At 39.4% G+C, this 144,179-nt stretch overlaps 1 protein-coding gene across 2 annotated transcripts; it reads right to left on the reverse strand.

The window, feature by feature from the left end:
- Positions 1-22,681: 22,681 nt before the first annotated feature.
- On the reverse strand, positions 22,682-75,017 carry LOC111153535 (aldehyde dehydrogenase 1 family member A1). 2 transcript variants are annotated; one of them, XM_022512598.1, is made up of 13 exons: positions 74,905-75,017; positions 62,517-62,621; positions 54,495-54,635; positions 51,911-52,040; positions 50,245-50,306; positions 47,447-47,575; positions 45,952-46,065; positions 41,562-41,664; positions 39,619-39,803; positions 35,493-35,657; positions 31,334-31,491; positions 27,962-28,036; positions 22,682-23,302 (listed from the first exon to the last, which is right to left on the reverse strand). In XM_022512598.1, the coding sequence occupies exons 1-13, from the start codon at positions 74,968-74,970 to the stop codon at positions 23,230-23,232; spliced, it is 1,506 nt and encodes a 501-aa protein (XP_022368306.1). In that variant the 5' UTR covers positions 74,971-75,017; the 3' UTR covers positions 22,682-23,229. The 2 variants fall into 2 exon arrangements, with proteins under 2 accessions (XP_022368306.1, XP_022368307.1); XM_022512599.1 differs by lacking the exon at positions 74,905-75,017 and adding an exon at positions 62,958-62,981.
- Between the last annotated feature and the right edge of the window lie 69,162 nt (positions 75,018-144,179).

Genomic DNA, 144,179 nt, shown 5'->3' on the forward strand with positions numbered 1-144,179 from the left:
TCCTATGTCAGTAGTTTTATGTTTGGTCTGTGGACGTATAAAGAAAATGAGTGAGCCAGCGAGACTTAAAAAAATGCTGTTCCTACCTCAGTGCATGGATTAAGATGTCAGGCCTGGATTCAGATCCTAGCTCTACCAGCCACTATCGTGCAGCTGGTGGGGTCAGTTGCTTATGGTCTTTGTGCCTTAGTCCTAGTCTGTAAATGGCCATCAGTACACTGTATACACATCGAAAGGTTTTTATGAGGATGCACTGATATCAGGTTTCTAAAGTACTTGGCAAAAAATAAGCCCTTGTTTAAAAATCAGACAGGATCGTGAACAACCTGCAATTTGATTTCATTGCTTATCTCTGCCATGGTGTAACCCCAGGGCCATAATTTGGAACTGGACCTTGACACCTCCCATCACCAGGAAGCATTTAGAAATGTCTGGAGACATGTTTGGTTGTCACATCTGGAGAAGGAGAACATTATACTGGTGTTTAGTGGGTAGAATTCAGAGATACTGCTAAACATTCCATAATGCCCAGTGCAATCCCAACCACAAAGACTTTTCCAGCCCCAAATGTGGGGGTTCTGCATTCGGGTGTAGCGTGCCTCTGTTTTACTGAGTGTATGTTGTATAAGGGTGTGACTTTGTGTTTTGTTCTCTGATTTACTCTCTGCCTCCTTTCCCTGTCCCCACACACTCCTCCACCCCTGCAGCTGACTCCCCCCACTCCCCTCCCCTGATAGGATGTGAACTCCTTGGGCAAGTTTCGGGGCATCTCTATCACGGTCACGCTTGCATTATCCAGCCCAAGGCCTGACCCAGACACCTCAGCAAATGCTGAAGGATGTTTCAAAAAATGCTTTTCTAAAAGTCCATAAAACACTAAATCTATTATTGTGGGCTATGCATAGCAACCATGTATTTTGAGCTAAAACTCAGGACATGTGGTCTGAACAAGATAGGAGAATTTTCACGGCGAAGTCAGAGCACATTTGTTTTGGAGGTAGAAAAACCGAGGTTTTAATTTTGCTCTGAATTTACCACTTAGCCCATTACTTTGACAAGTTGCAAAACTGTTGCTAGTCCTGTGTTTATTCTAGGGGCGTTGTGAAGATTTCATGAGATCGTCCATGTCAGGTGCTTAGTTCAAGACCCGTATTCCTTGCAGCTAGGACATCCTATGACTTTGGGCAAATTCCCACCCCCAGCTCCCCAACCGCCTGCGTCAGTAAAATAGAGACAATAACTTCTTGGCATGAGGTTCAAGGCTTAAAGGAAACCATGATGTACTTAGCAGAATGTAATGAGCAATAACTATTATCATTGTTAATATTTTTATTTTAGTGGCAGAAAAACTCAAGAAATAATTCTCTGCCTTGTCCTTTTCGCCTATGTCATCTCCTTTATTCATACTCCCTGAGAACAACAGGAAGGAAACAAAACAGAACAGAAGAAGGAATCCAAAGAGAGACATTAGAAGGTATTTTGCACATACTCTAAAATAATGAGATGCATTTAGAGCTCTCTTCCCAAGAGGAGTTGGACACCCTAGTTCTCATAGTTACGTTGACTAGAAAGGCACATAGGCCTTTTACTTGTGTTTCTGGGCCATTCTTCAAAGTACTGAATATTTTCTAGGCCATGTGACAACCAAAAGTAAATTGTGATGATTATGGTCACCTTCTGCCCATCTTTTTTTTTTTTTTTTAATACAGAGATGAAGCTGCCAAAACATTGAAAAGTTGTTTATGTCAAACATTGGGTGGCAGTGCAGGAGAGAGGAAATAGCATGTATGTAATATAGGAATATCTCTTATTTGATGATGGGTGTGGGGGGAGGGGGAAGAGACCAGGAGAGAAAAAGAGATGGTATGAGAATTAGTCAGGTTTGGTTCTGTTTCAAGGGCACAGACACAACTTAAAAGGAAACTTTATTGGCTCACTGGCCCATGCCTTAGGATGGACTCATTTGGGCTGGATTGGGTTTTATGTTCGGACCTGGGGACCTCTTGAGGAGAGGGATGGAATATTGTTTTCCTGCCAGTGAGAGACTGGAGTTCGCCACTGTGCCCAGAGGGTCAGGCACTAGGTTTACAGGTCCCCCTGGAAGAATTCCCCTAAATCATTTCTTTCTTAATCTTTCCTTCTTTCCATTTCTTCTTTGATTTCTTTTTTTTTCCCTTCTAATTTTAGTGTGGTATGAGACCACTTGTCTTATACCTCCTCCTATAGGATCTATCCTTCTGTGCAAGAAATGGGAAGGTTTTTTTTAATTAATTATTTTTATTAACATATAATGCATTATTTTCCCCAGGGGTACAGGTCTGTGAATTGAAGAAATGGGAAGTTTTAAAACATCCTATTCTACCGGTGGATGCGAGAACCCCCTGCTCTGTGTTACACTTGGTAAATAACACCACGGGTTGCTTTCAGTGACTGTGAGAGTTCTTCGGATTCCAACATGCAGAACGTTCCTCGGGGACCCTGCGATGCCCAAGCAGGTATGACAGCCATAAAGGCCCCTGAGAGATACCTGTGGAGGGCTCTTGGCAGGGGGGTGGGCTAGAATTCAGTCCTTAGAAATCAGCATTAAAAAAAAAAATTAAAAAAAAGAAATCAGCATTAAGATGTTCACAGAAAAGAGGGCAGATCTATGAGTCTGTCTTGTTGGCAGAAAGTGTCCCGTCGTGCTTCGTTCCCCGTGCACAGAATGTGTTCTTAATAACCATCTGTTGAATGAAGGGAACTGGGGTCACGCCAAACTCTCGGGCTCGATTTTGAGATTCAGGGTTGGTATGCAAAGGATCCTGTAGAGCTCAGAGTCACACCCTTCTGGAACCTCCAGGCCTGTTGGATGGGAGAGGGGGAATCAGTACAGGCCAGAAGTATTCACCCTTTTCTATAACCCATTTTCAACTAAAAACCTGTTGCTGAAGCTCAGTATGTAGACGTATAAGAGACGTTCTGGTTGGAGCTGGAGGGAGCAGGCAGGGCTCCCCAAAGCTGGCCATTCACCCTTTGCCTTGCCACATGGACACCCCATCCTGTTTCATCAAGAGGCACATGGGACAGTTGACAAAAACCAGGACCAAGACACTAGAAAGACGGCTGTCCATTGAAAACTAGCCTCTAGTCTACGGCCATACCACCCTGAACGCGCCCGATCTCGTCTGAAAACTAGCCTCTACCCTGTTGAGCCTAAGAAGGATCATCTCTTAGAAACCAGCACATCAAAATAGAACTGCAAGAGTATTACACTAAGAGAACAAGCCTAGTTCCACAGGGGTGAGCGGTCACCTTTAGTGGGATGCAAATTCAGGAGGAGATTGGTGTGGGACCACCCCGAAGTGGGTGAGAGCTGGGCCCGTGCAGGAAGCTACTGTATGGGTCCAGCATTGTCTCTTAATGGCAATGGAGCGATAAGAGCCCCAGGCAGTGTGGGGAGGTGTTCGTGGACTGCTAAAGGGATATTTAAGGATAAACACCCCTGACAGGATGCCCCAGATAGAAGAAGGAAGTGAGGGAGAAGATTAAGAGGCATTGTCTTCATGTGAGGAAGCCTCATGAGGAGCCAGCAGTCGGGCGTGTGGTGGTGGGTGGGGGAGGCAGGAGACACCCATGGGAACAACTGTCAGATACCCCTTTACCCTGGATACTGATGTTCTGAGGAGCAGGTCACTTGAGGGCAGCAGCCGAGGTTGGCTTTCCTGACTCCAGCTGGAAGACCTGGGAATGTTAGAAGCTGCTCCCTTCTCCATTGACCTAAAAGGAATTGATCTTACCAACATGGGAGCTCAGGTTTGTTTCCACATGGAGTCTCTGACTGGAAACAATGGAAGTCAGGTGGGAGACTATGAAGCCTGCCAGGCCTCCAGCCCTGTCCCTCCCGGAAAGGGTTCTGGGTTCTGCAGGCTGACACGTTTGGATGGAAGAGTGAGTTCGCTCAGCAATCTGCTAACCAGGTTTGCCCCGTCAGACATATCCAGGGGCTGAGTCTTCTCACGGGAAAAAGGAGAGCAAAGAAGGCTTGATACAAACTTTGACTTTATTTTGGGATAGAGATTATGGATTTCTCTCTTTTTTTCTCCAGGGGAATGGTCAGTTTTGGGGTCTAGCTGGTGAGGCCTGTCTGGGGTGGCTGTCCCTGGGAGCAGGTGTGTCTGCGATCACCCCATGTTCCTCAGGAGTGGCTCTGTCACCCACAGCCACTCTCAGACATTGATCCAGCTTCGTGTTCTCCTCAGTGCTTACAACCAGACAAAATAGTGTGTATTTATTTGTCTGCTTCTGTATTATCTCTGCCTCCCTCCCTAGAGCACGTGCTGAGGGAGAGCATGGACTTTCTCAGCATTCATCGCCGTGTCCCCAGCTAGAACAGTGACTAGCAGGCACCTTGCCATGTGTTCTCAGTGTTTTCCTTCTTCATTTCACTTCTCAGCCTACGGATTGGGCACCATCCTTATCCCCATGTTATAGGAAACAACCTTGACCTTAACTTGGTCAAGATCCCACAAGGACAACTGATGAAGACAGGATTTGAACTCTGGGCTTCCTGCTCCCGAGCCTCCAGACTTTCAATCCCATTTCCTTATCTGCTAAGTTTCTGTTGAATTAAAACCACTCTCTTGATGAAGAAATTATTTGCAAGTGTTTTATGGGCAGTTGGTTTTGTGCCTCTGTCTCTGCATAAAACGAACGGTGGTCCCGGTGGCTGGGGAGCCGGCTGTGGCGCCGCGAGTCTGCTGTCCTCACTGTTCAGAGGGCCGGGCAGGGAGGTTGTGCAGAGCTCGTGTCTGCCTGGGTGTGGAGGTTTGAGAAAGGAGGGCAAACAGTAAGAGAAGAGCCTTCAGAGAGGGCAAACAGTAAGAGAAAAAGACGTTGAGTTAACAAATGAACAAACAAACCCACAAATGAAGAAAGGAATAGTTATTTGTTGGTGGAGTGAGATCAGGTAAGGGCAGAGGGCGTACCCTGACCCACCCTCAGTTACCTGGCCACGCTCTTATTCAGGACTCTGATGAGAATAGGGAAAGCCTTGAGGCTCCTGTCTCCTCATCATTATTCTTTTTCAGCTTCATTAAGATATCACTGAAAAATAAAAATTATATACCTTTAAGGGGTATAATGTGATGGTTTGGTGTATGTAAATATTGTGAAATGGTCACCACAAGTCAGTTAACATATCCATCATCTCCCACAGTTAGCTCCCCACCCCACCCCCCCTTTTTGGTGTCCTGAGGAAATTGCAGATCTCCTCTCAGCTTATTTTAGGTCTCCAGTGCAATATTAGCAATAGTCACCATGCTCGACATTAGATCTCAAGAATTTCTTCATCTTGTAACCGAAGTTTGTACCCTTTGACTAGTATCTCCTCATCTCTCCCACCCTCCAGGTCCCAGAAGCTACCATTCTCTGTTGGGTTCTGTGAATTTTTTCAGTCTCTTTGATCCTTCCTGCCACGTTCTGACTGGTTTCGATGGAGTGGAGTCAGGCATGTCTCTGTGGAACACGCTAAGAGGTTTTGGAGGACGTCTTGCGTACTCCTTTTTTAACCTGGTAAGTGGGACTCTCTCAAGCCACTCCAATCCAGGGTTGGAAAGCCAGCTTCATAACTTACTCAGCACATGACCTTGAAGAAATAACTTATTCCCCCCCCCTTTTTTTTTTTAAGATTTTATTTATTTATTTGATAGAGACACAGCAAGAGAGGGAACACAAGCAGGGGTAGAGAGAGAGGGAGAAGCAGGCTTCCTGTCGAGTAGGGAGCCTGATGCAGACCTTGATCCCAGAACCCTGGAATCATGACCTGAGCCGAAGGCAGACACTTAACGACTGAACCTCCCAGGTGCCCAGGGGATGAATATTCTTCATCCCCTCGTGATGTTACCGGAATAATGAAAAATTGTATAAAATACACACACACACACCCCCACCTAGTGCCAGGCCTATAGCTCAGTCAATACAGCTGTCATTCATTACATTTGAGAAGGCAGAAATACAGCTGAAACAAAATATGGTTGGTGGGGGATAGATGTCCCAACGGGATTGTCTTGGTTAACAGAGCTTTTAAAAAAGGATTGATTGATTGATTGATTGATAAAAAATGTTTACTTATTTTTTACAAATACTTTTATCTTTATAAACAGTATTTATTTATTTGTTTGCATTGTGGGAGGGGCAGAGGGAGAGAGAGAGAATCTCAAGCAAATTCCCCGCTGAGCGCAGAGCCCGAGGCAGGGCTGGGTCTCAGGACCCTGAGAGTCCTGAAGAATCAAGTGCTTCACCAACTGCACCCCGTGGACACCCCGTGATTTTGAACAGGATTAATATGGGCAAACAATGTTCAGAGCTGCAGCTTGCCTTTCTCTTCCCACTTAAGTTCTAGGAAAGCAGTTTGCTAATGTCCTGTGTTTTCTGCTGAAGGGCAGGGCTGTTTGAGAGCTTCTGTATTTATTTGACTCTCGGGCTTGGACAGTGTCTCGGTTGGATTCGTGTCCAGTTAGATAGTTACGGGTTCTTCACTTTTTTCAAAATTGCTTTGGAGGATTTTATGGAATCTTGTTATTTTGCTGTGAGATGCTGGACGTTGGAGTGGCTTGTCACAGATGGAGGTGTTACGTTTGCCGTGAGGTGACAAAAGCACACAGATGTCCCTGGGGTTGACTGCAGACGCCATACAGCACAAGAAACCAGGTCCCCACAAGAAGAAGAGATAAAACACCGACAAATTCCACATTAGAATCACGAAAGCTTTCATCTGCTAGTTCTCTTGATCATAATTATATCTGAATGTTGTGGGTGTGCCTTATGTGATGGGAGAATCAGGAAATATGCAGAAAAAATGGCTGAGCTTATTTAATATTTAGGTAAATGTATTTCTTTGAGCTGGCTTTGAAATATAATGCACTTCTGCATTGGTGGCAAAGGTTACAAAGCTAATAACATTTCATAAGGTCCCGTAGACCAGATTACACACGTAACATATCACTTCTGGGCTGAGGCTGTTAAAAGCAAGTGTGCCTTGTTCACCTACCTCTTCCCTTAAAGTGGTGACCTTGACGGTTCCATGTTCTGAGGGCAGAGCTACTGGAGGCATGGGGGGTGCCATGCCCACCAAAGACTGTGTATGAGTAATCAGCCCTCACTGTGCAGACACTGAGATCTGGAGGGTTTTCTGTTACGGCAGCCTTATATACCAGACCTCACTAATTGGGAGAATTAAGAAACTACCCATGGGACAAAGCCACAGGAGAAGAAAACAGTACAAAAAGAAAGGCCGTATGAGGTCATCCTTCAGAAACTGAACTGAGTTTGAGTTCAGGGTCAGCCGTGGCCTGTGACTTTACATAACACCACTAAACCTGTTTTCTGTAAAGTGGGAATAAAGATAGGATGTGCTTCATAAGGCTGTGATACGACGCCCGGGCAGCTCAGTCGGTTGGCCATCCGACTCTCGATTTCAGCTCAGGTCATGATCTCAGGGCTGTGAGGTCGAGCCCCGCGTCAGGCTCCACACTTAGCACAGAGTCTGCTTGTGATTCTCCCTCTGCCTCTACCCCACTCTTTCTCTTTCTCAAATAAATAAATGAATAAATAAATAAAATATTTTTTAGAGAGAAGGTTGTGGTAGGAATGAATGAGGCAATTCATGCAAAATCACCGGGTTTTGCATGGTTCCTGGCACATAATAAGCCCTTAATAAAATGCCTGATAGCACAAACTTAAAAAAAAAAATACAAAAACTCATCCTGCTTTGTTCAGGATGTCCGTCAATATTGTGAAAGCTAGATCAGGCCCAAGTATAAAAGAGGGGTTCTTAAGTTATAAGATCTACAGATGGATTTCTTAAGTTATAAGATCTACAGATGGAATTATACGCAAAATTGCATAAATAAACGTGCACTTGTCAAAATAGAGTGAATCCTAAGTGAGAGTTTTGAGAGCATCGTGGGCTTATGTAATAGGAATGGAGAATCAAGTTTGGACATAAAAGATACTGCAGTGAAAGTATAGATAAGGCACAAAGACTCATTGGATTATTGGGAAGTTCAAGGATTCAAAAAAATTAATCTGGGAATCTGCAGTGGCCAAAGCTCAAAGACTTTTGGCTCTGGTCATCTGCGCTACTTGAGACTGCTTGTGTCTCCATCCATCCCACCTTAGAGGGGCTCCTGCGCTCCAAGGGATGTTTCTGCTCAGCCCTCTGAGCAGTGCAGACTCTGGGCTCATGTCACGGCCCCCAGGCCCCAGCTGTGGTGACCACTATGGCCAGTTTCGTAACAGGTTGGGAGAACTGAACCAACCAATAATAAAGCCCTTGAAAATAATCACCTCATCAATGGGATTTGTTTTATTTCAACGGAAGCTATGAAAATGAGGGAGCAGAGGGTAAGAAGGCTGGCTCTGAGGTCAGCTCACTTAACCGATATCCCAAGCTAGACCCTGCTCAGGTACAGCTGAATTCACAAATGATACTATCAAGACTTTCCTTTTCCATCCACCGGTTTTACTTTTCTTTGTGAATTGACTTCATTTCTACCTGGGCTCTCATCACGGAGGATGTAATTTTATAACCAGCTGAGCAAAAGTTTCAGCGAAATCACTACCTATTGCCTCGCGAAGGAGGTACTAAGCCATAGGGGGAATCTGCAAAGAGCTAACCAAAACCAAATTGTATGATGATGGAAATCTCTGTTATCGAAAGGGATGGCATGGGTGATATGAAGGAGAAGTTAGGGGAAAGATTTGTTTGAGGAAAACTGTTTGTGAGAAGGTGTGGGTGGGGGAGCTTTAAAAGAATCACTCTGAGAGATTGACATTATACATATAATGTAGTTTTCCCTGTGACTGATTACTCTCTGAGTCCTGAGAAATCTCAAGGGTGAGAAAAAAGTTGTCTAGCTTCTCTAGAAACAACAAAGAAGAATTACTGTGATGTTAGGCTTGTATTTCTAAGCTTTGACAACAAGAATGATGCATAAGGGTTTCTCTTGGACTGTGTAAGGCTTTCCTAAGGCCACCATAACAAAATACCAAACCCTGGGTGGCTTTAACAACAGAAATTTATTTTTTCAGTTTTGGGGACCAAAATCCATGATCAGGATGTCAGCGTGCTTGGTTTCCCCAGAGGCCTCTTTCCTTGGCTTGGAGACAGCCACCTTCTTGATGTGTCCTCACGTGGTCTTTCCTATGTGTGTTTCTGGGTCCTAATACCTTATTGTAAGGACACTTGTCATACTGGCCCACCCTACTCACCTCATTTTGACTTAATTACCTCTTTAAAGGCCATTTCCCCAAATACAGTCCCATTCAGAGGTACAGGGGGTTAGGACCTTAACATATAAATGGAGTGGGGGGATGGGGCAGAAGTCAGCCCATAACAGACCCTGTGTTGCCAAGACTCATGAGAAAGCACCAGGGTCACTGTCTTAGATCCGATCCAAAGAGAAAAACTGAATCGTGGACAGTTTATGGCTGTGGTAAGAATAAGGTTGAAAGCATGATGAAGAATGGTTGAGGACATGAATGGCATGAGAGCCCCAGCATGTGGTCTCCAAAGAACTCATGAAAATGCCCCCAAGAGAAAGTCAGAAGCAGAGAGAATGAAGCCTGAACACAACAGGGTCAGTCAAGTGAGGCCTTTCTCCCACCAGACTTCTGTCTCCTCTTTCGTTCCACCCTGTCCCTGGCTCAGATTTGACCCTGAAGGGGAAGAGATCTGCTTATCAAGTTGAGAAAGGAAGAAACGAATGTGTATTTGGGGAAAAGTGATAAATAAAAAGAAAAGATCAGTTCTTCCTCTTTTCCAGTCCATACACTTTTATCTTGTCACCAGCTTTAGTTAGCGGTGGATGAGTAGCCTTACCTTTAACTCACAAAGGGGATCTGACATTCTACATGTTGAATTACATCTTAAAAATATAAAGAACTTCTTACTCCTTGAGAGTGAAAAAAATTATGCGTCTATTAGAGTTTCATGCAGGATCAGAACTTCTCCCATAAAATACATTTTTGGGGGAGAGGGGAGATCAAGATAAAAGTGTACACCGATTATATCCCCTAAATCTCGTTCATTCTGTGTGCTGGATGTATTAGTTATCATTCTCCATAGTTCAGCAATAGTCCCAGGTAGGGGTCTGATTGGCTTAGTTGGGACCAGGTGCCTAAATCAACACCAATCCACTAGCCCAGGAAGATAAGAATTCAATCAGAGTTGACCAGATTGGGATCAGTGCCCATCCCGGAAGTTAGAGCAAATGTATGGGTTCCAACTTTCCCAAACCATATAAAGTGAGAATGGAGTAAAGCTGATTCCCCAATTAATACTAAGTTGGCACAACAAAACAACTACCAACAAAGTTTATAGCAGCAACTCTCAACTTACTTCCAAATTCAAGGTGTAAATATTTTATGTTCAGAAAAGGTATAGGTTCTGTGATGCTTGGAAGAATACCGGTGTACAGATCAGCAGTCCTAGATTCTAGTGGTGATATTGCCACTAACGAGCTGGTGGACCATTTCACTTCACCTCTAGGACCCTCAGTATCTTCATCTATACAATCAGAGGTCTGGGCTACAGTATATAGTTGATTCCCTCCCACTTAACAACCCTATTCCAGGTACAGAATGATTTTATCTGTTTCTAGAGGAAGGATTTTGACTTTGCAGTCATTTTATGCCGACGTCCTCCTCAAATCTACAGCAGACAATCTGTCATGACCAGCAAAGCCGTGTGGAGTTAATTGCAACGTGGATGACTTACAGAGACACATTAATTTCAGTGCTTCTCTTTTACCTACTGGGTGTAATCATGTCATAGCTGCGGACATTTGTTTGATTCCAAAAAAGCTTACAAACCAGGAGAAGATCAGATGGGACGTTTCTAAGCCCAGCAAAACCACTCTTTTTCTTTCAATCGCACCATCTGCCTAATGGGAAAATCCTACCTAGTTTTACCCCTCCAGAATGTGACTCAAAATGATTGGAGAAAAAAAATGCGAACGCAACGAGAGAGGGAATATCCTGCAATCCGTTAATATCCTGTGCCGAGTCATTTTGTACCCATTCTTGCAGTTGGAGATCACAGGATTCTTGACAACCTAATAGCATTTCATGCCAATAACGTCCAGACTGCCTGTTTGTTTGATGTCATTTGGAACGTGCAATTATCCCAAGGGCAGGTTGGAGCTAAACATTGTCATCTTCCCTCAGCCCTTTCTGCCGGGTGAAGGGAGTGGGAGGGGGAGGCTGTGATGGACTTTTTGGTTTCAGTTATGCAAAGGTTCAGGATTGTTAAGATTCGAGGCTTTTCCTTTGCAGAATGTTTGCTGTTGTAAATCCTGTTGGGGGAGGGTTGTGGGTTTTTTCTTTTTTTTTTTCTTTTGGCTCTTTCATAAAGGCCATTTTGCTTCTAATTTTTATTTGGATGACAGATCCAGAAATTTCCGCATTGTTCTATGTCCATTACCATTCGGACCTTCTTTTGAAGCTCTTGTCCCTCTTTAAGGTATAAAGGGATTAGTGATCAGCTTCTCAAGCCCCAAACAGAGAGGGATCTCTGTGGGATGGGTGCACAGACAGCTGCTTCAGTCTGCCCCTTTCATTCTTACACTGTCCCCACCCACCCTGCTGGACGCTTTACCTACTATTTAGAAATGGTAAGAAAACAAGTAAGAGTCAATAGGTCCGAGTTCTGAAGGGAAACTGAGCATCCCTGAGGGAGCGATGTTACAGGGCCATCATTCCAGGAACACGGAGCGCTCTACCCCCTCCTTGCATCTCTTCCCCATGCGGAGCTCACCCCAGCAGCTCTCCGCCATTTAGGGACAATGTGAAGGGGAAATGTCACACCGTCTCTGTGCAGAGTCCCACCTCCCTTCCTCCTTTCTGCTCTTTCCCCAGTACTGAGCTACTGCCCTTTGCCATAGCTGCTTCTCCAGCAGGCTCTGACTTTTATTTATTTTAGATTTTATTTATTTGTTTATTTATTTGACAGAGACAGCGAGAGAGGGAACACGAGCAGGGGCAGAGGAAGAGGGAGAAGCAGGCTTCCGCTGAGCAGGGAGCCCATCGTGGGACTCAATTCCAGGACCCCAGGATCAGGACAGGAGCGGAAGGCAGATGCCTAACAGCTGAGCCAGCCAGGCGCCCCAGGCTCTGACTTTAAAAGTACAGCGAGAGAAAGAACAATTACTGCTGTAAGGGTGCTGTCTAGGAGCCCCGAGTAATAAAGTCTGAAGATTTCAGCGTAATCTTTGTGCCATTATGCCTTACCTGTGTGAACTTGAATGAGTCAGTCAATCTCTTAGAAGTTAGGATTTCAGATATCCAGTGGGATAACAGTACCTTCCCAGCTCACTTCATGAGATGTTACAAGAATCAAATACAATAAAATGTGTGTAAGTGTCGTATAAAATGCAGTAAAAATGTGAGCTGTCATGAATAATTTCATAGTTAATGATTTCCAGGCCAACATTTTTATGAATCAGGGACTGTGAGCTGAAAACCAGGCAGAGCTGGATTCTTGTAACTCTCCCAAGTTTTCACTGTTCTACCTCCATCTCACCGAGCAGGTGAAGAAAGTGAAACCTAGAACGGTTATTTTACCCAAAGTAGCTCAATTATTCACATCAGAGGCAGGAGCTGGCTCTTTGAAGCAGGTCTGGGCTATGCTAGAGTTACCTCTCTTGTGCAAAATCTCCAAAGTATTTCTTGGAAGAATCAGTGTGCCTGCCTGGGTTCAGAGGGACATGTTTCTGGGTTGCCTGACCCAGAAGACTGGGTGGCTCAGTCGGTTAAGCATCTGCCTTCAGCTCAGGTCAGGATTCCCGGGTTCGCTGGTTGAGCCCCACATCGGGTTCCCTGCTCAGCAGGGAGTCTGATTCTCTACCCCTCCCTCCTGCGGCTTGTGCACACATTTCCTCTCAAATAAATGAGTAAAATCTTAAAAAGAAGAAGAGCAAGAACAAGAAAAAGGGCAAGGACAAGAACAAGGACAAGGACAAGGGCATGTTTCTGATCTGCTTGGCTCGCTCTTCTCCACCTAAAGCCCAGGCATTGCTGAGCAGCTCTGGTTCCCTTTACGCTCTATTCCCTTGTCCCTGGCTGCCACACAGTGGGAACCCAGATGTAGAGGACTGGGAAGGGCAGATGGCTGAAACCAGAATTGTGCCAAAGGCAACATATATGACTTACATAGAAGACACGTTTTTTTGGACGTGTAACCAGAGCTTGCAGAAGCCCAGGGTCTCAGAATACAGATTCGTTCTGTAAGTTTTATTTGGACTTCTAATCAGTGTCAAGCCCAGTGCTGGAACTAGGAACGTGGAATAAAAGCAAAGCATCCCTCTCAGGTTGTGACTCCGCGCTCTGATGTGCGAGGTAAGTAAGGACACAGAGGGTGACCGCTAGGTGAGATCAGCCAAGCACGCTGGGGGATACAGAGGGGAGCCGATGGGCTGGAAAAGCAGTAGACACGTGGGCGGTAGGGAAGCTTTTGGGTTAAGGAGACCATTGACTTATATCATGAAGAAGCATCACCAGAGTCAACATTATAGTGAAATAGTTCTTCCTCCCCCTTCAGCTTCTGTACCCACAATCTCCCTGTGCTTTCATTCCGTATTTCTACAAATCGTACCTTGATTTTTCCCTTAGCTATCACTTGACTCTACAAAAATTCTTCATTCTAAATATTTCAAGAAAAAATCTAAATATTTCCTCTTCCACCCTTTTCCTTAAAACTTGATTTGATTCAAAACTGGTAGTCCTTTGTTGTTGGAGGGGATGAGCCCTAATAAAATTCTTTGATCTTTGAAAAGCAGCTGGGAGTAGCCTAAGAGTCTTGAAAAGTTACAGAAGTACTATAATCAGTCCCCTTGGCTGAAGAAGACCTTGGACACTGGAGTTATGGACCCCATTGTTTGAACATCACCGAGATGGGGACTATTTCATGGAATGACAGAGATGACAGCTTCCTTGAGTGCTCCTTTGTGAAAATGAGTGTAAAGGAGACGTGGACGGGCTTCTCTACCAGCTGTGTCTTAGGAGGTTACCTGCCACAAAGACCCCCGGCTTATGGGTCTTTCTGCCAGTGGATGTCAATAGGAGTATAACAGAGAGGTCTCAGAGGTCTGGACTTTAATGTTAAAAAGAGGAAGAAAAATAAAATGTATGTTTGAAGTCTGAAAAATCTCAATGACTTTTCATGGAACATTAGTGCAAAGGAAAAGAGTAAATGTTGCTAATAATACTGCATAGTTTGTGATTGCTTGACTGGGCTTGGTGCCCAGTTCTAGTTTTACTAGTTAAGAATGAGGAGGATTACAAGGTGAGACTGCCTGGCTTCCTATTTTGATGCTGCTACTTCCTAGCCATGTAAGTTAAGTTTTCCGCTTCTTCCCCTACAAGTTGAAGAGAGTAGTTCCGGTCTAATGTCCTTGTTGAGAAGAGGCAATGAGATAGTTCATTGAGTGCACCTACAGTAGGGCCTGGAGTGAACTCAGTGGTCCGCGGTGGGGCAGGGGGTGCTGTTGGGCTGCATGGTGTCGTGTGGGGCTGGGGGATGTCATGTGGGGCTGGGGGATGTTGGCGGTACTGCCTGGTGTTCTGGGGCGGCCGCCCTTCCACTCTGCCCGCAGGTGGGCAGCACTACTGTGTGCCGCAGGGTCTTAGCCTGATGGAGCAGCCAGAGGATTGGAGAAAAAATGAGGTTCCTGTGGGGCCAACCGAACTTTCTCTGGTTGGGGGAGAAGCTGGAGGAAACCAGTCTGTTTGGCAGGGTGAGGACCTGCGTACCCGGTGAGGACCTCGGGCTTTCTGGGTAATACTCAGGAGATGGATGAAAAAGACACATGGTATTAAAAAATCTGCCGACCTGTTTGAATTTGTCTAAGACTGTGAGGCACCCCTTCTCCCACAGTGCCCTGCACTGTGTCCTTCAAGCCTTTGTTGAAGGTCAGCTGTGGATGCTGAAGGAACTGATTCTTCTTAAATCTAACCGAGAACTCCAGAGGAGATTCAGTTATGCTTCCAGAACTATCTGCCAACAGATCTTCCTCCTACTTACCCACCCTTTCATTGGTATGCTGTTCTCACACTTGGCTCGAGGATGATAAGACATGTCAACGCTATTCTTTTTTCTTTTTTTTTTTTTTTTTTGACAGAGAGAGTGAGAGAGCACAAGCAGGGGGAGCAGCAGAAGGAGAGGAAGAAGCAGGCTCCCCACCAAGCAGGAATCCATCCCGACGCGGGGCTCGATCCCAGGACTCTGGGATCATGACCTGAGCTGAAGGCAGATGCTTAACGACTGAGCCACCCAGGTGCCCTCTATTCAAAATTATTAAAGAAAAAAATAGTGAACGTCTCTCTAAAGATAACTATCTTAGGATCTGTCAAGACACTTCCCATTACCAGTGGTAAAATGCGGCCATATACTTGGCATGTATTATAACTTACTAGACACAATAACTGGGATGAATCTCCATGGAATTATGCTGAGGAAAAAAAAAAAAAAAAACCATCCCCAAAGATTACATACTGTATGATTCATGAAACGACAAAACTAAAGAAATGGAGGACAGTTTGTCAGGGGTTAAGGCTGGAGTGAAGTTGGCAGAGGCACCAGTATGACAATAGAAGAAACACGAGGAATCCGTGTGGTGACAGAAAGTTTCTGTATCTTGTCTACAGTGACATCAGTGCTCTGGTTCTGATACTGTACTACAGTTTTACACACTGTTACCATTGGGGGAGGTTGGATAAAGGGCACACCAGATCTCTTTTTATGATTTCTTACAACTACATATAAACTTACAATTATTAAATAAGAGTTTAATTGAAAAAAATCAAACCAGTGAATTTACTGTTCATTTTAAGATTTTTCTTTTCTTTTTTAAAAAGATTTTATTTATTTATCTGACGCAAAGAGAGCATACAAACGGGGAGCAGCAGAGGGAGAGAGAAAGGCAGGCTTCCCACCGAGCAGGGAGCCCCGTGCGGGGCTCAATCCCAGGACCTCATGACCTGAACTGATGCTTAACTGACTGAGCCACCCAGGCACCCTAGGATTTTTCTTTGTTAAATGTTTATGGCTTACCTTGGAATTCCATCCATCTTATCATGCCTCATACATTTGCTGTTTTATTTCCACGATTTTCTCCTCCACTAGATTTAAGCATTGTAAGAGCAGGATCTTTCCTTTTTATATGAAGCAAATACCCTAAGGCATCTAGAATTGTGTTTGCACAGAACAAGAACCTAATCCTCATCATTTCTTTCATAATCCACTGTATTTCATAGACTTCCAGTAACCGTTAAGTAAACACATACAATGGGTTTTAATTTTTGTAACTATATCAAGACAGCCTGCTTTACAAGTGATTGAAGCTGATTTGCATTACTTGAAGGCTTAGTAAAAAAAGCTATCACTGGAAGTTTTTCCTTTTTTAGACAAAAGGAGTAAATTCCAATAAATAAAATATCTGCAAACAAAATACAACAGTGGGTGTTACATAACTTCTTTTACATAAATGAATAAAATATAATAAATACATAAATATTGAAATAATTAAATATAAAAATAAATTAATTAAAATAAAATAAAATAATTAAATATAAAAATAAAATGAAATACAGCACTGGCTGTTACATCTCTCTTCAAGTATCGATTTAAACATCTCCAGTGCTGCATGGGACACAGGCAGTGGGACAGAACTAGGAGTTAAAGTACGGAGGGTCTTAACCAAACCCTGCCACTGATAATTTAGTGATATTTCAAGCATCACCCGATTTCTCCATGCCTCCGTGAAATGAAGTTATTGGGCTAGAAAAACACTACGTTCTTTTCTAGCTCTGACATTTTGTGGTTGCATGAATGCGAGATGACTGAACATTGAACACAAATGCTAAGCCATGTGCTTTTAAGTCCCCTAATCCTCGCTGAATTCATGTGGGTTGAACCTCTGAATCAATCACCGGGTGACCACTGTCCCTGTGGGCTCCCATGCTGCATTTGAAACCAGTCTCTTCAGTTTGTTGTTCTCTTAGTCACGCTGTCCCAGACTATTAGCTTACGGATTAATCATCAGGACTGGCAACTCAGGGGTGAAAGGCAGTTGAGTTCATTTCTTTAGAACTAACCCCATTTTGGTATTAAATGTATTTAAATTTGTAGCCTCAAATCTAAGCCAAGTTCTTTACTCACATTTTCCTCCACCCTGGTCTTTCTTTGATAATGAATTTTCACCTGTGTCTGAAGGAAAGATTAAAAAAAAAAAATGGATGGGAGGGATGGGTATATCATAATTAAAGGGCCCTAACTGAGGGTAGCCTAACAGGTCCTAAGACCCAGGAAGACAGAGAAAGAACATGTAGAAGATACAAAGTCAAGGTCAAGAGAAAGCTATTTAGTGTCTAAAGAAACTCTGTTATCTTCATTGTTACTGTTAATTCATCAGTAGATGAGTTATGTGTATTGAGTCGTTGTTTCATACTAGGAACCTTATATTTTTGCATTTTACAAACATTATTTCACTTAATAGAATAACCCAGTTAGATAAGTCCAGTATTAATTCCTTCTTACAGATAAAAACAAACAAACTGGAATTTTAAAAGGTTGGTTATTGGGGCGCCTGGGTGGCTCAGTGGGTTAAGCCTCTGCCTTCAGCTCAGGTTGTGGTCCCAGGGTCCTGGGATCGAGCCCCACATCGGGCTCTCTGCTCAGTGGGGAGCCTGCTTCCTCCTCTCTCTCTGCCTGCCTCTCTGCCTACTTGTGATCTCTGTCTGTCAAATTAATAAATAAAATCTTTAAAAAAAAAAAAGGTTGGTTATTTTGTCCCAAATTCCAAGGCCACCATGATTGCTATGGTGGTTGCTTTTGATTGCTAAGTGAGAAATGATTGCTAAATGAGAAAGGTTTAGTAATTGACCTAAGATAATACCACTAGTGAGCGGTAGAACCAGAGTTTAGTGTCTCTTTTACTCCAAAGGTCAAGATCTTCCTGCTACAATTGTGCTTTGAAAGTAAAGTCATTTAACATGTTTCTAAGTGACTGAGAGATTTGTAACCAGTTACAATTAAGGTGCCTTGCTAGACGTCATTAGAATGTTGGCAACCTGTTATTATGAGAAAATATTCAAATAAGCAAACTAGGGAATGAAATGAAAAAGGGCAGTATTGCAACAATGCATACAAGAAATAGGTACTAATGTCCTCAAGGGAACATGGAGCTTTTCTTCAAAATTGTCCAAGGGAGAACCCATGTGTATAAAATCTTTGACAATTTATGAGGAAAGATAGTAATTAATAGTCAATCTTGAAATGAGGTATTTATGCTTTAAAGCTACTTAATCCCCTTTTCTGACTCTTATTAATTTAGTAAGTTTTATGCGTCCCTGAGGATCAACCTGGCTGAATATTAGGTATGTTTACGAGTTATGCTGCTGTTATTAAGGAATAGTAAAACAAAAGAAAATCATGAAAACCAAATGTAATTCATGATCCTTGATTAAGTTTTGATCACAGGAAAAAAATGCCATCAAGGACAATAGTGGGACAATTTGAGAAAATAGTGCGTGGATTGTGTTTTGGATACTAGTATTTTATCAATATTAATTTTCCTGAATTAGGTAATTACTCTGTGGTTTTGATAAATTACATTGAAGAAAAAAAACAAAACAAAACAAAAAGATATTGAAGTATTTGGGGGCAAAGGGACATGATATCCAAGAGTTATTCTCAAAAGTTAGTCTCAAGAAAAAAGTGAATCTATAAAAAAAATGGGATGATAAAGTGAATGAGGGAAAATATTAGAAATTAGTTAATAAAAGATATATGGGAGTCCTTTGCACTGCTATAGCAACTCCTCCAAAAGCTTGAAGTTATTTTAAAATAAAAAGTTAAGGAAAAAAAAAAAAAAAGATGGGATTGGGAGGAAGACAAACCATGAGTCTCTTAATCTCATGAAGCAAACTGAGGGTTGCTGGGGGCTTGTGGGGAGGAACAGGGTGGCTGGGTTAGGGGCATTGGTATGTGCTACGGTGAGCGCTGGGAAGGGTGTAAACCTATGATTCACAGTCCTGTACCCCTGGGGCAAATAATACAGTATATGTTAATTTTAAAAATGGGGGAAAATGAAAAAAAAAGTTTTGTGCTTTCATATTTGGTACATTCTTCTAGGCTTGGCGAATCTTTAAGTAAGTTATTTGACAAAAAGTAAACAAACCAAAATCTTAAAATCTGGTGAAATCCACTGAAGGTACACCATGTCAGCCTCCTAGAACATTTCTATAAAACTCAGAGATGTTTATTTCTTAAATGAAATGAAATCCTGCTTGTGAAACTAGTGAGTACATCATACTAAATCAAACGTGTGATAAGCATTGCTATACCTTTGCCAGAGATATTTCATTTGGCAAGAAAGTTGACTTTCTAGGGGTTCTGGAATGATCCAAAGTGTTTATGGATGTCACTGTTTTTCCCTGGGATAATCCCACCATTCAGAATCCAAGGGCCAGCTTAGAAGCAGGACAGAGGGCATTCTGAAGCCCCCACCAAGAAATCTGTGGCCATTCTACCCTTGTGCAGAATTTTAGAGTGATAATTGGGCCATTTTGCTTTCATTTGTGTCCTGATGCAGGATCGTATCTTCCAGAATATCACAGTCCCAGCATGCTACAAGAGTAAGTCTCTGTGCCCTCGTTGCAATCACTGAATTTTGGTATCTGGAGAAATCAGCCATCATCTCCAGTTCTCTTCCCAGTGTACTCTTTTACCATCAAAATGGAAAGGCTCAAATGCACCTGCAGAGTATATATAAACAAGAGTTCCAAGTTAAATTAGCAGATGAAATTCTAATCGGGAACTTGTGCTTCACGTGAAAACATAACCTGGTGGTATATGTGTACTTCTAAAGGTCCAAGTGAAATGAGACAAAAAAAAAAAAAAAAAAAAAAAAAATCATGCATTACCCAGGCAAAGGGGAGGTTCCTCACTCTCTCCAAGTATGTAAAGAAATGGTCAAAATCCTCTACATTGAGTTAGCTCTATTTTGAATTGGCCACAAAAAATTTTAAGAAAAATATTTCCCTCCAATTTCTCCTTGGCTATTACAATATAATGCAGAAAGAATCATGCATTCTAAAAAAAATGGGGTAGGCGGAAAAGAGGAGGGAAGCCACGAGGACATTTGAAAATCTGTGTTGTCTGATCCCTGACATTGCCTCTGCCTGAACAGTTCTAACTTCGTTTGGTATTCCCGAGCAGAAAGTACTTTCTATCATGTGGATAATGAGGACAGTGATATCACATTAATGATTGCAGAACCGAATTCTTCATGATAAAATTCCTTATTATATTTTCTGTAGCACATGGGCTAATAAAATACCCTCTAACTTTTCAAGGTTGGAAGAATTACCGCCAGCATAGCTTTACAAATTGGAGGAAAAGAAAGAAAAATAATGTCTAGAGGCTCAGGACAAGCCAGTATGAAACAGGTATTTTGTTTAATCCTATAATCTCTTATTTATACAACGAAGATTTAATTTTCAAATATTTAAAGTTGCTTCTGGCTTTTGTCTTTCACCTCTTTGTTTTACATTGTAGAATGTTCTGGTGGGTTGCCATTACAATATTAACTTGTCTACCTATTAATTTATTTATGCATGGTTTTAAACACATCTCTTAAAAAAATGTAGACACTGTCTGGCTGTGGGAAAACACAGCCCTCCTCTGTATTTGGGTACTTTTTCTTCTCAACGTCCAAAGATTTTTCAGTTCTTCCCAGGCCTTTGATTCCTCCAGTTTTCAAAGTGGTAATTGTGTCCCACATCTTACAAGATAGTCTGGATTGCCAATCTTCTAGGCCCACACAGTTCTGAAAAAGTTTTGCAGTTGGAGTTGAAATTATTTCGGGTCTAAGAAGCCAAAGAATTCCATTTGTTCACACACTGTGGAGCTGTACTGTGACAGCTGTTACGTTTCCTAACAATAGAGGTACTGAGGGATCTATTAAAGTAAAATGATAAGCAATTATGTTTATAAAATCTGAATCTGGAAAAAAATGTTATCCTAAACATTATTAAGCTTAAATTTGGGTTGCTGAATTAAGAACATTTTGGAATATGTATACACACAAAATATTCACCTATTTTTACTTTCTACGTGGGAGCCCAGACAAAGTTCTTTGTATGAGGGCATAAATATGTAACTTCTTCAGTGTCCACAGAGGACAACTGTTCCAGTCGCTCCTCCTTGATCCCCAGCACTCTCGTCAGAACACTCAGTGCTAGTTTGATGCTCAGAACAGCATCCTCCAATGTGGATTAACCCTTAGTGTTAATAGGTATTAAATGAGGGTGGGAGAAATGGAAAGTGTATTGTTAAATAAATCTAGAAGAAAATCCGTATGAAACAAAACTGAATGAGTTCTAGGACTTTTCAGAATCTAGAATACACCACTGTGCAATCTGAAACTCCAAGAGAGGAAAATATGATAGAGAATTTTTCCAGTTTTTTTTCGAGGAACATGACCCGAGAGAATGTTATAGAAACTTGTCCCTCTTCATTCACTGCTCATTAATAAGTCTCAGATCCAGTGAAATTTCCTTCATGAGGCTCTTTTCAGTTCCCTCAGTGAAAGGTCATCCCTTCCCCTTTGGTACGTTATTACCATGCTCTTCAGATTCCTTGAATTCTCATTCCCTTTCAATGCCCCTTCATTAATTTTTTTTTTTTGTATAGTGTCTTTGTTCTCCACTAAAGCAAAGCATCTTGAGGTAATGGAACATCCATTATTCACTTGTTTGTGTGTCTGTGTGTGTTTAATAACACCTAATGTAGCACCCAGAATCTTCTAGAAACTCAGTAAATGTTTGCTTAAAGACTGAAGCCACCCACCTACCTCAGATGTTTGCTGTTGATTTTAAGAATTCCTCTGGAAAGGAAAATACGTTTCTTTACCTATTAGAGAATGAGTAGATTTGACTTTTATTCTTTCTTTTTTTTTTTTTTTTAAAGATTTTATTTATTTATTTGACAGAGATCACAAGTAGGCAGGCAGGCAGAGAGAGAGAGGAGGAAGCAGGCTCCCTGCCGAGCAGAGAGCCCCATGTGGGACTCCCGAAGGTAGAGGCTTAACCCACTGAGCCACCCAAGCGCCCAGACTTTTTTTTTTTTTTTAAATTTTATTCATTTATTTGACAGACAGAAATGACAAGTAGGCAGAGAGAGAGCAGAGGGGAGGCAGGCTTCCTGCTGAGCAGAGAGCCCAATGCAGGGCTCGATCCCAGGACCCTGAGATCATGACCTGAGCCAAAGGCAGAGGCTTAACCCACTGAGCCACCCAGGCGCCCCCAGACTTTTATTCTTAAATACATCTTGATGTCCAATTTAACACTGATTTCCAGTGACAGGAAGAGTAAATAACCATAAACAAAACTTCTACTTAAAAAATTCAAACCAGGGTGGCCTGGGTGGCTCAGTCAGTTGAGTGTTTGACTCGATTTCAGCTCAGGTCATGATCTCACTGAGGGTTGTGGAATTGAGGCCCGCCCCCCCCCCCCCCAGCCAAGTCCAGCTCCATACTCCGTATAGAGTCTGCTTCTCCCTCTCCCTCTGCTCCTCCCAAGTCATGCTCTCCTTTCTCTCTCTCATATAAATAAATAGTCTTAAAAAAATTCAGACTTACAAAAATCATGCAAGGTTGTTTTTATTAAGCTTTATGTTAGGTTACAGAGAAGTACTTCAGGCATTACTTCTTTGACAAGCAGACACGACATTCTAGGAGACATCTCAACAAACTCCAGTGACTTCACAACTACTGGGAACAGAACAGATCTATTCTGCAGTTCAAAGGTGTGTTAAGGACTTTATGGGGTCATTAGAGAAAGAAGCCACATGATAACTGGTCCTCTTCTAGAACATGATTATCCTGGACAAGTAGCTACAAAGAGAAGCACATCGCTGTTACAGAGTTTGGAGAGATCTTACATCAGATCCGTCCTTTTTTTTACAGATAGGACTTGGGGTGGAGGGGGTCACATATCAGAAGATACAAGATTCTTTCAGAATAAGCTACATGTCAAGTTTTCTATGTGTAGTTTTAATGCTAATATGATTAGCTGATGTTTAAGAAAAATCAAGAAAAGAACAGTTTTGTATTTAAAACCCACTACAATATATTAGTGACTGTAGGAGATGCTTAGTCATTGAGGATGCTTCACTCTGTTCTTGTGCTTTCTTTATGAGTTCTTCTGAGAAATTTTCATTGTGACCGTCTTGACCTCTGTGTATTCGTGGAGACCATATTCTCCCCTGGAGAGAGGGGGAGAAACCCACAGAAGTTAACACAGCAGTGCAAATGGACCATGGTCCACGGTTTAGTACAAATTTGTTCTTGCCTATCTGGCTAGGGACAATAGAACATATTTTCTGAGTACGGAAGCATTTCAAATAGTAGCCAGCCAACCAGAAGACATCTGGTCTTACATAAATCTCCTTGTGGGGAACCTTTTGAAGCTCTTTTTATTATTTTGCATTTTAAATGACTATGTGCATTCTGTTGATTTTCACATAAATTGTCTAGTTTTGACATTGTTCTGTTTGACTATAAACAAGCTCACCACAAAAAAACCCAGACAGTTCAGTCCAACAAGCATTGTAACATTTCTAGTTTAGGTTCAAATAAATAGAAATATAGTACAAGAGGAGAAGTCGTAATATATAATCACTTGAGTGGTGCAGTAAAACTATAAATTCAAGTGGAGCTTAGCTCAGCATTTTTATTGTGTGTGATTGGCCCAGAAGTGATGACGGGGCATTTTCATGCTAACGTGCCCTGATATAGTTTGAAACAAAATATTTTCTAGCTGTATGTAGTTTTAGTAGTATCTCTTGATTTGGGGGAAAACAAAACAAAACAAAACAAAAATACTGACCTTTATTGTTAGAGTTTGTTTGTTTCTTTTTTGTTTGTTTCGAGAGAGAGAAGAGAGGGTTCATTGGCCCAAATTCAGACCTTTGGGCTTTTTGTGGTTTCAGGGTTTTTCTATTTATTCAGCCCCTGCCATTTGCTTAGATAACTCTTAAATCCAACCCAAATGATCAAGAACTAACCTGAGTCAACCAGTTAGCATCCTGGTACCCGTTATTGGGTTTATTGAGAGCTCCTACCAGTTTTGGAAACTGTAATTTACTCTCTTTTGAAGAAATGACTAAAAGCCTTGGGTTCGTTATTCTCTATATTGTTTTGGTGAGAGGATTAAATTGCACGTCCGTAGCGGGCACTCTTAAAATTATAACTCGGGCACATGCAGGCTGACAGAGGAAAATGATCTCGATCCCTTCCCACCCCTCCCTTCTGGTGATGGAGACAGGTAGGTAGAAGAAAACTTTTTCTCCCACGTAACCTAATCCTCTTAACGCTGATTATTTTCTTGGGCAATTAAGCTTCTGAAAATACCTTCTGAAAGCTTCGATGAACATGTTCTTCAAAGTAATTAAAGGACTTAGCCTCAGTTGTCTGAAACCCATTAAAGGATAATATCTTAGTAAGTATTTTATCTCACAAAGTTAGATAAATTAACGCATGATTTTTGCCAATGGGCTTTCCATTGTATTTCGGGTGACATGGACACTTGAAACTCTCAGGAGAGTACTACGTGTGATTATTGTCCTACTCCAGCTGAACTAAGTCCTGCTCCTAAGTATCCCGACACATAGACATTCCTGTGTCTGCGATACAACACAAACACATTTGTTTGCATTTCTCTCTATCTTGCGGCTCTGTGGGCTACTGGTTCTGTGCTTCTAAAATCCTTAAGGTACCAGTCACCGGGGCCTTGTTCGAATGCTGATTCTGTTTCAGTAGGTCTGGAGAGAGGCCCGAGATTTCTCTTTCCAGCAAACCTCTGCGCGACACTCTTGCTTCTCACCCGGGTCCACGCTGTAGTGATAAGATCCCGGTAAGCAATTACAACTTTCTCTCTCTGTACCCAGAACATAGCCTGGTGCCACTTCAGTGGGCACGGGGATAATGTTCGCTACACTGACTTGGAGCATATAACTGAACAAATATATTCATGTGCTTTCTCTGTAAGTCCAGTAGTTTATAGCACTTTCATGCTCCCCTTTCCTGCAAGGGACAGGAGGAAAGAAATCTCCTGTGAGGTGCTAAGAACTGATTAAGTTTGCGACAGTATACTAGTAAAGTCTTCAGTGACTTAGTTCACTCAAGTGAGAATGAGCACAATTACACAAAGGAAGGAGTTTCTACCGTTTGACTCATTCCAGTGCCAGCACCATGAACGGAGACCAATCCCAAGTTCAGGGACTTAGTATTACCACCACACTGAGGTCTGCGCACCGTTTGTCTTGGCTCTTTGAGGACTCTGTTCCCAACTGATCAATTACACCCTTCTATCTTTAAGGATAAATTGTAATTGAACTCTTGGGAGTCATATAAGGTTGCTGCTTCAGTAATTCTCTTTAAACATCTTGCTGTAAATGACTTGTTAATTAAGTTAGCCAAATTTGGGTTCAGGTAGACATTAACAGCATCCTCAGCCAGAATTTTTGCAGTAAAAAAATTACAGCATAACGCTTCTTTGTATTTACATAGATGTAGAAGGAAATTATATGCACGTAACAGAATTTTAAGAAATTATTTATGTTTGATCCTCATTTTTCCATTTCCCTCTCTTACTTGATTTCCTTATGCCTCAACCTTAAAGTTGGACCAAACTGTATTCAACAAAATTGATATATTTGGTCTGCTTTAGTCATTTTGTCCCTTATGATTGTTTTATCTTCAGCATTCTTAGGGAAATGTGTTAGGTAGCTGGGCCAAAAACGAGTTAACTCTCCTTTAGAATACAGCTTGTATTTGTACAGAATACAAATTACAGCTTTTTGTACAGTAATTAGTTCTGTTAAGGGACTCTCTAATAATGGATATTATAAAGAAAAGGAACCAGGGAAGGAACCATTTGCCGAGTCCCCACCTGGTGACAGAATGCTGTGGGATGGACACACAGTGTGTTGCTGGACTCTCAAACAGCCATCTTAAGAGGCTTGTTAGCATCTCCATCTTAAATAGGAGGGAACAGAGGCTCAAAAGTGGGACAACTTGAAACAGACTGTATCGCTAGCAAGAGGTGCAGCTGGGATTCACGTGCAGGTCGGCTAGGATCCCATTATGCTTCCTCTATGACGCCATGTTCTTTTTACGAGTTGAGCTTTTGTCATTCTCTCCCCACCAACATTCTACAGATACCCACGGTTTTTCACTGCTTCTTCAACAAAAGGTAAGCCACTTTTTTTGAATGCAAGACTTCATAATCTGTATCCTATTTAACTCTGAAATCATACTCTCCAACCCCATAAATCCCCACCAGCTATCAAAGTTCACTAACCACCCCCACCCGCAGTGCGCCACATGTAACCTGCTGTTCAGGAACGCTCCCTTCTCTGCTTCCTGACATCCGACGTTTGTTTCATGGCCTAGATCAAGTCCTGTGTTTTCTGTGAGGTCTTTTCTGACTCTGTCAACTGCCAGTAAGTTCTTATTCACTGAGTTCCCACAAGGGTTAAAACTATAGAATCTGAAGTATGGAAAGGAGCTCACTGAGTCTCTACACTTTGTTCTCCCCATCCTGTTCCCACCCACGACTGCTGATCATATCAGACAGATGAAATCATGAGAGGTAAAGCAATGCCATGAATGTTATATTCCGGTGGTGCCCAGATTTTCTGTCCCTCAGTGCTGTGCATTTTATCTGCTTTTTTACCTCCATGACTTATGAACTCCTTGTCTACGACTGTTTACTTCACAGTGTGAGATTATTTTGCACAACTTATCCTTTTACAAATTCTTGCTGCCACCACAATTACATGGAGGATGGGATGTGGTATCGTGTGTCTCTAACTCCTGGGCCCTAATATACAGAGCAAATGCTTAGTGAACATATCGAGAAGGAGGGTGAATCATTTTATGATTCTTCCTTTCTACTGGCTCCCTGAAGAAGATTGCTTCATTGTAATTTTGCTGATTTATTTAAACGACAAAGTAGATGCCTATTTAATGCATTCATGACCTTTAGAAACTGAGGCTCATTCTTACTTGCTATTTACAGAATGAGCAGCTTTCCTACGCTTGATTCCATGAGGTTTGTATAGGATGTGTCTTTATTCTTCATGACTTTGAAAACATATCGATAAATACAAGAAACTTTTAAGAGATGAAATGGTTAAAACTGTTTGAACAACATTAACCAAATATATTGCTACTACTCTCTGTGTATACATATGTATATGTACATTTTTAAAGAGTCTATACACCCAGGTTTCAAAAGCAACTTGAAGGCTTGTAAATGAATTTATATATATATTCTCAATCTAGTCGTGACTATAAAACATCTTTTCCTTAGTTAAATTTCCTTTTCAGTTTATATTTTAGTGCAAAAAGAACTAATTTGGGTAATTTAAAATTTTAGATTCCATATCAAAATATTCCCACAAATGAGAAACTTCTTACCCTGAGAAGCTTTTTGAGATAAAGACACTAATTTACTTTTTAAAGAGGTATATTCAAATGACTACAGTGTCATTATATTTTCAAATTTCTTAGTCATCAATGTGTAGTTTTGCTTCCTTTTTGGAAATATTTCCCAGATAGATTCCATTCTTATACATAGCAAGAAACTCTAAAAGTAGGCAATATTTCAGTAACCAACATAAAGTGCTTAGTGTGGTCCCTCATGAATAGTAGGAGCGTAATATGTTACAGTTCCCTTCTGCCAACACTTTTTTGCACCTACGGGCTAAATCCAGCATTTAAAAACTATTTGACAGTACGAATCTCTAGGAAAGAATGGAGGCAGGTTTTAATTCAAGTAGCAAGTACGGATCGATTTGCTGGAGTGACAGTCGTTTGGATCAAGGGAAGCATTTATCTGAATAGAAAGTTATTCTTACAGTTCTCTTCCATTTCCGGACATCTTGAATCCACCGAAGGGACACTGGGCAGATACCACACTATAGCAATTCACCCTGGGAAAAGAAGTATACTGTAGCTCATAACCGACGAAATAACTCCTGAATCTGGAATGTTAACCTTAACAACCCTGCTGATTTCAATACAACATACTCATTGTTATTTTTTTTTAAGCAGTACTATAAATTAGAACGCAGTAACGTGTATGTACTGCCTAGAAAGAAAGAGAAGGGTGCAGCTGTGTGTGTGGACAGTCCTTCTGGTGTAGCGAATTATGTCCATGAGAGATTGTAGTTTGATTTGTAGAAGACAGAACTGCCGACATGCCATAGGAGAAAGGATACGGTTTGCCAGAGAACTGGTGTTTGTTGGGTGGGTGTTTTTCACTGCCTATATTCACAAGCTTTATAAATCCCTTGAGGATTGTGTACGTAAAAGGCTAGAATCAATTATCTTTTGCAATTGTAATATGTATCACATTACTCAGTTCACTTTTTCCATTAATTGTTTTAATAAATTACTTTAACAGACCTTAGTAGGAGTTGGATTTCACTGTTGATTTGTTTATCCCTTGCCAGATTTCATAAAATGTTTAAAAGATAGTCTATGAACAAACATAATTACAAGAACATGAATAATTAGAAGTAAAGGAAAAATTATGATGAAAGGTCAAGACAAGAAAAAGAATACAGTTTTGCAAGGCATGAGCAATTTGTTTAATTTTCAATCTCCTGATGGCCAAGGTGAACAGCAAAATTTAATTACCTATATGATTCTCATTATACATAAGGAGAAGAAACACAATTTAAAGGAGAAACAAGATTCTTTTAAAATATTTCCTCTCCCACTTAAAAATAAAAAAAAAACTTAAAAAAAAAATTTCCTCTCCCTTGATGTTACCATAATAGGAGAACAACAATGTGACCCCTAGATACATTGTATGATGCATGGACGTCTGACTGTGAACGTGATCCGGAGACAATACTCAGATGTCTACTCAGTTAAAGCATTTACTGTCCAAATTCCCAGAGCTCCATGTATCCCACTGGACCACAGTTTCTTCCAAGTCTCTCCTTCTGGAGCAGTGTTCATTAAATAAATGTATGCTTTCAAAACAACTTGTTTCAGCTTTAATTGTTCTTCTGCAAAGCTAGATCCCTACTCTGAAATGAGGAGTAAAATCAACCCTGGGATTCAATGATTATCATGAAACACCAAGTGGAAACTATGTCTGGGACAATGCCAGAACTAGAATTATGTTCTAGAATAAATAGCAATAAGAATATGCCTCTGTTTTAATAACAGAGGAATTCCTGACTGGGGATTTCCACACCACTGGGCAGAATGATGTCATATGCTCAGTCTAATCGAGCAGGCATATAACATTCCAAAGTTAAAACCTGAAACTTGTCCTTGTTAAAAGGTGCAGAAAATGAGTTTGCTCTTTTGACCCTATGCTGGAAATGAAACTATTTTTAGTTTAAGTAATTGGAGAACTAAGAAATACTCAGTTAGAGAAAACTGTTAATTTCAAAATAATCAACTTTGCCAGTTGATTCTCCTTCCACAGCCTTTTCTTGTTATAAAGGAGGGAGGTTCCAAGCCCAAGACCCCTGGCTTTGCCCCCTTAGTACCTGGGTGATACTGAGAAAGGTGTCTGGCTTCTCGGAACATATTATTTTCTCCTCTGTACAATGGAAGTGGTAATGTCTCACCAGGTTATTATTTTTTAAAAATAGAATGTCCTTCTGATAGTGGTTAGTACGTAGTAAGTTTTTAGTAACTGGAGATAATATACATACATCTAATAGTAATGCTGAATCTTATTAGTAATTTTATCATAGGAGAATTACACTTCAATCACTAGCCCTCCTGGTTAAGAATTTGCTTGATTTTAAGTCTCTGACAGAACACATTACAACAGAAAGAATCAGGCTTTTTAGCATTTTCTGTGTTCTACTTGCACAAAGAATCACATGGGAGCTTTGAAAAATACTCCTTACATAAAAGTCCACATTCAGTCCCAGAGATTGGTACAACTGATGGAGTTGAGGGTCACTGCCTCTGTCCAGTTTATTTAATTTTTAAAACTCCCCAGATGACTCCAAGGCACAGCCAGGGTTGAGAATCACTACTTTCGAGTCAAATAGGTCTGCATCTCAGCTTTGATCAATACTTAACGTCACTAATTAACAAGTGGGGACCACATCAAACTAAAAAAACAACTTCATGGCAAAGGAAACCATTACCAGAATGAAAAGACAATCCATATTGAATGGGAGAAGATATTTTCAAATCATATCTGATGAGAGACTGACCTCTAGACTACATAAAGAACTCATACAACAAACAATCAAAAAACAGTCCAACAAACAAAATGGGGAGAAGGATCTACATAGACATTTTCCCAAAGAAGATATGCAAATGGCCAACAGGCACATGAAAAGATGCTCAACGTCAGTCATTATCAGGGAAATGCAGATTGAAACCACTTGAGAGATTACTTCACTCCTGTCAGAATGACTAGTTTCAAAAGGATAAGAAATCAGTGTTGGAGAGGACACAGAGGAAAGGGAACTCTCTTGTGCAGTTGGTGGATATGGAAATTGTTGCAGCCACTATGGAAAACAGCCTGGAAGTAACTCGAAAGATTAAAAATAGAACTGTCCTATGATCCAGCAATTCTACTGCTGAATATTTACCCAAAGGAAATAAAACCACCTCTTTAAAGAGATAAATGCACCCTATGTTAATTGCAACATTATTTGCGATAGCCAAGATATGGAAACAACCAAAGTGTCCATTAACAGATGAACGGATAAAGAAGATGTGAGATATGTGTACCATGGAATACTACTCGGCCATAAAAAAGAAGGAAATCCTTGCCATTGGTGACAACATGGATGGACCTTGAAGGTATTATACTAAATAAAAGAAGTCAGAGAAAAACAGATACTGTGGCTTCACTTACATGTGGAATCTAAAACACAAAACGTATAGAGGTACACACTTCCAGGTATAAAATAAGGAAGTCATGGGGACATAATGTACAGCGTGGCAACTGTAGTACATAATTTTGTATTGCATATTGGATAGTTGCCAAGACAGTAAATCTTAAAATTTCTCATCACAAGAAAAAAAATTAGTTTTGGAGAAGAACTGATGATAATCAGACTTATTGTAGTGATCACTTTGCAGTGTATACAAATACCAAATTATTGTGTCATACCCCTGAAAATACTACAATGTCAATACCTCAAAAATGGATAGGTAAATAAGGAAAGAACAAAGTTCAAAGTAACATGTTAATGTGACTAACATTGAAAAGATGATTTTATGTGGATTGGACTTACCACACTGTCCCAGCCTGCAGAGCAGAGGAGACTGTGATGGCTTTATCAATATCTTTGGTAAAGATTCCTGCTGATAAGCCATAAAGAGTGTTATTTGCTCTCTTGATCACGTCATCTAAAGATTTGAACTTCATGATCTGCTGCACTGGTCCAAATATCTATACCATAAAAAATGAAAGAAATCAAAGTAACAGGTTAAAACTAAATGTTTTTCAATGGTATTGTAGTTTTATTCCCCTACAAGCTATCGTAAATTAAATTAAAAAAAAAAAAAAAAGCAAACCCTCTGTCCACGAGGTAGATTATTTATAATTCCTAAATGCAATCTAGACTTCCCTAGTTATATAGTTATATACCATATCTCTGGATTACATCTTCTTAACATTAATTACCCTGTGCTCACCAAATATTTAATTTGCAATATATTTGTCTAGGAAAATTAGGAAGTAGAAGAGCTGAAAACAGGGCCAAGAGCATATAGAGCGTGAGGAGTCATATGGGGAATGAGTGTGATTTTCAAATATATGGGTGGCTCTTATGTGGAAAAGGGCACAGTGAAGCTGGGAGGGCAACAAACAGAACATACCAGGAGGGATTCATGTGTTGCCAGAGGCAGAACTTTCTAGTGCTTAGCATTGTCCAAACATGGAAAAGCCTAAGAAATAATGAATTACCTAGTGATGATGCTGTTTAAAGAGACACTGGCTGGCCACTGGCCAGGAGCAAACCAATGGACACAGTGAGTTTGGAGAAATGGGCTTACGAGATCCTTCTAGTTTGAAGATCCTATCTATATCTAACAGTAACCAGCCACCTAAGCTCTACAGATCTCAATTGCCTCATCTATAAATTTGACTTTTGGCCTAAATTATTCATAATCCTCCTCCTAACATTAACACCCTATTACTTTTTAACAGAATGGTTCCCACATGCTCCATGGGATTCTGTGCTGTTAGGTTAGGTGGGATTGGGTGGTAAAGAGGTTGGTATGAACAACAGTCGGTCACATAGAAAGAGTGGAGAATGGTGGTCATGAGAAGTAGACTACACTCTCAAGCTGCCTTGAACTGGGCATGTGAGCTACCTCCTTTCTACTTTGGGCCTTGGGTTTTTATCTACTACTTAGGATGATAACAAGAATCATATATCATAGTTGACTATGTGGCTCAAAGGAGAGCTCAAGATACAAAAGGCATAAAGATATAAAAAGGTTCAAAAAAGTTTGACATGTTATATTCACAGGGGTCATAAAAGACAACATGTAGAAATGGAAAACAACTACCATGACATTATTTAAGAAAATTATTGGATCAGAATTTTCAATTCAAAATGTTTAATTTTATTTAGTTGCCAATGATTAAAACATTATGTAGGAATTATACACCGGATAAATACTCTGAGATTTTTTTATTAGAAAAATAATACCAGTCTTGGGGTGCCTGGGTGGCTCAATGGGTTAAAGCCTCTGCCTTCGGCTCAGGTCATGATCCCAGGGTCCTGGGATCGAGCCCTGTGTCAGGCTCTCTGCTCAGCAGGGAGCCTGCTTCCCCATCTCTCTCTGCCTGCCTCTCCGCCTACTTGTGATCTCTGTCAAATAAATAAAATCTTGTGCTCGCTTCGGCAGCACATATACAAATAAAATCTTTAAAAAAAAAAGAAAAGAAAAATAAAAATCAGTCTAAATAGGTGAAAATAATAAAAGAGAGTATTTGTCTCTGGGAAGAAAAGACCACATACAGGCTCTCTTCTTATATTGGAGAGATTCCATGAAAAGAAAACAATATATGACACTTCTCTCAGGAGGTTGTGAGAATTAAATGAGAATATTTTGTGTTTATATTATATTTATATAAACATTTATATAGACATATACACTAAACTTTACAAAAATGAATAGGAATGTCAGAAATATAAATCTATATATCACATAAATAAAACATTTGTATTTCTGTTATTTCATAGGCATATACTTATGTTTTACATTGACTATAAGGCACTTAGCACTATACCTGGCACATAGTTAGCAATCACTAAGTGGTTCTCATTATTCATAAAAGCAATCCAACAAAACAAACAAACAAAAGCAATCAGACCAATATCCCTCAAACTACAGACGAATATCAAACAATAGACCAATATCAACTACCGCAAATATTCCTTAAAAGTGTTAGCAAATAGTGTTCGGCAATACCTACAAAGAGCTATACACCATCACCACGTGGGAATCATTCCGGAAATAGAAGGCTGGTTCCATATGCAAAAACCAGTCAATACAAGACACCACATTGGTAGAATGGAAAAAAAAAAAAAAAAAACAAACCCACAAAACCCACAGAATCATCTCAGTTGATGCAGAAAAAGCACTTGACAAAATCCATCCTCCTTTTCCTCTCAACAAATTGGGAATTGGAAAGCACTTCCAAAACCTGATTAAGGGCATTTATGAAAAATCTCACAGCTAATATCGTACTCAGTGGCAAAGAGTGAACGTTTTTCCGCTCTGATAGGGAACAAAGCGAAGATACTCACGCTGGCTACTCTTACTCAACATAATGCTAGAATTGTAGCAAACGAAAAAGACAAGCAAAAGAAAAAGCATACAGATGAGAAGGAATATCCTTTTTCCTATTTGTAGATGACACAATTGTCTACATACAAATTCCCAAGAAATCTCTAAAAACCTCCTAGAATTTCTGAGTCCAGCAACATCAAGAAAATATCCAAAATCAGTTACATCTGTTTATACTAGCAATAAGCATATGCGCACCAGAATGAAAGATTCCACTTACAATAGCTCAAAAAAATACTTAGGCATAAATTCAGTAAAACATGTTTAGGACTCATATACCGAAAACTATAAAATCTTTATGAAAGAAATCATGGAAGGTATAAATAAAGACACAGGCCATGTTCAGTGACTGATAGAGTCTATGCATTCAAGATGTTAATTCTCACCAAACTGATAGACATGTTTAATACAATTCCTCTGAAAATTCCAGTAAGATTTTTTAAAATATATGTGGGCAAGTTTATTCTAAAGTTTATATGGAAAAGCAAAGGAACGAGGCTAGCTAAAATAATTTTGAAGAAGAATGAAGTGAGAGGACTCAGTCTTCCCAATTTCAAGAGAATTGCTCTGCAATAAAAATAAACTCTCCTGAGATGCAACAATTTAGATGAATCTGTAGAAAATTAAGCTGAGTGAAAAAAAAAAAAATCAATCCCAAAGGGTTGCACGGACTATGAGTCCACTTATGCCAAATTCTTGAAATGACAAAATTATAGAAATGGAAAACAGATCAGTGGTTAAGGGAAAGCTGGGGGTTAAGGATGGGGGGCGGGTAGAGGAGGGACAGGGGTTTGGCCCTTAAAGAAACATGAAGGATTCAGGTGCAGATGAAACGTTCCGTTTTGTCTGTTTCAATGTCAACATACTTGCTGTGATATTATGCTAGAGTTTGCGAGATGTGACCATTTTTGAAGAAAACTGGGTAAACATGGAGGGGATCTGTCTGCATTATGTCTCATACCCACAGCTGAATCTACAATTATCACAAAGTAAGAGGTTTAATTTTTAAAAAATCTTGCATATCATGTAATCGTTTTCCAGTTACCTTTGAATATATTATTTCTTTGCAGAGGAGAGAAAGCAACAACGAAATGAAGCTTTCTTTTCCATTACTTTAGAGCTGTGGAGAAGCCCCTAGGACATTGTTAAACATCCCGATTGGTCTTCGACTAGAAATTCTTGCCTGGCCTCATGACTTCCTTACTGTTTTTAGTCTTGATTACAAATAAACATTTATCAGTAAAAGAAATGAAAAGTAACATTTACCAAAGAAAGAGGTTAAGAGAACTGAGAATTTTATTTTATAAAGATTTATTTATTTTAGTGGTAAGAGAGTGTGTGTGAGAGTGTGTGGGAAGGGGGGCGGAAGGGGCGGGAGAGGGACAAGCAGACTCCAGGGTGAGTGTGGAGCCCGTTGCAGGGTTCGATCTCGTGACCCTGAGGTCATGACCTAAGCTGAAACCAAGAGTGATGTGCTCAACCAACTGAGCTGCCCAGGGTCCCCAAGGGCTGAGACTTTCAAAGGGACACTTTGTACACACACGTCGAGAAAATATGGCACAGAAGGAAGGAGCAGAAGAAACTATTTACCTCCTCTTTGGCAATGCGCATCTCATCTGTAACGTTAGAGAAGACCGTGGGCTGGATGAAGTAGCCTTTGTTCCCCCACGGGCCCCCACCACACTCCAGTTTGGCCCCTTCCTTCTTCCCACTCTCAATGAGGTCAAGTATTTTTTCATACTGTTCCTTATCGATCTGTAGGAAAAACACCACCCAGAAAGGAAAATAAATGAATAGATTAAATAAGCTTTATAAGGATACTATATTGCCCAGCCTGTTAATGAGGGTTTCAAAATGCTGGAATATTGTTAATAAGTGAAATCTTCCATCAAAACAGCGACAGTAGATTGGACTCATTCTGTGCTTATTCTCCTGACTTTTCCAGAAAGAGCACTTACAGATAAATATTTGCGTTCAGCATTTGTTTTGCAGTTACATAAGCAAAGCATATCAGCCCTGCAAACAAATGTAAACTTTTTCACACAACCGTCATCTGTATACAGTAGAACAAAAATGCCTGTTAATAGTCAAACGTACGTACTTGGAAACTATAGTCCTGACTGAAATATTGAGAGGAAAAGGAGAAGAGAACTTTGATACTAGGTTTAATTAAATATGGCAGCTGGAAAGAAAATGCTTTCAGGCTTTGAAGACTCCAAGACCTCTGTTTGCTTCTCCTCATTCCTGACAACCTCATCTGGCCAGACCCACACTGACCACAGCCCAGGCGTCCTCCCAGCCGGATCCCCGGGGGGCGGTCTCAGTGGGTCTGATCCCAATTTCCAGCGGGTCCTGATTATTAACATCCTGCTTCCTTCCATAGAACACATCTAAATACATGACAAGAATTACGGAGCCTTAATGTTAAATAGTATTCTTTTATAAGGAAAACAAACAAACCCAAAACTCTTAAGTCCAGAGTTCTGGCTGGGATGCCCAGAGCACCCATCTTCTCTCCATGCACTGGAATTGGGCCTGTGTACTGTCTCAGTTCCTATTTTGAGAGGGACTGGGTGACTCTTGGACCCTGAATCACTGGAGAAGACTGTCCTGTGTCAGGGTGGCCAGAATTAAGCTTTAAAGGGAAAAGATCGAAGATCTAGGAGTTAGGGTGAAGGGCCTTTTGACAATTCAACTTGTCTTTTCCTACTACTTAAAAAATGTTGCTCTTCATCTTCCTATTTGACCCTGAAATCTCCCCGCCATCCAAATCCCAGAAAAAGGTCTCCGACTAACAGCACACAGCCCTGCTCCCATATCCAAGGAGATTAAGTGCTATTTGAAACCAGAAACCGTTTCCTAAAATTTGGCAAAATAGTTGCTCAGTCCTCCTTAGTGTACGATACTTAATTGAATATTTCAAAAAGAAAACATCTCTTCATTTCCAGCAGATTAGGGAAGTCGTAATGTTGGTTTAATAACTGTTGGTTTGATATTTAAATTGCTGTCTAGTATTTACCACAACCAGACTAATGGGTGGTGTAAGTTCTGCCTGGTTAAAATGTTCAGGTTTGCCAGCAACTAGCCAAGGGTCCAAGTATCTCCGTGCAAAGCTTCTCTGGCCTATGCCAAAATATTAATCTCACTATGGCATCAAAAATCATGATTTTGGAGGGGAGGGCGGTTTCATCTTAAGATGTATTTCCTAAGTTCTAACTTTTCCCTGCCTGTGGCCAGAGTGGATATTTGGGGACAGTCCTAGTCTTGCTTATTAACTGGAAGGTAAAGGCTGAAAGGATTTGTTGGAAAACCTAGATGGTCAGTAACTTCTAAGAATACAGGAATTCATAGTGTAGTGTCAGGCTACCAACAATAGGGTCCTCTAACCAGCAACCCTCGCATTTCTTGGTGGCAAAATGCATTTCTTAGGCCTCACCCAAGACCTGCTGCATCAGAATTTGCATTTTTAATGAGATTTGCAGGTGATTCAAATGCACAGGAAAGATCGAGAACATTGCACAAGAGTTGAGTCCTAGTGATGAAAGTTTTCAGTTATACCTAGGGACATACTCCGTGTAGTCTGGCTAATTTTGCTTCACTGTAAATACAAATCTTCCTCAGAAGGTTTCAGACTGGCCATATCTGGATTTGGCTTTCCTTTTGGCCCTCAGGAACTTCTCAGTAAGGCTCGGATGTAGAAAGGGCTCTTTACTGTGCGATGGGCCATTAGCTCATGGGCTAGTCTATGAAATGTAATAGGGCGTGGTATTGTAATAGTCTCAAAGTATACGCTTTGATGTGTTTGAATGTGCAAATTCTTTAATTCCTTAGGGCTGATGGGTTGAGAAAGAAGACAGTTTGAGAAATGACACTGAGACATCCTTCATATTATTTGGAAACCATAGATCAACAAAACCAATGAGAGCGGATATATGAAGTTATTGATCTGTGATAGTAATTGTCACTGTAGGTATAAATGGGAGCGTGCGATTTTCATTTACTCAACAGACATTTGGGCACGTACGGTGAACCAGGCACTCAGATGCTTTGTAGAGATTACTACATTTCACAGCTCGATGACCCTGCAAGATTGGTGTTACTATTTCCATTTTCCAGAGGAGAAAACAGAGCCTCAGGGAGGTTAGATTTAAAATCCAACCTCTATTTTGAAAGTCCATCTCTCTGCATTAGGACCAGATGCCACTTCTGCTGATATTGTTATAACCTTTGATGTGGGTATTATTACTTCTTTTGCAAGTGAAAATACCGATTTTTCCAGGTTTTTAAAAAATTTTAAAAAGAATGCATATTTGGGTCTATGAAATCAAATTGGAAAATCACTTCACCAATGAAGAAATATAAATATAATGTGATTAAAATAAAACAACATATTACTTCATTTACCAGACAAGTTATTTTAGGGCTCTTAGGTTTTAATATTTGGCATTGCCTAAACCCTAAGGTTTTCCTACTTGGCCGTCTTGGCATGAGCAGAAAAACCCCAAGACAGCCTTTTTAACTCTTCCAGAATGTAAACTCCATGAGGTCAGGTAGCACATTCTTGTTCCTTTGGGCATTGCCAGGTCCTTATCCCAGGGTTTAGCTGATAGTAGCATTCAATAAATTTTGGCTAATAAAATTTATTTTTGGCTTAGTGAGTGTGTTAAGAACAGTGTTCATTTCAAATCAATAGCATGGAACAGTGTATAATTTTTAGTGTGAAAGAATAAAGCCTCTACGCTTAAGGTCTACACTCCAGAAAAGGATTTCTCAACAGTGGCCTTATTGGCATTTTGTGGCAGAGAACTCTTAATTGTGGGGCTCTCCTGTACATTATAAAATGTTTTATAGCATCTCTGGCCTCCACCTTCCTTTAAATGCCAGTAGGACCACTCCCTCTCAATCACCCCAGTTGAGACAACTAAAAATGTTGTCAAATATTTCCTTGGTGAGGGGCAAAACTGTTTGCAGTTGAGAACGCAGCTCTAGATCAAGATCCCAGAAGGCTGGAGTAAATTCAGAATGAAAGATCCAGGAGTTTGCATAACAGACAATGAACAGGTCACTGTGCAAGGAAGAGGCAAAGGTAGCCTTTGGACAAGAGAAAGACCCTCTTGTTGATAATGGTTCTAAGAAGACAGAAGAAAATGGGAACCTGAGGGAACAACTGGTCTTTTCCACCGGAAATGAGAAGTTTGCCCAAAACCAAGACCTGGGACCTTCTAGAACACTCAGGCCACCCCTGGAAGGCCCTTCAGAGTGCGTGAAGGCCGGCGTGAACTGAGAGGCATGCTAGCGGCCCGCGTCTGTGGGATGGTGGTAGCTGAGACAAAGGGTTGATCCTGAGGGAGAAAGAAATGCCAGGATTCCACACGAACTTCCAAGTGGCCAGAGACGGCACGCAGGAATCAGGAGGTGTGCAGACTGAGGGGACAAGACAGTTGACAGCCTTTGCTGTTTGTCCTCACCTCTTCAATTGCCAACAGGCTTCTTAAACTGTTTCAAGACATGAAGCCGGGGCCGCACAGCTTCGGGGAGCTTTCTTTAACACTGGGAATGAGTGACTGCTTTTTTTTTTGAAACACCAAACTGATACAGTGCGATCCCCTAGGAAGATCTGTGGTAAGGAAATGATCTTACTCAATAAAAAGTAAACCTAAAGAGGACACTTTATTCTTGTCCCCTGTGAATGCTATTTCTTCTTTTGTACACTCACCTGAGGGCCTTGGCTGACTCCTGGGGTCAGAGGATTTCCAAGGACGTACTTTTTAGCCCGCTCAACGCTCCGTCGAACAAACTCATCGTAAATCGATTCTTCCACAAAAAGCCTGGATGCGGCTATACAGCATTGCCCTTGGTGGTAGAACAACCCGTGGTGTGCAAATTCAACGGCATTGTCCACTGCAGAGGAGAAGTCACACAGAAGAAGGGATAGTTTTTAAAGATGACGCATTTGTATGCATCTCTCTCAGGGGCAGTAGGACACTGTGAGATGCACGGTCAGATACAGATCCAAAGGCCCCCTCCCCCAGCCCCGCACCTCGGCCAGGTGACAAATGAACCTTTCTAATCCTTCATTTGATACGGAAATGTTAGCCACAAATATAGAATCTGAAAAAATTAATATAGAGACTACCGAGAATACACAAAGTGTCGCAAGATCCTATCCCACTATAAATGATTTCTTTTAGATTTGTTTAGAGAGAGAGAGAGAGAGAGAGAGTGAGAGCAGGGGGAGGGGCAAAGGGAGAGAATCTCAAGCAGGTTCTCTGTGGATTGTGGAGCCCAACCTGGGGCTCGATACCAGGACCCTGAGATCACGCCCAGATGTGAAACCAAGAGTGGGTGGTTAACTGATTACACCGCCCAGATGACCGACCCTGTACATGGTTTTTATAAACATCTCTGCTTATCATTAGTTAGATGACTGAATAGCTCAGGCCTCAGATTTTAACTAAATGACAAAGAGAACATGAACTATCTATTGCGTTAAATAATTTAAAAATATTTTTAGACACCCTGTTCAATAGGAAAAGTTGTATTTCTGAAAAAGAAAATAATAGCCAAAATCACTCCACCACCTTAACAGTGCTGTTCTAGAAAAAACATTTTCCACCTTTATTTAAAATACACCATGTTATTTCATATATGCCCATAAACTCTTCTTATCTACGTATTTGAGATGGTAGGATGGGCCTTAAAAGGGAGAAATAAGTTGTCATCACTAAACCCTAAACAACTTGAAGAAAGTTTTCTCCACATTTTAATTTTTTAACTGTTGAAGATTTAATTCAAAGGAAAGCAATTGAGTACTGCTCTACTGACTTCGTGAATTAAGCACACCCACTTAAGTTGGAGTGGAAACAGTCTCTAGAACTAGAAAAGTTTGGTAAAAACCAGGACTCTTATTTGCAGAATATACAGCGAGGCAGTGTGTTCTGAAAAGCTGCGGCTAAGATCACACTGGGCCATTTCTGTTCATTGCCTCATCCTGCAGCTGTCAAAGCCAGAGCGAGATGAATGCCTGACGGCCTGTCACTGCTGACTCCCATCTAGGAAGTAATTGTGGGAGGTTACTCGATAATATAATCAGAATGAACCAGGGATACTGGATAGTGGAGTCACATCCCAATTATAGATGGAATATATGTAAATTTGACCACACTTGCCAGGGAAAAAAAAGGAGAGAGAGACATTCCTTAAACGCTAAGTACCACTGTCTTTTGGCCAGTTCATTTCATGTGTGTATGACCCCGAGTGAAGGGAAGTGAAAATTGGGACATCTGCCGTCTCTCCAGTTGGTCCCAGTCCAGAACAACTGGGTGTACATCACCATGCCTAACCCAATGCTAATATTTACAGGCATGGAATTAAAAAAAACAAAAAACACCATGGCCCCTAAGTACAAGACAGTCACCTAGAGTTCAGCTGCGAAAATGGCCATCTATTCCACGCCAGGAAGAAAGAGTGTCTGTGTTAGACTCATCTACTTGTGACATTTTAGGACAGTTTGAGAGATTTTCAAGAGTTATCCTGGGTTCTGGTTAATGCCTTACATTTGGATGTTAGAAGCAAACCCTTTTATAAACTTCAAGGTCATGGTCTGGCACCGCCAGACACCAAGATGAGGGTGAAAAGTTAAGAATGGCCCCTACTCACGGTCGGCGTCGGCAAACACAATGCAGGGGCTCTTCCCCCCCAGCTCCAGGGTCACCCTCTTCAGATTGCTTTTCCCAGCGGCTTCCTTGATCATCTTGCCAACCTGGAATGGAGCATTACAGAGCAGGAGGCTGAACCCGCTCTCCCGAAGGCGGTTTTATTTCGCCTTTAAATGTATATGCGGTTTGTGCCACCGTTGAGTTCCATTGGGGAGAAGCATTAAGTGGCTTTTCTCAAGATTTGGCACCTTCCGATATCAAAGGTCCCTCCATCCAGACACAAACATGAGGCATCAGAAAAACACCCATGAGAACAGATACGGAGAAGAGGATGGCTGATCTTGATGGACAGAAAGGACAGGAGGTGTTTTTCATTTTAATCAGAACTTCATGTTTCTACTGCTGGACTGGACGTGTCATGATCCAACCATCACTCACCTACTTGGCTTTTCATCCTGCTACTGAAATCCAGAGAGTTCTGTCTCTCTTAGGGGGCATACTTACTGCCCCCTAAGCCTCATCTCTGTTTCTCCTTCTAAGTCTACCCTGACCTGGGCCTCCCTCAGTCCCACCCTTCCTTGGGGTCCGGCTGATACCGAAACTCTTCTGCGAAGCCCGCTCTGCTGAGTCTTTGCAGACACTTTTTCTTCCTCTTATACCCCCTCCCCCAAGGAACCCTCATGAGGACGGATTCACAGTCTCCCTCGGATTGTATTATTTGCAAACACATCAATTTCCCAAACAGAACTGCCCCGTTGGTGGCAGTGATAAAGTCCTGTCACTGCATACTTCTCAGCACACTCTGTCACAGGGGGGCTGTTTAACGATGGTTGCTTGCCAGGTCTCTCTCTCCCCACCCCACCTCCACCTCTCTCCCTCCCTTCCTCTCTCCTTCCACACCTTTGAACTGTGGAGCTAGAAAAAAGAAATTGGATCTGGGCTCTGTGCTGCTGCTTCAGTTAGCTGGAATCCTACTGTTCTGGTTTCTTCTTTAATGCTAGTTGCCCCTCTTCAGAGAAAGGCATTGTTTTCATTTTTTTTTTTTTTTCCTCTGTGGATCATGTCCCATCAAGATTATTTGCTGTAGTTGTTTTATTTTTCCATCCCTAAGACCTGGCCTGCTTTGTAACTCTTTCCTCTTTACTATTTTTATTGAAGTCCTAACGTCCTAAATGATCTTTGCTTTTCTTTTAGAAAGATGATTCATTTTATCTTGCTTCTGGGTTTTTTTTTTTTTCTTTCCCTATTTGACACATCAGATTTTAATAAAAAGTTTCTCTCCCAACTGAACAAAAGATAAGCAGGTGCTTGCTGAGCGTATGTTTGAATTTTATGTGGTTATTGAACTGACTGCTACTGTGCCTTACAGAGCACAGCAATAATGAATCTACCAATGTTTTTACCTTATTTAAAGATGTCATGCACTAAATCAAATCCTTTAATATAGTTAATAAAAAGAACCTAAGATTAGACTTGTGGTTGGGAAATCCTGTCTGAAAATTTCTTTTGTATACCATTTTCCTTCCATGATATACTTCTTATTAAATTTTCATTTAAGATGATGATTTAGAATCTTTTATTTTCTACATAATATTTTCTTTTCTTCCTTTGAAGTCTCCAAATTCTTTCTGCATCTTTTTTTTTTTTAAGATTTTATTTATTTATTTAACAGAGAGAGATCACAAGTAGGCAGAGAGGCAGGCAGAGAGAGAGGGGGAAGGAGGCTCCCCGCTGAGCAGAGAGCCCGATGTGAGGCTTGATCCCAGGACCCTAAGATCATGACCTGAGCCGAAGGCAGAGGCTTAACCCACTGAGCCACCCAGGTGCCTCTGAATCTTTTTTTTTTTTTTTAACTTAGAAATATTTACTTGAGAAACTTTATTAAAGTATATCATTTTTGTCTCAGGGAAGGGAATCTAACTAATCCTTTCCTAAAAGCTACAGATGTCAAGAGAACTAGAATGAAGAGTGGCCAGAAGTATGAGTAGGGGAGGAAGGTTACACTTTTGCTTAGTACAAGTTGCGAAGGCAAATAAAAGGTTTGAGTTTTCCCAAAGGTCTCGTGAAAGCCGAAACAAGGAGACATCAGTTTTGTCCCATGATTTTGTTCTCTTACTTGGGAAAAAATGAAGACTCATCATTTTTCTTAAAGCGGTCTGCAATGAAGAAAGATAAGAACCTTCGAGACTACAGTAAGCAATATGTTCCATGATGCTGTCGCATTGCCATGTGGGGCAGAAGTAGCAAGTGCTCATGAAAATGGTCTAATTTACCACATTCTGCACAATGTGCATTGGACTCTGTTGTTTGCTTTGTTTTCTTTTATTCTGTTTTAAATGAGTCTAATAGGACATTAAAATTCTTACCTTGCCAGAAACACTTTTAGAAAGAGGGTCATTGCTACCATGACCACAAAAGATATAGGTGGTAGAAGCCATATTAGAAGCAGTAGAAGCAGTGGGTGTGGCCATGAGTGAGCAAAAGGCTGAAGGAGTGAAAAGATACATTTGAATACCCTGTACAGTGCCTGATATTTTACTACTCACTAGCTCCTTCAACTGTATTTTGTACAATAAGATAGATATTATTATTCTCATTTATAAATGAGAACTGCAAATGTAGCAATGATACTTAACGTTTGGAAGACATACTATTTAAAGGGGTAGAGTCAAAATTTGAACCCAGATGTTTCCTAGTTTTAAATCTCAGAGTTCTACCATTTTTAGCAGGTAAAGTGCCCCAAAGCATGTAGGGACCCAACGCTGGGTCAAGACAAATAGGCAGTGGTTGTAGAGATGGGATCCGATGAAGTGGAGAATGAGTGGGCATGGGGTCTAGAGCAGGAAATGTGTGTGGAGGTCTAGAAGGCTAGGCTGGGGAATGTCTACCTGTCTGCCTTAACCTCCTCTGCTCTGATTTTGATCTGTGACTTCACCATTTTTTAACTTATTGCCACGTCTTATTCCCAGTTGTTTTGTCCACAGAATCCTAAATGCAGGATTCATTTTCCCCAACTCATTGAGGGGTCTGTTGAATTCTGTGTCTATGAAACATAAAAAGTATTTTTGGTATTTATCTAGTTTTAAAAGGATCAAGGAAAATAAAAATTTGATTTTCCACTATTTTCATTCTCTATGTAAATGTTTCTTTAGGGGCACCTGGGTGGCTCAGTGGGTTAAAGCCTCTGCCTTTGGCTCAGGTCATGATCCCAGGGTCCTGGGATCAAGCCCCACATCGGGCTCTCTGCTCAGCGGGGAGCCTGCTTCCTCTTCTCTCTGCCTGCCTCTCTGCCTACTTGTGATCTCTGTCTGTCAAATAAATAAATAAAATCTTTAAAAAAATGTTTCTTTATATTGGAGTGTTCTAATTAGGAATATAAAATAATCAAATTAGCCTCTCCTCGTAATCTAGGATATTCTTCTTGCTTCTCAATCTCTGGGGACTTAAAAAAAGGAACCACTCTTCAAAACTCAGAGCAGGTTCTCACACCTGTGTAGGCATCGTCATTCCTTCCTGTGAATGCCCTTACAGCAAGCATTTTGTACAGCCCTTAGTATCTTACAACATCTTGTCTTGTATCTTGTGTGTAACAGCATCTTTTTAAGAAGGGGCTCTTCTCATTCTTTATCTTTCATACTGTGTACCAGTAAGAGGTTTGCACTGAACATTCCACAGTGTCACATAATCCAACAGGAGGACTCCAGTGGTTTTCTGCTTGATACCGTAAGATTTTACCACTTTCTACTTGCAATAGAAAATCATCTCAAAAGGTGGGAATCCATTCTCCTGAACTCTACTTTCCAGGCGGTTCCCTCTTCCTTTCCCTCCTGCCTCTTCTTGAAGTGCCCACAACTGACACTCTGTTCTTTTACCTTCTGGAAAGTCAAGCTGGAGCCAGAGAGGCATACAAGTTAGGCTCAGCCAGCAGTAACACTCAGGGAGCTGAGTCGCTGGCTCCCTTTCAGAATGATCAGGAAAGAGAGAGCCCCAAATAAGGAGCTAAAGGGGATGTTCTGCTGTTTAATTTCCATAATCTACAGGGTACGATTACATTCATTCATACAAATCACTGTGGCCTAATTTAGATTTTCTATCATAAACCATACTAATCATACGACAGGGTCTCATCGGCTCTATTTCTTGTCATGGAAAGTAACGCACACACTAAACACAGTTTCGTGCAGGCCGGGTGTGTGACAGGAGCCCCGCTTCATCTCGCCCACATCTGCTTATGTTCTATAAACACGCACGAAGCCTGGAATAAGGAACAAATCATTAAAAGGAACTTTTGTTTTAGAGAAATGTCGGCCTAAAAACAGTGATACAAAACATGCTTCTGACACCTGGAGATGCAGACCTTCTGCACGACTGGCCTGAGTAGCTAATGTTACCTCCGTGGATCCTGTGAAGGCCACTTTGTCTATATCCATGTGGGAGGAAATGGCCGCCCCAGCAGTAGGCCCGTAGCCAGGGACAATGTTCACCACTCCAGGAGGGAAACCTGCCTGCGGATAAAGAGTAAAACGGTTACGACAGAACTGAGAATTTAATTCCATGATAAAAAGAGGAGAGTCTGGGATCAAAACCACCTCTCGATGCGAGCTTATGAGTTTCTCTACCAAGAAAGACTCACTTAAGTGCTATTTTTATTATTATTATTTCATTTTGTAGCCTACTTAACCTCCCAAGTTATGTTACTGGGGACGTGTTTCTCCTTGGTCAGGGGAAGTCCCTGTTTGACTTTTCTGGATCATTGCCCCAGTGATGGCTGCCTCAAATTTCATAAGAGTAACTCAGAAAGAGAGTGTGTGTAAAAGAGCTTGGTAAGTTATTCTCAGAGAAGGAAAACACTGCAATTTTTATCCTATCGGCGAAACTAAGAAGCTAAAATGATCTCACATTTTCAGTTTCTAGCTATTGATTGTTCAGGGCATTCCAGCTGGGCCCCAAATTTGTACTGGCAATATTTAATCAGTAAAACATTAGATAAGAACTGTCCTCCCGTGCATGACTAAGCTTCACAGACTGATTTCATTCCCGTTAAAGAACGAACAGGTAGAAAACGGTGTGTACCTGAGATGGGCACCTAAAAATTTCATGTTATTAGCATCAAAATGCCCCATTTTGATCTCTCTTTTGCCCTTTTTCTCTTTCTTTTAAATTTGAAGTGAAGAACAGTTTTAAGATTTAGGTTCAGATTTTTAAAAATTTTCTAGTAACTAAAGCCTGGTTTTTAAGTTCTGGAAAGATCTGAAGGACAAAGAGCAATAAATTGCAAGAAGAAAGTAGAAACCCAATCTGGATAGTTGATGAAACTACACTTCATGCGTTTTGTTTTGTTTTGTTTTGACCAGTGTTTGAGCAAGAAGGTAAATAAATGCAGAGAAAACCACAACAGAAAACGGAACATAAATATGTCCTCTCGTGGATAGATATGTTTAAAAATTATGTGGCCCAATATTAAAAGTAAGCATATTGGCGCAGAGGCCTCCAACCTTTGGAGGGACTAGTTTAAAAAAAAAAATTCTGCGGAACCTCCAATCCATTAGTGTCAATTAGAAACCGATGTTCATTTCAATATTTGAAAGAAAGATACATCAATTTCAACGTGACTTTGCATCCATGAATTAAGCTAAGCAAACAAAAATAAAAGTGGTTGTAAGGTGACTGTTTGACAGGAAGCCTTCGAATCTGGCTTCTTGTCCCCATTTGGGCTGAAGTTCATGGCGGCTGACTGCCGGCAATGTCAGCTGGAGGCCATGTTCGATGTGTTCTCATCTGGATTGGAGCCACTGGCAGGTGGTTTACAGCAGCACCAAGTGAGGCCTTCATAGGGTAAAGGAGGGCTCCTGAGTTCTCGTGCGTATTTTGATTTGGGAAACTCACCTCTTGGATTAAAGATGCCACGTGAAGAGCAGTGAGAGGAGTTTGTTCTGCAGGTTTTACAACCACTGTATTTCCACAGCTAAGGGCAGGCCCTATCTTCCAAATGAGCATGACCAGCGGGAAATTCCACTAGAAAGCAACAGGGAACAATTGATTCTTTGTATTGCTGAAAGCCACATTTGCCAATCTAACTTCTACATTATTCACTACCTATAGATGTGAAATAATACTTGTAGTTTTGTGTAATCAACTGGTGTTTTCAAATTAGGTTCATTGCTAAAAGCAACTCATAAATGCTGGAAAGCTCCAAATAAACTCGATATGGGACAGGAGTGGAAGGGAGCCGTAAAATTTTATTAAGTGCTGTTATTTTGAGTTCTTCATCTACTGGAGGAAAAAAAAAAATACTGCACGGTTTAAAAATCAGGCCTGTTAAACATGTCTGCACATCTTTGAAAATTGTAATTATTCCTCCCTCCTTATAGATCATTTGTTGTAACCATGTACCCAATAATAATAGTTAGCAGTGACCTGAAGCTAATATAACAGTGTGCATCAACTGTATTTCAATAATAAAAATTATGTGTGTGTCTGCTTGTGTGTATGCATAGTAGTGGTAGTAGCAATGTTTATTTCCAGGACAAATACCTTGCTAAAGACAAAAAGACAAAAAGCCTGGGTGGCTCAGTGGGTTAAAGCCTCTGCCTTCAGCTCAGGTCATGATCCCGGGGTCCTGGGATCGAGCCCCGCATTGGGCTCTCTACTCAGCGGGGAGCCTGTTTCCTCTTCTCTCTCTGCCTGCCTCTCTGCCTACCTGTGATCTCTAATAAATAAATAAAATATTTAAAAAAAAAAAAAAAGGACAAAAAGTATAGGGTCTGGTGGCTAAGAACTTTGTTCAAATCTCAGCTCAATCATTGACCAGCTCAGTGAGCTCAGACAAGTTACATGCTCTCCATGCATGATTTCATCATCTGTAAATGCTGATAAAAATCCTCTCTACTTCAAAAGGTCATCCTGAGGATTCTAATTTTTTTTAACATTTTAATTTAATTGTTTTCATGTTCCAAGATTCACTGTTTATGCACCACACCCGGTGCTCAATGCAATACATGCCCTTCTTAATACCCACCACCAGGCTCACCCATCCCCCCACCTCCCTCCCCTCCAAAACCCTCAGTTTGTTTCTCTGAATCCACCGTCTCTCATGCTTCATCTCCCCCTCCGATTTCCCCCAATTCACTCTTCTTTTCCTTCTCCTAATGTCCTTCATGTTATTCCTTATGCTCCACAAGTAAGTGAAACCATATTGATAACTGACTCTCTCTGCTTGACTTATTTCACTCAGCATAATCTCCTGCAGTCTCGTCCATGTTGATACAAAAGTGGGCTATTCATCCTTTCTGATGGAGCCATAATATTCCATAGTATATATGGATCACATCTTCTTTATCCATTCATCCGTTGAAGGGCATCTTGGCTCTTTCCAGAGTTTGGCGACTGTGGACATTGCTGCTATGAACATTGGGGTACATATGGCCCTTCTCTTTACTACATTGGTATCTTTGGGGTACATACCCAGTAGTGCTAATCATGTCAAAAAATGGGCAGAAGACATGAACAGACACTTCTCCAAGGAAGACATACAAATGGCTAACAGACACATGAGAAAATGTTCATCATCACTAGCCATCAGGGAAATTTAAATCAAAATCACATTGAGATACCACCTTACACCAGTTAGAATGGTCAAAATTAACAAGACAGTAAACAACGTGTGTTGGAGAGGATGTGGAGAAAGGGGAACCCTCTTACACTGTTGGTGGGAATGCAAGCTGGTGCAGTCACTTTGGAAAACAGTGTGGCGATTCCTCAAGAAATTAAACATAGAGCTACCTTATGATCCTGAGGATTTGTCAAGAAAGTGGGCCAAAGGCTTAACAGAGTGATGGGTTCATAATAGGCATGCAAAAAATATTAGCTATTACTAGTATTCAGGATGGTGTAATTTTTATTAGTTTTATTGAGTATTGAACTAATGAGCAATTTTATTCAAAATGTGGCTGTGGGTGCATTTCCATCGCATTGGAGGAGAAGATAAGTCATTGACATGTCTCCATCTAAAAGCTTCAGAATATTTGACCATCTTTTTATTTGACTTCTTGGAGTATGTCGGTGAAATCATTTAGATAGTCTCCTTTTTGTTGGGTTTAAAAGAAAGCCTTCATGATTCTGCTTAAAAAATACAACTAAAGGTAGGATAAATTCCATACAGGGTTCTAACAGTTTCCTCCACTTTAATTTAAAAAATGCATTTTGGACTCAAACACTGGTTGCTACTCTTCTCCTGGATGAGAAATCTCAATGAGGAGATAAAAAGTGTTGGAGACTGGTAGGCCATACTACTTCACTAAAATGGCGTCCTACAACAGAGAACGCAGCAATGGCTGCTTTGCCACATGCATGTGAAACATGGGTATTAAAAAGAGTACATAACACAGCTTTTTAAAAATGAACCACAGAATAAAAGGTTAAGATAGGTCAATGCTGTAATATCAAAACACACTCAAGTGATATTCCACACTATAGATATATTTCTGGACTACCTCATTCACCTCTAGAGTTCAGTCACAGAGAGAACTAAGCTCATCAGTTACTATGTTTGCTCCACATTTAGCAAATATCTAAGAATCCCTATGTGCTGGAGAAAACTTCTTTACCAAATGAAATAGAAATAGAATTCTTTTTTTTTTCTTTTTCATTTTTAAGCCTGAAAATGATATAGGAGACCAACTTACAGGAATGATTTGGCCACATACACCAATAGGCTCATGTCTTGTGTAAGAGAAAAAGTTTCCATCTGGAAAATAAAACACACAATCATTTGTGGACAAATACGTTTGACATTCATGGAACGGTTTTTGGGGTTGATGTGAGAGGAAGGTGTAGACAATAGCTGAAAACAAAATCAACAAATAAAGAAATAAAAATAACCCCCATATCTCCAACCACTTACAAAAGGAAAAATCCACGTCCTGCAATAGTAATTTGCAATGAGAGGAACCATAAAACTGACATAAGCCAAGGCAAAAATGCAAAAACGGAATGTATCTGAAAGACATTTAATTCTCTCATCTTGTAGAAGGACTATTTTCTAATTTATCCTCATTCTCGAACTTTATTTTCTTAAAAAAAAGGTACAAGGTGGGTGGCTAAGACAACTGTTAGAGTTCTGTTTCTGACAGTTCTATCAGTAATGGCAGAATTTTTTTGGAGTAAAAATAACAAAATTAGAAGAGAGTAGAATTAAAAAATATCTCCCTATAAGCCTATTGGCTTGTTCTAAAAGGTGCTTTTTTTTTTTTTTTGGACCTACCAAACAATAAAAACAAATCTCTTCATTAAAAAAAAAAAAAAAAAAAAGGAGGGAAGGAAGAAAATGCCAGAAGTAAAATACATTGTTTTGCAATCTGGATTTGAACTGATTCATATGCCTCAAAGTTTGATGAGGTTACATTGTGCTTTTTGTTCTGTTTGTTCTAGTCTAGTTCCCACAAAAGCTTCTTGGCTATCATAACAAGAAAGCTCCTTATCAAATCTATTTGTACTTAAAATAGTTCCTCCCATTTTGTCAGAGGGTAAAGAAAGAGTTTCTGGAGTAGCCTCATTTCTTTTTACCACCATGTTCTCACTCTCCCCTTTTAGTTCCTGGCTCTTGCTTTTAACCTGCTTGAATTAGATTAAAAATGGCCATCAGGGCCAGGCCTGGAGGGTGTTGGAGTTCTAGAGCCAGTAAATGTATCTGAATTAAATTCTACCCATAATGTTTTCCCAGTTAATGCTTTTTTTATATTCCTCTCCCATGAACATTCTCTGCTAAAATACTAAAGCATATACATACGCATCTCGTCACGCAAGTTCTTCAACTGAGCTGTAAACACCACCTCATCTCACTTTGAAGCCACTCAAAATAAATCAGCATGAACTGGTTTGTGGAATTAATGTACCGTAACTCTACTGAGTGAGACCAGGCATAGATGACCATAACTGCCTCGCACTGGAACACGCAAAGACACTTAAATAATTACATTATAGGAAGGGTGTACATTTCACTATCGGAATACAAAGTAAATCATCCAAGGCCAACTTTGAAAAGCCTGGGCGGTTAGAGAGACAACTGCCCTAATTCAGTGATTGTGCACATAAGAATGTTCTTATTTGAATATTTTCTAAAATATCTGTAGTGGGATCTTCTGCACGATTATGCTGAAACAATTTGAAAGAACCACTTGATAAATCTTCGCAGAACTTCCAGGCTCAGAGCTGCCTTGTCTCAAAGTCAAGGAGAAAATCAGTCTGCCTTTTCGGCTGACATCTTTTAAAGGGAGAGTTTGGAGTAATTCAGCTCTACAGCGATCGTCTCTCGCCTACCCTCTCCCCTGGTGGTTTCTCGAAGCTACTCACCGATGGGTATTGTGCGGCCTTGGATCTTGTCAGCCCATCCTGCACAGTAGCGCAAGGTTGTGATGCAACCGCCCAAATCCATCAGATAGGAACTGGAGAAGAGTTTTCCACCATTCATTGATTCCATTGTCTGAAAAGGAAATCAAACCTCAAACGTAAACTCCCACAAACATTTTCGATTAAAAAAATCGAGAGTTAATATTTTGAAGAAGCATGTGCTAGAGAATTTGGGAAATAGAAAAAAAAAATCCTATAAGCTATCTTGTATAACGTTTCCTTTCTACAAAGGAGGTAAAAACAGAACAAAACAAAAAGAATAAAAATGACTTGCTTAAGGCCACATAACAAGATCCAGATAAAAAAGGCGGTAAGACTGCGGCTTCTATACCCTAGCATTCCTTCTTCATTCTGAATGTCCTCCGGCTGGATAGCTTGCTAGGAATCAGTCCCAATTTGGAAGACACACAGTTGGTGAGAGTGAGTGGCACCTCAGTTCCTTAGTCAGACCAGAGGCCCAGCAAAATTTCACTTATTGTATAAACACAACTGTGGGACAATTTATTTTTTTTTTTAAAGATTTTTTATTTATTTATTTGACAGAGAGAAAGATCACAAGTAGGCAGAGAGGCAGGCAGAGAAAGAGGGGGAAGCAGGCTCCCTGCTGAGCAGAGAGCCCGATGGGAGGCTTGATCCCAGGACCCTGGGATCATGACCTGAGCCGAAGGCAGCAGCTTAACCCACTGAGCCACCCAGGCGCCCCATGTGGGACAATTTAGTGACTATGAACGGTGCCTCAGTGATCATTTTTGGTATTTGCATTCCATCTAGATACGACCTCTGTACACAAACTTCAGTGATTCCTGAATCTTCCATCCATGAGTTTTCTTCAGCAGAACTTTGAATGGTGAAACTTCCAGTGTTGCCCCTATTGTCATAATTACTGTTGAAATGGTCAGGCTGGAAGGTGCAACATTTTCTGGTCCGGTTTGCTAACCATCCACTGAGTGACCTGCTTTCTTTTCTTCCTTTCCTTCAGCAGGAACTTTAAGAGCTCTTTGGGGATCTCATGTCCTGCCGGGGCAGGAATATACAGGTGAAAAACTGTTGAAACTGTTCCTCATTTGTTACATAGCCTTCTGTCTCTGTGTTACCCTGACTGCCATCCCCAAACTTCATCGGACATTTCTGTGTGCCTGATCTTCTTTCCCCCTAAGGATCTTATGCTGACAGAGATATCAAGCATTCTATAATCCACAGAACAGCCACCCAGGTGCCCCAATCGTGCATAACTTCTAACTCCGTATTTTTGCATGATTTGAATCATGCTGAACCTTTGAATAATAAATAGTTCCTTGATTAACTATAATCGCTCAAGTTGATTTAAAAGTATGTACATGGGGGGCACCTGGGTGGCTCAGTGGGTTAAAGCCTCTGCCTTCAGCTCAGGTCATGATCCCAGGGTCCCGGGATCGAGCCCCGCATTGGGGCTCTGCTCTGCGGGGAGCCTGCTTCTCTGCCTACTTGTGACCTCTGTCAAATAAATTTTTTTTTTTTAAAGATTTTATTTCACAGATAGAGATCACAAGTAGGCAGAGAGGGAGAGAGAGAGAGAGAGGGAGGAGGAAGCAGGCTCCCCGCCCAGCAGAGAGCCCGAGACGGGACTCGATCCCAGGACCCTGAGATCATGACCCAAACTAAAGGCAGAGGCTTAACCCACTGAGCCACCCAGGCAGCCCACTGTCAAATAAATTTTTTAAAAAATTATGTACATGGGCTTCTTTGTTACTGCCATTTTAAGATTCTAAAGGTAATGAGAATTTGCTGTGAAGCTTGATCTTGGTATTGGTTCATTTGCAATTGGCTTTACTCTAATGTCTAATTGAAAAGAAAACAAGGAAACACCCCACCCATTTTACTTGCTGACTCATCTAACTGCCAAAATGTTTTGTTTTTTTTTTTTAAAGCAGTATACATAAAAAATATAGTTTTTACAAATACACAAAGGATTGACTTTTTTTCTTTATTTGTCAACTTTTTCACCTATAAGAAGACCATCATTTAACCCAGACCATTGTGAATACATACATTTCAGGAGGGGAAAAGCAGCCATTTAGTAAGTTTCTTGGTGGGCTAAAGAGAAATACGTCTATTTTAGAGAAATATTCTGGGCACCTTTGACAAAATCTATGACATTTTTCCACAAAAAGAGTTCAGTGGTCAGGTAAGTTGGAGAAACCCAACATTCCAGGACATTCACTGCATGTGACTTTGTTAAAGGCCCTAAGGAATTCTAGAATAGAGGGAAAAAAATTTGTTTAAGAAGCTATAAGTTGGGGTTTGCTAAGGTTTAGCCTGTAGAATCTAACCTAGGTGTAGAAATGAACATTATCCAGAACTAGCAGCAGCTTCCTCTTTGAGAATAAGCTCAACGGTGTCTACAATTTCTATACAGGAGCTGGTAGAAGTCTTTCCATTTTGTTTGTAGCGAGCACAGAGTGATCACTAAAACCAAAGCCTCTCGCCATTCCAAACAATGGATGCTTTCTAGAGGTCTCTCTACCTGCCCGATTTGGTTAATACTCACTGCCAGGAGAAGACGATCTCTTTCAATTAAGTCAGCCAACTTGTAGATGAGCCGCCCCCTCTCCGAAGCATTCATAGTACGCCATGGAGAGCCGATCTGAAAAGCCTTTCTTGCAGCCTTCACTGCTTTGTTAATATCCTCCTGCAAGTCAAAGGGAATTCACTTCAGTAGCCTAAACATGTTAGCAAATGCAGCGGCAGTAACCCTATAAAACAGACTGACGGTCCCCATAAGCAGATGCTGTGTGTTCATTAGCCCAAAGTCCAGCACACTGTACGAACTCAACTGTCAGCTATGGGAGTTACAGACCTGGTGCCTAATCTTTAGAATGATGAGTTCCACACACACAGCTCAGTCTTGATTTCCCTGAAAAGCAATATTGTAATATTATAATATTGCTACCATTGGAGTGCTTACCATACTTCCATCAAGTCATGTTCAAATTACTTTGCACACATAAACTCACGGAATTTATAATCTTGTGACACAAATATGTTTCCTGTTTTACAGAAGAAGAAACTGAAGCAAAGAGAGAGAGGAAATTGGCCCAAGGCCAATAGCTGAAAGTGGCAGAATGGTTTTACACGGAGCGGCTCTGATCGTAGAGCCTTTGCTCTTCACTGTGATCTATAGCTTTGGTGATGGACCGAGAGTTCCAGGGAAAGCTACTACTAAAGATCTACTAAAATGGTGACTGTCTTCTTGGACGGCTGGTGACTCCATAGCCTGTGCCTGCTTTTTGAGAACCTACTGCAGGATGAATGAAAACTGGGACTTGCTGTTGAAAGGTAAATAGTAGAAGTGCACGTTCATTTCTCCTGTGCAGAGAGAAAAGGCATTGAGAAGTGGAACTGGTATACAGAGGATCCGTCTGGGTATTACAACCTCTCTTTTCCCAACTGTGTACAAAGAGATCGTTTCAGTTCCTAACTAGGTACAGAAGTCAGTTTCTTATTCTTAAGGTGCTACTTAAAATTACATTAATTCAAATAATCAAGCAGGGTCAAAAAATCCAGTAATTCCACATTTAGTCTAGCCTCTGGCCTTCACTCCTGCTGCTTTTACTCACACTCTTTTCCCGGAACTAGGATGACTCCTCCTGTTCTTTCCTAGTCATCCTTAGTTGCGTACTTTCCCCTGGCCTCTCCATTCCACAGATCCCTGCTGAGATCTCTTGGAGCTCCTATAGCATATACCTACTACAAAACTCACCACCTCTTCCATTACTACTTTATAAGTTTTTTCTGCCTCAAATCAGTTGTAAGCATTTTTTTTTTTTTTGAAAGAGAGAGAGCATGAGCGAGAGTGAGGGGTTGGCAGGGCTGGATGAGGGAAAGGGAGAAAGAAAATCTTAAGCAGGGTCCACGCCCAGCACAGAGCCCCATGAGAGGCTGGATCTCATAACCCTGACATTGTCAATGAACTGAGGTGACATCAAGAGTCAGACGCTTCATCGACTGAGCCACCCAGGCTCCCCAGTTGCAGACAACTTAAAGGCATAGATTGTTCCAATGTTCTTTGGTGTGTAGGACTGGCCATGACACAGAGCTACATAAATTCCACAAATCATGGCCACATCTTAGGCCAGTTGGTTGGAAATTTTTGCAGAAGAAATAATTTCTTTTGAGAATCGGGGAGAAAATTACATAAAAATTTTTTAAAGTTGCCCACAATTTAGCTGAACCCCACTCAAGAATGATCCCTGCCCCAGTGGGAATCGTGAACCTCAAGTTAATATCCCCCACCTTGGAGTATATTTCATTAAAAAGTCCAAAATTTAGAAGTCTGCAAATTAAAAGACAAATAAACTATTTTTACGGTATTTATCACCACACTAAGATGATCTGGGTCCAGCAAGATATTTTAGAAGTGTAATCTACTTTGATTAAGTGATAACATTCACAGAGCCCAAGCAAACATTCTTTCACTATAATACATCATATATTTGTTTATCTCACCGCCTAACTTCTGAGATAATGATGAGTATATACAATAAAATAATGCATTGTTACTCGCCCCTCCTGAGAAATGTGTATATAGTCATATTGGGGGTATTCAGTTAATCACACTGATTATTTATATTTGGATATTGTTTTATGCCATAAGTTCTAACTTTTCCCAAGGTATACACAGACAGTGCTATTTGGGAAAAAAATCCCACAAGATTCGGAAATTGCCAGATCTATGGATACCACAGCTTATAAAATATATGCTGCTGTGTGTTTAAACAGGTCTGTGTGACACAGCTTTCATCTGGATCCTTCTGCTCAGTGTTCTGCCGTCAGCCTTAGCCAGATACAGTTTATCAGAGCCATCCCGGCCTCTCAAAGGGAAGGGAGAAAAATGGCTTCAAGACGTCCAACTCTGCCGTACGGAAAACACATGGAGATAAGGACTTTCTTACAGTTGTGTCCTTTCCACCATAATCCTCCTTTGCTCATAGTCTATTTTATCTTGCAGGCACAGAAGTAGAGTAAGGATCGTTAACACATAGATTTGGAACAAAACAGCCCAGGTTTAAATTCTGGTTCCTCATCTATTAACTCTGTGAGTTTGGAGACATCCACCCACCCATCCATCCATCTGTCCATCTGTCCATCCATTCATCCATCCCCCCAATCCATCCATCTATTCCTCCATCCAAAAATGTGCTAAACACTCTACTGTAAATCTTGGGATCAGGCTACTAATGATCAAATCGGGAAGACAGGAGATTGTCCTTTTGAAAATTAAATAAGGTAACACTGGAAACACATTTTCTCTGTGACAGACATGACTCAGTGTTCATTAAGGGGTCGCCAGGGCTATCATAGTTGCAGCAAAACAGGCAAAAACACCCTAAAATAATTCTCAGTAGTTCTAGTATATTTTAATCTTTCTTTTCAGTTTTCTCTACCGTGTATTATTTTAGGCTGCTATTATCTAATCGTTGCTTGCCTTTTCAAGCCGTTCTCTTCTGTGTCCCCCAGCTGTCTTGCCGATGGCCACCAGGCTAATCTTCCTCATGCAATTTTATGTCACCACTTTCCCTATCAAATATTTGCAACTCCCCTTTGTCTACGGTCCTCAGGCCAGATTCTTTCTGATTTTTAAGACCCAACATTTTTGGGCCTTACCTCACCTTTCCAAACTTGTGTTCACATTTTTTTCCTACTCCGTCTGGCCCGACTGCTTTTCACCTTTGCTCCTGAAATTCTCCTTGCCAAGAATGTTCCACCAGTATAGCTCTCTATTTTCAAAATGCGACATACTCTTTAAGACCAAATATCACAACCTACTTAAACCCTTGCTAGTCTAATCCAGCCTGATGGTAGCTCCCAGGAAGAACTTACTAAGCTCCAGGCACTCAGTGAAGCCTTCCGTAACTCTGCAGTTACTATTACAGTTCAACACCACAGACTTTGTTTTATGGGATGTGAAATCCAGCATGAAATCTATCAACCAAAATTTGATCCCACATGTGGCTCCCAAATCCGGTTTTATAGCTCTGCAAGACATCCTGATGGTGATCTTTGCAATGAATATTTATTGGTCTCTGTATTAAAAGCTATAATATTCCTTATTATTCTGGGCCTACAATAGGCAGTTAATAAATATTTAAAAATTTAATTACCAACCTTTTAAACTCATCACATTACATTGATTTTATAGAAGAGTGCTCCTGATATAAATAATTTGCTTATATTGACATTCATATCATAAATCATATTTTAACTGATTCTATTACATAAGAAAGCTTTTACACTAACCATAGTAAGCATAAGGGGTTTTTTTATTGTTATTGTTTAAATTCTATGAGTAGTATTTCTTGGAATTTTACTTCAGGACTAACATCTCCAAGGACATAGTTTTTCAATTCACCGGAAAACAATTTGGTGTATTAACTCGGATTTGCCATCTCAGTAACATTTTTGCCTTAGAGGGTTTTAAATGTTCCTTTTTTTTTTAAGTTTGGATGATGAAATATCAAAAGACCTCTTAAACACAGTTGAGGAAGGACAAACTTCTCTATCGCTCCCAGGCTGCCCGTTTCCATATTAGATCCATTCCAATTTGGAGAAAATAGTCATCAGACCAGTTTTACTTTTACACCTGTCATAAGCACTTACTTTAATGGACATTTATTTTTATCCCCACCAATTATTTGTTAGGTCATGCTCAGTATTAAAAGCAGTTTTCAGGATTAGTCAATATAGCCTAAAAGAGGCACTGAAGTGAAAAGAAAACAGTTCCCACCCACATCTATGCTTTGCTTTGTAACCTCCATTCATTCTCGCTCCTCCTCCTTTCTTTATAACGCCATTGAAAGGCGGTATATAGCCCATTGTTAGTTCCATTCTACTCATAAATTAAATCCCTAAAACCTCTTGGCTCATTATCTCAAGAGTCAGTTCCAGAATATTAGGTTTACGGTGACTGTGTAATTTACTCGATTTGTACCTTTCACTAAGCAATGTTAGGAGTTCACGCGCATTTGTCGGTTAAAAATTGTGAGACGAGCAATCATTATTTAAAAGCAAATGTCAGTAGATTACTCCAGAAGAGAATGGGATGACAAGAATGTTGAATGTAAAGCAAACAGCTGAACGGTTTATACCATAAACAACTGAACTCAAGCAGCTCGGTTAGCGTTGTGACCCGATTTGAAGCTTTGCTGGGTGTTAGTGAGTGTTCCTGATCTACATTCGCGCAGACAAGACTGCTCTGCTCTGAGCGGGAGTAATTACTGATAAGCCCACAGCAAATAGATGACAGGTATTTCTAAAGCTTCAGGTCTGCTCCTCAGCTCCCCCCTCACTGCACTTTAGGAAGAAGGCAAATCCCACCACCAACGACGCAAGAAAAGTCCTCGGAGATCTTGACAAGGTTGCAGCTGGAACTCCAGGCACAGATTTGTCTTCCTGATGAAACAAAAGCTGCAAGCCAGTGGCAAAGAGAGATGTCCAAAGCACTGGGGCCAAAGCATCAAGAATACTTGTTCTTTTGGCCATTGCCAACGCAACCATGTCTGCAGTCTTACTCCTGAGCAGCATTTATATCTCTGGAGAGGAGGAGTGGGCAGCAGTCAGGGGCTCAGACGTAGCTTGCCCTGCCCTTTATTGCTTCCCCTCCCCACCCCGGGTTGCCAGAGCCACTCAGCCAACTAGAAGGACATTTGCTGTAACGTGGGGTTGTAACGTAGTGTTGGGTAGATCTCCGGAAGTCTCTGGCAAAGTCATTTCTCTGCTGAATAGAAGAATACATGTTTCTCTTCTTTCTAGGAATGGCCCAAAGCACATAGGCTTCTGGGTCTCCTAAGACAGGTTGCCAGGGATCATCGGTACTTCTCTGCTCAAGTCTGGTCTTGTAACATTTCACAGGGGTGCACAGAGATTGTTACGGTGCAGGTTCTCCAACTTTCTTACTTATTAAAGTCCATGCCCCTTATGAAATGCAATCATAATCTAATGGTTTAATAACTTCATGCAGTAGTTCTCAAAGTATATTCCCCCATCTCCACCCCAATCAGCAACAGCAGCATCCCCTGAGAATTTGTCAGAAATGCAAATTTTCAGGCCCCACCATAGAATTACTGAAACAAACCCTACGGGGGGGGGGGGGGGGGGGGGGCCCAGAAACCTGTGTTCCAACAAGCCTTCCAGGGAATTTGGTTGCAGGCAAAACTGTGAGAAACACTGCCTTAGTCAGTAGTTAATTTAGTACTAGATTCCTAAGATGAGGGGTGTGAGAGTGTGTGTGTGTGGGGGGGGGGCTGGTATATGGAAACTCAGAGCTTAATGGAGGAGTTTTACATATTACTTATGTAATTTCATTTATCCATTACCTGTAGGAGGTAAGACACTGAAAGTATAATGGTAAAAGGTAATGTGGACCTTTACAAGAAGCATGGTGTCTCAGACAAACCCACTGATACCCATGCAACACAGGGGTTATCATCCAGGTAAATATGATGCTCTGTACTGGCACAGTTGAGAGTAATTCCACCTGGGAAATTTGTGGGGGGGGGGCTTTAAAGAAGTATAAAACCCTACCATGACTGGGCTTTGTTATATCCCTGGCACTGTTAAAACACTACATCCTTTTTATTTTTTTTTATTTTTATTTCTTCATTTGAGAGAAAGAAAGAGAAAGAGCAGGGGAGGGACACAGGGAGAGGAAGAAGGAGGCTCCCCACTGAGCAGGAAGCCTGACACAGGGCTGAATCCCAGGACTCTGGGATCATGACCTAAGCCAAAGGCAGATGCCTAACCAACTGAGCCACCCAGGTGCCCCAACATCTTTTCTTACTTAACTTTCCCCAAATTTTTCCTATCTTCCTATTACACAACAAGGAACCAAAGCTCAAAAAGAGGGTCAGTAATATGTGAAACATTTGTGCTCTTTCTACAGCTAATGATCTGAACTAAGACCCGAGGATCGTACCTTGACCCTGGCAGTCATGGAGGCTGTGAGTGGTGTGTACTATTACTATTTGGACTGTGATTCTGGGCACAGGGAAGGTGAAATTCCTATGTTGATGGGGTGGCCTGAGAAGGCCTCTCTGGCCTTTTCCCTAGAGGCTAGTGAGAAACCCATGAAGAATTTATGCACAGATGAACTCTGGTATGTACGGAAAGTGAAATCTGAAAGCAGTGACCTGTGTTCTCCATTCTATTCTGCATCTACTTCTCAAGCTGTTGACCTCTCTGGTTAAATTCTGAACTCTGGCTCTTTGAGGCTCAGATCTTATGTCTTCTGATAATATTGCCACCTGAATCTGGGGGCTTCTCTAAACCTAAATGAGCCCCATAGGTCTATGGCTATCTTAGAATAAATCTACAAGGCTCAATGCCTTCAATTAGGGATCTCATCACGTGGGGAGAAGGTAGTGAAAAAATGGGAACTGGGCAAGAACATGGAACTGAACCTCGGGTCACAAATAGTATTATCCTTGGGTCAACATCCGGACTTCATCTTTCAATGGTCTTTTTACGTACCCAAACAACTTATTTTTTAATACCTTATAGGACAGAGATTTCAAGCTTGATAATATTTGGACAACTAAAGACTGAGAAACACATTCACATTTTAAGGTACGTGCTCAGATGAAAAACAGGAAGGCTTTTATCTCCTCACTTCCCAGGCTATTAAGTATTTCACTTTTATAATAATCACAAGGTAAGGCAACCCTGCCGGTCACAGACTCTGGGGTCAGAAGGACAGCATTTGACTACTGACTTCATTATTATTATTGTTGTTTTTTGATTTTTAAAATATCATTATTTATTAGCAATGTTCCCTAAAGTAAATTAGTCAACCTGTCCATTCTGCTATTTCGTTATCATTTGTGAAAACAGTTACAAATAGAAGTTTTCCTACTGGGATGCTTGAGAGTTAAATTTATGTTTAGAATTAAAAAATTATAAGTTGGTTTTTGTTGTAGTCGGTATGATGATTAGCTAGAAAACAACAATACCTTCAATTCATGGTTTAATTTCTGTGGTTTTAAGATTCAGTTTTTCAAGGTACCAATTCAATGTTCACTCAATGATATTTTTTGCATTTTATTTTATTTCTATTTTTTAAATTTAATTTTATTTTTTCAGTGTTTCAAGATTCATTGTTTACACACCACACCATTCAATGATTTTTAAGACTATAATGTGGCAATATATTGTTTCAAATGTTCTATCTTGTTTCCTTTCGTTTCATCTCGCAACTTAAAAAAAGAACAATTTTATATAAGGGATTTTTCTGCTTTATAAATCTATGATTAATCGTATGTAGTCTTTTTATACAATAAACCCAAATACTGAAGAACAAGTAAGGAGAAATAGCAAGAAAAAAAATCAGCACCCCGTCTGGAACCATGGGCTCATCGTTACCACATGGCTACTGGGCACTCTTGATGCACGAAGAACAATTTTCCAGACAGCCCCAAAAAGGGTATTTTCATGACCTGTTGACTTCAAGTTGTGGTAGGATTCGAAGCTCAGCATGGTGGGAAACAAAGAAAGCTAGCATAAGGGCTGGGAAACCCACCTTATCTCCTTCTTCTACTTCACAGAGTTTCTCCTCGGTTGCAGGATTAAAGACAGGAAATTTCTTGCCACTCACTGAATTATGCCACTCATTGTTTATGAAAATCTGTAGAGAGGGAGAGAAAGGAGGTAAACAAACCTTTAAATAGGCAACAAATTTGAGAAATTCTTTTATAAACTTAGAGCATTATAAAATGCCTATGTGAGGCCAATTTAAAACCTTCACACACCTCTCCCTGACCCTGCAAGGAATTTTTGGCTGTTTGAGACATTTTACACAGCACACACACATGCGTGTGTGAGCGCACACACACATATTAAAATAAGGTAATACTTTGAAATTACACTGAGGTACCAGGTTATTTCAACCCTGGAAAATACAAACTGGAGAAAACCATATAGAAAAAGTGCTTTTATCCGAGTTTGAGGAAAGACCAGAGGCCTCAGTGGCTTTAATCTTCATTAATCTTAATTTTTCCCTTTAGATTCTGAGCGTCCTCCTGTTGGGCTGCTGGTGATTTGGTTTCGTAAGTGACTGTTTCCTGATCCTTTATTTTACTATTTTAAAGGTAGCGTGGAGGACAGTTTTAAAAGAAATTTGCTTAGAAAAAGAAAATTGGCTAATGACATGTTTTTACTGGCTGTTTCCAGGCATAAGGGTTTTATTCTTTTAAAGAGTTATCTAATCATTTATTTGTCCTCAGATTAAATCAGGTACTGGATTTTTTAATGATATCTAAGAGACATGCATCAAAGAGACAGAGGGATCTAGAAACATGGAATTTCGTTTTGTGTATAAACGAACGGAAATACTTAAACGTGTTAGTATGTCGTTTAAAAAGTCCTGAATTTCAACTTTCGCTGCCTTTAACTGCTCCTTCACTATGCAGCCTACTAGGGCTTTGAGATGTCATTCATTCAACTTTTAATGCAGTAAAAATATTTTACAAAGTTTAATTAAGAAGTACTGCTTTTGTGGTAAAGAAAATTATGTTTTGTTTCTGGTAAAAGCTAGAATTTCTTCCCCCTCCTGTTATTTCATTATTTTTGGTTTACTCTCCTTTTTCTTACTTATTTTTGAACTATAAATATTATCGTAAGTATGCTATTGAACTTTATGTATTACCATTTTCTGTTGGATTTCTTGTTACACTGTGAATTAGTTGATGCAATTGTGAATCACAGGTAGTTGATAAGTGAAGGGGGACATCTGCCCTGCATTTTTTTACATTTATCTTAATTCAGACACCTCCCCTTACTTGATACTTAAAGATAAATTATTAATAGGCCACTGAGGGACAAAGTATTGAAATATGGCCCCTCTCCCCCACCAAGGTTTAAATTTGCTGCTATACTAAACAACAGTTGGCTATTAAAAGTTCCCCGGTGGCGGCTAGCAAGATTATACATTTTTAGTTTAATTACTTTTATTACGCATATTTGAAATAACAAGTCTTTAAATTAACCTGTGAGTTTATACTAACTCAGTTATTATATTGAATAGTGTCCATAAATATCCAGAGCTAACTATCCAGAGCTAAATATCCAGTCACATTCATGAAATGTGTATTACCCTGTATCCCTAAATGCTTAAGTAGAATTAATTCTATATTCTGTCATTTACAACATTACTTAGACAGACAGCCTGTTCTCCAAAATATTTCCCTGCTCTGCTAAACTTCCATCACCAAACTTGTCACTTTTTTAAAAAGTCATTTTTAAAATGTGTGCCCTCTCTCCTAGGCCGTAAGCTTGGTAAGACAAGGTCAAGGATGATGTTTGTTTGGCTTTCTGGTTTATCCTCAGTGTCCAGCACAGTCCCAGCCCTCGAGTGATTTTCAGCTCCATCATGAATTCTTGAATAAATAACTTAAAATCGATTCGAAGAACCTACAATCCAGTAGCTACCCATGGGTAAGATCTATAATGTTCTGCACATGGACACACTATGATATTTGTGATTTGCTGAAAAAAAAAAAAAAAAAAAAAAACCGAAGGGAAGGATAAGCCTTCTTATTTGCCTATTCACACCGATACAGTTACTCTTGCGTCCAAACAGCATCAAGTCAGTATTCAGAGGAGCTCACAAAATTATAGTGCTAGCCAGGAATCGATAGGAAGAAGATGGGAGTGTGAGTAAATAAAGGGGAGGGGGTGCAGAGCCGCTGAGATGAGGAGACTAGATGTCCAAGGACACATATGTGGGGGTGTGGGAAAGGATAATGGGATACAGATGAAAACCGTACAATTCCCATTGTCCTTCAAGAAAAACATGTTGGCATCTGAGTTCAACTTGAAGAAAGATAAATTCAGATTAAAATACTGACTCGCTCAACGTCTCTTAGGGTGAATCAGCATTCCAGCTCTCGCAAACACGTTTTGCAGAATCCTATAATTAGGCTTGAGGCAAGTGTTTTCCTTTATGCGTCTCTAGCCCTTCCTTTTTTATACTTTCTTCCCAAAGGCTGGCTGTGAAATATCTGAATCGACATGTTCCAAACACAGTTCAGGGTCGTCTCAGCTTTATGCTGCTCTTGACTCCAGACTACAGTTCTATAGTTTGCACATTCTCTCCCTCCCTCCCTCCCTCCCTCCCTCCCTCTCTCTCTCTCTCTCTCTCACACACACACACACACACACACACACACACACAAACCAACAAAACAAAAAACAAACACAAAAAACTCCCTGTTCTTCCTCTGCTTAATTGAAATTTAACACGCCCCCACTCCCCACTATCATAATCTTCCTAAGCCAACCCAATGCACATTTTGGACGCTCCTCAGAACACTTAGGTGGTTCTCCTAAGCATACGGGGCCCCATCGTGCTTTTCCAAATTTTATTTTATTTCCTCAGTTCAGCTTCTACTTTGGCCTTATTCGACTGTCTCCAACACCATGTCCTTCTGCTCCACACCTTTATTCATGCTGTTCCTCAGACTGGAGTTTCACTGTTTCCTTCTACTCATTCTTGAAGTCTTGCTTCAAATGTCACCTCCTTGTGAAGATTTCACTAATCGGTCCAATTGGATTTAACCTTTTATTCCCCCCCCCCCCCGCTCTTTCCTGACACAGCCTTTTGTATCTTGCTATTAAGTTACTTATTATGTTCTGCCAAATAGTAAATACTTGAGACATCCGGAAGATACTGTGGGGAAGTATGAGAGAGTGAGCCCTTGCCCTCAAGGGGCTCATAATCCAAGGAGAGAGTGTATTCACATCAAGATCGGCCCATAAAGAATTGAAGGTTGTATGTAGGGTAAAAACCAAAGCAGTGCTTTTCATCAGGACACTGCGGAGTGAAACCCACAGAAAGGCAGGCAATGGGCCAGAAGAAAGCATCCTTGAAAGATGGTATTGGATTGATGGAGAGAGAAAACGAGCAAAGGAAGGGAATGCTCTTGGGATACATAAAACACAGGGAAGAGATGAGCCCCACGGAGAGAGTTAATGGAAACAAGTCATAGATCAGTGTCGACGATGAAAGGAAGCCAGTTCGTGGTGAATCTCGATCCTGAGTGAGATGGCTGGACTCTATTTTGGATGTGGTAAGGGCATGACAGGATCAAATGGATGTTTGAGGGATGTTGACGTGAATGTACCCAAAATGGATTTGAAGAGGGGAGACCAGAATCCTGGGAGATTAGCCGGGAGACCATCTTCACATTCCAGGCATGCGTTCGTTCATAAGGCTTGAGAGTGGACGGAGTGAGAGGGCAGTAGAGGCTGCAGTTTACAAAATGTATGCGTTCTCCCCTGAACAGAAGCCTTTCAGCATAAGAATAGAACATGGCGTAGTGACATGACCAAGGTGGTTGTGAGGGCCAAGCGTCGCACCTTCCTTTTCTTCCCTTAGCTGTGGAAAAGTGTTTTGGTAAGAACTACCTTAATGATCTTTTTTTGTTTGTTTTAATTTTGTGGGCTTTACATTTGACATTTGCCTTTCAGCTAACTGTGTGACCAAACATTTGTGAATAATCATCCTTCCTGTTATCTAAAATGGTTATGTGGAGAAGTGTAGACTAATGGATGTTTGGTATAATCATTATGAAACCTATTTGAGGCCTGTTGAAATGATCTATCATGGTAACAACCTCATTTTCCATTTTCTGTTTGTCTTTAGCAACTTTAGAGGGAAAGGGATCATCCCAAAGAAGTAAAAAAAAAAAAAAAAAATCTTGGGTTCCATTTAACTACTATATGAACTACATTCTACTTATGAATTTCACAGTCAGGATACTTCTGAATAATATATGTACACTGGACCTCAGCTTAAAGTTCATAATATTGATTGGGAATTATAGAATCCTATGCATGCTCTTAGATGTCATGTGCTTCTTATTGGGGGAAACAATCAATGAGCGTTGAGGGAACTTAAAAATTGATTTTTTACTCTTTAAATTTTAGATATGCCAGCTTTAAGGGACACATCATGACCTTTGATTTAAAAAGAAAAAAAGGCAGTTTCCTGACTTTAGTTTAATGTCCAAGAATAAGTCATAATTTTGAGGGGGGGGGGAACCTTTCCAGAATAAAAATGATTATGTCTTTATGTGATTGGCATAAAGCCACAATTCTAAATAAATAAGCCCTTTCCTCAAAATATTTCTGGCTTGGATCAAGCTGAATTTAACTAATAGGCAAAATAGAACCTATTAGCTTTGCCTGTTGGTGTAAGATTTTGGACCTGTTGGCTTAAAGGAGAGAGACCCCTGACTCCCTCCAGTAGATATCCAGGGTGCCCTAAATTCACATCATCTCTTTGGGGCTGCAACAGGGCCAGTGGCTCTAGCTCATATAAGGGAAACTAGTGCTTTCTTGGTGGCAGAGAGATTTTTTGACAGATCACATTTTCAGTGCACAGAGGATTTGTTTTAAGATATGCCAAGGGGGAGGAAGGTGACAGAATTCCCCATATTATGTCTCCTGTGTGAATTTTGAGACCTGAGATCCTGGGGCACAGCATGTGGAGTGATGGGATGGACAAGAAGGGTTGTGTGCTGTAAACATGTAAAACTTTTCTCAGCATCAAGCACTTAAGAGTACCAAAGACTTTGGGGGAGGGGCTTAGAGAACAAGATGGGGGATGAATAATGAGAGGCTGAACTAAAGTCAGGGAGAGGTGTTAAACGTTTAAAAGAATCAAAGCTAGATCTCTGGCAACTCCGTTCATCCCAAACCCTGAGGCAGTAAAGCAAAATGCTAAGACTGAAAGTAAAAAAAAAAAAAAAAAAAAAAAAAAAAAAAAAAAAATCTAAAAGGAAATTAAGGAGGAAATAACAGATGGGAGGAAAATATTTAACTTGACCCAAAGGAATGAAAACAAAATGAGAGTGACCAAAATGAAAGTAGGAGAAATAAAATTTTCCTTTCATTTCTGTTTTATATTATAGTCTGACTTCAGTAACATGAATGTATACTCTTTTTCTTATTATTCGGAAAACCCTCAGCTCTTTCAACTAGGGAAAATAAAGATGCTAAGGCATGTCTGTTTTGAGCCACATCTTCACTATATCCCACCGATGACAAAAATACTTGTCAAGGATCTCTTATGTCATGCATACCCTGTATCAAAGAGGTAAGATGTAGATGCCCCAGAAAGTTCTGCATATTTAGTGGCAAATAGCATAATTCAGTTATTTGTTATTTGTATTATTTCAATTTCTTATTAGGTATCAGGAAAACAGTGGAAATAGTCACATGATGGGCCCTGGGTGAGGAGTGGGTAGTTGTTCAGGCAAAGTTTTGCAATCTGTGATATTTGTCCAGATTCCTAGGAAGTAAATTTCCATGAACAATTTCAACATTACAACAAAGTCAGGAGGTACGGATATGATGATGTGTATGTAATATAAACTCAAATATGAAAAACACTACATCCCTTGCAAACAACAGTTGTGGGAGGTTTGGATACACACACGCACTCAAAACATAACAGTGTTCTGGAATCTGGGTTCACACAAATATCCACTTCTCTGATTTGTCGATGAGTAGTGGTTTTAATTACGAAGCAACTATTGTTCCTGTTTTCTTGAACATGGCTCTGTGCTGCTACTTAAATCTAGTAAATATATAAGTTATTTGGCCACAATTATACTAGCGTCATGAAAACCCAAACCACCACCACCACCACTGCCACCCCAAGCCAGGTAATTGCTACTCTGAGACCAGTATATCACCATTTATCAATGTCTGTACTCCCATGAGGTTTCCTCTATGCAGATGTGTACTACATCATTCTACAGATTATACATGCCATTTCAGAAGCATTACCTTAACTTTTGGTTCAGTTCCTCTTCAGAGGAGCTGTTTCCCATAAACCCTAAGAGTTTTCCCACCCAGCCCTCTCATTCTGGCAGGCAGTTAACAACGAATTCAGTAGGTGAAATCCAGTGTAGAGAAATCATGTGAACGCTTGGAGTAGTGAGACTCCTGACGAAATTGAGGTAATAGGATCTCTAGAGCATGGGTTATTTACTTTAGGATCGCTATTGATTAGGTTCCTTGAGGCAGGCAGGTGCCAGAGAACAAAAGAATTTGCCAAGACACTGGTCCTTGGAGATGAGCTAAAACATTGCATTTGTAGTAAAGGGTTACCTCTCAGGAAAAAATTCAGTGGTTGGTCCCACCATCCATTTGTGGCCACCATCTGGTTCCTGTTGGACTCGGGCACTCTCCAAAGGGGAAGGTAAGTGAATCTGACCTGGCTGGATGGGAATGGGTTTCTGAGAAAAGGAGGAAGTCTGGCCCCTAAGCAACTAGATGGTGGTGATTGCCGGTGAAAATGTGAGGTTGGCCCTAAACTACTGGACCTTTGCTGCTGGTCAACAGACCACTCTTGGAGTGGCATCAGCAGAATGTGGAAGTCTGTGAGACATGCAGAATCTGGTACTTCACCTCAGGCCAAGAGAATCAGAATTTGCATTTCAACCAGAACCATTCCTGATTCGCCTGCATATTCAAATTCGGAAAGTGCTTCTCTAGAGTATCTTCTCTCTGTTGGACCATCTGTCTGGAGATCTAGTGCCCAGACCATACCTCTTTTCTCATCATCCAAATTTCGACTCTCTCAATCAGAGTAAGGGATGAATGATACAAAGGAAGCAATAGGTATGAAATCACTTGTTACAGACAATCCGGTAGGATTCGACTACTACCAACGTGTTTAGTGTGCGCCTCCTAAGGCTGTGGGACCTGGAGCAAATCACCTCACATCTCTGAACTCAGGTTCCTCAGCTTTAAAATGGGACACTACTAACATGTTCTAACTCTCTTCCAGTGGCTCATTATGAGCCTCAGATGAGATGAGTAGATGAAAGCAGTTTTAAACTACGGGAAGCATTGCAAGTATTTATTCCAGTACATTGGGAGTGGAATCATTTGAGAACTGTAGGAGTCGTCTTGGGCAGTAGAGGGTTAAAAAGAGCCCACACCAAGGGCCTAATAAGCACTGGGCGTTTTCCACAAATTACTTCACTTAATTCGCAGGCCACTTTCCCAGGTAGTTATTATTATTCCCAATTTACAGACAGGGGAACTGAAACTCAAGGAGATTAGACGCTTGGCCAAGGTCATGGCATTAAATAAGTAGAAGGGCTGGAACTCGAAGCCTGGTTTGTCTTGTTAAGCCACTGTACCTCCCAGCCGTCCGGCTCTTTGTTCATCTGCTTCCAAACGAAAAGCAAACAAAATACTGCTTCAGTCCGAAGAGAGTTAAAATTGTTCCCTGAATGAAAGCAGTGCCTCTGCACCACCGGCTTGGTTTTGGGCGTAAGTCCTGCCTTGTTTGAAGCACCCCTTGGTGTGGTTTCCCTCCCACAAAATCCACCAGCAAGTCTGGCCACAGCTTCTATCTCCAGCCTCCGCTGGTCTGTTCTTCGCCTCTCTCACTTTACGACAGCCGGGACGACTTTACTACACTCGTGGCAGTCCTTTGGATAATTCTGTGAACACAGCAGGCTCTTGCCTGCAAACATTTTTGCATGTGCCGTTATCCTGGATATTTGTCTCCCTGCCCCTTCTCAGCTCTCCAGGGTCACTTTGTGCTCTGCATCCTTCAGGCTCCCCTTCAATGTTCCTTTCTTAAAGAACCCTTCCCTAAAAGCTCATGGAAAGAAAGCTCTTCCCCCTCATTTCTCAGCTTTCAGTTGTCCTTTCTTTAGCATTTATCATAATTTATGATTCAAGTATGCACATATTTGCTTGTTTTCTTCACCTTCCAGGGACATAAGCTCCCTAAACCCTATTAGCCTTCTTCTACCATATGACCAAGCACAGCGTGGTTATTCAGTGACTTGTTAACTATATGGAAGGAAAAACAGGAGATGGGAGTGAAGAGAATGGGGTATGGGAAATGTACGTGGCCTGAATTTGTTTGCTGTAAGAATCTAAAACGGCGATAATGGGGCCTAGTGCATAGTATGCCATGATTCATCATTTTTCCCTATCAAAAAGATATCTTTAACAGCAATGTATTAAACAACCTTATCAGAAATCTAGGAAAGGAATCTCTTACTCCAACCAAAAGTTACTCTGCAGGAATTGAGAAAACATAGTTCCCATAGAAATGGCACATCTATTTCCAAATCCTCTACACCACTGCCTCTCCCAGCCCAAACCCCACCTTTTCAGTAAAACCAGAATGTCTGTTTGCTTCCAGCCTTCCTTATTGTTCTCCTCTTTTTCTAAGTTGGCCACCAACTTCTTCCTGGTGGCCTGGGAACAGCTGAGTGGCAGCTGGAAAGCCTCATAGTCATGTCCCCTCCAGTAATCAGGAATGGACAAATGAGAGTCAAAATAAACAAGGACAGAATAAGATTCCAGAAAGTCCACGTCCCCATGTAACAACACTGATCTTAGACAAGCCACTTGGTGTGAGAGTTCAGACCGCCCCCATTCGAAGTCTAGTTTTGTCACTTTCTAGCTGTATGATTTAAGGCAAGTTACTTAGCCACTCTGGTCCTCAGTCTCCTCATCTATAAAACAGGAGGAGGAAACTCCCCATAGGGTTATCATGAGAAGTAAATAGAGTCATTGCAAATAAGCAGTCACTGCTAAAGAGGAAACACAATAAATTTTAGCTATAATTATTTCCTGAGTGTATGGACCTGAGTCTGTCAGTTTATGAAATGTCATTAGCATATGAAAATCTTTTCTAGAAGGAACATCTTATTGTTCAATGAGTTAAGTTTAGGAGTTAAGTTAAATATGTTGGGGGTTTTAATCCTGAGAAAGCTTGTCTTCTTGAATTTTCTGTTTTTCTTTTTTTTATTAAGGTAAAAAACAAAACAAAACAAAACAAAACAAAAAAAAAAACTGTTGTAAAGGGAGAATGGAAAACAAAGTTACCGAATCCTTTAAGATAAAATTTTTGATCCCTGAAATCCTGGATAAACTCTCAGAACTTCACACCAATGAAATCTTTGTCAGGTAGGGCACGACTGTGCAAGAAAGAATGGCAGGAAAACTAGAAGAAAAGAACGAGATGAGAGGAACACTCATGAAGAGATAGGTCTTGGAAAGAGGATTAAAAGAGGATTCTGGAAAATTGGAAAGAATTCAGAAAAATAAATAGGACCAGGGCAGCCAGTGTTAATCAATCACTTCCCATGGGCTAGGCATGATTTCAAATGGTTTATATGCATTAAAACTCATTTAATGCTTTCATCCACCCTAGGAAATTAGGACCTTTATTATTCGCATTTTATACATAAGGAAACCAAGGCAGAGAAAGGTAATGTAGTTTGCCCAGTGATCACATAAGTTTTGAAGCAGCTCTTCATTTAAAGGCTCAGTAAAATGGATGAGCTGGCAGATGCGGGATTCATTTAGAGCTGGGAAGGGGGAAAAACAACCCTAGAAATGGGATCCAAGTTTATGTGGATTTATAATGATGTGATTGAGGTTTTAAATCCTAAAAACATTTGTATCATTTTAGAAACTATTTCTTAACCTTATCTCTGTTTTATCCACCCAACAACAATAAAAACATAATCAGACTGTACTAGAGAATAAGTTATAAAAGATGTGTAACAATGACTTCTTTTGTTTGGGTGAAAAGCAGTCTCAAATTTGAGAGCATGTAGTTCTACCATAGCTATAGTAATTTTTCGTTATCAACCCTGCTTGGCTCTTCCCTCCTCCTTGCCCCAACGACCAATATATTTCTAGTGGTAATAATGAAGGACATTAACATAGTAAGAGAAAAATAATACAGAGTTTAGGGGCCGGCCATAGAGGAGAATTCCACAGACACTATAAAATCCTTGCTTACTTGGTTTGCAACCAGGAAACTTAGTGAATAACTGTCATTTTTCCAACCCCTTTTGCAAGTGCAAATCCAATACAATTCTTCAGTGGGGCATAGTAAAAAGCAAATGCAAAGGCACTTGAAAAAGCTCCCCATTTAGATTTAATTACATACATAACTGGTGTCCTCCCAAGTATGAAAACGCTGTAACCAATAAATCAGACAATAAAATGCTATCTGAGCAGAACAGATTTATAGAGATTCACTCACTTGCATTGGGTGTTTCTACCCCGAAAGTTCCTAAACGCAAAAGCAAATGGTTGCTTTTTGAATGGTGCCTTCTTTTCAACACTTAGGTCCATCATTCTCCTTAGAGGGTGTTATTGTCTAATGGCTTTGAAGTGAACAGAAGATTCCAATCTTGAAACCATCTCTCTGTGTTAAAGGATCACTAGGTCTGTGTTCATATGCTAGATTTTAAGGACCATCTCATTTGTTCATTACTGTTTCTTACACGCTCAATTTATAGCTACCCAATGAAGCATAATTTAGTAGAGAGAATACTTCACTTTAGAGCTTCCTCAAGATACACGTAGAAGACTGCAAACTTCTGCAAAGCCAAATTTTTTAAAATGTGACATTCAGACTACCACAATATCTTTCCAAGTAGTATCACAGTAAAAAAGAAAAGACTCTGTAGTAATAGTAATGAGATAATTTTCAGTCTTTGCCAATGATTTTGACGTTTATGAAATGCATTCTTAAATGTGCCTGCTTTAGATTGAAATTTCTTGTGAATGACCAATTTGGAGTAAGAAAGTTGGGAAGACTGGAGTCTTGACATCTTTTCAGGCAAACCTTTGCCAAGGGCAAATTGTTGGAGGGTATGGACTCATCACATTTTCCATGTTCTCATTTGGAATAAAATTAAATGAATAAAAAATGTTTTCCTTTTTAATAAAACCTCATAAAGATAATACCTTACTATATTTTATTGCTGCTGACCAACCATGTTAAAGGCACAATCAGATCTCTGCAGACACTTTCCTAAGGAAAAGAACCAGTCAGCTGAGCAACTTCCTCATTTGTTGTGCTTATGAAAATGAAAATATAACTGACCTTAGGATTTCAAAACCATCCATGGTTACAAGTAAGGGAGTAAATAAATACTAGCGGGGCTTTCACTTTATCATGAAATTATATTGCTCCTGATTTTTCATTGGCTAATTCAGAAGGCAAAATGGCTCTTCCTGAGATGGAAGGGTTCCTTTCTTACCTTGCTTTCTGCTGCATACCATAAAACCAATTTTAAGTGATTTTGTTCAGATTGGTTTGTTTGCTTGTTTTATCTCTTTTCCTGGGAGTTCTAGACTCTGACAGGAAAGCAGGCATATAACCATGTGAAACAAAAGTTCAGGGATACTTTCGAACGGCTCAAATAGGATCCATTTCCTTGTTCTCCCTAGCGGGTGGATTTTTTAAGTCTGGATCTGGCTCCTGCTCTTGTTTCTCTAAATATTTATCAGTTAACAATTATGCATCTGCTTCAATGGCAACAAACTTGGCTGAAGAGAGAAGGAAAAATGCTTTCCTTGCCCCAAATAGGCTAAACAATGCAGGTCCATTTGGAGTTTTTGAAACAGGAGCTTTTGTCAAATTATCAGAGGTAAGTCCTTCGATTTTGACACTCACTAAACATATAGAAAAGTCATGTTACTTCAGCATGGGGTTTCTCCTTTTCTTAAAAAAAAAAAAAATCATTTCCAATTTGTTTGGCTCTTTCCAGTAAGCTTCTCTAGTAAGTACTTGCCTCTCATCATATATGCTGAGCAATGCTGAAGTTAATAGAACTGCATAGAAAAGTCCACTGAACCCTGGGGCAAGAACCCTTCACACAGAAGAGAATTCCTTTCACTTAGACATATTTTAAGAAATAAACTTATGAAACATTGCCTGATACGATTTAGAAATCATTTTTTGTTCAAGACACTAAACCCAAACCTGCATTTTGCAAGCCTTTTATTTTTGTATTTGCAAAGGGCTCGTTGCCCAAGTTTACTCACATTGACCTTTTATGCTTTCAGCACATGTCGTTTTCATAAACCTGAGAGGCAAAGCAGCAAATATAAATTGTACTAACCTTCGTATATTTATATGTCAAATTGGTGAGTGGGACAGGTAAGTCTGGCATGCCTGAGGACGACATTTCTGGTTCAGCTCCTGGAACACAGGTGACAGGCTCAGCGATTTGGTTCTGATAGAGCACTTGGCTTTATTTGTTCCTTTTTATCTGCACGGGCTAAGGTCTATTTGCATACCGGACTATGATTGGATGAACCAACTCAGAGCGAAAAGAAAACGACACTACTTATTTGTAACACCTAGGGCAGGAAGCCCTTGACTTTAAACTTAAATCCTTAAGAAACCAGCTCTCCAGCGTTTAAACTGCAGCTGGAGACAGGGCACTATTTGCAGACGAATTAATTTACAAAGCCGAAACCTGCGATAAGGATATGCAGGGCAGCTGCTCAGGCCACTAAGGCCAGTTATGATTTTTTGGCTTTTCAGGCTTTTTATGCCACTGTGAAACTTTCCTTGCTCTGACAGACTTGGACTCGGAGAATTTGAGGATTGAAAAAGAGTCTCGAAGGGCACTTGTTCTCAGCAGACACTGGTGAGGAGAGGTCCCTGGCCAGGTGTCTTCAGGACAATGCTGTCAGCGAATCAGCCCAGGTCCCAGAAAAGCAGAGTGGGAAGAGAGTCCTTCTGGACAGACCCAAGTCAGCTTTACAAGATCCGACCAGTCGAGTGTATTATCAGTGGGTAAGCAGACCCACTTCACAGGCTCTACATGATCATTATGTTACATGGGGGAATAGAAAAGTCAGCAGGATTTTTACAGATCTTGGAGTTCACTTTCACACACAGTCACCACAACAGCAAGATGGCAGTATCATCTGTTAAAACCATCTAAAACGAAACCAACCTAAGGTTTGGGAAGCTGGCTATATTTATCAATGACTGATAGAGGCAATGGTGCAAAAAGACTTAAACCAGACCCTAAGGAATTCAATTTCTTAAAAATGAGTGTTTCAAGCTGGGATTGTTAAAAAAAGAATGTTTAACTGTACTCCTCCCATGTTGAACACAAAACTTTATTGTATTGAAGCTGAACCAAAAGTTACAATAGGAGCATGATAGAAAACTGTAGAAACTCTTAATTCTGATTACTGAGAGTTAAGAACCACAATTATTTTTTCCCCCAGGGAAAATTGCCAGCTCCCCCCAAAATGGGATTTAGATAGGGAAATGAAGTTTCAGTGAATAGTTGTTCCAAATCAGACACAGTTTTTTTGGTCAGTTTTCCATTCTTACTTGGTTCCCCATTCTACAGATAAAGAGACAACAAGTAGCTTGCTTAAGATCACAGGTCTAACAAGTGCAAAACCAGAATTTCATTTCCCAGGCGGGTTCCCTAAGTGACTAGTTGCCCTTACAGACACTTACAACCAGTTATTAGCCCTTTCGTTCATCTAAGGGTAGGGTCGGCGAACTTTGTTAAAGAGAAAATATTTTCTAGGCCAGATGGTTTCTGTTGTAACTTATTCGACTCTACATGAACGAAACGATAGACAATGGATACATTAAAGGGTATAGGTGCTTTCCAATAATATTTAATTTACAAAAACAGGAGGCAGCCCAGATCTGGCTCATGGGCCAAGCCCCCAATTTCTAAGCCAACCATCTCCAAGGACCATGCCTCCCCTGCACCTCCTGCTTGAAGGCCAGGTAGAAACTTCTGTGTTCTTTCAACATTCTGTTCTCTTTCTCCATCCCTCCTTCTTTCTTTTGCTCTCCATTCCTTTCTTTTGGGAAAATCGAATTGTTTTGCCTTTTAGAAATGTGTTTTGAGTTAAATGCACAATTACACAACAGCTGTTATGTAACTTGCAGAGCAGAGCTCTGGCTGTGCCCAGACAGCTGGGTTTTGTTGCTGTCTCCCTCTTCCAGCTTCGCAGTTGTCCGTGGATCCAAACACTGGTCCATTTCATGTCCCAACAGTGAAAGCGCAAAGCCTCCTGACACTCTCGGTGTGTTGCCTCACTACCTGCATGCTCTCATCCTTGACTCTGTTGCACTGAATAATGAATTACGTAAGAACATTTCCCTTTACATCAGACATGACTGAAGGTAGGTATAAGAAATGGCTTGGGAAACAGGTTACCATCACTGTCCATTTAATTTCAACAAATATTTACCAAGTAGTTTTTAAGGGTAAAACACAGTGATTAGAATCAGGAATTCCCCCATCTTAATCTTCCTTGAAGGGCAGGTTTTGTTTTGGGGTTTTTTTGTTTTTGTTTTTGTTTTTCTGCCCAGAAACCATAGGGCCTGAGGTCTCTATTTTTGAAGTCAGTGGTCATCCTGTCCCTAAAGCTTGTCTTGTGGAATAGTGTGTTCCCAGAAACAGTGGCATGGATGGAAGGCTTTACCTGACCACTCTGTCCCTCGCACACCCCACATGATTTTGGTGAAAGCACAGGGCCAAAAGAGATCCACAGCAAGACTGAGCCCAGGGCTGGGTATTTTTATTGTATTTTTGTATGTATGGACTTGAATTTGGGAGTGATAGACAAAAGATGTTTGATCTTCCAATCCTTCTTACGGGCAAGCTAAATTACACATGCACACACATGGGGGCAGAGCAGTGGGAGAGAAAGAGAAGCATAATTGATCTTCTCTTGCATCTAACTTCTTCCAGCCCTTTCTGGAAAGCTGTCATGATGCCAAGGAACACACAAACCATGACTTCAACCATTGCTGAAACCACTATCTCCTTTTAAAAGGAATCTCTCTCCGGAGTTCCACGCAAGGCTCAGTTGCTGAAAGATAAGGAGCCGATCCCATCCATTTCTATTTCTATTGAAATAGAAGCCACTCAGATTTGTTAAAACAAGCGTAATTATATGGTGAAGTAAAAAGAGCTTCTTTTTACATTTCCTGATCTCAAAATCCAGGATCACTTTGTTGGAGCTAAATTTCTTTTGCTCAGCGATGTCCCTTCCCCATCTCTTCAGTGTTGCCCTAAGCATGGCTGGGTGAGTCTGCCGGTTGGTTAAGCCAGAGATGGAAAGATCCCTTTGCCTTTGATCACCGCAATTTCTGCAGACACCGCATTGCTCTTGGGTGCAGTTGGGCTTTAACAATTTGGAAAAAGCTGGTCTTGCCTGGGGGACAGCATCTGTCCTTGGTTGGCATGCTGGCGTTAACAATGGAGGTGGGAGGCAGACTGTGAGCACCTGATGGTATGTGTTGTGGGCTGACTTCTGCTCATCTGCCATTCTTCTCCAATTAGCATTATCTCCTCACTCCTGGTTTCTCCTGCTCTTCACGTACCCTATTGTTGTTTCCTCTTCATTTTGTGTTACAACGGTAGGGCAGATGCCCCTCTTCTCTGATATCAGTTAGTAAAGCCACTAAAACAAACAGTAGACAAAGGCTCCATAAGATCATGATTTTAATTAAAATAGGTCTTTAATAAACTTTCCGGGGCTGAAGACATTTCTTAGCACTGGGTCAGCTGCCAGAGTTTGGAATAACCTTACACAGCATTCACAGTGTGCTTGTTTCCTCAAAGTGGAGAGAGAAATCCAGGATGCTAATGGCACTTTTGAGGCAATCTGAATGTAGGTGACTTTGAGAGTTTTAGGACATTTCCTGTATTGTTTTACAGTTGTCTTGTGCACAGATCATAGAGTAATGTGTTTAACCACTGGGAAGGTTGGGTGTTTGCCTAGCACTCAAATTTATGCATAGTTTTCATAGACACAACCCTTCTTTTCCTCCTGATAAATGTGCAATTTACATAACATTTAATCCAATCCTGTAGTTGAAAGACTAGATTCACGTGAGTGATCAGGTTTCGGGAGCAGAGATTCTGTGAACGGTAAGCAGGGGAGGCTGTGTCCTAAACGGAGTGAACACAGGAGTGGTCAGGGTCCTGTTCTTGCTTTTTACTTTTTAAACATTTTTGAAAAATATTTTCAAGTCAAATATGCCATACAGAAAAAAACTACAAAAATTGGAAGCGTACATCTCAATAAATAATCATAAAAGGAACAAAAGAAAATCACCACCACTCGGGTCAGAAAAGGACAATATTGGCAACCCCCAAAGACCACGTTGTACCTCCTTCCCACCTTTATCCTCTTTGTCCTCACCCTAAATTGGGATATCACCCATATCCTAACTTCTAATGCCATACATTCTTTTTTAACCCTGATTTTTGAACTTGATGCAAGCAAATCACACAGACAGAATAATTTTAAAGGAAATCCAGAAGTGCAAGTGAATCTGACCAGTGAGTTAAATTGTGATCGTAGGTGAAAAAAGTTTCTCAGAGAGTACTCTCACCCAAATATAGCCCCAATAAACATAATTAAGAATTGTGAAATATACAGCAATAGGTTGGCATTTCTATGAGAAGAAGGGCATTTTTTTATGCTAGTCAAAGTACTAGTTAAAAGTCCAGAGAAATGGCCCTTTTCCTACAGTTTTGGTCAGAGCTCAATAGCACTTATGCATTATATCAAAATTTTAAAAAAATGTTTGAACCCGTGGGGCACCTGGGTGGCTCAGAGGGTTAAGCCTCTGCCTTCAGCTCAGATCATGGTCTCAGGGTCCTGGGATCAAGCCCCGCATTGGGCTCTCTGCTCAGCAGGGAGCCTGCTTCCCCCTCTCTCTCTGCCTGCTGCTCTGCCTACTTGTGATCTCTCTCTGTCAAATAAATAAATAAAATCTTTTTTAAAAAAAGTGTTCAAACCCTTGTTTTAGTTGTTCTACTTCTAGAAATTCATTTTAAGGAAACAACCAAAAATATATGTAAGTTATGAACAAGTGTCTTTAATATATTATTTATAAAATAGAAAAATACCAAATGGTTAGGTAGTTTGTGCTTAGCAAAATACACAGATAATAAACAAATAATTAAGGAAGGACCTGGTAAGCTTTTGAAATATATTGTAATTTAATTTTTTAAAAGAGTAGGTTGTTAAAGCTGCGTACTGTGTAGGGGCGCTAAGAAATTATACTTCACCCTTTGAATTTGGCCAAAATCTGCAATATACCTTTGACCTTGGCCTCAGCATTTGGAAAGCTGAATAACTGAATTTCAATTCCAGTGTCATTCCTGGCATCCTGAAATTATGCAGGATCACATGATTCCCTTGGTTGTGGTTTTATATAATTTTCCCTTTGAACAGAGGCTCTCAAAGTTATCCTTGGAATCTGTGAATTTGACCTTGTGTGATAAAGGAAAGTTTGCAGATGCGATTAAGGATCCTGAGATGAGAAATTATCCTGGATTATTGGGGCAGGCACTAAATGCCATCACAAATGTCCCTTAAAGTGGAGAACAAGGGAGACTTGACCACACAAGGAAAAGGCAATGTGATCACTGAAGCTGCCAGCTTTGATGATGGAGGAAGGGACCAGAAACCGAGGAACACAAGCAACACACCTCCAGAAGCTGGAAGATGCAAGGAGCCTCTTCGCATAGAGCCTCTGGGAGGAACAGGCCCTTTGCTATTGGCCAGTGAAACGGATTTCAGACCTCTGAACTTTGCAGTTGGGAAAAATAAATAGGTGTTGCTTTCAGACCACCAAGTTTGTGGACACTTGTTAATTTGTTAGAACAACCTCAGCAACCAAAGACACAGATCGGTGAAAGCAGGACTGCCGAAAAGACAGCTGCTGTCACTGATCACGACTCCACACCTTATCCTGGTTTATTGCTTATATCGAAATATTCACGTTCAAATAAAGGAAAGCCTCCCATTTGTACCGTGGAGTAGAGACTTCTCAGGTGCTCAACCTCCTAAAAATCTTTCACTTTCAGTTGCTGTATAAGTGGATATTTATTCAATTGCAAAAGTAAAATGCGACAGATGACGATGTGTGTGAAAACTGTTAATTTTTTTCAGTAATCCTTTCATTGGGGCAAGTGCATTTGCATGCTTGGATCTGTCCCCATATTTTAAAGTTGCGTGTATGTACCCAGATCTAGAACCAGAATCCAAACTCATTTTCTAGGCCCTGGTTGTACATATCAGATGCCTGCTGGGTACCTGAGCTACGTGTCACATCGTCATTTAACTGGGTTTCCAAACTCAAGAGCCTGTGTATCTATTTCACGTGGACTCATACAGTGTACAACAGCAACAATAACAAAAATTTGCCTTTTTTTTCTTGTATTTTTATTGGTTAACCTAAACTTCTTAACACATTGATAACACTCTTCTAAGCATGTGTAACTTTAATCACCAGCTCACACAAAATTTCTCTATTCCTGTTCTACATGCTGTATATCTGTTAGAAATTTTTTTTCACCATCCCAAAGGAATCACAATTATATAGTTATTACCCTATTCAATGAATTTCTATTTAACTTTAAACATTTATTTGAAAAGTTCTTTGAACAATGCTTCAGGGGTGCCTGGGTGGCACAGTGGGTTAAGTGTCAGACTCTTGGTTTTGGCTCAGGTCATGATCTCAGGGTTGTGAGATCCAGCCCAACATGGGGCTCCACACTCAGCACGGAGTCTGCTTAAGACTTTCTCTCCATCTCCCTCTGTATCTCCGACCCCCTTGCTCTCTCTCTCTCTAAAATAAATAATCAAACAATAAATAAATCTTTAAAAAACATTAAAAAGTAAAATTATCTCTAGACATTCATTATTCTTTTACCTCAACCCTTTCTTCTGCGATAATTTCCTTTGAGAGTCTGTCAAATGCTCCCATTGTTATCAGGAGACTGTCAATGATATCAGTGTTTCAAAGAACTTTTGGCTCTGTTGATCTGTACTGTTTGTTTGATTAATTTCTGCTCATAACCTCACTGTTTCTTCCATTCTCTTTTCTCAAGGTTCTAACTTCTGGATACTTAAATCATTTGGTTTTCAGCCTTCTTCCATTTAAAGCTCTAAATTTCCCTCTCCGCATGTCTTTAGCAACATCTAGAAGATTGGATATAGCATTTTCATTTTTGGTCAATTAAAGATACTTCCACATTTTCATTGTGATGTCTTCCCTGACTCATGATTTATTTTGAGGTACATTTCTTAGTTTCTCTACTGGCTGGCAATAAGCAACCCCCCAATCACGGCAGCTTATGTTAGTACACCTATATTTTTATGTGCTTATAAACGTAGTATGACTTTGTCTTCCTAGGGAATCGAACTTTTTTTTTTTTTATCATGATAGGCTCTCCCTGTTCCTCTCTATGCTTTTTTTTTTAATTTTGTTTATTTATTTGACACAGAGAAAGAGATCACAAGGAGGCAGATAGGCAGGCAGAGAGAGAGGGGAAGCAGGCTCCCTGCTGAGCAGAGAGCCTGATGTGGGGCTCGATCCCAGGACCCTGAGACCATGACCTGAGCCGAAGGCAGAGGCTTAAGCCCCTGTGCCACCCAGGTGCCCCCCTCTCTATGCTTTTTGCCTTGGAGTTTCCTTTGATAAATTATCCCTACAAGAGCTTTTCCTTTGGTTGGGGTTTGCATAATACACTTCCCCCATCTTCTGCATCTGTGTTGCATATAGTTCTCTAATTTTTTTTTGTTTGTTTCTTGCGTCTTTTTTTTTCTAATTTTTTTTTTTAATTTTTAAAAATATTTTATTTATTTGAGTGGGAGAGAGCGAACGCAAGTGGCGGGGACAGAGGGAGAAGCAGCCTCCCTGCTGAGCAGGGAGCCCTACACGGGCTCAACCCTAGGACCCTGGGACCACGACCTGAGCCAAAGGCAGACACTTAACCGACTGAGCCACCCAGGTACCCCTGTTGCATGTGGCTCTTTAAATGGACCATAGTTGGGTTTTATGTACTTATGCAATCTTACAAATGTTCTCTTTTAATTGGATCATTTACTTTATTCACATGTAACATAATGTATTGATGAATTTATGTTTAAAAATTCTCCCATCTTACCAAAAACAAACAAAAATTCAACCATCTTACTAAATACTTTGATCTTATCTACTCTATGTTCTTCTCTCCTGACTTCTTTTTAAAATTGATTTTAAATTATTAACTTAAAACATTAGCATTAAAATTAAACTAAATTTTAACTTTATTTCTTTAAATTTCTTTTTAAAGATTTTTATTTTATTTATTCGAGAGAGAGAGAGAGAGATAATGACAGAGAGCACAAGCTGGGAGGAGAGGGAGAAGCAGGCTCCCCACTGAGCAGGGAGCCCCAATGTAGGGCTCAATCCCAGGACTCTGGGATCATGACCTGAGCCAAAGGCAGATGCTCAACCACGTAACCAACTGAGCCACCCAGGTGCCCCTAAATTTTAAGTTTACATTTAGTGTACATTCATTTTAATTAATTTAAAAATTAATTATTTTCCCTCTCAAGTTGGGAATTATATATTGTCTTTACTATTATTTTAATGGTTACTTGAGAAATAAAAGGTTTTATTTTGTCACTTCTGAAGTATAATTAATTAATTGGTGACTTTAGTCTTTTTCTTGGTGAAGACAAATACTTGGGACACTTTAAACTTGTTTACATCCTCCCCAAATCCACGCAATTGTCGGTGCGTGTTTATTTAAATGTTTGTGTGCATGTTGATTTACGGGATATTGTTTCCCATCCTAGATCCATTTCATCTCTTTGCCTCAAGACCTAGCTCTCCTGCTTCTGATTTAGTTCAACCAATAGGAAAGGCGGGGGGGTGGGACAGAAGAATAAAGTACAGGAAGAGAGAAAAGCCCTTCCCACCTTGCTTCAGCCAGGCTGAGTCTTCCTCCTAGGACTGCAGGCTCTACCATGTCCCTCCCTGTGGAGCTTCGGCTTCTACAACTCCCCAGGCTCCGATAACACCATTTCTCCCTCTTGCAACTTCAGGCTTTCAGGAGTGGTAACGGCTTCTCACGTGTGTCAGCTCTGGGGTCTGCAGTACCCCTTGCGGGTTGCCCATGCTTCCCTAAAGAGTTTCTTTCTTAGAGCATCTTCAAAATTCCAGCCAGGTGTGTCTACTGTTTTTTGCTGTGACCCTGAAATGATTCCTTTAGAATTTCAGATGCATCTTTGTGGTGTGTGTGTGGGGGGGTATATAAATAGTTATATATAATGACAATAAGCATTAGCAATCAATATGTAAAACAAAATACTTGGAAAATAACCTACATGGGTACTTGTGGTCCTTTATCTGACTGCTTTGTCTCCTCTTTCCCACCCAAATGAGAGAATTATGAAACCCGTTTTCATTACTCTCTTGATTGACTTGTCTTGTGTCTCTCTGTACTCCAAGAATGACATGTATGTGGTGTGTATATAAATTTAAGTTATTCCTAACTTTATAAAAACGAACTTATTTTCTTCTGAAACGCTATGTTGGTAGGAGTCATCCACATTACTGCACACCACTGTGGTTCCTTCATTTCGACTCTTTTACACCTTTCTGATCAGAGTTTACTCGTCCAGTCTTTTGATAATGGGTTTTGGGGATCTGCCATTGTGAATAGAGTTTCTATAAACATTCTTGTGTATATTTCTGTCGACTGTATATCTGAAACCAGATTTGCTAGTTCTTTAGGAATATGAATGTTAAACTTTGGGATACAATGCCTAAGTGGGTCTATCAATCAATACTTCCACCTTCAATCGAAAAGGATCCCGTGGCTCCAAATTCTCCAGCATGGGCTAGTGTTTTCTCATTTAGATTGATTTTTACAATGGGTTTCATTTGTTTATATTTAGAAACTCATTATTAGTTTAAAGAATGTTCTTCTGATTCCTACTTGACTCAGAGCTTTTGTTTTATTATGAAGGTGTTGAATGCTGTACAATTATTTTCTTTCATATCACCTTAGCTTTTTGTATATATCTTTTTCTTCTTTTTTTTAAAATTTTATTTATTTGACAGACAGAGAGATCACAAGTAGGCAGAGAGACAGGCAGAGAGAGAGGGGGAAGCAGGCTCCCTGCTGAGCAGAGAGCCCGATGCAGGGCTCCATTCCAGGACCTTGAGATCATGACCTGGGCGGAAGGCAGAGGCTTAACCCACTGAGCCACCCAGGTGCCCCTATCTTTTTCTTTTTAACTCTGTATGTTGTCAGGTACATTTATGGTTTTTTCTAATATTAAAAAATCCTTGCATGCAGGAGATAAAGCTAAATTGGATTTCCATTTGATGACTTACTTTGGGAATGAAAACAATAGTCTGCCCAGAAATGTATGATAATAACATTACCATGTATTAAAATCTGTGAGGCCCAACAAAAAGAAAAAAAAAAGAAAAGAAAAAAAGAAAAAAGATACTTCAAAGGAAATTTTTGTTCCTGAAAATTCGGTCAAAGAAAATTTTTCAAATGGAATGAATTGTTCGCTTTAAGTAGCTAAGAAATCCACAGCAGTATATCCCTAAAAGAAGTAGAAAGAGGACGTAGTGAGGGCAAAGATAGGCATGAATTAAATGGGAAAAAAAGAGATAAAATAGAGAAAGTCAACAAAGCTAAAGGTTTGACTTTTTGAACAAAATAAGAAGATGGAATCCTTTGTAAGACTGAGAAAGAAAAGAGAAAAAAAAGACACAAAAATGTTTTGATTAAAAAATGGGACGTGCTTGCAGATAATGAATTTTTTTAAAAAAAGGAAACACTACCAACAACTACATATGAATTTATCCAAATGTGCCCGTGCCATTTGTTGAAAAAACTATTCCTTTTCTATGGGGTTGCCTATGTAGCTCTGTAGAAAATCAACTGTCTGCCCATATGTAGGTTTACTCCTGGACTCTCTATTCTGGTCCATTAATCTCTTTGTCTTTAGACCAGCACCACACTGTTGTACTAACTGTTGCTTTATAATGAGTCTGAAAATCAGACCGTGTTGTCCCTCAAATGTTGTTCTTTTCCAAAGTTGTCTTGGCTAGATCCTGTTTGTTTCTACATTAATTTTAGAACCAGTTTGTCAATTTCCACAAAATCTTTCTGGGATTTCAGTTCGGTTTGCATTGAATCTTCTCCCTTCTGGGACTCCAGCCATGTTTATAGATCATGTCACTGTATCCTTTAGTAATCTTCACCACTTTTCATTGTTTTGTCTGTCTGGGCTTCATTAAGGAAAATTTCTTCTATCCTAATGAATTTACTGATGCTTCCTTTATTTGTGTCCAATTCTTATTAAATAATTCACCTAGTCGCCTTTGATAATGGCCATTTTTATTTCAAGATTTATTCTTTTATTATCCTCTTGTTAGTTTTCAGGTCTTGTGAAATTTTCATTTTTGTGTTTAAATATAGATCTTTTCAAGTCTTTGTCTGATAATCCCCCAATCTCAAATCTTTGCACCGAGAAATACATTTTGTCCTTTGTTCTTTGTCTCCTCCTCTTCTGGCTCTGATAGCTATTTGGTGCTAGGAAAGTGTGCTTGCAGAAATGATTAGAGACCTATGATAACATTACCTTCTCCCAAAGAAGGAGAAGCTATCGCTAGATTAAATCTAGATTTAATCTAGATTAGATTAAAAAACTATGGCTAGATTCCTAGTATTTCCAGGTTTCCCCAAATGGCTCTGGGCTCTCGTATTCTAGCCTCAAAGTAGAAGGGTTTCGTCAAGGCTATTCTTCTCTTCTCTGCAGGCTCTGAGCTAAGAACCACCAGACTGTCAAATGGGCAGTACCCTCTCTCTAAGATATTCAGGTACCTGCAGTCAGGAAATGCCCCAATGTAAAGGTTGCCCAAACAGTGGGCTTCCTTCTCAGGACTTCCATCCGGCCCTTGAATTTGCCTTTGAGAGCATTTCACCATCTGGTTAGCAATTTTTGTCTATTAGAGATTTGTTTAAATAAATATTTTGTCCAGATATTCTCATTGTTCTTCAATGGAAGGTCCAGCCCAAAATATTTGTTCTGCCATTATCAGAATCAGTTACTAAGAAAACGTTTCCATTTTTTTTCAATGAAATGTTCTTGACTGAAAATTTAGGTTAAATAATAATTCTATATCGGCAGCTTTTTTTTTTTCTGTCAGTCATTTATATGAACTCTCCTCTCTGCTTTTCTCATGATATTTTTATTTTTGCTATGATATGTCTAAATGTATATTTTATTTTTATCCTCTTGGGGGTTTATTTTGATAGCTAAATCTGAGTTTTATGACCTTTATTAGTTTTGGAAATGTCTCAGCCTTTATTGCTATTAAGTGTATATTGGATCTTTTGATTTTACCTCTGTATTCCTGAATATGTTTCTTGTTGCCCACATCTTAATTACCCATGCTGCTCATTAAATAATTTCCTCCAATCTATACTCTAGTTTACTCAATCTCTACTCAGTTATTTTTAATCTACTGTTTAGAGCATCCATGAAGCTTTTATTTTTTTAAAAAAAGATTTTATTTTTTTATTTGACAGACAGAGATCACAAGTAGGCAGAGAGGCAGGCAGAGAGAGAGAGAAGGAAGCAGGATCCCCGCTGAGCAGAGAGCCCGATGTGGGGCTCGATCCCAGGTCCCTGGGATCATAATCTGAGCCAAAGGCAGAGGCTTAACCCACTGAGCCACCCAGGCGCCCCCATACTGAGCTGATTTTGTGAGTGTTTTTAATTCACCACTTTATCGGAACTAAATTGAAGGCATGAAGTTATATCTGCTCCTCTGTACTATAAGGGGGGGGGATATTTTATTGTTATCTTTCTGATATTTCTTTCATTAGCATTTGGGAGACTGCAGCTTCATGTCTAAGTGATAGAACACAGACAAGAGTATAAGCCTGTGTTTATTAAATCACAAAGAAGAATGAATTTTTTTTACATCACAGTCTAAGCTAAGGAGCTCTCGCTTCCCCATCCAGCGATTCAGAGGGCATATTTTTCTATTACTTTCCTTAGTGAGTATCAGTCATTCCAGGAAATGGAGTCTCAGTTTCTAGCTCCTCTTCAGACAACCTTGACTACCCTCCTTATTTGGCTATCAAGTCCTTTGGCTATCAACGCAACAAATTCTCAAGGAGGGGACAGTTTGTTTACCTCTTGATTTTTAGTTTCCTCTTTCTTTTGGCTTCTGGAGATTTCTCTCGCATTCTTTTTGGGTCAAGTATGCTTTTTGATAGCTACTAATTATATTTTTATGTTGTATTTTTTTAAGGAGAATTTCTAGTCTGCTATAATGAGTGACATGGAAATCATTTTTACAAAAGGACATAGTCATAAAAAAAAAGAGGTAAAACTGGTTGTTTCTACAGACTGCTAGGTTTATGTCTTGTTTTGTTTTGTTTTGTTTTGTTTTTTTGGTACATATTTTGGGGAAGCCTTTTCTTTATAAATGGCAATCAATAACAGAATATCTTCTTATTCTCATAGTTTTGTGTTTTTTTTTTGCTTAATTATTACATATATGCATAAGGGTGTATCTGTATAGACACAACTTCCTTAATTTGGGGCTATTCCAAAAATTTCAGCTTTTTTCCTTTTACAGAAACTCCTGGTCAATTTATGCTAAAGTTACAAAGTCATACCAGTTTGTTATCGCTCCAACACTAAGTTAAATTTGTATTTAGAGCTCTAGATTCAGTCTAAGTCCACCACTATTCAGATATTTTTGGATTTGTCTGAAGAACTGCTCAGATTAATTCATTGGGAGTATTTTTTACATTCTTGAGGAGTATTTTGTTAAGGAGGAGCTAAGGCCTTCTTGGGAATAATTCTCTAAGGGAAGGTGATTTCAGACAAGTAAACCTGGGTCTGTATAATGCTTTGGTTGTCAGAGATGAGGGTTGAATCTGATCACAACTTGCTATTTGCTCCTGAGATCTGTTCCTGACTCAGCACCTCCTTTCTCAAGCATGGTGTCACATCATGATAAAGACAGAACAGGCTGAAATTAATTAATGAAAGTCATTGTTGAATGCAAAGGCAACCTTCCACATGCATGAACAAATTCCAGGGGTGCTCAACTTATCTCAGTTACCCACATGGTAAAGAGAAATGTAAACGGGAAGAGGCAAATATATTCTTCAGACATTGGCTTACCGGCATTAAGGAACCCAGAAAATACATTATCACTGGCATTCTTGAAGACGACCGCCATTATTTCAACCGCAGCAGCAAAGATGTAGGGCCTAGAGCAATGCCCAGGAGATAGGATAACCAGGGAGATAGGGTAGTATTAGGTAGCAGAGACTTGGAATTGGCAGCTTAGTGACTACCAAGAAAGAGATTGTGCCTTGAGCTCTAGGATTAGCTTTCTTCAGCTGTAAATGAGGTACTCTCAGATGATTTTATGGACAGGAAAAGGCTGAGAAGAGCCCTCACTAAAAAGAATGAATCACAAAAGGGGAAGGAGATGAGAGATAATGCCCATTGGTGGTGGCCAGGGCCTGCTGAGAAACTGATTAATGGGTAAGGAATTTTACTTCAGAGTGATAGAAATATTTGGGGACTAGATAGGGGTTGTGGCCAAACCATATTGTGAATGGATTAAATGTCACTGAACTGTTCACTTTCAAATGGTTAATTTTGTGTTATGAAAATGTCGTCTCAATAAATTATTTGAAAAATAGAAAGGGGCGGAAGATGGAAGCTTATTCTTGACCAGAGGAGATGACCCAAGAACCACTCTAAATAATGGATGATTCTATTGTGGGGCTCTGGACCTTACAACAACATGGATATGAAAACCCTGAGAAACAGAGTTTTTATTACTTTCAAACTGATCCAGGAATGGTTGCCCTGGGGAAATATGAGTTTCATGCCATTTAAAATATTTTGCTCCCATGTCCTATTGTTTCAGTTTCAATTCTTAGATATTGTGACAACATAAATAATGATTAGCTTGTCTTGGATAACACTTCAAGAATATTCTAAAAGGGTAACTTTTATATATTTTTCTTGTTGTTTCTGATCATTTTCTGAAGGATCATGGATGATTTCTCTCACATTTCTCCCTCCCTCAAATAATAAAACAAAGGTAAGTATTAATCCAAAATCTTTTGTAAGTCATGCTGATTAGTTGTGGAAAGTGTTTGTACGTGGTCCTGAGAATCAGGAATTTATTCCTCTCTGAAGTCAGGCTAGTCTAGTTTTAAAGCACGGGGAAGCAATTGAGAATCTGGAGTTGAAACATTTTAAAGGCAAATGGTGTGTGAACATAGGAAATGGCTTCCCTCCGGTGATGGTGTCATGATTTGCCTTGGACCCAGATTTCAAAGCCTCCCTCTAAACCCCTGGGAGGTGGTTCTCCCAGGATATAACTTTACTAGACAAAACAGCAATGGTGCATTTCTCTCCCTTATGTTCCTGTATAAAGAATGACTTTCAGGGTGCCTGGGTGTCTCAGAGAGTTAAGCCTCTGCCTTCGGCTCAGGTCATGATCTCAGGGTCCTGGGATCGAGCCCTGCATCAGGCTCTCTGCTCAGTGGGGAGCCTGCTTCCCCCTCTCTCTCTGCCTGCCTCTCTGCCTACTTGTGATCTCTCTCTCTATGTCAAATAAAGAAATAAAAAAACTAAAAAAAGAAATGACTTTCTTAAATATGTGGATCATGAGCTCCATAAACACATATAATCACGTAACATTATTCCTAAGCAATCCAAACTGTTCCTCAAAAAAAAAAAAAAAAAAAAAAAAGAACTTTAACAGTATGAATTCCTAAATGTGCATTAACTAGTTGATTTTCCATGAGAGTTTTTCCCCCAAATACCAATTTAGGTTTTCCATCCCCAAACTGCAGAATTGCAAGAAATACATAGCCAATGCCAAGATGTTTCTTTGGATTTTAACGAGCACCTGTGTCCAGACATTCCGCTCTGTTCCACAGAATTATGAGTTAGTCATTCCTTACCCAAGTATACCATTCCAGGCTGTTGAAACTGACCTTGCGTAACTAATCTTACTTCAGCTACCATTTGAGTGGGGACTGACCCTATAGAAAGAAATTTTACATGCCTCCCTATCTGGGTTATCACTGATGTTTGCAGCGATAAATTCTTTTACCCCAGCCAACATATAGAAAGAGGCTGGTGGACTTCTTCCTAAAAAGTGTAAAACAGGAAATTCATAGAATTGAATAAATAAAATCATTCTTTGTAAATATAGAACCAAGGGCAGAGAAACCATGGTGCTTCGGAGTCCTTTTTAGACATGTGGCTTAGAAAGGCATCTCACTTAGTAAATCCATACTAAAGCCTATTGCATTCTGGATTCATACCACTGAAGTATCCAGTAGCTGATGATTCCATTCCATTGGCCTGAAATATTACACTCCAAAAGTTGTAGCGAGTGGAATCCTCCTCATTATTCAAAAATCAAAGTTTCAAAGAATTATGTTAACCAAAACAAAACAGCAATGATGACAACTGACATTTATGATTATTATGAACCCGATTTTGCTCTCAGTTTTTTAAAATCTAGATGAAAAGTGCAACTATTTTCCCATTGTACAGACGAGAAAACTGCGGTTTGGTGAGGCCAATTATATCCTCAGTTTTTGTCCTCCTAATCCTTCCTAACCTACCATTCCAAATCAATTTAGTGCCTATCTCCTTTGACTTGCCACATCCTACAGAAATGTGTTAAATCTATCCTCCTACATCTCTTAATCTAGCACCTATATAAACCCTTGCTCCTTCTTCCAGAGGCTTATAAATTGAGGGAATGGCCTATCTCATTCAGCTTTGTACCAAATGCACTACAGAGGGAAGTGCCTTCCATATAATAGAACCTTGTATAATTATTTTTAGCTTTTACAAATTACTATTATTATTTTTTAAGATTTTATTTATTTATTAGAAAGAGAGAGAGAGAGTGAGTGAGTGAAAGTGAGCAGGGGAGGAGTAGAGGGGGAGGGAGAAAATCTCAGCACTCCATGCTCAGCACAGAGCCTGATGTGGGGCTCGATCTCACAACCATGAGATCATGATCTGAGCTGAAACCAAGAGTTGGACGCTGAATCGACTGAGCCAACCAGGTGCCCCAGATTTTGTAAATTAGTGACATTGATATTAGAGAAGTACCCAGATTTGGGTATAGACCACCCAGTATCTATCTTCTGAATACCTAATGGTTTAGTGTTTCACATTTCCTGACTGATGTTTCAACTTGAGTTGCCACAGATAAAAATATTCATATTATAGTTAAGAACCAGGACCCCCAACCAACAGACCTGGTGCAAAGAATATTTGGAAAGTCATTAGCATCATAGCTTTCCATCCACAAAACTGTGATTAATCTGGTTAATACAACGAGAGACTTAGGATGCCTGGGTGGCCCAGTCAGTTAAGTGTCCAAAACCTGGTTTCGGCTGAGGTCGTGATCTCAGGGTCATGAGATCAAATCCCGCGTTAGGCTCAATGCTCAGTGTGGAGTCTGCTTGGGATTCTCTCTCCCTTTCCCTCTGTCTCCCCCCCCTATGCTCTTGCTCTCTCTCCCTCTCTCTCTCTCTCTCTCTCTCTCTCTCAAATAAATAAATAAATAAACCTTTAAAAAAACAAAACAAAACAGAAGACTTGGTGTTTCTTTTTGGTTACCATATAAGGGTACTTCCCACAAAACTTTATGTTTATTTGCCTTCAGAGGCAAGACCACAACCATGTCACCTGGCCAGCATTCTTTGTTATCTTAGGTTGAGGCTAATTTGTTCTGTAACCACATTGTCATTCTGCCAACTTTGTTCTCATAATCCAAAAATCTAAATATATAGAAGCTTCAGTAACTGGAAAAATATTATATCTCCTCCTCTCCTCCTCTGGTGGAAGGAAGCGATCTCTGCACACTTCTTTGAATTCAGTCTGTTCAAAAGTAGAAAACCATGGAAAATTTTTATAGACTTTTCTTTCAAGCAAATATCATTCATAAATTACCTTATTATCTTCACATTTAGAATCATATTTTTTACTGTCTGCTTATCATTGTTTGGGCTGGTATTCTTCTACCAGATAGAAAACTATTACTTCTTGCAAGAGGGAGACTGCTGTTTGCTCACCAAAATCCATTGTCCTCCTCTTCCAAAGCAAGAGAATGAAGGCTGGTACACATCTTTATAGCACAGTTCCATAAGTGGTGTGTCCATTTCTTGGTTTGGGCCTTTAGACATTGAGTATACCTCCTCCATGTTCTCTTTCCCTTTTCCACCAAAAAGAAGCTAGATGACATGAGAATTTAGTTCTGAGGGATGGCATTACAATGACAGAAGGAATCTGGTTTATGAATGACCTCTGCAAATTTAGGGTGAACTCCTAGGGGCATTTATGGGAAGAGACATGGAGAGCTTTTATCCTTAGATCACTGGTTTTTTGGAAATCAGTTACAGTAGTTTATTTACTCTTACTCTGGCAAATAATCTGCAAATAGATACCATTGTTGTAGACTATCATCATAACTGCAGGAGTCATAAAGGCCAATAGAATATCCAGAGAATCTACTGGCAAAACTCAACCTCTCACCATTTAATTTTTGATCATTTACATAGGGTCAATTCTATCTATATTGCACATGAGGTAGGACTTGTTCAGTTCCCAAGAAATATTTGGCCTTCTGTTCCAAATTTTCCACTATGCTTATGAGATATCACAAAGTCGGCTATATTTAGTCACAACTTGGTATCAGCTTGGCTGAACACACTCTGGGCTTTATTATCTTCCGGTTTCTCTCCAACTTAGCATACATGAATTCTGTAATTCCTCTCCATGATAATGATCAAAAATCTTTTCATTGTTTCATTAAAATATATATTTTTCAAATTTTCACTGAGCACTCTTTTTTTTAAGTTTGCCTAACATTTTGTCTAGGGGTTAGCAAACTGTCACCATGTGTGAGACAGTAAATATTTTAGCCTTAGCAGGCCATATGATCTCTGTCACAACAACTCATCTTCACTGTTGTAGAGCTAACATGACCACAGAGTCTACATAAACGGATGGATGGGACTGTATTCCAGTAATATTTTATTTACAAAAATAGGAAGTGGCTGGATTTGGTCCACAGTCATAGCTTGCTGGCCCATGTCTTAGTCTGTGTACTAACATGGACACTATGGATAATTATTTTACCTTCATCTCTACCTGTGTCCTTCAGAACTTTAACACCATCCATCCTGACAGGTTTTTTTTTAACTCTTTTTTTTATATATATTTTCTTAAGTTTTATTCAAATTCCAGTTAGTTGACATACAATGTAACATATGATAGTTTTTTAAATCTGCTTTCCCCACTTTTGTTGCCAGGTTTCTAAGTGTATCTGGAAAATATTATGCTGATCATTGCTATTTCACATTTTTATTTTGAATATCTGCTCAATTGTGTGTTCATCACTACTCAGTATTCTTTCCCATTCCTCTCCTAAACCTGCCATTAATCATCCCGGATAATGACAAACTGTTCTTCAAAGTGGTTGAACCAATTTACACTTCAGTAAGCAGTGACTGAGATTCTTATTGTCTCACATCCTTGCTGATATTACAGACTTTTGAATTTCTGCCAGTTTGAGGGTTATGAAACAGGGCCAATGCATTCCACAGTTTGAGGGGGGTGACATTCATATCTAAGTGCATAGGAATGGTGCTCTCTGGAGTTGAGCAGTGCACCATCCATGCATCTGTATACAGCAATCTTGGTATGAAACATATCTCAGTGTGTTTTTAATTTATAATTGCTTATTAATGAGTTTGAGAATCTTTTCACTTATGTAATGGCTACTTGTATTTCTTCATTTATGAAGTATACATTCATGACTTCTACCCAAATTTCAATTCTTGCTGTATTCTGCATACTAGTCCTTGTCAATTGTGTGTTACAAATATCTGTTCTCAATTTTTTGGCATGCATTTTTACCCCTCTTAGGGTATTTTTGGATGAATAGAAGTTTCTTATTTTCATGAAGTTAATTGGATGTTAGTTTTCTTCTATGGTAAATGCTTTTACTATATGATTTAAGGAGTTTTTCCTTGCCCTAGAGCCAGAAAAATTTTCAGCTTTACATTTCATATTAAAGTTTTTTTTTAATTTACCTGGAATTGATTTTGCCTTTGTGTTATCCAGTACTATTAATTGAGTAGTTGTTCCTCTTTGCCTTTTACTTTCAGTCATAAATTAAGTTTCAATATACATATTATTTGTTTCTGTTTACTTTATTCGAGCCAATTTAGTCTCTAGTCTTTGTCTAAATGCATAATTTTTGTCTACATGGTAGATATATGATTTTGTATAGTGTTTCTCTGTTTCAAAAGTTATCTTTTTTTCCGTATTTCTAACTGCTTTATAACTATAATATTTGTGCCTATTCACATATTTGGAACATTTTTATCTATTCATTCTCTGTTCTTTGTTAGTCAATTTTTTCTAATATTTTTTGATATTACAGAGAGTGTTACAATAGACATTTTATGCATATGCCTTTTTCTTATGCTGAATAATATCCTAGGGACATAATCAAAAGAATAGGCATTTTGACTAAGAGTAATACTATTACATGGTTTCACTTAAACATTTTAATTTTTTGCCTTTGAGTTGTTATTAATGAAATGATACTCTGTCTTGGTTTTAATAAACACTTATTTGATTGCCCATGAGGTTAAACCAGCTACCTTGAGTCATTATTATGCACGTCCCTTCATGAGTGGGCCTCCTCCCTCATTCTCTTTACATTGAAGGTTAGTGCTTTACATGAAAATTTGAATGGGCTCTTTGGAGGTTACAGACTTGTACTACATACTGTATAACTTGATTTCTTTTTTTCTAAGAGCTAACATCTATTTTAAGCCCTCACTTAGTCTGCCTTTTATTCCATCATATTGGACAAATCATACAAGATTAATCTTGAGCTCTTGAATAGAGGCAAAGGAGTTCTTTTCCAGCTGCATTTTGGCACAGATGTGGCATCATCTCTCTGAAATCACTATCACTTTTACCTCTGGGAACTGGAGATTGAATTACTGCTCTGCTTGGAGTTACCCACAAAGATCAGCTTCAAAGATGAGGGTTTAAGTTTCTATCCCATTCAAAGCAGGGCAAACATAGAAGCAGAACACAGTGAGTCATCCTCATCCTTTTGTGGGCACTCAGCTTAGCGGGCATGTCACATCTGACAGTGCCCAGCTTTTAGATGAAGGAACATCAAGTGCTATGTTAACTAATTACACTGGGCTTGGAACTTGACTCCTGGAGTACCAGGGGTGGGAGGAAATGTACACACAGCCTCTGTTTCTTCGTATTTGCTATTCACCAGGGTTCAATACACCATATGGATTTCCTTGGACTGAGCCCCAAGGAGAACTAAAGCATATCCTGCTTTTTCATTCATTCGTTTTAGTTAAGAATGCACCCTTTCACTTGCCTCGATGTTATGGTGGAGAGTGTTTTATAGATAACATCTGTCACTCTTCATCCTCTCTCACATCTAATAACTCACTGAATCTTGTTCATTCAGGAGTCATACATTTGGACGTACCCTCTTTTCTTTAGCTCCATTGTCTCAGTTCAGCCTCTTATCTCCTCTCATCTAGATTACTTTCATTCCACTCAGTACTTCTCTCTGCTGCCACTCTTATCTGACATTTACTCTGCATTAGTCAGAACATTTTCAACAACAAATAGGCATCACAAACTATGTTTATGAAATCAACAACAGCAGCAAAAATAATTTATTGAATTAAAGAATTGAAGAATAGAGTTGACTTTAAACTTAGCTGGAGACAGGGGTTCAAATGACGCATTGGAATTCTCTCTCTCCCCCCTTCAACTCTGCCTTCTTCATCACTGACCTCCTAAGGGCAGGTTCTGGCCACAGAGTGACAAGGATGACCAAGGAGCATAGGCTTACATGAGTCTTTCCACTAGAAATTCTAGACAAAATAGCACGATGTCCCATAGCATCGGTGCCATCTACACTCCCTACCCCCAAAGGCCTATATCACACTCTCTTAGGTCAGGGTCTCTACTGGACCACTTGGATTAGCAAGCTTATGTTGTTTGCCAAACCTCATTGAGGAGAGAGGTGAAGACTTCGAGTTTTCCAGCCCTACCAGAATCACAAGGAGCAGGGAAGAAAGGGCAGTATTCAAAGCAAAGGCTGGTGGGTCCAGCTGAAAATTAATAGATGTTAACTAAATATGACCTCCAAAATTATCACTTTAAAATAAATTTATAATGATGTCTCTAGTTTCCTGCTCAAAAAAACCTTCCAAGCCTTCCAGTTTCTTAAGGGATAAGCACAACCCTCTTGCCTGGCACATAGGTACCCAGAGTAAGAACTCATTCTGCCTTCCCTGTCATCTCCCACTTCCTTCCTCACATATTTTAGGATCTTAATCACATGGTCTTATAATTACAGTTATGTGTCTGCTTTCTATCCTTGACTTTGAGAAGCTTGAGGATGGGAACCACTTCTTAATTGTCCTTACTTTCTTCACTACTTACTTTCTTCTTTACTTTCTTCACTACTTACTTCGCAGTAAAGACAATTAAGAACCTATAGAGCCCTATAGGTTCTAGCAAATGACTGACCAGACACATGTAGACTGACTGAATGCATGTATGAAATAAGACCCTGGAATTTTGTGTGAAAAACTTATTGAAAGTATGATGCTTCCAACCAAGCGAATCTAGTCCCTTAAAAAAACTTGGTGCTAAGAGAACTCATCTAATAATGGGCCTCAACAGGGTGGCAGGAGTATGTTGGCACAGTGACTTATTTGCAATGCTGAAGACATTCTATGGTTTTTCAAATAGTGAAGTGAAATGTTATATAACAATCCAACAGATTATAGGCCTGAATAATGCAGTACATTACAAGTATTTCCTTCTGGCACTTGTATCTACTGGCTCCCATCCAATTTCTACCTACTGATAGATGAACAGGCTTCAAGACTCACACATTTTAGATAAACAAGGGCATTATATGTTCATGAACCAATACGCTTGAAATAATGTTCCAAGCCCTTCCACGATATTTCACTCTCGAGAGTAGCCACAAAATGATTGTTAGATAAAAAAGGCTTAGCAAGACTTGAACTACTATAACGAGGCATATCCACCTTTTTTTTTTTTTGTACTATGTAGCCTTTTCCTCAGAGCAAGGCCCCCCACTAGTCCCCGCAAGTTTCTACCAAAGAGGTAATTATCTCCGCAGATTTGTAGGAACCACTCTTCACATACAAAACAATGCAGTCACAGGGAGCTTACTTGTGTATCCCAGGTTCTAGTATCTCTAAGTCAAGCTTGAATTAGAGTTTTGGCACAAACAGCAATACCTTTCACATAAATGCTCTTGTGGGTACTACCACAGCAACCAAATACGAACAGGACCTCAGGTGTATGTAGACACGAGGTGTATACACTCTTTTTTTTTTTTTTTTTTTTTTTTTTTAAGGTGTATACACTCTTGCGAAAGAGCATACACAATGGCTTCTGGGGTAGTAATGAGGTGCCAGGTTATGAGAATGCCATGGGAAAAAAAGAAGGGTGTAGATTTTATTTTTATGGGTTATATAACAGCTGGTGTGAAAATTAGTTAAAGTTCTTTACCAGCATCAAATAATGCTGACTCACTGTGCAAGAAATGAAAGGTCAAGCCCTAACATACAGATTAAGTCTGGGGAAAACTACATCCTCAGGTTAAAGACATGGCCTTTGTCGGCAGAGGCTGTATGAAGTCAAATGCCCATTGGGGGCCTTTACTTAATGTGTTAATTATCCATTGAGATGGTGGTAGCTTTCAAAGGTCTGCCTCTATCAAAAATGTTACAGTTCAGGTGTGTTCTTTAATGACAATTTTTTTTTTTTTTTTAAGATTTTATTCATTTGACAGACCGAGATCACAAGTAGGCAGAGAGGCAGGCAGAGAGAGAGTAGAGGAAGCAAGCTCCCCACTGAGCAGGAAGCCTGATGTGGGGCTCGATCCCAGAACCCTGGGACCATGACCCGAGCTGAAGGCAGAGGCTTTAACCCACTGAGCCACCCAGGCGCCCCCCCCCCTTTTCTTTTAATTAAAAAAAAAAAATTTTTTTTAAGATTTTATTTATTTATTTGACAGACAAAGATCACAAGCAGGCAGAGAGGCAGGCAGAGAGAGAGGGGGAAGCAGGCTCCCTGCTGAGCAGAGAGCCTAATGCAGGGCTCGATCCCAGGACCCTGAGATCGTGACCTGAGCCGAAGGCAGAGGCTTAACCTACTGAGCCACCCAGGTGCCCCGACAAATTTTTTCATATATATTTTTCATATAGAAAATTATTTTCATTATTTCATATAGCATATATATTTTTCTAACCAAGTGGTTTATCCTTCCAAATTCTTGAATGTATAAGGTCTTAAAGTTGAAAAATGCCTTAGAGATCATTTCATTTTACTATTTTAATTTGCAAGCTTAAGAAGCAATAAAGAAGTATTCATTAGGTATGACAAACCACATATAGAAATAATGAATACCCAAGAATGGTTTGCCATTTAGCCCAGTTCCCCTGCAGTGATAATTACTAGGATTATTGAAGAGTTTCCAGAACTTCCTTGCTTCTCAGTTAGCTCTTTAAACTTTCTGTAGTGGTTTTATAATTTTCAGGACTGTGGGACAAATAATCAGCAATTTAGGGGGGATGAGACAGTCTGCAGGTAATAAATACTATATTTGAGTCTCGATATTTTAAGCGTCCACTTTGAACTGTGGGTTATGGCTTTCTTTTATTTTACTTGTTTTCTTCTTCACTTCACTGGAAAGTTATTTTGCCCATTTTTCTTCTGCTTCATATCCTGAGTTAATCTGAAAGAAGATTCTGATCTACATTTTTGGCTCTTTAACGACCAGATTTCTTGATAGAGTCTCAAGTGTTAGTTCTTTGATCTTCCACCGAAGCCTGCTACTCACAGAGGGAGGTATTGTGTGTGCTGGAGTTTGGGGGAAAGTGTGCTTTGAATAACCCTTACTTCTGTTCTATGTTACTGCTCAGATCTTTATCATATGTCCTTTAGTATTTTGTAAACCTGTTTCAGCTGTTGCCAGCATTACTGGCTGTTGGCTTAAATACATTTAGAGAGATGTGTTTATGAATAATGCAAAGTGTCTTTCATTCATCTTTTGGTTCTTGATGACAAACAACTGATTTTCTTAGTAGTTACCCAACATATTTTGAAAAAAAAAAATATAGTAAGATTATGATGTAGGATTAAGGGAATGCCAACTCTCTAAAACAAAATACAGAACCTCAAAAGATTTTTTTTTTTGACTAAAGGCACAATCTCCATATGGAGGTCCATTTTGAACCAAGTGGCTCCAGATTTGTTCTTTCAAGTTTCTCCTTTCCCATGATGCTGAGTTTTTCCTTCCTTCCTTCCTTCCTTTTCTCCTCTTCCTCCCTCCATTTTTTTTTTTTTTTTTTTTTTTAATACTAGAGGCCCTTGTCACTAAAACAAAGCCAGGCTAGGTTTTCTGAGTTTTACTAAGTACATAGGAAGCACAAAAGGGAAATAAATACTGAAAATAAAAGATTTATTTTCTTTCAGGGAAACATGTGTGAATTTTTTCAGGGCCAGGAATTCACCTTATTCCTCTAAAACCCTGACACTTAGCACAATCTTGACACATAGTAATTGTTTGACACACTTGAATGAACAAATACTTGAGTGACTGAAATATCCAAGTAATTTGGACAACAAATACATGGGGCTAACATACCAGTAAGCTGTATGAAGTTTCTCAACTCCAGCTCCAAAAGACTAGACTAATTTCATAACCTCCTTGCCATACTTCCTTGTTTCCTTGATCTGATCTTTGCTTACGTGAAAATCGCCATCTTAAAACCCTGGCCTTCCAATTGCTTCCTGGACACCCGGGGCTAAGTTATGATAAGGAGAAGTAGATCCCCCTCTGCTGTTTGATGAGGCTCCAGGCTCTTGAGCAGATGATGGACACCTGGAATGTCTCCTCTTCTCCAAGCCATGCTCCATGGCACAGCCAGAATTGTCTTTTAAGTTACCAAAAGGAAAACAGAGACTAGGATCGTGGTTACCAGGGGCTGGGGGCTGGGGAAAATGGGGAAATGTTGGTTAAAGAGAACCAACTTCCAGTTATAAGATGAATAAATTCTGGGGCTCTCACATACAGCGTTGTGACTATAGCTTATAATACTGCACTATATACTTGAAAGTTGCTTAGAGAGTAAATCTTAAATATTCTCCCCACAGAAGAGAAATAGTATTACGTGATGTGATGAAGGTATTTGCTAACACTGTGGTGGGAACTGTTTTGCAATATGCATGTGCAAAAAATCAATACGCTGTACACCTTAAACTTATAAAATATTATATGTCAATTTCAATAAAGATGGAAAAAAGTGGGGAATGTTTCTGTTCGTGGGTAGTTTGAGGACACTGTTTTTGCAAGGAGAAATATTTAAATAAGACTTAACCAAAATTTCCATCTGGCTATTTTTAGTTGAGAAAATTAATTAAAATGTCATCTCTTTCATTATTGTTTGTTACCTTTAATTAAAATGTTAATTAGGTACCAAATAAAATACCAAAAGATCGCCCCATTTTTTTGCTTGAAACACTTCAACAGCTTCTTGTGACTTACAAGATAAAACCAAATATCATGAACAAGGCCTATAAATTATTTTTATCAGGCCTTTACAAAAGTTAATTTGGCTCAAAACAGTATTTTTAAATGACAAATCAAATAATCCGTCAAATTAACTGTCAAACTTCAAATGTAATGATATGAATTTAGTGGGTCGAGATCAGCATTTAAAAAAGAAGGCAGGTGGCTATCATAGATTCATGTGAACTGTATATAGTATTATTTCAGTAATTTTTTTCAATTATGCTTATATGATATATGAGATTATACTATATATGATATTAAATATGTCATATGAAAAATAACACCACATAATATATTAGCTCATTAAGTATTTCCTGGAAAAAAAAAAAAAAAAAAAAGCTTCTGAAAGTAATCATCCCTGAGAAGCCGCTGTCAAGGGGATAGGTACCCTGATAGTAAATTCGTCAAGAGAAGTGGTCCTGACTCTAAGAACAAACTTTTGAAGAGAAATGGCAGGGCTCTGTTATCAGCGGGATGCTCTTTTCAGTTGTCTCTCCAAATCTGGGGCCATGGTTGGATGACTCATTACGTCCAATGGTCTGATGGGAAGAGTCTTTAATGAAGAAAATTCTCACTAAAATTATAATTTCTTAGGAAGAACTAGGTTCAAAGTCACAAGCCCTTGCAATTCTTTACTCCTAGGCATTCCGTAGTGATGTCATAGAGGATCGATGTTTTAGCCTTTCCCCAGGATCCTGAATGATCTTAGAAGATCCACTGGGATGTCTTTTGCTCTGTATTTTAGGAGACTACGCATAAATTATATTGTCTGAGCCTGTTCTGAACCAAGTCATCCTATTAAAAGAAAAAGGCTTTGAGAGAAAAAAAGAAGTTGTTCCTTATTTAGGTACCTTCTCCAGGTTAGGGAATCAAGTGAATAGACAACGTGGGTTAATATATCACAGTAGTTACCAATTAGACAAAGAATCTGTGAAAGCTAGTCAATGATTGTGTTAAGAATCATGCTCGGGGCACCTGGGTGGCTCAGTGGGTTAAGCCTCTGCCTTCAGCTCGGGTCATGATCTCAGGGTCCTGGGATCGGGCCCCACGTCGGGCTCTCTGCTCGGCGGGGAGCCTGCTTCTCCCTCTCTCTGCCTGCCTCTCTGCCTACTTGTGATCTCTCTCTCTCTCTCTGTCAAATAAATAAATGAAATCTTAAAAAAAAAAAAAAAAAAGAATCATGCTCAAAGCCTTTCCCCCAAAGGGATAATTTGGGTATATGTAGCCACTAGGGAACACAAAATTATACACATAAAGTTCACATGCATTTGTGAGACTTTAGCTAATTATTGGCATTGGGAAGTTAAAAGCAGGAAAATATCCTCCGTAGAGGTCAATGGCTACAAATGGCTAAACTATAAAGCTGTTCCTTGCAAAGGACTGTTTTTTCCTTCTTCAGTAGTTCACAATCTATTAATTGCTACAATTTATAAAATCCCCATATAACCATTGAGCTGCAGGACGGAGTGAAGAAAGTCCTGATTTAAGTTAGGAGTCTAAGGTCCCAGGTCCCTCCCTCTGAAAATTATCAGTCTGAGCCTGGGCACATGGAGGAACTTGGACCTTCAAGTCCTCTGTGTCCCCAGCTGAGAAAAAAATGCTTTGGACCAGATAAGCCGGACTTTCAGTCTCTATCATGCATGATGCCATGTGAACTTTATACTCCCAAACTGCTCATTAGCTACTTATTTGCCATGGAAGATAATAATCTGACTCAAATGACATATATAACAAGGGCAAATTAAACATTAACATGAGTTTTCCTACTTTAAAAAAAAGAAATTATTTTTATGCAAAGGTTAAGGAATAACTGGTAAGTCTTCTGCGTTACATATAATGTGAGTAGACTCATAGATCCCTACCCCTCACCGGCTTGCAGATAGCTGTGAACCAATCAGCCCATCTTGCTGAAATCAACTGGGGTTAAGCAACCTGAAACTTTCCCTGGAACAACCTTGGTTTCAAAGCCAAGATTAAGGCAATCTTTGATTTTTAAATGTTTGATATGTGGGCAGTAAATCTGTAGATAAATATTTCTGCTATTAGGCACCACATTAACGACACTGCATTCTGAGCCAGTTGGAATGGAGGACTGATTCCATAAATGTAGTGATACAGGACAACGGGAATAATCGCTTAGGGGTGAAACACTTTCTCCTCCATAACATTGGGAAAGGTCATGTCCAACGTGCTTTGCCATCACAGAATAATGAGTTGAATTAGTCTGATGTCAAAGTTCAGAGTTAAAAGTTATTCTTTAAAAGACACCCTCCATCACACACACACACTCCCACCTAGACCAAGCACTTACAGAAAGGATATTATCTATCTGATGGAGTATTTTAAGGAAAGCTTTTCCTTAAGGAAGAGATATGTGCAGAAATTGGTTAAAAAAAGGATTTCATTGTTTTTCTATACCCACACTAGACTACCCAGAATCAGAAGAGATTATTTTAAATAATACATCATCAGCTGTTTATGGAGCTTCTATCGTCTTCCAGGCACTGTGCTATGGAGTTATTTATAAGAGCAAGATAGTACTAGAAGAGCTCATGTAGGGCAATTGCAACATACGACAGAAATGATGGCTAGGAGTATGTTGGTATGGAAGACAGGGGTTAGACTTAATGACCTTAGTGCCTAGTTTCCATATAATTGTGAGATAGTTCTCCAAGTTATGTTTCTATGATAATTATTTGGGGAAAAAAGTCCCCATTGCAGTTCAAAATGGTTGAATGAGCACTGAAAATATTTCCTTACTGGAAAGGAACAAGAAATGCAGACAGACAGGACGGCCTCAAGATTGGTCCCTCTGATGTAGCTTGCCTGTAGGTTGGTCCTTCTAATCCTTTTTCCATAGGGCCAGACAAATCCTTCTGAAACACAAATCTGGCTGTCACCTTCTGCTAAAACCTGGTGAGTGGCTCCCCATTGTGCTCTGGATGCTAAAATTCAAGCTTTTTAGCATGGAGTGTTAAATTTGCTTCACGGTGAAGGCTTTGCTCACTTCCCCAGTCACCGCTCACTTCCCTGCCCATAAATGCTGAGCTCCATCACATAACACTATTTCCCTGAACAGAACTTGCTCTCTTGCTTCTGTACATTAGAATATGTTATTATACTATTTTTCTCTCTCTGTAAAATTCCCCATTTCTTTTTTCTTTCCTTTTTTTTTTTTTTTTTTTCCTTTTTCCCCCACCTTCCTTTTTCTCTTTACTTGGTCAATGACTACTTCAGATCTTAGCCTTCCTAGGACTTTATTCTCGGAAACCTTCTCAGACCCCGTAAGACTGTTTGGGGTCTTACCACACTAGGGTGTCTCTGAATCTGTTGCATCCATTGGGGTATTACTGGACTGTGTTTTGCTACCATCATATTCTCAGAAACTAGGACAGCATGTAGCTTAATGGGTGAAGTTAATCAGTAATTATTAATTACACAAATACATGTTGATCATGGTACTAGGGGATGATGTGAGAAATCATTCCTTTTAAGTACAAGGCACATAACAGATTTTTTAAAAAATTTGTTGTGAAAATGGAGCACACTAAATTCAGAAGCCTGAAGTTTGTGCCACGAGAGCTTGTAAGCAGCAAACCATGGAATGATTTAGGATCTCCCACTGGAGCATTGGAAGTGTGAGACTGGCTAACAAGGCTGTGTAGAGTAGGTCCTCTTGAGAAGCATGACTATAAAAAGTCACTGCTTCCATTTTTAGCCACTCCCTTCAGTCCAGCGCCAGGTACATGCCACATCGTGCCTGGGATCAACTTACATCCTCTGTATCGCGTTTCATCCCTTTGGTTATTTACATAATCCCCCTGGCTGTGCCTATCAATTTACAGACCAAAGGAATCCCATCACAGGCACTAAGTCATCTACTGGGCTGCTCCGTACAAATGCATTTTACCTGGATTATGTCTGTCAGTGCGAACCCCCAGGGAATGATAATTTCATTGTATTTTATCACCAAGTGTTCCTAGAGACAGCAGCGGGGAGAGAGGGGAGATACCTGAGGTTGAAGGGAATCAAACCTGTTCCACATAATCACCCTTGATCACTTGGCTTCTTTCCACAATTTGTGACTTTAGAACTGTCTTACCCTACAGGGTATTTAAATCTGTATTGCAGTAAAATGGTTCTAGGGCCAACCCCCTTTGAAGATTTCATACTTCTGTCGACCACCCTACTGTGATCGTTTTTGAAAGGCTAACCTTGAGAGGAGAGATGGCTCATTTTTCCCTCTCAAATGATGGACTTTGTTAGATCCCTAAATACTTTGAAGGGTAAGACAGGCCACCATATTCATGTTTTAAAATACATAAAATGCAAATTCATGGGTATAACCAGAAGTAAATTGAAAGAGCTATTTTATGAGTAGAAAGATACAGAGTAAATCTTGGCTGCAAATAATAAAACAATTATGATGGTGCTCATAGTTCATTGACAAGGTTAAGGCCAATAAAATAACATAGTACTACAGCATGGAAGTATCTGAAAGTGCCAGGAGAACCGAGCGCTATTTCCCTGATGTGCTTTAGATAAATTTTCTGACACCAAGGCGAAGAAAAGTAAGGATGGTATTTAGGACATCAGTGTGGTCCTACAAGACACTTTCTACTTCTCGAACAGAAGCATTGAAGCAGACTTTGCCAAGATTTTGTTGAGCACTTTTAAACATTCATATTTTCCCATTTGTAGAACTGTGTTCCTAGAAACAAATGATTGAGACTAATCAGAGAGCCATTATCTCTGCTATGATCTTCAAAGTTAAGAAATATTTAATAAAAAGTATTCATTACGCATCATACTCTTTTTTCTTGCATTATTAAAATACAAAAATCGATGCTGTCACTTCCAAAATGATCCAAATAAGCCTGAACAGAAGTGCAAGGAGAGCAGGAGGGTCACACACACAGAGACTTGGACAAGTTGTTCTGAGCTGGGAGTCAGGGTACACGACTTTTAGACTGGTTTTACCTATGACTATGAGATCTGGGGCAGTTCTGCATGGCCTTTCTCTACACCAATGGTTTTCAGGCTCAGAATCACCAGGAGGATTTGTTAAAACACATGCTGGTGCTTCCCATCCCCTAGGGTTTCTAATTTAGTAGGTTGAATATGCCTAAGAATTTACATCTCCTCCCAAGTTCCCAGGTATTTCTAATACTCTGATATGGGGCGGGTTTTGAGAACCACAGCAACGCACACATCTCTCCATCTGTTCCTCTCCTGAGGGAAGAAGCAAAGGGATGACGATGGAGGCAGCATGGCCTTGTGTGATGGTCTTTAGATGGCACTGTGGGAGCGGTGTGCATTTATGGGAATGGAGGCAGGAATGAAGGGAAGAAGAAAAAGCACACATTTGGATCTAGCTCCCATTTTATTTATTTATTTTTTTTTAATTTTATCAAGTAGAAGATGGGCCTAGCCCTTGGAGGCAAAGAACCCAGAGTAGTTTTGGGGAAGAGTGAAAAACTACCAGAGAATTCCAAGTACGTTCTCTAGCTTGCCATCCTTGCCCTGGCTCCTACTGTATCCTGGAGGTCAAAAATCCAAAATTATAGAGAAACATAAAGGGACAAAACTGACCTGAAGTTATCCTGTTGGTAGGAATACGATCTTTCTCTGCATAAAAAGTGACCACTCTCATCGCTTCTCGGCCTTCTGGCTAAGATCAAGTGTAAAAAGTGACTGCTCTCAACAGCTTTGTGTTAGAAAACAACAGGAAGGTTGGATGTATTTTAAATAAAGAATATGAAAAGTTACTATGCTTTAACGAGAATATTCTAAAATCTAAACACGAGTAGATGCTGTTTGTGAAACATATGGATAAACACATTTATATGGCTAAATACTGCATTATGAGCTGATTTAAACATTTTCCAGGTAGGAACACCAAAATATGAAAAAGATTTATTTAGTGCATAAACTTGCAACAAATAGTGAGATAGAGCTTCCTTCGTATTTTCTGGAGCTCAAATCCCATTGTAACATTGCCATAAAATAAAAATATGTGAAAAGAATGTTTTTCTCCACTGTCACAGATGTGTTACTTCTTACAATGAGCACTACACACAATAAAAGGCCAGTATAAAAATTGTCAGGTGTATTAACAAACTTTCTGCAATAAGATTTGTCTTGCAAAAGCTATTTTCTGTTAAAGCGATGAGGCTGCATGCTTTCCTTATTTGCACACCATTCTCTGTATTGAACACGCCTTTGTCTCTGCAATTCATTGCCTCCTCATGGAATTACTATGGTCCAGCATATTTATTACAGTGGCATGAATTTCATTGCTGGAATAAATATTACAATGCTTTTGTAACCATAGGGCATCACGAGCAGGAACATTACGAGACATCTGCTTTCTCTGAAGGGAATTACATGAGCTCTCTAATTTTCAATGGGAGAAAAAACAATGTGCAAACTTAGAGCCAGTGTGTGACACCATAAAAGTCATTCACATTCACACCAAGTCAAGTCCAGACACAAAGCTGTCCACATAACTGAATACAGTCTGCAAACTGAACAGATGCAGTAAAGTAAGACCTGAAACTTTAATGATTAATGGGCTCTCCTCTATTTTGGACACTTGCTCACTGACTCGTCCTGGGTTGCAAAATTCTTTTAAAATATCCAAACAACGAAGGCTTACTATAGTATTATTTATTTTCAGTACATATTTTAAAAACAATAATAATAAATAATAATTTATGTGACTTTCATTAAAGAAATTTGATCTCTTTCATCTCATTCAAGTGTTTAAAAAAGCAGAAGTTATTTCAAGATTTTTTAAAGGAAAACTGAGGTATAGATATTTTCAATGAATAAAATCATGAAAAACAAAAATACTCAATTCCTGAAATATTTACTAGGTGCACATATTTAACATATGTTATTTTGTATGGCATTCATGTGAATTTTTGAGGTCAATTTAGCAAAAAACATCAGGAATCTGAATTATATTTATCCATTTACTTAGAGAAGGGAATATTATTATATTGTATTTTGTTTTCTTATAGAGAACATATATCCAAGATTTTCATCCTGTTACTTAATGGTGACTAAGGTAGTAAAAATAATAGAATGGAAGAAATTCTCTAGACTTTTTCCCCATCAAAATAATAAATCTTATTTCTAAAATGTGATCATTCTTCAGAACGTATGGGATAGATATAAAAGCAGAGAAAAGTAGTGTGCTAAAATACGCAGCCATCAGAAAGGATGAATACCCAACTTTTGTACACAGCTGGAGGAGATTATGCTGAGTAAAATAAGTCAAGCAGAGAAAGTCAATTATCATATGGCTTCACTAACTTGGGGAGCATAAGGAATAACATGGAGGACATTAGAAGAAGGAAAGGAAAAGTGAATTGGGGGAAATCAGAGGGGGAGATGAAGCATGAGAGACTGTGGACTCTGAGAAACAAACTGAGGGTTCTGGAGGGGAGGGAGGTGGGGGGTTGGGTGAGCCTGGTGGTGGGTATTATGGAGGGCACGTATTGCATGGAGCACTGGGTGTGGTGCATAAACAATGCATCTTGGGGGGTGCCTGGGTGGCTTAATGGGTTAAAGCCTCTGCCTTCTGCTCAGGTCATGATCCCAGGACCTGGGATCAAGCCCCACATCAGGTTCTCTGCTTAGCAGGGAGCGTGCTCCCCACGCCCTACTTGCGATCTCTCTGCCTACTTGTGATCTCTGTCAAATAAATAAATAAAATCTTTAAAAAACAAATAAACAAACAAAAAACGATGAATCTCGGAACACTGAAAAAATAAAATAAAAATTTTAAAAAATTAAAATTAAAAAATAAAAAATAAAATAGAGTTTGCAGTAAAGATGGATTAAAAAAAAAAAAAAGTGCTTGGTAAATCTTCGCAATTCTTACATGGTTCCAGCGACTAGGAAAGAGAATAGCTGAGTGTGACTATTCAGAATTTTGTTCAAAGTTTCATTTTCCAAGTTGCAACTTAAAAAGAAAAAAAATAGTGTTAAGAATCAAACCTGTCTTCTCCAAATCCTTCCTCTACATGGAACGGCCACTCTCATTAATGAAAAAAAAAATGAACTGAAATAGCTCCTTTCTTCTTTGAAAGTCAGGAAGTCCCAAGTTAGAAGATGTGTAGAAAAATACATCTTTTTTTTTTTTATGTAGTCAACATTTCAGTTATTCATTTTTTAAATAAAAAATTGCGAGCATCGTTCTTACAGATAGAAATCATTTGGTGGAAAAATGATGGCTGCAGGTAAATTGATAAGCAAGTATAGGAAACTACCATTTCAACAAAATAGACATCTATTTCTCTACAAATCTTTTAAATAAACCTATGTATTTCATTAAATTATTACTTTTTTCGATTTGATTGGTGACTTAGGTCTTTATTTGAATATTAAATGTTAAAAGTTTGTTATGCATTCAGATGCCATACCTTTAAAGTATCCAGAAGTGTATCTGTTGATTAAGAAACACATACTTGAAAATTTTTACTGTAGCTACGTAATTCAGCCATACTGTCCACATGTGGACACAGACCACACGTGGGTGCTGAGCCTGGAAATACGGCTAGTCTGACCTAAGAAACAGTCTCTTCATTGTACTCTTAAAAAACGTCAAATATCCTTGGGACAACTTGGTCAACTGTAAATTTTATGCAGTCAAATGCTCTACCACTGAGCTATACCACCACAACTGTAAATTTTATGAAATCTGAACACAGATGAAGTAGTTTCTGATGAAAATTTAGTCTTTTGAACTGTGATTTGCTGTAAGTGTAAAAATACACGGGGTTTCAGAAGCACCATGAGGAAAAGGGAAAAAATTTAAAAAATAGTACTGTATATTGTTTACAGGTTGGATTAATAATATTTAGGATATAGTATGTTAAAGAAAATACATGGCTGAACTTTTAATTTACCAGTTTTAATATTTTTATGTAGCTGATAGAAAAATTATAAATTACAAACATGGCTCAAATTTTATTTTCAATGGAACAGTGCTGATCTACATTATAAATAGCAATTACAACTTAACAGTCTTTGCAGTTTATAAAATCTGTGGCCAATTATTGCTACACATATTTTTGAGCATATCCAATAAATCTTTCACTAAGTTTTACACACATATTTTTTAGTATATCCCTTTTCATAGAGCCACAGCTAATTAACCACATGGGGCCTAAGTTTCTATATGTGAGGCCATTTCAGTTGTTAGTAAGTGTTCAGACTCTAAGGTTTTTGTCTGTTTGTTTGTTTTTTAGTAGGCTCAATGCCCAACATGGGGCTTGAACTGACTACCCTAGATCAAGAGTTGCATGCTTTACCAACTGAGACAGCCAGGCACCCCTAAGGTTAGTTCTTTTTTACTGAAAACATGAGTTTTGAAATTAAAGCACGTTTGCTGCATCACACGTACAGTTATAAAGGTTGTTCACAACACAAGGTCTCCTAAGTAAAAGATCCAGCCCACACTCACCCACCAAGCGATGACCCTGGGAAGGGCCTGCATATCTGGAAAATGGGGCTTTTTTTTTTTTTTTTTCCTAAATGGCACAAAGACAGCATATGGGTGAGCTAACTCTGTGGATTTGCTTCAGATGCAATATTACAACATGCGATATTATAAAATACATGCTCAGAAAATTGTTTGCTGCTCAAATCATCCAAGTAGGGTGTGTTGATCTTTCCAGGTGAGATAATTCTGGTATCATCTTACATTTGCCAAAGGTTCTATTATTTTCCCAACTTTCACATATATTTTTATCAGTATTTTCAAAGGAAATGTGGAAAGATAGGAGTGTACTGTTCTCATTTCACAACCAAGGTAATGGAATTGAATTTCCTCATTTTCCACTTGCAAATAAAATTATAGTTCCTACAGCTCATGAGGCAGCCCCATAAAAAGAAACACTGCAACTAAAAATGAACGTCACATTTATAGGCTAAGAACAGATTGTAATAAAATAAAAGGAAATTGTACTAAAAGGAAAAAATTTAACCACAATTTTGGTTTCTAAATTCAATCAGAATTTTTATTTCTAATAAAAATATTTCATCATCTTTTGTTACTTAATTTCTATGTTTTAAAAGAGCTAAAAATAAATGGCCATGTGGTATCCCCCCAATCTAATTTATTTATAATTTTAGTTTCGTACAATTTATCTCCATTAGCCATTGTTTCCCTTCAAGGGAGACGAATGTTCTCCCTTGAAAATATTCTGACAATAATAGCTACTTTTGAGAAACAAGTTGACATTAGAGTCAATTAAATCTATTTTTAGCTAATAATAAACACTGTTTTCATGCTATGTATTTTATTTAAGGATAAGAAAAAAAACGTGGCTAATACTTTTATGAATCTACAGGACTCTGAGGAGAATATCTTTAAGATAATTCCTTAATATCCCTTTTGAAAGAGTATTAGTAGTTTCTTATTCAATGTAGATTTCTTAAGTAGCTGACATTTATTTTGTTTCCCTACCACCTGATCTTCGTACCTTAAAACCTGTTTTTCATTTGTTTTACATTTATTCATGTTCTAATGGTTCCTAGTGATTTTCAACTAGAATTTTCTTAAGGAGTGGGTTTTAGATCTTTCTACATGTACAAGAAATATTGTTGGAACCTACGTATTTTAAAAATCTTAATGTGTTAAACATTAATGACCCATTCAGAGTGATAATATTCTTAACAGTTACTAATATTTAACTATTGAATTGAAGGCTGAGAGTTCACTTGAATACAATAAATGCTGTGTATACACAATTATACCAAATATTATGCCTCTCTTTTGATGTTTTTATAAATAGCTCATTTGTTCCTTGCATTTCAGACCAGGACTAATTCCAGACTCATCAAATTTGAAGAAGGCAATGTATAACATTTAAAGTTGGCATTGCAACCTATACTAAAATGTGAAATTTCCTTTTGGAGTATCAAACCACACCATAACTCCCAGCTTATCAACTGGAGGCAATGGGCCCACAGCATTGCATATTTATTTAATTCTCATGTTTACCAAGCCATTGTGGTCATCAAAAGAGATTATTCAGGCAACAGACTTTTTTCAGGCTGATTTGAGGGGTGGTTTGATAAAACGTGACAAAGAGAGAAATTATTTTTACAAGTAAAAGCATGAATTTACCCAAAGCCATCGACATCTATCATTCTGTGGATCCTGTAATGAACGTTGTCACTTTGGCATGTAGAACATGTCTCTTCTTCCATCACCTTCGAATTAATTGGATTGTAAGAGGGAGGGCCAGGCAAGGAGGGATGGGGGGTAGAAGGCACAGTGGTTCCGTTGCTATTTGTATCCCCGGAACATTTTGAAGTCAGGTAGATATTAACCTAATAAGGGAAGCCCCACTGGCTTTCTGTCTCCTCCAGACAAGAAAACAACGTAATTGTGTCTGTGCCTCTTTTTCCAATTGTTCTACTGTGACATGGGTTGAGAACTAACTACAGATTCTAATTAACTCAAATTAGACTGATGAGAGGGATGATAAGCACTACAACGTGAAGATTAGGAAATTAATCCTAATTTTAAACCTCAAAGACATTGGGTACAAAGGAAATAAATGTTAAAGAAGCAAATTGGGCCACTAACTACTTCAAAGATGTTGGAAATTAGTGCTAACCAAGCAGTGGGTTTAACCCATTTGAAGGAAAGTTCTTGACTTTCTGCAAGGAAGGGTTTCACCACCTAAAGGCAAATAGCCCGCATTTCAAAATGGCGTCAAGCCTTCTCTTGCACTTCTTGTGTTTGATTAAGTATTTATCATTAGCTCAGGAGTGGGAAGGGTGGAAGTGATGGGGATAGAAAACTATGTTACTGATTTAAAAATAATTTGTTGAAAGCACAGAAAATTTAGAAAGACTAGGTGTTATATATTATAGACATTTGTAAAAGACATATAATGAGCACTTTTATTCTGATATTGTTTGAGGAAACCACTTATTAACTATAAATACGCATTAAATGAAATTCCTTATTGAAAATGTGCACACTTTCTGCTTTCCCACAGTGTACAGCTTATTAAAAATGTTACTTTCCTATTGTTGCTTCTAATGTTCACTAATTTTTCTGAACTCTCAATTGTTTACTATGAAAATAGGCTCGGAAGACATACAAATGACCAAGAGACACTTGAAAAGATGTTCATCATCACTTGCCATCAGGGAAATCCAAATCAAAACTATAATGAAATATCACCTCACACCTATCGGAATGGCTAAAATAAAAAACACAAGAAACATCAAGTGTCGGCAGGATGGTGAAAAAAGGAACACTCCTGTACTGTTGGTAGGAATGCAAACTGGTACAGCCATTGTGGAAAACAGTATGGAGATTCCTCAAAAAGGTAAAAACAGAACTACCCTACGATATAGCAATGGCATTGGTGGATATTTACCCAAAGAATACAAAAACACTAATTCAAAGGCATTCATGCACCCAGCATTATTTACAATAGTCAATTTACAGAAGCAGCCCAAGTGTCCAAAAAGAGATGAATGGATAAAGAAGATGCAGTATAGATAGTTTATGGTATATTATTCAGCCACGAAAAAGAATGGAATCTTGCCATTTACAATGACATGGATGGAAGAAAGTACAAAGGGAAATAAGTCAGAGAAAGACAAATACCAGCTGATTTCACTAATATGTGGAATGTAGGAAACAAAACAAACAAAGGGGAAAAAAGAGAGACAAATTAAGAAACAGACTCTTAACTATACAGAACAAACTGGTGGTTACCAGAGGGGAGGCGGACCGGGGGGATGGGTGATACAGGTGATAGGGATTAAGAGTACACTTGTGATGAACACTGGGTGCTGTATGGAGGTACTAAATCACTATATTGTCCACCTGAAACTAATATAACATTGTATCTTAATTAACTGGAATTTTAAAAAAGGAGAAAATAGGTTTCTAGAGAAAGTTCATCTCTTTCATGTTGCAAGGTTCTCCTACACCAGTCATGTTGTTTGAAATCTGTATTATACGACAGAAGAAGAGTTAAAATGGTGGAGGAGAAGGAGGGCCCTGAGTTTGTCTCATCCTTCCAACACAGCTAGATAGTTAGATTATGTATAAACTCATGTTTAAGTATATGTTTATAATTCTAATCCATGTAATGTGAAGAATTTAAGATAAGAAATAAAGTAGGGGCTCCTGGGTGACACAGTTGGTTAAGCATCCAACTTTGGTTTCAGCTTGGGTCCTGATCATCTCAGGATTGTGAGACGGAGCCCAAAGTCAGGCTCCATACTCAGCACAGAGTCTACTGAAGACGTCTGTTCCGCCTTTTCCCTCTGCCCCACCCCCCTCACTATCTCCTTCCTAAAATAAATAAATAAATCTTTAAAAGATTTTTTTAAAATAAAAAAATGAAAACTCACAGCAATAATAAAATAAGAGCAATTTGATTAAAATTTATAAATCAGAACCACATCAAGAAAGAAACCTAACATGAAACCCAGAGGACATATAATCAAATATCGAACTAAAAAGTTTTCAGTACACTAAAGAAAAAACTCTCTTTTTAGGCTACATGACTCTCATTATTAAAAAAAAATAAATAAAAAGATGGAATCATACTAGTATCTCAGAAGAAACAGTATTTTCAAGAAGTATATTCTTGGAAGTTTTTCAAGTAAGAATTCACATTGTGGCATACAAAGTAATAATCTCTTCCATAAGACTACTGTTCATAGTAGATGTTTGGTACATTTATAAGAAAAATATCAGTTGATATTCCAAATAATATAAAAAAGAGAGCTTTGGTAAAGTGACTTAAGCTGATTTGTCCATTCTCAATTATTAGGCTCTTTTTGGTTCGTTTCTAGTCCCTTCTCTAGAGGTAGGGAATGAGGTTAGTAATGAGTAATGTGTTCCTTCTCCAGCATACCAAGTGGGATGTTACAACAGAAGCAAGTCTCAGATACAAGTCTGCACATACAGATTTATTACCAACAAGGTATGAAAACATTCCAACAACTTACTCTCTAAAGTAGGTAAAATTCCAACTCTATCCCACAGTCATTCACCAGTACAAGGCATGAACGGTTCTCAGGCCCATCTGACAAGTCTTGAGAATCAGCCAGTTATCTAGTTGACTAGATGAGTTGCATTTTCTATCCTGCCCATGAGCCATGGGAAAAATAGGAGTCCTAGCACTAGGGCACGGCTATGAAGAACATCAGGAGGCTGGCTCACCAGGTTCTCATATTATCTTTACAACTGGAAAAGTATTTGAGACATTCTCCCACTCTGTTGTGGATGGAGATGGTGATATTAGAAGCCATTGTTATTGAAAGCCATACGACACTGATTAGCAACTTTGAAATGTTATCTATCCATCCTAATTAGAATGTTTCAAATGCCAATAATCCATTCTAGTATGTAGGTTATACTGAATGTATCCTATCCGTATATCATATTACGTTGAAGTATTTAAAATACACTATAGGCAATGTAACAGGAATTGTTCTAACCCACCCATGAGAAGACCCAGGGTTTTCCAAAGACATCTATCAACTCTTTCTCCTAGATATCTGCTAAAACAGACATTCTCCTTTACTAATATACACAAGATATTCAATTTGTAATATTAAATAAAAGCATTCTTCTCTTTAGTACCTTATGCATAGTATTTTATGGTTCAAATTATTTCCTATATGTTAATTAATTTGTCTACCAAAACCTTGTAAACTGGAACACCATTGTGACCACTTCCTCTGTTATAAAAAAGCAGCAGAAGGGCTTACCATGATGAAATGATGTGTCCAGGGCCACACAGCAAAGTTTGGCAGAGCTATCATTTCTAGTTGTATGGTTTTCCATTCAGTAATTTTTCTTAGTGACCTTTTGTGACATAGTCTCTGATGTTTTTCCAGGAAAGTCTACAAGAGGAATGCATTTATATTCTATTACTGGGTTTACTTCCTCTCATTATTGAATAAAATGATTTTAAAACGTCCTTTTTAGTTGGGTAAGCGTATGCTTTTATGGTCTCTGATGATTCTCAAAAGAAAAAAAAAAGAAGATGATAGGAAAGAGAGTTTTTCAACATAGAATTCAACTGTAAATTCAACTCTCTCCTTCTTTAGTGAAATTTGAGTAGAACCTATACTTCATAAAAAAAAAAAAACACATAATAATTACCACATACTATGCCTAATTGAAAATACAGATAGACATTTTAGTCCATTTATTTTGTATGGCAGAGTTAGAATATTGGAGTATTTCAGAAAAAATTCTCAAACTTAATGGTGTTCTCTGGCTTATAATTATATTAAATTATCTCAATTGTATAATTCACTTCTTTTCTAATATCAATACTTTCTTCAAAACAGAATTGGCTCCTCCTAAGAAATAATATTGTTTCATGAAAAGAAGCATCAACTATGAGTCAGACAGAGGAGTTTGCTCTGTCCCGTTTACCATGTATTTGCTGATTGACGTTGCCTCATTCCTTGTTGTATTAAACCTGGGTCTAAACTCCCGCAGAGGCAATGACAGTAACGAGAACCTCATAAGGCTTTAGGGGAATATCGAATAGGGGCGAAATATGTTGGGGTGTTTTGTTTTCCCGGCCAACTCTTACTTCCTGCCTCACATAAACATCATCTTCTTTGAGCGCCCAGCCCTTATGGGCAGCCTCTTACTCACCTAACTAGATACACTCCCCTCTGCTCTTTTTTGCTGATCTCTTATTTACTCTCTGTCTTATCGGCCTGAATCTGCAGCTCTCTCATAAGACAGGTAGCCCACGGAGAGGAAGAACAGAAGAGAGTATTTTATTACTCTCCCTGGCTCTGCTCCGAGAACAGCGCCAACACAGAGTAGATTCTTTACAAAGAAGTTTGTTGAATGACTAAATGGTTGAATAAATTAATGGAATGCCATGGGATGGAAGAAATATTTACCCATCTGTCTCTCAAGGTTGTTGTGAAGATCAAAAATCAGGCATGTGTGTTGGACTGTTAAAAAACTCAAGCCTTATGTGTTGGCTAATTCAATAAAAAATATATATATATGTAAATGGTATATATGTATATAAATATAAAAATATATATTTAATATATGTATTTATATATAATACTGCATATATAAATATATATTATTATATAATTTTATACATATATTATATATATATATATATATATATATATATATATATATATATAAAACTCAAGTGCCCCACGGTTTCCCTCAGCTTGCATAGCCTTAATAAATGTTAGGGGAGTTGAATTAAGCTGAATCAAAACTGAGGAAAAATTTACCACGATTGCACACCTTCCCAATGTGTGCGTACCCTTTGCAGGTTCCGTCCAAGAGCCCTCGCACGAATCGTGTGGCCTACGGCTGGCCCTCCCTGGCAGGACCCTCACAGAGGCTGAGAACTGCGGGGGTCTCAGACCGCCAAAACCTAAGGAGATATGACAGGTAACCAAACGGGAAACCGCTGGCTTCCCTGGGCCCCCTGAGATTTGCCCCTAACAAGGCCGACTTGTCAGCGGGCCCTTTGCAGGGGAAATGAAGCGATGAGCAAGAACGGGGCGTAGGAGGCGCCAGCTCCTGACAGGCTAAGGTGTGACCCGCTGAATCCTAACCACCGCAGACATCTGGAGGGGGACGAGGGAGCCGGGGGATGGCCAGGGGCAGGCGAGGCTGTGGGGGAAACGAGGTGTATGCAGAGCCCACAGAGAGTAGAGGAAGAAAGGGCAAGTGAGATTACTGGTCATCTGGTGTCTTAGAGCCCACGCAAAGCAAACTTCAAGCACAACAGCAAACACAACCTTTGGGTATTAGTGTCTCCAAAAGGTATTTACCAAGTGCAGTCTGGCTTGATCTCCCAGACTTGGTTAAACATGCATTTTGTTAACGCTGGGTTTCTGACTTTCTTTTCTTTCCCTTTTTTGTTATTGTTGTTATTATGCCTACTTTTGAAAAATTTTTGTTTAACACCTCGCACGCTTTATCACTAGAATCCTGATGCTGAGGAAATCAAGAAATAAAGGAAAAATGAGGAAAGGAGAGAAAACCCCATAGAGCATTTTTGAAACGGCTTTGCTAATCGAACAACGTGTAATTCGACATTCATAATTCCTAAATATATTATGAAATAGATCTGGATTTTAATAATTTTATTAAATCTAATACACAATTCTACGTGCATTATTTTCCATTTTAAAACACTGATATTTAGGAATTAGCAGGCAATTCATTTAACTTCCACTGTTTTTATAAACTGCATTTTCTTAAAAGGACAAACAGGATCAATGGCAACATTAAAATATGTTTTATTTGGTGGCTAAGGGCACATCAGCATATCAAAGCATTTTAATAGATCATCATACTTTATTATATGAGGAAGAAGTGAAAAAATGAGGTGAACATTTTGATATGCTTTTATTATGGTCACTTTATCACGTTTTACCAAAGTGCTTTGTTTATATGAGCAGTGCTCCAACTGAATCCAAGATCTAGGGAAAGGGGAAGGATATTTTGTTCATCCTTGAATTTTGAATGGCTATCAAAATGTTTGGGGCAAAATAAGTTTTTAATGTAAAATATTTAATGAATAAAAAAATGAATAGAAAAAAAGACCTTCTACATACCACCATATTTGTTGTAACAATAGTTTCAGAATGGTGGTAATTAATTTTTCTAACATCTAACACAGCTCTCCTTCTTCAGTCATTGAAACTAGTTATGGATGTATAAAATATATGAAAAGATAAATTTTTCCAATGGTTTCATCAGTGGCAATGAATATTTAATTGATAACATTATATTTTCAGCTCTATGAGAATTAACAAGTAACACAGAAGGGTACTTAACACAAACATTCTACAATAAATCGGAGAATAAAAAGCATTCTATCTGGGGCACCTGGGTGGCTCAGTTGGTTAAGCAATTGCCTTTGGCTCAGGTCATGATCCTGGAGTCCGAGCAGGGAGCCCGAGCTTCTCCCTCTGACTCCTCCCCTCTCATGCTCTCTCTTTCCCATTCTCACTCTCTCTCTCAAATAAATAAATAAATAAATAAAATCTTTTTTAAAAAAGGCACTCTATCATATAATGAACTTTTATCTTTAAATGGTATCTGGAATCTACGGAGCATTAAGAGGACACATTTTTCTCTTCTGAGACACACAATCTGCTAGGAGACCTTCAATAAAAGTGGTTTAATTTGACTGATAATTTTTGGAATGTAATTTATATAACAAAATAGAAATTTTAACTCCTTTTGATACCTACATTTTATTTGTACATTGAAAAATCTTATTACTAGGTAGGGGCAGATCAACTAATATAACACATATCCAGAAAATCCAACTCCTTACTTCTCAAGGACAGACACAGGACTCACCACGAAGATAAGGAAATCACAGCAAAAAAAGTTTCTCTTGTATCCAGACAACACCAGCTAAGCCCCAACAAACCTAGCTGCACACAACTCTGGAAAAAAAAAAAAAAAAAAGCCATCTCTCCTCCCTTCCCCAGATCTTGGGGAACCACTGCAAGACTAGTGCATCCATCATGAGCATCAGTCACCAAAGCAGCAACAGATCTTTGGAGAGAACCCATTTCTCAGCCTAAGAGGGTATGGCAGCAGCAACAGTAAAGGCATTTAAAACAATCATGGTTAGATGTGACAGAGACTTGTGGGATGCTTAAGCCTTCTAGACTTGAAGGATTTTTTTTTTTTTTTTTTTTTTGTGAGATGCTGTTTAAGAGTCAGAAGACCTGTGTTTGAGTTGTTGGCCAGCCACTAACTAGCAGAGTGACCTTGGTTATTCTTTTTTTTTTTTTTTAAAGATTTTATTTATTTATTTGACAGAGATCACAAGTAGGTAGAGAGGCAGGCAGAGAAAGAGGAGGAAGCAGGCTCCCCGCCAAGCAGAGAGCTGGATACCGGGGCTCGATCCCAGGACCCTGGGATCATGACCCGAGCCAAAGGCAGAGGCTTTAACCCACTGAGCCACCCAGGTGCCCCAGATTTTTTTTTTTTAAGATTTTTTAATTTATTTATTTGACAGAGATCACAAGCAGGCAGAGAGGCAGGCAGAGAGAGAGGAGGAAGCAGGCTCCCTGCTGAGCAGAGAGCCCGATGTGGGGCTCGATCCCAGGACCCTGAGATCATGACTGAGCCGAAGGCAGCGGCTTAACCCACTGAGCCACCCAGGCGCACCCCCCCCCCAGATTTTTTTTTATATGAATTTCTTAGCTCTAGTTCCAGAAATTCTGAACCATTATGTTTGGTATGGACTTCATCCTAGGTGATCTTAACAGATCTCCATTCAGTTAGAAGACATCTAACCTAATCCAGGCCCTTTACAAATCAAAAACCCCAGGTCCAGCAGAAGGAAGGAGTAGAGAATACAAGAAAACATTGATGTTAGAACAAGGACCACATACTGGTTCTCATTTTCAGATGAGACAGTTTCATTGCAGGGGGTGGAGTGTTAAGGTTTTTGAAACCATTGTCCATGATGTGAGTTACACACAGCCCTTCCTCATGTGGGATTTATACTATTTATCAGCTGGACACTTTTACTCCCAGTCTAGCAAAGGTAATCTCCAATCCCAGCCATTCTCCAAAATATTATAATTTCTGAACCTACAAATTAACGAAGGTATTTCAAGTTAAAAATAATAATAATAAAATATTGGTTATATTATCTATTTTCCCCACTGAAAAGCTTCTCAATTTTTCTGATTATATAAATAATACATAACCTTTGTCAAACTTTAAATAATACAGCAAATTGTGGGGAATATGAAAACATCCTCTGAAATTCTGCTACTTTCATCTGTCCTTTTGTAGCACTTGGCTGAATTCACCACGCATCTTTTTTCAATCTTTTATATTTATATATAAGACAGCTCAAATGGGATTAATATCATTCATGCTGGGTCACTTGTTCTTGTGAACTGACATTTGTCTCCTTCTACCCCACATCTCCCCCATCCCCTACATACTAGCTACATAGCCAAAAACTACCTATCTGGTATGTCTTTTTATACCCTTTTCCATGCATATAAAATCATATACACATACATACAAATACACAGGGCCCATATAAACCACATTTTGTTACTTTGTTTTACATAAATGAAATGTCCATATTTCTCTGCATCTTGCTTTTATCTTAGCTATATATCATGAATATATTTCCAGGGGCATATACAGAGATCTCATTTTTTTCCTTTTGATAGCTAAGAAATATTATATGAAACTATCACAATTAAACTCCCCAAATAATAGACCTTCACCTTGTTTCCAAAGGTGCCAAATACATCTTTGTCATTATATCCTTATGCACTGACACGTTCATTTCTATGGGGTAGAATAGAAAGGGTGAGACTACTGCATGAAAGGACATGCAGATTATTAATTTTAATATATAGTGCCAGAATATTCTCCTAAAAGGCTGTGGCTATTTATGCTTCCATGAGTAATGCATGAGGCTTCTCTTCCTCACTTGTTAGACTCCAGGTTGGACCAGTCAGAGGGGGAGAGATGATGGCCTATTTTTCAGTTCATTTACATTATGAATGAACTTCACTCTTAGCGAAGCTGGACATCTGTTCTATATTAGCTATTCATACTTCCCCTTCTGTGACTTGCCCTCCCGCTTTATGTTTTAGTGCAGGATCACTAATACTTTGCAAGAACTCAGAGATCAATATAACAATACCATGGAAAATTAAAGTGCTCTCTGTGTGATAGCCTTTGGGGGAAAGTACACATACCCATACACAGAAAATGGTCTGGTTTACTCCCCAAATTCAGAAAACTATTCTCTATATGTATTTCAGGCTGATTAACAAAGATAAAATAACCGTTTTCCTGGAGTAAAAACTAATGAAGCCATTCATCTCTACCTTTCATTATTTGGTTTTAATTACAATTTTTAGAACAATTCTCTCAAGGTAAAATTTACATGCTATAAAACCCATCCTTTTAAAGTATATGATTCAGTGGTTTGGGGATATATTTGCTGATATTTTGGGATACTGTACCATGATCACTACCATCTGATATTGGAAGATTTACAACATTCCAGAAAGAAACCCTATATTCATTAGCAGTTACTTCCCATTCCCTGCCCCACCAAGCCCCTGGCAACCAGCAATCTATTTTCTGTCTCTGCAGATGTGTCTGTTGTGGGCATTTCATAGAAAGGGAATCATGCACTATGTTGCCTTTTTTGTCTGGCTTCCCTCACATAATGAGCTCAAGGTTCACCCATGTTGTAGCACAAATGAACACTTCATTCATTTTTGTTGGCGACTAATATTCTATCTTATGGATATATCACATTTTGTTTTATCCAGCTAATGGATAAAACAAAATGTGATATATCCAGTTTGGGTCAATCTGATGTTGGCTTAAATCCAGATTTGACAATTATTTATCTTGTGACCATGGCTAAGTTAAGACAAATGAAGCAGCAGTGGGTGTCAAAGAAGGACACTGAAGGACAAATGAAGGCTTCCAAACATCCACTCCCGTACAACCCTTAAAAGCAGATCTGCTTGATGATTAATTACTTGCCCAAACTTCTGACTTGGTGGACCATTTAATACCCGGTTTATGAGGGGCAGTTCAGGCCATGTGGCCATTCTGATGTCCCATGCTTAGTAGTTCAAGACTCCACAAGAATCAGGGCGCCTGGGTGGCTCAGTGGGTTAAGCCTCTGCCTTCCGCTCAGGTCAGCTCAGGTCATGATCTCAGGGTCCTGGGATCGAGCCCCGCATTGGGCTCTCTGCTCAGCAGGGAGCCTGCTTCCCCCTCTCTCTCTGCCTGCCTCTCTGCCTGCTTGTGATCTCTCTCTGTCAAATAAATAAATAAAATCTTAAAAAAAAAAAAAAAAAGACTCCACAAGAATCAAAAGCCCTCCAGGAACTTTCTCCAAAGAAGAAAAGAATATGTTGAGGAGAATGCAGATTTGCTCCCACAGCCCAGAGGTCTGCACCGTGCTCCTCCTACTGGGGCTTGCTGGAGACTCCATGGGGCAGCCCTGTCCACCACAGATACTTAGAATTCTAGAATCTGCCACCAGGAGTCTGCAGGGGGAGAAGCAAAGGGCCCTGCAGCCTGGACTTGCTGCAGGGCCTTCTCTTCGGTCCCTACTCGAACATGGCGGGTTTAGAGGTGACTTGGTAAGTGGCGGTAGTAACTGGGAGAGTATACTGCCCACTTTACCCCGGCACCACGGGGTAGGGGTGGGGTACTCTGGGAGTGCTTTGCAGAGTGAATGAAATAAATTGCCACTGCTGCTGGTGTAAGAGCCCCTGGCTGGGATGACACCCACGGAAACCAGCAAATAGAAAGTATGCCCCTTCCTCCTGTTCTTGCCTTTCAGTCGTACGATGCTAATGGCCGAATCTAATAGGAAACCTGCTGGAAAAGGGAAAGGTTATCACAAACCGGCGCAGAAAAGAGTGTATTTGGAGAGGACATCCACGAGCTTACTAGTCTGCATGGTAAGAACAGTATGAAATGGATCATCAACGTCATCCCCTGCATGACGTGTATCAAAGAAGGATGTATTTATGGAGAAAAACTGAGAAAAACGAGACTCACCTGTAATCATACTATTTAAAAAATGGGATACCTCTAATCTCCTTATTACATACATACACACACAGTTTAATATTAGCAAAAAATAGGGTCATATTCTACATGCAATTTTAGAAACCAAATTTTAAACTTAATAATCTAATATACTGTTGACATCTTTGTCATTAAATAATCCACATCAATGTTATCATCCACAAGGATATTGAGTATATCTCTCTACTGCAGGTATTTCTATAAATCATTTGCTCATCTTTGAATGTGTTAAGTACTCTGTATTATTAATAAGCTATACTTTGACAAGTTTCTTTTAAATTCTCTAAAAACATTTGTCGATATGTTAAATTTTGGAGAAATGTTCATTCATTCTTACGACATTTTGTTGGAATCTTAACAATATTTACTCCGTACAGTCTCTTTGGAAGTAGTGTTTGTCACATACAGTAAAGAAATTTCTTGAATGACAATTCAAATGCAAACTCCCTCCCTTCCTTCTTTCTCCCTCCTTCCTTCCCCATCTCTCTCTCTCTTTACCAGTCATGATATGATGTTAGACTGAGGCATTGCTTCAATTACTGTACATTCCTCTCTAGAGAAGAAATTAAGTCCACAAATGCGTATAGAGAGACATTCTTTGAGTGTGGGTAGTGGTAGGAACAGCTGGGTGGAGACTGAGGGAAATGGCAAGGACATTTTACATGGATATAAATGGAATTGCTTAGCACAAAAACTTAGAATTTCTTGTGCTAGGAGAATAAATTAGAATTGAACATTTTTTTCCCTTGCAAATATTAAATACTAAAACTTAAAACCATCTGTGCTCTTTCTGAAAGTTTAAAATGTGAATTTAGGGAAGTCAAAATGAAAAAATCTAGGTGGGGGCTGGTGGGTTGCCAAGCAACACTGCTAATCTAAGATCTTGCAATCAAGTGCCATAAAAAATTTGGCCACAGTTAAGTGTGTCCCTGAAGCAAGTGAATCAGCTTCAGCTCTTTCTGGAGGAGTTTGTAGGGAACCCAAAAAAGTCCCCAATGGGAATGAAATTGTCTTCAGGCGGTTTTCTCTTTCTTCGGCAATGCAAACCCTTATGCCTTAACTCACTGGTCCCCAAATCAGATACAGACAAGGATCTAACACATACTCTCTCGCATCCTAGGAAGGTCCTCACAGCAAAGTGAGAGGACCACCTCCATATGCAGAGGCTAGGAATCCCTACCTGTATTCAAAGGACAGAAGCCCACGGCTAGAGCTGACTAACTGGGAAGTGGGAGTTCCATCTGGATCTCCGCATCAGACTGAAGAACGAGAAGAAGACGTTAAAGCTCGCCTGTGTTCTTGTTCCTGGAAACGTTCCACTTAAATTCAGATTATCTCTTCTCCTGCCTGCCCAAACACTGCTTCCACCTGTGGTGTTTTGTTTGTTTTTGTCTGTTTGTCTCCCCCACTCCCCCAAACTGCCTTGAAATGGAGTTTGTTGAAGATAAGGATTTGTTGTTTTCTATATAATGAGTCTGGTCAAGTGAACTTTCTGAGAATTTTAAGGAAATGATTCAAAGTTGTTAGTGGGGGTTCTCCCTCACCTATGAAGACCTGTGTTTATTTAAAAATCAAAGACAAGTAAGCCCTGATTTCCTGTGAGTTTAAGAACGAGCATTGATGGAGATAAATGACCCAGGAGAAAGTCCTCTTGTCTAATATAAACTCTGGCAAGAATGAGAAGCCTAGCATGGGTAATGATATTTACATATATGTACTGATTTCTAATATTTTTTTTCTGGAATGCATGTACATTTTCTAGTTGTTTTTGAGTGAAGATGACAGAACATGTAATTGCCGGCCTGGAAATTTGTAATTGGATGTAGACCCAGTTAGGGAAGTTCTGTTACCTACCAACAAAATTAGCTAAAGTTTAGTTAGAGGGGAAAATACTATTGGATTTTAGTCTTTGAGAAGGTAGGTCCCTCTGATTTTAATTTTTCTTGTTAGAATATCTATAATTGTTTATGTGAATAAGTTATATTACTTGGCTTAATTAAGATATATAAGGGTGTGTACATTGCTTACATAGATTAGGTGAATTTTTTATAAACTCCTACTATTAGTTGTTACTGGCAGCTCAAATTAGATGATACCATAGTCTGGTGATTGTTCAGTGTGTTATTGGAGATATAAATTGATATGTATTTTTTTATTTTATAGAGATATTACAATGGAGGCACTATAAATTTATTATTTACGTTGCTGAGGTGTTGACTGATGACTGCTATTTATTGCTAAACTAACTTCTAACCTTGAAATTATAAAAGTTATGGTTTTCAAGTCATATAGGAGTTATATTTCCTATTTCCAATTGCTAATCATTTCAAATAAATAATTATTCTCAGTTTTTGTAGCAGAAGTTTGTAACACTTTAAAGATTTAAAAGCATTATCAGTTGATTCTAGAAAATATGGAAAATATGGAAACAGAATGTTTGAGAGGAAAAAGTCTGTCTGCATTCTTATCAATCGTTAATTTCCTTTCAGTTTTTAACTCTTTCTCTTTTTTATCGTGCTACAATGTCCTTTTTTTTCCTGTAGTAACAGTTTTTGATATCCCCTTTCTTTTATATTCTGTGGTTACTGTATATTTCTATGCTAGAAATGTATATAAGATACTATATAACTTTATTTCTTTGGATAAGAAACTAGTTTTTTTTTTTTAATTTAAAGGAGTAGTGATTCATGTCCTCATGTTATCCCAGTGCCTCATTAATAGGTCTGCTTGATGATTCAGTAAGTCTTAAACAATGAAGCATGTATTCTGTTGGCTATTATCTATCTTGTCTCATTGTGAATGGACTCATCTAAAAAAAGGATCTAAGGATAGTTCTTAGTGTTCCACACACACACACTCAATTCAACAGTGGTTTATAATTGTGGTTATCATTAACACTTGTTTATCTTCTTTTGGAAGATATTATTTTTGTTCCATGATAAAATGCAGTCAAGAACTTGAGAATAATTCCAAGTTCTATCTTGAAATTTGCATTTAATCATCGCTTATTTTCTTCTCTTTTGAAATATGAAATTAATACTCTAGAAAATAAATTATATTTGCTTAAATAAGATTGTGTCTGAAGAGGAATCATCACCTAGTCATTCCTAGTTTAGAAAGTTTATTTTGGCAACTATACTTTAAATATCTGAATATTTATTTTAAATATCTTAATATTTAAATAGCTAAATGCCTGTATAATTTTATGAGCTGTGTTTTACTAATATGCAGTATACATTGTATCTAGAGGATAACATTTAAAGAATCTTATTGAATAAGTGCAAAATTTATGGCTGTGATTCTCAAAAATCATTGATAATTTGACATTAGTTAATGACCAGTATTTTCCCGGGAGAAGGGAGTGGTGTATTTCCGCAAATGCAATTCTTAGTTTACCCAGTATGATTCACTAACACATAGCCTGTGTTCTTATTTGGTTTATACAAGAGTATAAATCCGGAACTTGGTTCGATAAATCGTGTCTCAAATTATATTATGCTATAATGAAGTATATGTTTCGGTAGATTCTTTAATCACTCATAAGCCTTTAGTGATTACTAGAGAACAATGCTTATAAGCACTGAGTGTAGACCAGATTGGCTGTGTTCAAACTCTGGCTTTGCCATTTGCAAACCCAGTGGCTTTACGTAAGTTATTAAATTTCTTTGTGCTTTAATTTTTCGTGTATAAAGTGAAAATAACAATATCAGCTACTATCCTAAGAATTAAATTAATATATTTAGTGCAGTAAGAAGAGTGCTTGGCACATAGTAAGTGCTATTTACATACATAAGTGTATGCAAATACAGGCTACTATTTTTATCACTATTAATTCAGCATTCTTCTATGAGCTGTGGGGACTTTTAAAATGCCTGCTTTCATAAAAGCTTAAAATGCAATAAAGGGATGAAAATATAAGGCACAATACTGAAAAAATAAAATACTCTTAGGATGATCTTTCTACTTTTAGGATAACATTATTTTGCACATATTACCCATCTTAAATATAGTTATAGTCTTTATAAATTCTAACTTAACTTTCAGTAAGTCTTTTCTAACTCTGTGACTTTTGGGAAAGTTACTTAACTGCTCTATAACCCAGTTTTCTCATCTGTAAAGTGGGAGAATATCAGTGGTATCTATCATAGGATGATTGCGAGGAATGAGTCAAATGTGTGAAAACAGTTTCCCAGGAAAAACTGGAAGACAAGAAAATTTCCAGGGAAATGATGAGTAAACAGGCATTTAAACAGGAGAAGTAATGAGTTTAGGTAACTCTTGCAAAAAAAAAAAAAATGTTTTTGTTAGGAAGACAAGGTATCTTTACTTCTCATATCCTAAAGAGAGAATAACTAATTAAAATATAGCTCTTAAAAAACATGACTCTTGGAAGGCTTTTTTTTTTTTTTTAAATAGGAGAGACTAGATCAGGTTGCATGCTGAAATAAAAGAGCTTATAGATGGAGGGGCACGGAAGCATGTGCGTGCACGTACCCACACACCTGTGTGTTTGTGTGTGTGTTGAGAAAGAATTTAGGAAAAAGTTCCCCTGAGGAGGTGGAAGATGGAGAATCGGTAACGCAGTAGAAGCATTAATCGTGGATACAGGGGTGTCTGAGTGGCTTAGTCGGTTGGGCATCTCCCTTCAGCTCAGGTCATGATCTCAGGGTCCTGGGATGGAGCCCCACATCAGGCTCGCTGCTTGCCGGAGAACCTGCATCTCCCTTTCCCTCTGCCTGCTGCTCTAACTGTGCTCTCTCTAATCTCTCTGTCAAATAAATAAGTAAAATCTTTAAAAAAAAAAAATCATGGATAGAAGGGAGTCCTCACCAAGTAAGGGCAATCGTTTCTAGCTGCGACCTGTTTTTTGTACTTGACTTGCATTATCGTCTCTGATGATTCTATTTTTTTCTGTGAAATTCAGCATCAGCATATTTGCTAAAAAAGAAAATACTAGAACTAAAGAAAAGTGGTGAACAAATAGCACTTACTATGGGCCAAGCACTCTTCTTCCTGCACTAAATATATTACTTAATTTAATTCTTATGATAGTAGCTATAGTAGCTGATATTGTTATTTTCACTTTATACATGAAAAATTAAAGCATAAAGAAATTTAATAACTTTCCTAAAAAAGGGGGGGGGATGGGAGAAGGACCTTGTTAGGGACAGATAAAAGAATTCTAAGTCATGTGAAAGCTAGTGATCCCGTATACTCCTGAGGTCTCATTTGAAATCCTTTTATTTCTAAATATTTTTCTCTCAGCACCCTTACTTCCAATGTCCTATCTTTCAGATAATCACACATATGCTAATATTTACACATCTGCCGGTTATTTTATGCAATTAAATTAAAAATGATATTAATATGCATTCCTTACATTGTGTGGTACTTGAAATCTACGAAGTTGTTTTTTTTTTTTTTTTTCCAAATTTAACACCACAACTTCCAGCCAAGAAATGAAGTCTAACCAAAGGCCTCGCATTTGCTTCTGTTCAGTATTGTCCTGGTGACCAGTCACTGACTTTGTAGAGCCTCAGATAGGATCAAATCTCTTCTACAAATACATACTGGACAGAAACTTCCAGAAACCTTCATAACTTGGCCTTTACTGATTCCCAGATGGATTTGGATAAATAAGGTGGTTTCCTCAACTATTTCTCAGTGCAACTTTATGTAACTCTTGTATCAATTGGCCATTTAATTGTAATAACGAAACCTCGAATTCGGCATACAGGATATAGATCCTTCCTTACTACGGTCCTCAAGCTGCACCAGACACTTGACTTCTACTCATAAATCCTTTTGATATGCCTCACCTGTGGGCAATGGCCACAGCTATGAATTGATGCTAGCAGGTTGGCTCTTGTCCAGAATTCAGTTGTTTGCCTTCTCACTTGAGAACGCACAGATGATCTTGGCAACATGACTCGAGATTTTTTTTTTTTTTAATTATGTACTAGGGGAGATTATTGAAGGCTATTGTGTTTATCTTATCTGTGATTATAATAACGAGCAAAGGCCAAAGAATGCCATGTGCTTTTCAATAAAGAATTATATTTATCTAACTTCATAACTTAATGTGACTTCTTAGCTAGGACAAAATGAAAAATGATAAACAAAAGTATCCACTCTCGAAATTGTATTACATGTCGGCCAAGGTTAGCTTGCCTGGATATAGACTATTGGACCAGAACTAAGCACAGAGAACCTTTGTGTGTTTGGGCACCCGTCTGTGTGCACCTGTTCTTCCCCAGGAGGGCTCACGCTGAGAAAAGGGAAGCAGCTCTGCAGCCCAGGGGTCGGTGTCGCTGGGATCTGGCCTGTTCCTCACGGTCAGGCCACAGCATTCTATTGAACATAAACAAGTTCAGAGAACGATGAAACACAGCAAGACCATTCTGTAAATGTGCCGGATCAAAGCAAAAACAAGAACATTTCATAACCATGTCTTCAAAGATAAAACCAGAAACATTGGCCAAATGATTAAAAAGGCCCAAATTACCCTAATCTGGCTATTACTGGGACTACTGCCTTCCAACCAAATACAGCTTCAGCTGTGCTCCCTCCTTCCCTTCTCTTTCCTCCTAGAAAAGAATTAAGACGCCGGATCAAAGAACTGTCCTCACTTCCTGAGGGCAGCCACCAATCCCGAGCAAAAGCAAAAGCCCTGCTTCCTTGAACTCTCCCTACAACTACCAACACATTCCCTAATCTTTAAATCCTTTTTCATCTCCCTTCTACTGAGATGCTCCTATGGTTTTCACAATGCATGTTCTCTCTCATTGCAATGAATGAGTAAAAGCAACTATGTTCTACTAAAAACATGTTCCAGAAGGTTTTTGGATGGAGAGATTTGACAAATCTGTATGATGAGTGTCCAGGAGCCAAAGGAAAGGTAGAAGGGTCCTCACCAGAAAAGACAGACATGTACAAAGGACACAGAGATTGAAAGTAGCAATTGAAATTCCTCTAAGTGTGCAGAAAAAGGGAGATTAGCCTAGAAAGAGTGAGAGAAGAAACACTGCTAGAGATGATATAGGAAGAGAGGACTTGAGAAGGCAGGTGTCAGTCACAATGGGACATTGGAGGCTGCTGGTGGTGGCGTGGGGATAACTCACGCATGCACCATTCGTGTATTCAGTCAACGAGACTTTACCAGGTGCCACCTAGGGCCAGGCACTGGGTCCAGGGTATGCAACGTTAAACAAAGGAAAGACTATTTCTGCTTCCTGGATCTCACAGTTGGTGGGAGGAAGCACAGGGAACGCACATTACTCAGTTAATTGCAGAGGTAACAATTGTTCTTGTGAGCTGTGCTCTGGAGGAAAGTCTCTGAGGCTAGCAGAAACCGTACAAGGGTGGGGAGACCCTGAATGACATCCTTGAGTAAGCAGCTTTGGACTAAGATCTGGAGAACAGGTAAGATCGAACCAGGTGAAGGATAATTCAGAACAGAAGAATCCAGGCAGAGGGATGGACATGAAGGCCTTCTGGTGGCAGAGAAGTATAAAAACATGAAGTCAGTGACGTTGACGTGGCAGTGGGGGTGGGACACCCTGCATAAGAGAACAGAGAGGTACACAGGGTTGTGATATGCAGAATTTTATAGGACAGGCATTGGCCAAAAACAGCCTGTGAGTCTAAGCCAGCCTATCGCGTGTGTTTCTCTGTACACTCTGGCTGGATCACAGCCACCTCTTCTTACAGTGTCCGTGCTCATTTGTTCATTACCATAACTCATTATCACAGAGAAAGCACAGCCCAGGAAATGTAAAGAATTTATTATGTAGCCCCTTGGGAGGGAAGGTTTGCTGACCCCAGTTGTTTTTTATGCCAGGAGTTTTGTTTTCATTTATTTATTTATTTGTAATGTGACTGAGTTTTTTTGCTTTGTTTGTTTTTAGAGCAGGAACGTGTGAGTGGGAGGGAGAGAAGGGGTAGAGGAAGAGGGAGAAAGAGTCTTAAGCAGATCCACACTGAGTGGGGAGCCTGACCCAGGGCTCGATCGCACAACCCCAAGAATATGACCTGAGCCGAAATCAAGAGTCGGAAGCTTAACAGACTAAGCCCCCAGGTGCCCCAGGAGTTTTGTCTTTGTTACAAGATAAATAAAATGCCATCCGTAGCATTGAAAAGATGCCTCTAGCCATAACATGGTGAGCTCATTGAACAGAGGCCAAAGAACATGTGGGCAGCCCCGTCAGAAGGCAATGGTTATAATTTAGGTGAGAGATGAGATGTTTTAGAATAGGGTAGATGTGGTGGGGATGGAGGGAAGTGTGATGAGTTGGATCTTAAAAATGGGAGATAAGAGAGGTTGGGAAGACTTCTGGTGCCTGGCCTGCACAATGAGAAGGAAGGTAATGTCATTTGTTGTGGTAGAAGATGCTCAAAAGGGAACCAGGATTTTGCAGATTTATTTTTACCCAAGGAAGAAGATTATGAATTAAGTTTGAGTGTGTCAGTTTTGAGGTGACTTTGTGATGCCTGAGAGAAGATACACATTACACTTCTAGAGATTAAAGAAAGATACTATGCATATATATACATAGTATACGCACAGTTCCGACGATGGTTATAAACAATTCAGAGCTAATCCAAGGAGATGAATGAAGATCCAAGTCCAGAATCAGAAATACCCTGATAATACTGGATTTGAGTACACTACAGAGCTTCCTGTTGCTAGGATTTGACCTCCCCAGTCTAAGGTGGAGAAAGTAGAGAATGGCAGACATCCCTTATAGGAAGGAGCAGATGGACGCTGAAAAGGAACAGAAGGAAAACGTTCTGTTTGAGAACAGAACAACCCAGGAGAAAAAGAACAATAAACAAGGTGCAGGGCTATTCACAACAAGAACTTGAGCGTGAATCGTCTCAACCCATGGGGAAACCTGGCATTAATGAAGGTCACATTCCCACAGAACTCACCAAACAAATAAAGCTCTTCCTTCATCCGAAAGTGAAATGGCCATGTAGATAAAAGGGATTAGAAGTGTTTGATACAGTTCTAAGTTGGCCCGTTGAGACTGAATACTGTTTTCCTTATGGCAACATGAGGGAAACAGATAAATTATCCTGTTGATAAAAGGCACCAAAATCATATAAAAGACAAGACATTTATAAAGGGTTCAAATTTCTTATGTTCTAATTTTAGGAAAGGAGAAACTATGGAGCCAATTTAGATCAAAGAAACTCATTAATATAATTACATTTTAATAAACCAAGCTAATAGGGGATTAGTGGACATAAGAAGATACTAGTAAGAAGTCTAGGAAGGCTTGGCCATTCTTAAGAACCAAGCACTGGAGGGTGATGCACTCCTGAGCCTGAACTTTGAGCAGTAAAAAAGCCTCGATGTCTTTATCTCTCCAAGATATTCGCTGTGGTGGATAGTCAATTTCATGTAGCTGATGTACTAGGACAGAACTCATGAGAATGTTTTAATCATTCCTGCAAAACAAGCCCATTCTTTGTTACTCATAATTCAATACAGAGCCACCATTAGAACTGGATCTTGAGCTCACTGGTTAGTCACCAACTGACTATATTTGCAGTGGGAAAATAATGGATGTCTTTGTCTTTTCAGCAAGTTCAAGGGCCTTTCATAAAAGTAACATTTTCTTCCCATAATGTCCATGTGGTACTTCCTTTTATGATTTTAATTTTTGCCTCTTAAATGTTCATAAATTCAGAAGTGATACATGTTTGTTGCCCAAACTGAAATATTCTGGAAGTAAACACAGTGTAAATTGAAAGCCTCCTAGGAAAGCATGTCACCTGTTCCCTTGTCTCTTTCTGTCCCTACAATATCTTAGCTATTTTTTTTTAATTTTATTTATTTGTTTGACAGAAATAGATCACAAGTAGGCAGAGAGGCAGGCAGAGAGAGAGAGAGAGGGAAGCAGGCTCCCTGCTGAGCAGAGAGCCCGATGTGGGACTTGATCCCAGGACCTGAGATCATGACCTGAGCCGAAGGCAGCGGCTTAACCCACTGAGCCACCCAGGTGCCCCTATCTTAGCTATTTTGACTGTATGTACCTACTGAAAGTTATGCCTACATTGACACACAGAATTTTCTTTATATAAATAGAAGTCATGCTTATGGAGTACGACTCTTATTTCTATTGTTTTTATTATTATTATTTACCTTGCTTCTAACAGATAGCTCTCCTTGGATAACCGCTAAGTAACACCTAGTACCGGGTGTGGATGTCAGATGTTTTGTGGTATTCAGAACCCAAAGCCACATTTTTAAATGATTCTTAGAATAATACTGTGAGACTTGTGAAAAAACTATTTTAGATCTGCGTCAAAACTATTGCCCAGATCTTACCTTATGATCATAGGAAAGACAACACAGTTTCATGGAAAGGGCAGGGAAGTAGCTCAGCTCATCCTTTGACCCCTCTGTGCTCACTTTATAAACTGAAATATTTGAGTTCAGCTTATTTGGAATATTCCTGCTAGCCCTAGAATTGTATATGTGCTCAGTATTGGAACCCCCAGTTTTAGTGAAGAACTTCTCCTATTTGGCAAGTATCCAATACCTATCCGCATTCAATATTTCAGGCAAACTGAGCGACAAAAATGTTACATTGATTGAAAGATAATTTCTTGTTTCCCCTTGAATTGTTATTCCCAACAATAAGTATTCTCTGAAAGTACTGGTGCTTTTTTAGATACCCTGATCTTTAAAAATAGAGAAATAAGAATCTGGTAAAAAAAAAAAAAAAAAAAAAATTAACCAATTAGTGGCCAGAGGAATAGAATCAAGCAAACTAAAGCACAATTTTCTTTTTAGGGCGAAGAAGGAATTTCTCTTTAGTTGTGGGAAAGACATGCAGGAGATAAAACACTAGAATAGAAAAATTCCTGGGAGCTAAGTATGGAAAACAAACTTATCCCTGGTCATTCAGGCTCCTAGAAATGACTGCTGCGCCCCCTTGTGGTAAGTGTAGGAAGCTACCGTCCTGACAGAGCAAAGCCTTCCATCCTAAACACAAACCGCTATACCACCTACTTGGATTACGGGGACAGACTGTTTTCAAGGGAAAAATGCAAGGCGTACTCAAGTGGATGCCTCAAGTATGATTTTATTTCAGGTATAGGCTCAACATCACCAAGAGAAAAGTGCAGCTTAATCTGGAACCTATAAGTGACACATTCCCATTAATTGTATAGGAAGCTAAATGTTAAAAGAATTAGTTATTAAAAAAAAAAAAAAAGTTGCCCCTCTCTATCATATCATTAACTATACTATTACTCTGCTTTTCTTTGTACAATTTACTACTATCTGACCTCGTATGATGATGTATATGTTTACCTGTTTGCTGTACCCTACCCCTCACCCCCCACATATTGGATAGGGTAGGGACTCTTGCTTTCCCTTGTTGCTGTATCCTTAACCCCTAAGTGAGTGGTGGGTAGTTGATAAGTATTTGTTGGTATTATGAATAAGTCTGTATTGGAAGTCACAGACTTGAGTCAAGGAGAGCAATGAAGTGTTTATCAAGATGATAAACTTGACCTTGAAGAGAGGAAAGAGAATGGGGACAGTCACTGTTTTGAAGAATGAAGGGCGCTTGGTAACTCAGAGTGTGGCTGTAGGGAGAGAAGGAGGAGGCTGCTGGTGGTGTTACAGAAAACTGGGCAGTCAGTTGGAAAGTATGTTTTGGCCAGATAATAGGCTAAGCTCTTGAAGGTCTGTGGCTGAGGGGGAGTTAGAGATCTCTAATTACAGTCCAGGCTTGCCAACTTAGCTTTATGGTAGACATGGTAGCTGAGCTGCGGGATTAGATAAGGTTTCTGTGGGACAAACTCTAGATGCCGTGAGGAAGCAAACAGAGGACCAAACCTTAGAGTTATGCAAGCTCTCCTTGAAACAGACCTTAAGCACTGCGGTCCATTCATAATTTACACATCCATTCTCACATGGCTGTCCAGTCCCAGCTATGAGGATTCTGGGGGACTCACAATCTAGTAGGGAAAACTAGCAAAAAGGAAAAAGTTACACACATGAGCCATCAAGAAGAATCAGCCACTCCAGCTCGAGCCAACTCTGAATCTAATGTTGCCAGATCTTATGATCTTTTAAGACAAGCTGAGTTTTTATGTGGGAATTTCTAACACGTAAATATAGGACATTGTCTAAAATGTGTGGAGCAAACAAAGGATTTTTGCTAGCCAGATACAATTTACATCCAGCTCTACTGTAATCCCAAGCAAGAAGAGATTCTTCTATTTCCCTCACCCTTTAAATTGTGCCGTCTCAGGCAAGGATGCTTTTGGCCCTGTGAAGACAGGATTCAATAATTTGGTAGGGATGGATGGTTTAGGAAGGACCACTGTAGAGTGGAAGATAGGATCACTCTTGTTAATAGGTCTGCATTCCTGTTTGTTAGGAATACATGCTTATTTATTTATTTAACAAATGCTTCAAGAGCTCATACTCTGTGGTAGGAACTCAGCATATAAGGGTGAGCAAATTAGATAATCTACATTTTGTTTAGACAGATTTCATCAGGTAGGAAAGGAATTAGGATCATTACCAATGGAAGGAAGAGGAACCCTAACAGCGAGAATAAGAATCTGACTGAAACTGCTTTAATGTTCATGAAAAAGCTAGGGATGGAAGTGGAAGGTAATTTTCCTAGGTGGAGTTTATCTACGTATATTGCTGGGGGAGGGTGGGTAGAGACTGTGAAGAAGGCCCTTGAAATACCTATAATGTGCAGGAGAAAAAGCAAAGTCATGAAAAATATAATATATCACCTATGTTACCTGTAGGAAATGACAGCAAAGAATAAGTTTGACTTGAATACCAAGTAAATAAGTGGATTCCAAGATTTCTTTGTGTAACAATAAATAAACTATTTTCCCTTTCCACACAGTACATGAAAGAGACACACACTTAGATATGTATGTGCACAACACACACATACACCAGACAAAAGTTTCAGATATTGGGGCGCCTAGGTGGCTCAGTGGGTTAAGCCTCTGCTTTCGGCTCAGGTCATGATCCCAGGGTCCTATGATCGAGCCCCACATTGGGCTCTCTGCTCAGCGGGGAGCCTGCTTCCTCCTCTCTCTCTGCCTGCCTCTCTGCCTCCTTGTGATCTCTCTGTCAAGTAAATAAATAAAATCTTTTTAAAAAAATTTTTTAAAAAGTTTCAGATATTAATATTTACATTTTCTACAGGATACCTTGAAAATTTTTCCATCTTTTTTCACTTCATTTTTAAAAAGCACTGATTGTGACATACTAAGGAGCTAATTTCACATCTTTGAAAACACTGGATTAAATAAAATAGTGACAAGTCATTGTGTATTAACCCTTACTTCACAAGGGCCCATAGATTTTCCCAGGGCTTTGGTTCTGAAAGTTTACAGTGATTGCTGAGATATGGAACAATTCTGAGACTATTAAGTGATAAACAATCATTTTATTATTTATTTACTCTTTTAGATGCAACACCAATTTATTGAGAACGTATGCTCATTTTCAAGGACTTTGTACTTTCAGTAGTCAAAATCAAGTCAGTCATGATTCTGAGAGTATACAAAACTGAAATTTTAAAATAAAAGGTATCCAGGATTAATTTAAATTTCTATTTGTGGAACTTAGGCTTGCATTTAAAGATACTCATGACTAGAACATCAATGATAATTTACAGTATTAATTGCTTATTGTTTAAGATTCAATTTGCATTATAATAGTGACATTAGAAAAATTAGCCCAAGATGTATAGAGTTTTGAAAATACAAAGGCTTCTTTATTCATATTGACTCATGCTGCTATTTTTAAATTTACTTTGTTAAGTTGTTGGCTTTTGAAGTAATTAAAAGAGCAGGATATTACAGACAAATCACCTGCTTTTGCAAAACTTCTAGGAGTTGAATTTCTGGAGAGCAGGGACATTTGATTATAATGTTTGTATTATGTTCTTAAGAAAATCACTAGTTTACCTTGAAATGCTACAGAATCAAACATATTGTATAACAAATGTTTAGGACAAGAAAACAAGACAGGAGCCAAATAAGCAAGTAAAGTAAGAAATTTTAGCTGGATTATTGGTTTTTTGAGTGTTGAATTTGGTAAATTCTTTTTTTTTTTAAGATTTTTTTTTTTTTTTTAATTTGACAACCAGAGAGCACTAATCAGCAGAGAGGCAGGCAGGCGGGGTGGGGAAGCAGGCTCCCCACCGAAGCAGAGAGCCCAATGTGGGACTAGATCCCAGGACCCTGGGATCACGACCTGAGCCAAAGGCAGAGGCTCAGCCCACTGAGCCACCCAGGTGCCCCGAATTTGGTAAATTATTTATAGATTTTGGATATTAACCTTTTATCAGATATGCCCATTGACTGATGAATGGATAAAGAAGACGTGAGATATATTTATATATGTAATAGAGTATTACCCAGCCATCAAAGGAATGAAATCTTGCCATTTGCAAGGATGTGAATGGAGCTAGAGAATATTTTGCTAAGTGAAATAAGTCAGTCAGAGAAAGATAAATACCATATGACTTCACTCATACGTAGAATTTAAGAAACAAAACAGATGCACATAGGGGAAGGAAGAAAAAAAAAAAGAGAGACCAAGCCAAACCATAAGAGATTCTTACCATAGAGAATAAACTGAGGGTTTCTGGAGGGGAGGATTGTGGTGGATGGGCTAAATGAGTGATGGGTATTAGGAGGGCACTTGTTATGATGAGCACTGGGTATTGTATGTAAGTGATTAATCACTAAATTCTACTCCTGAAACCACTATTACACCATGTGTTAACTAACTAGAATTTAGATAGAAACTTGATACCAAAAAAAAACCAACAAAGCAAAATAGAATCTTAGCAATTGATAGTCTAAGGTATACGGGATAGACTTTGATGGAGTTTTCTATTAATCTCCCACATAATGGATAATAAATATGTACGTCCTATAATAGGTCTATATTATGATACTCTCTGATTTCCTTGCTCTGGATTCTGTCACGTGATAAGGGCTCCAGTAAATCTCCAGTGACATTTATAGGAATCATTAACATTTGTTAAAGATGCTGTATGAGAAATTCCATAATTATCCATCATGTTAGGAATGGCGGTTGCCATTCAAATGGTGACCCCAACTTTAACTGTATAACTTTGATAAAGTTATGAACTACCATTGGACCTTTCAGGCAAAAATGCATAGCCTGAACAAAAATCACAAGGAGACATCAGGCAAACTCATGTTTAACAAGATCCCAAGAGAATATTGTACCCTCCTGAAGTGTTAAAGTGACAAAAGACAAAGGAAAACTGTGGAACAAATCTAGATTGAAGGAATTTATAGAACCAGGACACCTAAATTCATTGTGTTTTTCTTCTGCTAGAAAGAACAGTTTCAGGCAACTTGAGTAAGATGATATTATTGTATCAATGTTAATTTCCTGATTTTAATTTTACTGTAGTATGCCTTCATTTTTATGAAATAAACTCTAAACTATGTAGAAGTAAAGGGATGCTGTGCCCTTTACTTACCAGAGCTGAGAAAGAGAATGAAAAACCAAGAAGATAAATGTTATCATTTTGGGAGACTGAAGGATAATATGAGAGTTCTTTGATTCATTCTTGCAAAAGATACCATGAATTACAGTTAGATGTTCTCAAAAGGGGGCATAATTATACCAAACTCAAAAAGCTCTTATTAGGGATAGGGATTAAATGAGGTAATTTGCATAGAGCTGGGAAGAATCCTCCAGAAAATGGTGTTTGTTCTTTAGTTATACCACAATATACCTGTTCTACAAAAACCTGGATTTCTGCAAAAAGGTATACCAACAGGGACATTCACAAGCCAGGGTTAGAAGCAGATTGCTCAAAATGTGTTCTTATTTGTAACCAGAGCACAGATGAAAATAATTAAAATCCTAGTAAGATCTCAACACGGTTACATATCCACTGGCAATTCCTCTCGCCTCAGAATTTCTCCCCAGGGAGGTAGACTGAAGAGGGTCTTTATTTTTAAAAGAGACGAGTTTAATCAAAACATGTTTTAAAAAATTGATTTACAGGAGGAGGGAGGAGCAAGATGGCAGAGGAGTAGGAGACTGAGATGTCATCAGGTGCCAGGAGTTGAGCTAGATAGTTAGCAAACCATTCTGAACGCCTGCAAACTCCACAAGAGCTAGAAGAGCAGCAATTCTAGCAACAGAAAATCGACCACTTTCTGGGAGAAAGTGGAGAAGTGAATCCGAAGCAACATTCAGGAAGGTAGACTGCAGGGGGGGAGGGGTGGCTCCCGGCAAGTGATAGAGCAGCGGAGCACAAAATCGAACTTTTAGAAGTCTGCTCCACTGAGGGACGTCCCTCCAGAGGCTAAGCAGGGGGTGGAGCCCTAGCGGGGGACAGTGTGATCTCAGGACCCGTGGGGTCACAGAAAGACTGGGGGTGTCTGAGTGTGGCAGAGCTCCCAGGTATTGGGACTGGGGAAGCCAGCTGCAGAGATGGAGCTGGGGGGCTCTCAGCTCCGGTTACCTTAAACCGTGACCCGAGGCACAGTCGGGCAACTGCTCTTCGGGCAGAACCCCACAAGTGGCTGATCCGGAGAGACTCACCTCTGGGAGGAGTGGCCTGCGAGCACTCGGCAGGAATCTGCTGGGTTTGGAGACTCCAAACGGGTCCATGTGCCGGAGAGAGAAACATTTGATCACAGGGCTGGTGAGCTCGGAACGTGGCCAGAGACCAGGGAGACGGGAGGGATTCACTGTTTTTCTCTGAGGGCGCACTGAGGAGTGGGGCCCTGAGCTCTGGGAGCTCCTCTGGGCCGGGGACTTGGGAGGCCGCCATTTTCTTTCTGCTCCTCCAAAGCTCTACGGAAAGCGTTGAGGGAACAAAAGCTCTGAGAGCAAATGCAGCAGATTACTTAGCCAGGCCCCTAGCAAGGGCAGCGCAATTCCGCCTCAGGCGAAAACATTTGAGAATTCTGGCAACAGGCCCTCCCCCAGCCAGAAGATCAGCAAGAACATCCAGCCAAGACCAAGTTCACTGGATCAACAAGAGCTGCGGAACTGCTGAGGTAGGGGAAAGCAGCACATAGAATTCATGGCTTTTTCCCCATGATCCTTTAGTATTGCAAAATTAATTTTTTTAATTTTATCTTTTTCTTATTCTATTTTTAAAAAATTTTTCCTCTTTCCTATTTTAACATTTTTAAATTATCAATATCTGTTTAAAAAATCTTTTAAAATTTTCATTGTTATAGTCGTATTTTATCCCTTCATTGTATTTAACCTTATTTTTTGTATACATATGGTTTTTTTTTTCTTTAAAATTTTGGGATAAAATTTCTTCCAATAGGGGCTCCTGTGTGGCTCAGTGGTTTAAGCCTCTGCCTTCAGCTTGGGTCATGATCTCAGGGTCCTGGGATCGAGACCCACGTCTGGCTCTCTGCTCAGCGGGGAGCCTGCTTCCCCCTCTGTCTGCCTACTTCCTCCTCTCTCTGCCAGCTTCTCTGCCTACTTGTGATCTCTCTCTCTGTGAAATAAATAAAATATTTTTTAAAAAATTTCTTCCAGTAGATCAAAATATACCCTAAATCTAGTGCATGGCTTTGTTTTAGTCTCCAGCCTGATCACATTCTTTCCCTTTTTTTTTTCCTTTTCTTTTTTTCAACCAACTTCTTATCTTATCAATTCCTTTTTTAGAATCTTTCTGAATTTTCATCTTACAGTCATATTCCATTCCTTCATTGTGTTTACCCTTATTTGTATATATATATATATAAGTTTTTTTTTTTCTTTAAAATTTTGGGAGGTAGTTTCTTCTAATCAAGTGGGGGGCTCTGTTCTATTCACCAGTCATTCATATCTATCTATCTATCTATCTATCTCTCTATCTTTTTTTTTCTATTTCCCCCCTTTCTCCTCCCCCCATTTTTGGGTCTCTTCTGATTAGTGTATATCTTTCTGGGGTTGCTGCTACCCTTTTAGTATTTTGTTCTCTCATTCATCTATTCTTATCTAGATAAAATGACAAGGTGGAAAAACTCACCACAATAAAAAGAACAAGAGGCAGTACCAAAGGCTAGGGACCTAATCAATATGGACATTGGTAATATGTCAGATCTAGAGTTCAGAATGATGATCATCAAGGTGCTAGCTGGGCTCAAAAAAAGCATGGAAGATATTAGAGAATCCCTTTCTGGAGAAATAAAATCCCTTTCTGGTGAAATAAAAGACCTAAAATCTAACCAAGTTGAAATTTAAAAAGCTATTAATGAGGTGTAATAAAAAATGGAGGCTCTTACTGCTAGGATACATGAGGCAGAAGAGAGAATTAGTGTTAAAGAAGACTAAATGATGGAGAATAAAGAAGCTGAGCAAAAGAGAGACAAACACTACTGGACCACAAGGGGAGAATTTGAGAGATAAGTGATACCATAAGACAAAACAATATTAGAATAATTGGGATCCCAGAAGAAGAAGACAGAGAGAGGGGGCAGAAGGTATATTGGAGAAAATTATAGCACAGAATTTCCCTAATTTGGTGAAGGGAACAAGCATCAAAATCCAAGAGGCACAGAGAACCCCTCCAATCAGTAAAAATGGGTCCTCACCCCATCATCTAATAGTAAAACTTACAAGTCTCAGTGACAAAGAGAAAATCCTGAAAGCAGCTCAGGACAAGAAGTCTATAACATACAATAGTACAAATATTAGATTGGCAGCAGATCTATTCACAGAGACCTGGCAGGCCAGAAAGGACTGGCATGATATATTCAGAGCACTAAACAAAAAAAATAGGCATCCAAGAATATTATATCCAGCTAGGCTGTCATTGAAAATAAAAGGAGAGATAAAAAACTTCCAGGACAAACCAAAACTAAAAGAATTTGCAAATACCCAAAACAGCCCTATAGGAAATATTGAAAGGGGTCCTCTAAGCAAAGAGAGAGCCTAAAAGTAACAAACTAGAAAGGAACATAGACAATATACAGTAACAGTCACCATATGATATACTCAACAGATGCTGAAAAAGCATCTGACAAAGTACAGCATCCTTTCTTGGTCAAAACTCTTCAAAGTGTAGAGACAGAGGGTATATACCTCAATATCATCAAAGCCATCTATGAAAAACCTACAGTGAATATCATTCTCAATGGGGAAAAACTGAGAGCTTTTCCCCTAAGGTCAGGAACACAGCAGGGATGTCCACTATCACCACTGCTATTCAAGATAGTAATAAAGTCCTAGTCTCAGCAATCAGACAACAAAAAGAAATAAAAGGCATCTGAATCAGCAAAGAAGAACTCAAACTCTCACTCTTTGCAGATGATATGGTACTTTATGTGGAAAACCCAAAAGACTCCACTCCAAAACCACTAGAATTCATACAGGAATTCAGTAGAGTGTCAGGATATAAAATCAATGCACAGAAATCAGTTCCATGTCTATACACCAAAGAAAGAAAAAAAATTAAGAAGACAGAAGAAAGAAAAATTAACAAGTCGTTCCCACTTACAATTGCACCCAAACCATAAGATACCTAGGAATAAACCTAACCAAAGAGACAAAGAATCTGTACTCAGAAAACTATAAAGTGCTCATGAAAGAAATTGAGGAAGACACAAAGAAATGGAAAAATGTTCCATGCTCATGGATTGGAAGAACAAATATTGTGAAAATGTCTATGCTACCTAAAGCAATCTACATATTTAACGCAATACCTACCAAAATACCATCAATTATTTTCAAAGAAATGGAACAAATAATCCTAAAATTTATATGCAACCAGAAAAGACCCTGAATATCCAGAGAAATGTTGAAAAGGAAAGCCAAAATTGGCTACATCACAATTCCAGACTTCAAACTCTATTACAAAGATGTAATCATCAAGACAGTGTGGTACTGGCACAAAAACAGACACATAGATCAATGGAACAGGATGGAGAGCCCAGAAACGGACCCTCAACTCTATGATCAACTAATCTTCGACAAAGAAGGAAAGAATGTCCAATGGAAAAAAGACAGTCTCTTCAACAAATGGTGTTGGGAAAACTGGACAGCCACATGCAGAAGAATGAAATTGGACCATTTCCTTACACCACACACAAAAATAGACTCAATGTGAGACAGGAATCCATCAAAATACTTGAGGAGAACACAGGAAGCAACCTCTTTGACCTCAGCCACAGCAACTTCTTCCTAGAAATAG

The sequence above is a fragment of the Enhydra lutris genome, unplaced genomic scaffold (assembly GCF_002288905.1).
Source record: "Enhydra lutris kenyoni isolate GAN:26980312 unplaced genomic scaffold, ASM228890v2 scaffoldscaffold33, whole genome shotgun sequence".
Lineage (NCBI taxonomy): Eukaryota > Metazoa > Chordata > Mammalia > Carnivora > Mustelidae > Enhydra > Enhydra lutris.

Bases quoted from the DNA above. Each gene is read 5' to 3' on its own strand.
- LOC111153535 (XM_022512598.1), bottom strand. From the start codon at position 74,970: ATGTCGTCCTCAGGCATGCCAGACTTACCTGTCCCACTCACCAATTTG. The intron at 35,658-39,618 runs GTGAGTGTACAA...TTTTTCCTACAG, and splicing joins GAGTCAGCCAAGGCCCTCAG to ATCGATAAGGAACAGTATGA. The intron at 28,037-31,333 runs GTAAGTCCAATC...TTCTTTTCCCAG, and splicing joins CTGCAGGCTGGGACAGTGTG to GGTGAATTGCTATAGTGTGG.